Here is a 144,179-nt window from a genome sequence, read left to right on the forward strand (position 1 = left end):
AGTCTTTGTTGTGGAGTCTGACAGCAGTGGGGAGGAAAGACCTGCGAAATCTCTCCGTCCCACACCGTGGGTGCCGCAGTCTCCCACTGAAGGAGCTGCTCAGTGCTGTCACAGTCTCATGCATGGGGTGGGAGATGTTGTCCAACAGGGATGACAGCTTAGCCACCATTCTCCTGTCACTCACCACCTCCACTGGGTCCAGAGGGCATCCTAGAACAGAGCTGGCCCTTCGGATCAACCTGTTCAGTCTCTTCCTGTCCCCAGAAGAGATGCTGCCGCCCCAGCAGACCACACCATAAAAGATGGCTGAGGCCACCACAGAGTCATAGAAGGTCTTCAGGAGTGGGCCCTCCACTCCAAACGACCTGAGTCTCCGCAGCAGGAACAGTCTGCTCTGCCCTTTCCTGTAGAGGGCGTCTGAGTTATGAGTCCAGTCCAGTTTGCTGTTCAGATGAACACCAAGGTACCTGTAGCTGTCCACAGCCTCAATGTCCATATCTTGGATGTTCAGTGGTTGCAGTGGAGGATGTTTGTGCCTGCGGAAGTCTACCACCAGCTCCTTTGTTTTACTGGCATTGATCTGGAGGTAGTTCAGCTGGCACCAGTCCACAAAGTCCTGAGTCAGTCCTCTGTACTCCTTGTCGTCCCCATCAGTGATGAGGCCGACTATAGCAGAGTCATCAGAGAACTTCTGCAGGAAGCACTGGGTGGAGTTGTGGGAGAAGTCTGCAGTGTAGATGGTAAAGAGGAACGGAGCCAGAACCGTTCCCTGTGGGGCCCCCGTACTGCAGACGACCCTGTCCGACACACAGCCCTGAGTCCTCACATACTGTGGTCGGTCGGTGAGGTAGTCCAAAATCCAGGTAGTGAGGTGATGGTCCACTCCTGAGTTCTCCAGCTTGTCCTTCAGAACCGAGGGAAGAATAGTGTTGAAGGCACTGGAGAAATCAAAGAACATGATTCTCACAGTGCTCCCAGCGGTCTCCAGGTGAGCGAGGGAGCGATGTAGGAGGTGAATGACGGCATCATCCGCTCCAATGCCAGGCTGGTAGGCAAACTGAAGTGGGTCCAGTGATGAGCTCACAAGGCACCGAAGCTGAGCCAGGACCAGCCGCTCCAGGGTCTTCATCAGGTGGGATGTCAGAGCCACCGGCCTGTAGCTGTTGAGGTCCTTGGGGCGTGAAGTCTTTGGCACTGGTACAACACAGGAGGTTTTCCAGAGCTGTGGGACTCTTCCCAGCCTCAGGCTCAGGTTGAAGAGGTGCTCCATCACCCCACACAGTTGGTCCGCGTAGGACCTGACGACCCTCGAGCTGATGCCATCTGGACCCGCTGCCTTCTTGCCATTAATCCTCCTCAGTTCCCTCCTAACCTGGGTGGTTGAGAGAGACAGGTTGGAGCCTTGTGTTGATTGTGTATTGGATGCTATTGTTGGGGGTGGGGAGGAGTGAGCAGGGTGAATAGAGGAGGTGTGAAGTGTCTGAGGTGTCAGAGGTGGAACAGCAGCAGTGGGGGTGGGTGAGTCTGCAGCCGATGTTGAAGACTGCCTCATGGCTGAATCAAATCTGTTGAAGAAATGATTCAGTTCATTTGCCCACCTCACATCCCTCCCAGGCAGAGAGTTCTGATGTTTGTGGCCTGAGATGGTTCTGAGGCCTCTCCAGACTTCACCAACGTTGTTTTGCTGAAGCTGGTTCTCCATCTTCTGCCTGTAGCTGTCCTTCCCATTCCTTATCAGTCCCCTCAACTCTCTCTGCACCCTTTTCAACTCCTCTTTGTCTTTGGATTTGAAGGCCCTCCTCTTCTGCTTGAGGACAGCTTTAATTTCCGGGGTAATCCAAGGTTTGTTGTTGGAGAAACACCGTACAGTCCTGGTAGGTACGGTGTTATCCACACAGAAATCAATATAGTCAGTAATGCATGTGGTAAGGCTGTCGATGTCCTCTCCGTGGTCGTCACAGATCACCTCCCACACAGTCGACTCAAAACAATCCTTAAGAGCCTCCTCGCTCTCCTCCGACCATCTCTGCACTGTGCGGGTGGCTGGTGGCTCCCTGCGCACTAAGGGCTCATACACAGGGACAAGGTGCACCAGGTTGTGATCAGATCTGCCCAGTGGAGGGAGAGGTGATGAACTGTATGCCTCTTCTGCATTGGCATACAGTAAGTCCAGTGTTTTATTGTCTCTGGTTGGGCAGGTCACATACTGGGTGAAGGTGGGCAGTGTGGAGTCCAGTGAGGCATGATTGAAGTCCCCTGATATTATGAGGAGGGCTCTCGGAGATTGTGTTTGCAGTCTGCTGACCACTGAGTGGAGAGTGTCACAGGCTGCATCCGCGTTGGCCGAGGGGGGGACATACGCTGTTATCGCGATAACATGCGAGAATTCCCGGGGCAGGTAGTACGGACGCATGCTAACGGCTAACAGTTCAATGTCTCTGCTGCAGAGTTGTTCTTTCACAGTGATGTGCCCAGGGTTACACTATCTGTCATTCACAAACACTGCCAGTCCCCCTCCTTTCCTCTTACCGCTCTCTCTCGTCCTGTCCGCTCGCAGCAGCTGGAATCCCGGTAGTGTCACGCTCGTGTCCGGAGTTAGCGGTGTTAGCCACGACTCCGTTAGCATCATGATGCTACATTGCCGGTACTCCCTCTGTGACCAGGTTAGCGACGTGAGCTCATCCATTTTATTGGGCAAAGACCGTACATTTCCAATAATTACAGAAGGAAGAGATGGTCGATAACGTCTCCTTCTCGGCCGACGGCGCTCCTTCCCAGCACGACACCCCCGTCTTTTCCTCCTCAGCTCGCTGGGAATGTCGAGTCTGTCCGCCGGCAGTACAGCTGCTGGACGCAGCGCTAACAGCTGATCCTTACTGTAAACAAAGGATCCCTGCTCTGGGTCCCCAGACACGGGTGAAAAAAGTAGAAAAAAACTAAGAAAAACGACCAGAACTAGCACAAAACGGTAGAACATGGTTGCAGAGTCTAATTACTAATACGTTAGTTATAAAAAATTTACGAGAAGAAAAGATAAGAAAGAAATAAACTCAGAATGAGCAGAGCTGCTGTAACAGGCTGCCGCACACGGGGGGCGCCGGAAGTGAATGTTGAATGTCTTACTGAATGCAACGTGATGGTAATTCTGTAATAATATAATAATAATAAATATGTGTTATACCTGATGAAGTTCAGTTAGAGTAAAACACTGTGACTCAGTAAAATAGGGTTAAGCAAGAAGTTACAAAGTGTGTGGAGACTTCACATTTTCTTCTTCTTTCTCATATGTACCTGTCATTCATTCAGGTGTGTGGAGATTTTGAGCCAGTGGATGCAACTAATAAAATTATGCAAGTTTTGCAACAGGCTGCAAAAGTAACTAAATATGCAGTTTGGAACAGCTTCTTTGTCAATTTATATGTTTGATTTTTGAGTCATGAAACATTCATGTATATAGCTAAAAAAACAACAACATTCTTCTGAAAATGCTCAGGTGCAAGGACAGAAGTGAAAATGAGTGAAAAAGCAGCCAACGTCCAAAGAAGAACTTTGAAAGGCTTTCAGAAAACCTGGAGAATTGTTGCTCTAGACCACTTTAAAACTGTAAACATTTTTGGCTCCTTGGAAGCAAAATATCTAGCAGTACATGGTGGCTCAAGACTTCTGCACAGTACTCTTTATAGAGGCCTGTTTGAAAATGGCCCTCAGCTCTGCTGGGTTGTGATCTGAGCAAACCATTCATGGTCTTAGTCACTAGCTTCAGTCTTACTGAATGCAACGTGATGGTAATTCTGTAAAGTCTAGTCCCATGATTCAGTCAAAAAGACCCATTTCTATACTTAAGTTGACAGGACAGTAGCATACAGTATGAGCTACTGTGCCACTGATTTTCTCAGTCAGGTCTGCCTTTTCTTGTCACATCCAGCTTCAAAACGACAAGACGCCGATGGCGAAAACGTTCAGTTCAAGGCTTCAGTAGCACTTCACTAACCACTGGATTACATCTTTTATATGCAGTCCATGATTGTGTGCTTGCATATTTCTATTTCAAGTAAGACATAATAAAAACATAGAATCTATTTAAAGAAATGCATAGGTGGTGGTGGTGGGGGGGGGGGGGGGTATTTAAAATGCACTTGTACCTATTGTGTATGTGTGTGCGATATTTCTGGGGTCTCTGCAGCAAAACCTTTGGGGGAAGGATTAATAGGAGTGGGGGTCTGCTGATGCATGCTCTTGCTCCTTTGGGTCTCCATAATTCACATTGTCAGCTGAAGAGCCGGTGCAGAGCACCAACCCGGAGCTGTCTCTCATCATCACACACAGTCAAGAGCCTGTCAGAACAGATGAAGCCACCGGCTCAGCACTGTCGAGGAACATTGAGCCGTAATTCACATTCTCCTGCCCCGACAGGCCTCACTAAATCCAGGTCCTGCCACGAAGCACTCGCATCTGATCAAGGAAGCCCCGCAGAGGAGCCCCCTTGTGATGAACTAGATTAGCTATGATCGACTCACCCTTGCCTCCGCGTCGCATGATATCGGCACCAATAATTGGTATGTTGCTTTCCACAGTGGCTCAGTATGTGCCTGCGCATGAATTCTCACACTGTGCAAAAGAAAATTAAGACATATCTTTTCAGTTCATGCCTTATTTAGGATGCATTAGATGTGTGGGACACATATAATAACCTCTTTTCTTCTTCTTTTTTTTTCTTGCGCAAATTATATTTCAGCTCTATCAAAATTAAACTCCAAGGGGTGGTTGGGGATTAAATTAGTGTAATGATACGCAACATCACACTGCAGCGTCCTTTTGCCACAACCTAGAGAGACGTGAGAGATCATGAGACCCGGTGTAGCTGAATCTCACAACAATTATCAGCTGCAGCAGCCTTCTATTTGTTCTGATATACACGTTTTGGCAGATGCATACAAAAGGGACAAAGCCGCCGTGTCCCTCTTACAGCAAAATAATTCCTCTGAGTATATTTAACAGAGCATTTTCACAGCATCAGCCCACAGAGCCCACATCTGTGTTTGAGTGTCTTAATTAGGCTGTAATGAAGAAGTGTGCATGAGCTACACGGAGCTCAGGCATTTTTGGTGCCCAGTGTCAGACCTCATTTATACCATCAGGCTCTGTGATTGACACCCCGCTCTTTAGCAAACCGGAGGGCAGTATGAACGCCGAAAACACACTGAAGAAATTATCTGCAACACCACTCCAAGTTATAGGCAAAATCATGAGACACTGGAGACTGAGATCCAGTGACCTAAAACGAGACTATTGCACTAAGACGTGGGAGTTTCCCTGGAAGATATTTATTATCATGATCATTCAAGAGTATCTAAATGAAACTGATTCAACATAACACTAGTTTAGGAATGGTAATCCCCACGCCATCCATTGCTTTAGCATTCCGCAGATACAAATGTATAATTCAAATAATTCAAATACATATTTAATTTGCTCCGGGCTTGTGTGCAAGAGAACAAATGACAAAGCAGAAAAAGAACTGACATATTAACATATGTCATCTGCCAAATTCTGCTTTTATGCTAGCTGCTCAATTAAATGCCTTTTCACATTTTCCGTGCGCATTTCTGAGAGCTGACATCCACATAAGTTATACAGTAACAGGCTGTGCAAAGGGCTTCCTATGATGCATGCAGCATCATAGCGCGACGCTGTATGTGCTGCATAAATTCATGAACACGCATGAACACGTGTTGCGCTGACTCATAATTCATATTCCCGCATATTTGCCGAGCTGAGCCATCAGCAGTGAATATGAGTCATTAGTGACAGGAGAGCATTCTGAACTATTTTTCTTCAACATGTTTTATTATTATTATCATTATTATTTTTCAATGAGGACATCACTCACTTCATCACAGAGAGCAATGCTCTAATGTCAGACTTCACTTCTCGGTGATATTGCGGTCTTGCTGTTCCAATGCCTGAATCCAGATACAGTGATAGAGAAGTGTGTCTGTTTGGCTTATTGTCACAGTGACATGATGGAGATGCAGGTTTATTTATTTATTTATTTTGATTTTCCAAGGGTTTTGATGATAAGTGATCTGCAAATACAGAAGTACCCAAGGATACCGATGTTGAGGATCAGTTATTTTAAAGCACACCCGGAGCACTGAAAATTCAGTCAGTGCATCAGAATATGTATATATATATAACTAAACAAGTTGCATTTCATATTAATGAATCAACGTTCTTGTTTATGTCTTGTGTACATTGTGAGGCATTTAATAGTGCCGCAAACTAGCATGTACTCACTGTAATCTGCTGTTTTACTGCAGCTCCTCAAGAATGTAATAGCATGTGAAGACTGCTCTCTACAACGTTAGCAGTGATAACAGATAGTGACAGAAGAAGAAAGGCATTGTTAATCTAATCATGTACACATGATCACTTCAGCTGTCAGTTATTGCCATTCTCTCACAGTTCCACAGCGTGTACGAATATTACAGCTGTACTAATAACCTCTGTGTAAATGTTTGACTCTCATGATCTACATCAGATCTATGTAGATACAGGTCACATTTCAGTGTCTTTTAGCTCCTTGGTTTTTGTTTAGCTTCTTTACTTTCCTTCTCTTTTACATAATTGATGATTCTCATTGCTTTTCTTTGATTTTTGATTTCTTTAAATGTAGCTGTAGCTGTAAATGTGGCCACAGGCACCAAACGTTATATCCTTCTGGAGTTATTAATTGGAAAAATTACATTGTGCAGCCAAATTTTGACCATTTCAGTTATTATTATTATTATTTTCTAGTTTGACCACCATTTTTATCTTTTTATTAAAAAATTTAAATCCCAGGATACGTTTAAGAGGTTTTACTTTAGTCTTAAATACTTTTGGTCATTCATTTATAACAAAAACCCCCCAAACAACTGCATCGAAACATACTGTGCGTTTCATGTGCACCAATGGCCTGATGACAATTCCAGCTGAATAGTGGTCGAGAGACTATCCTTTTACAGCACTATGAGACATATACCAAGGTTCAAACATGTAACATTCATGCACAGTCATATTTCTTCCGGTTCAATTAAATTAATTTCATGTGCTTGGTGTATTTAATGAATTTGATGCAATGATTACTCTCTCAGATTCACCCCTCTGTTACCCCCCTATTTGTTAAACTTGTTAACTGAGTTTGTAAAGTTAGATAGCATTCTCTGTGTTCCGCCCTCTTTCAGTTCAGTGCAATGGGAAACAGACTCTAATTTAGATAGCACCTCTTTTATTCTTGCCTAGCACTGATAGTACTTCTTATCCGGCAAGCTGCATCCACAGATATATTTTTAAAAATGTATGCACATTTGCAAATACAGATGGGTGCATCAGGGGTATTTGTGGTTCAGTATCTTGCTAAGAAGACTTCAGCATAGGAACGCAAGTGCTGGGAATGAAACCACTTCTGAATAATAGGCATGCTATTCTAAGTTTGTATTGTTGTATTATATGTAAACAAAAAAAAAAAAAAAAAAAAAAAAAGATTTTTCATTCTCAGTAAGCACAAAGCAATAATTTTGAGTAAAATGCAGCTGAAATATATGAGATTGCCAAAAGTATTCACTCATCCATCCAAATCATTGATTTCAGGTGTTCCAGTCACTTCCATACGTGCAGATGTATAAAATCAAACAGCTGGGCATGTAGACTTCTACAAACATTTGTGAAAGAATGGGTCGCTCTCAGGAGGTCGGTGAATTTCAGCCTAGTATGGTGGTAAGATGCCACCTGTGCAACAGGTCCAGGTGTTAAATTTACTCACTACTAAATATTCCATTGTTAGCTGTTAGTGGTATTATAACAATTGAAAATGATTCTGAACAACAGAAACTCAGTGGTGGCCTTCAGATTAGAGAGTTTCATAGAATTGGTTTCCATGGCCAACCAGCTGCATCCAAGCCTTATATCACCAAGTGCAACGCAAAGTGTCAGATTCAACGCTGTAAAGCACACTGCCTCTCGACTCTAGAGCAGTGGAGATGTGTTCTCTGGCAACCCGATGGATGAGTCTGGTTTGGTTGTTGCCAGGAGAACAGCACTTTTCTAACTGCAGTTTGCAAAGTTTAAAGTTTGGTGGAGAGGGGCTTATGGTATGGGGTTGTTTTTGAGGAGTTCAACCCCTTAGTTCCAGTGCGAGAAACTATTAATTCTTCAGCATTTTGCGGGAACAGTTTGGGAATGCCCTCTCCTGTTCTAACATGACTACACACCAGTGCAAAAAACAAAGTCGATAAAGACATCGTTGAGCGAGTTTGATGTGAAAGAACTTAAACTACCCTCCACAGAATTGTGATCTCAACCTTAGAACACCTTTGGGATTTCATGTTTTTTTTTAGTGTAAGGAATCCATAGAAGAGACATGACTAAAGCAAAATGTATATATTTTTTAAATTACATGGTACCTACTACTTCATCTTTACTCTATGTGAAGAAACTCTATTTTGTTGCCTTTGTCTACAGCCCTGTGAAAATGGCTACCACCTTGAGTTTTCAAATGACTAATGGGCTTCATCAGAAAAGTCATTATAGAAAAGTATTTGTGCCAATTTTATACTTGTATCCACCTGTAAATTAGATATAACAGCTATAGTACATTTCCAACAGTAAGCAGATTGAAAGCTCAAAAGCAGATCAAAGCTTTTAGACTAATTATACATTTCCAAGCACTAAGCAGCAGACAAGGACTGTCACATGCCACCTCACCTAATTTATAATTCTAGATGAGGTGTTGCTGTTATTATCACTTGCAAAAGAAAAAATGAAGCTAAACCTAGAGGATGTGGCTTTGCAAGTTTTCTTCAAATAAAACACCAGTAATCCCTTTAGCACAGACAAGACGAAGGTGAAAAGTTGCTTATAACGTTTTCTGCTGAAGATTGTGCAGAGGAGCTGCTAAATTCCAACATATTCTAATACATCACAATACATCAATTTAAAAATGATTGTGAAAAGTACTTTCTTTGTAAAAGTGTCCAACACTAGGGTTGGTTTGATTAGGGTAGGGCAGTAATGTAGGATGTATGTTATATTCAAGTGGAAAAGAGAAATTTGTATACATTTGTCCTGCTTCCGTGTAATAAACTTACATGTTTGCTTTGGAAATTCCACTTAAATATACAGAAAAAAGCATAACGTGTCTTCTGTATGTCAAGTCTATTTGTAATTTAGTTTCAGGATCCAGAGGAAGATCTCTAATTAAGGTTTATTATTTGAACTTTGACATAGTCCTTTCTTTAAAAGCTGTATTAGCAGGAAATAATTCACACTACCGGGAAAAAAAATTATAAAGCATGAAAAAAAATCATCTATCACTGTCTTGTTCACGAAGGTGTGCGCACTGGTAATAATTTGTTGCCATGCAGTGCTCTGCAATAAAGCTGGCAGTGGAAACGATAATGAAAAAAGATTCACCAAGATGTCATTAGACAAGTTCAGAAATAAAAGCCGTGGGTATATATTTAATAAATATCCAATACTTTAGTTCAAACCTTTCCTTTTTGCAGATGCACACATTTACTTCTACACTGATATTATGTTCAAAATACTGAAGTTTCCCACAGAAAAGCAAAAAGTGTTCTCCCACTAACCTATAACATATAATCTGAGAGAATCCAAGCATATGGCTGCTTGTTACATATTAAATATCATGTTTAACTAAGCTGTTTGAACAGTCATTAATGACAGCTGCCTCTGTTCATCCACTGCAGGCTAATGATGAATCCAGGCTCAACACATACGGCAGCTATGGCTGATTAATTATAAGTTTCCTCAGGTAGCTACTGATTGGAAATACTTGGAAACAATGAACTCTGATGAAACACATTAAATTACAGACAGGCCCAGTGTATATCCTAGATATTATTTGTGATATTTATTTCACAGATAGTGTTTGGTTTTCGCGTTATATATGCCAAATTGCAGATTTACCTCTTAAGCGCCAATGCAAAAGACGGCGCCCCATCCATGGATGCCCAGTCACGGGAAACACCTTTAAACAGCAAAAGATAAAAAGGAGCTAGAGAAGGCTTGTCTATGTACAGACAGAGACAAATGACACAAAGGAGAACTAATGTAACAAACTAAGAAATAATGCATATTAACAACATGAAACAGATATGTCTTTGTTACACACACGCTTCCTCAAAGCAAACCTGAAAATCCAACAGACTGCAAATGAAAGGAAAGACTTGACACCATCGCAGCGAGAAAGGACAAGGACGCCATTCAAACAGACGCGGAGGAGACAAGAGATGAAGAGATGTTCGCTCAGGATGAAGCAGGTAATTGCAGACAAGTCGTGATGTGAGAACAGTTTTGAACAAAGGCAGGACAAGGACTGTTTACATTTCCCTGACAAGGATCTCTTGTGGGTGTGCAAGTAGCGTGAAGCTGTTATAGACTGCAAAAGCTCTGAAAGAAGAGGCTGGAGAGTGATCAGGTTGAATTCTTGGGCCTTAAAGACCACAGTTTGCATCATGTCTCACACTGTGCAAAACTCCTCTAGTTTAAATCTTTCTATATTTCTGAGTCAAGTTCAAAAAAGAAAGAGGCTTGTGAATCTTTTAGAATTACCGGCATATCTCATACACTGTTGCTGAGCTTCATCTTAGTCATTACAAACACAATCTGACTAAGAAAACAGAACTGTTGTACTTGACTACGCATGAGCAAGCTGAGCAATCAGACTACAAAAAGCCCACCATGTTAACTCTTCCCCAGAAGTTAAAATTAGGGAAATGAGTCTGCAAGTGTGGTTTATAGAGGTGCCCTCTGTAAGTAAAGGCATACAAAGTGTGTGGTTAGTGTTAAAGTTTGCTTTTCTTCCAAATACTGATTGGGGGTGAACCCATACCTCAATCACAACAACTTTCGTAGGACCTTGAGGAGAAGAACTTTAGAGATGCATGAAGCTGGTAATGGCAACAGAAGCATTTCCAAAGGTATTTATTGATTCTCTCATTTGTTTTGTAGACAGAATGTCCACAAGCTGATCAAACTCAGAACTACTGCTGCTTGCCCTAGGAGTGGGTGTCCTGCAGAAATTGCAGAAAAAAGCACACCGCAGTCAGAAAGAGAAAGAAAAAGAACCCAAAGGTAACTCCCTAGACTTTGATTATATCTGCCCACAGTATTAGCAGAAAACTGATGGTGTTAATGGAACGAAACAACAAATGAGACCATTGCTCTCCTAAAAAAGATCTGAGAAAGAACAACTGGATGTTCTGCAGAAAAAAATGAGTTAATTAGAAAAACAAACAAACCTCCACAATGTTTAGGTAAAGTAATGACACTGCACACCAGTATCAAAACTCTATCCAAACCTCAGGATCTGGATCATCGAGGAGGAGGTGAATTATTATCCACTCCATAATCTGAACTGGATAAAGTCTGGCTAAACCAAACTGATGTAAACTGAAAGGCACATCTTAAAAATGTAAAAATTGTGTTGGGTCGACACATAACAGATTATTTAATATAGAAAATGTATGTTAAGGTGCTTTCCAGCTAGGAGCCTGCCACAAATACACATCATTTGCTCCCATTTCTTTGGCTGAATCTACTAAAGACGTGTGAAAAAAAATTCTCTAGTTAAATGATAACAGTTTGATAAAATAGTATTTTTATATCAATAAGGTAATTCCCAAACAACTAAACTTGGCATATCTCTGCATGGTGTACAGCGTGTCTTTGAAAGTTTTGAGGAAACTGGACAAGTGGAGTGAGATAAAACAATGGCCCTTCTGCATCTGGCAGAAAAGGTTTCAATAGAAGGTCTTCTATCAAACTATTCTTATAGAAGCACAACAAGAAGAAAAGGCTGAGGTGTGCTAAATTATATTTAAGAAAAAAACAGACTGAAAATCAGTGGCAAAAGGTCTGATCGGGTGATGTTTTCAAATGTAAAATTTTTGTTTCAAATTGTTGTCAGTATGAACAGAGGAGGTCAGAAAAGAGGTACAGCAGTCACAGGTTGGCCTCCCCAGAGTCTGGACCTCAACATTAATGAAACAGTCTAAGATCTTGACAGAACAGAACAAAAGACTGAAAGTCCAACTGTTCCTCTAGACTAATTAAACAAAATGACAAGAAAGCTTTCCCAGGACAGTTCAGGCTGTGTTAAAGAACAAAGGTGGCCATACCAGACATTGACTGTCCAGCTCCTTAGAACTGTACAAACTCTGATTTTGCCTTATATGCTATTTCCTTTTATATTTGCACATTTCAGTAAGTTGCTGCACCTTTTCCCCCCATTTTCCTTTCCAAGACTTTTGCACCAAATTGCCCAACATTTCTCACCATTGTCCGACATATAAGTAGAGACAACACCTGATAGAGGTTGAAGAATTCAATTCAATTCAATTCACGTTTTATTTATACAGCGCCAAATCACAACAGCAGTCGCCTCAAGGCGCCTTATATTGTAAGGTAGACCCTACAATAATACATACACGAATGATCTTCACTAATACAAGAAGAAGGTGCTAGAAACTTTGTTTAAATCATATTCTTTCCATTTTGCACTGCAAGTGGTTGTTAAATAAGACATGACATTTTTTAAAGGTTTAGGCTTTTCACTTTACAAAATGAGTCAGGATATGTCGCACTACTGTATTATCTTTGCATGAAAATATGCTTTTTTAAAGACTCACAAACCCTGGTGATTTAAAACTTTACAATCGACACAGTTCATTTTGATAAAGTTGTTGGACAACTTCAGTTGAAGTAAACTGTTCACAACTGTATGGTTAGATTGGCATTGTTGACTACTATTTCCAGCTCAAGTATCAACTTTTTTCTCACAAGACCCGCTTCACAAAATGTTGAATTATGCTCTAAAATGAAAGTAGAGGTTAAATGTCAGATTCTCTTTCTGATTTTGAATTCTCTTGATATTGCTATTCCTTTAGAAATTCATTGTAGAAGATTAAAGGGACTGTTTTTTTCATCCTTTGAAAATTCAAGTCCTTGCTCAGTCCCATTTTGAGCTTATAAAAACCCATCTAGGGTGATCTAGGTCACCCTTTGAAAACAGAACGTGGTTAGCATTCAGAGGCATCTGCTAACCTTGTTTTCTAATTTGTTGTACCTTATCTATGGAGAGAGGCTACATGCCCGCTCATTCGACTGCTTTCACAGCTGGGAGCAGCCCGGCATAGTCACAGTCCTCTGCTGTTGGCCACAGGGCAGTATCACTGGGGCAAACTGGGGTTAAGTGCCTATGTAAAGGGCAGTTTGAGGGTAGTCACTGGGGGAGGGAGGAAAAACATCCACTTTCCTTGCTAAGATTGTTTCTGTTGGACAGGGGTTTGGAATGTAAACCTTCCAGCTAGAAATCTGCTTGTCCAATCTTACCTTGAAATACCAGTGCTGGCCAACTCCACAGCTTAAGTATAAAATATAAAAATACTTTTTTTTTAAAGATTTGTTACAGTTTTTGCTATGCAGTCCTAAGATTAGTGCTGTAAAACCTTCGTGCTAACATAATAACCAGTGACCTACTTGGCCCTGTGAGCATCATGCAGGAACTTGCCAGTGCTGATGATTGTATCCACAGACACCTCCAACACACAACCACTGTCTCCAGATTTACTAGCTGCTTCCTGGAAGGAGGCTTGACTTTATCCTCTAAAGCTGAGTTAAATCTGGGAGCTGGTCAAGGCGGTTTGGCCGAAGCCCACTATGAGTCATCGTTCCCATGTTGGGTTCGCTTGACCTCACTGGAATGTCAGAGGGGACTGTGTTCCAGTTCCCCCCCCCCTCCTAGAACATTTTCTATTACTAGTTATCCGCCACTAAGCTGCTTTTAAGAATTTAAACACAATCCAAAACTTTAAATTTGCATTTATACCATCTTTCTTCCCTTATGGCTTTATGCTTTTTGAAGTCGTCACACTGGTATAGTGTTGTCACTGTCCTTCTAGTAAAATCCTTTCTGAATTGTGGAATTACACACTGAGCTAATTCAGTGGGATTTAAATCCCAGGAGGATAATCAAACTTGCCAAAATGCTGATGTTGACCAATAATAATTAGAGTGGGAATTTACAGTCGGCACACATGCATGACTGGGATGAATTTAAGTGTAATACTAAATCATCGTGCATCACCTGTAAAAATCCACAACAACTGGGACTTATGTTTATGTCACATTATACTGCAGTTTGTAGAAAAAACATGTATCGTCAATGATACTCACAGAATGCTTTTTTGCTCTAACTGAGCACTCAAAACACTCTACAAGCATCATTCACCCATTCATACACGCATAAGCACTTTTTCTATACCTTCGTGTAAGGTTTGCTTGTACTCTGATGGATGCATCAAAGGCAACTCGGGGTTCAGTATCAACTGCCAAAGGATATTTTGAAATGCTGACTGGAGAAGCTTGGGAACAAACCACTGACATGCTGATTAGTAGACAGCCCACTCTACCTCTTGAGCCACAGTCCCCCTGACAGTAGCAAAATTTATATTGCCTATCCCTTAAATTGTTTCTTTCTCTAAATTGTAGTAATTTACACAACCTTCTCTTAGAAAAACACCTGAAAATAAAGTGCACTGCTACTGGAAAGAGCTACAAACAATGAAATAGAAGTGAGATCCTGTGCACGCACCTTCAGCTGAAACATTTTACCTTATTAAACAAAAGCAGGCGGAACAGATTCATATAGCAAAACAAATGTCAGGCACTTTCATCATTTTCCAGTATGTTTATAAATTCAACAGATAACTGAACAATCACCCTGCTGAAAACCTTCCATTTGCTGTTCCTGGCTGGTCGATCGGTGAATCTCTCCTTAATTTGTTAGTCGAAGTAAAGCAGCGCCATCAAATTTGTAGGAAGCGGTGATGAAAAGACGGAGCTTTCAAACAGAAACAATAGCAAATGTTAATATTGGATCAGGTCCAGCTAATATGCTATTTCAGTTAATGATTTTCCTTTCTTCACTTGTGCCCGCATTAAAGATTGCCTCTGAAAGCCTCTGAAAGCTTTACTCTGCTGGTGGCTTCCACGCACTTCCCAGAGTGATGGATGGAGCTCGCCTCTGATCGCTCCTTTTCATATTGTTCTTGGGCCACACAGGGCCGATACCCCCTCATTAATAAACCTCAATGATTAATTTCCAAACCTCCCTCTTGTGTCCCTTCCCTTGTCGTCTGTAAAGAAAGGCGCCCTCCTAATTAGTGAACACTGATGGAGCGTCTATAATGACCAGGGACAAAGCAGTGCTGGTGCTAAAAAGAAATCCATAAATACTCACTGTGGCTGAAGTCTTTATCTGCAGATGCATTGGATCATTTTAGAATCTTTTATGCTAATGGCCATTTAACCTTAAAAATGTCTGCGGTGTTAATTGCCATAAGAAAAACATATATATGGTTAGCACTTCCCTCAAAAACCTGTTTGATGAATATGTGATCAAGCTGACATTTCGCTTCGTTTAATTAATAAGATGCTCATTGGCACTCACAGCCTTGATCATGTGGCAGGTATAGATGGATGGATAGATCTATCTGTCTGTCTGTCTCTCTATGAAACAAATCTCATTTAGCAACTTTTGTCTCCTGTCAAAAAAGGACGTTTCAGACTCTTTGCAGCTTGCGTCAAAGCGCAGTTGTTTTTATTTATTTATTTTTTACCAATCAGTCGCTCTGATGCTTTGAAATAAAGCAGAGGTTACGTGGGAGGAAGGTCAGACTCTTTTAATTTTCAGAAACATGAAGCATTTTTGGGGAAGAGAAGAGATAACATACCACTGAAAATTGCTGTCTTTCTGTCACTTGAAAACACACTTATATTGAATTTTGTAATCATTTGCCATGAATAACACATGAGTGATTCTGTGTGAAAGACCAGAGCACTTTAATTATAAAATCCCGATGCACACACACTGAATCGGGGATAGATTTGAAAGTATGAAGTGACCTTAAGTTATTCATAAACATCTCAGCTAGAATTAATGCGTTCTGCCAAAACTAACAATGCTTATAATACTAGTGCGATGGGGTTACTGCTGGTGCTAATTTGGGAAAAAAGTTAAGCGAACTTTAATTTTGTTTCAGAAACCCTTTGCTTTAATAATATTTTTTATGAATCTGAAACAGCCCTCTGGTTGATGCTGTATCACGTGTACAAAAAACAGAAAGAAAGAAATTTGGAGGAAATAGTAAAGGGAGCCATGAGAGCGTGAGCGGTGTTGCTCTAAAGAAGCATTCATATATATCTCATTACAGCTGGATTTTCAGTGGCGATCATTTATATGCATAATAATTTGCAGTTCCTCATAAATAGTGTAAAACTCAAACATGGAGGTCAACAAAGGGTGAAAGCAAATGAGGCACCTTTTCTGAAGAAAAAGCACAAGTTCAAATCCCACAGCTTGTCTATTACTTAGAGACAACCCCAGGTCAAAAATAAAGGAACTTCTATTCTTCACAGATACTGTGCCTGTGCCGGGCTAATGATGGGGAAAATGCACAGTGGAGAAGGCAGTGCAAAGCTGGGCTTTGATGAATCGGGTGATTATGTTCTGAAACACTCCTTTGCTCTACAAACTGCTGTAGCACAAAGTAATCCTGTTTAGATCTCACTGACTAAAAAGACCTGCTTGCCAGCGATGTGTGAATCCCAAAAGCAGACGCTCTCGCCTCTTCTTGCTTTGGATTATGTAAGGAGTTTCTTTTAGTTTAATCAAGCACTACTATGATGTTGCCATTTATGTAAAGTTAAAACGCCTTATTACTCGTTACATTGTACTTGATATTTGCAAAGTCCCTCTGTGAATTATCAACAGCAGCATCTATATGTCTTTTTGTACTACAAATGTAGGATCCTGGGATTAAAACTGGGTCATAAAATTTTATTTTATGACTAGAAAGATTCCTAATGTGTAACTCTCTTTAATTTCGCTGCATTTAATAACATATCTTTAGTTTTAGAGTAAATTTAGTTGGAGTTCTTGTGTTTTAGAAAGTCAACCATTTTTTCATTGTATGTCCAAATGTCTGTTTTGCATGGCACTAAATCATTAGCCTTTTAGCTGAAATGCTGTTATCAAGGATTAATTTGCCATATTGTGATAAGTATTGATTCGGGCCGACCCCTGTAAGTCAAAGTCTTGACGCCTCAATCGAACGCCTCGGATTCTTCATGGCGAGCTTGTCGCTTTGTCTCGACAAGTCTTCAACTAAGTGATCATATTAGCCATTCAGTCTGAACTGACCCATGGAAGAGTACCTGAAACAACTTATACGAGTCTGACGCCAGAGATGCACTCCTTCACACAACAGTGAGAAGTCGATTAACTTCAGAATGTGACTGTAGCTCATAATAACAGCTTTGACCTATGGGAGAGTGCAGGCTTGTTTATGGATATCACAACTGATGATTGAAGAGTAAAGCTCAAATGTGGTTTGTTCTGACAGCCTGTTCTTGTTATCAGCTGACCCTTTCCCCCTAAGGAACCTGCGTGATGTAGGTCCAGTGTTGTAGCAACCTGAGCATATAAGAACATTACAAGCAGCTGAAGGCAATGTGAAGTGCACGGTGATAGCAGTGATTAAGCTACTTTAATCAGCTATAAAGCATCTGGATACAATTTAGTTTCAGTGTAACAGGTGTCCAAACGTGTACGGTTTGCTAGAAGGAAAAAAAGAAAAACTTTACCACACACCACTAATCAGTGCACAGTTGGGCTGAACAGTAAAACTTACCATCGGCAAAATAAATGCTTTAGCAACCAAAAAGAAATATAACTACAAACTGTCAGCACAAACTACAGCGTGTTTTACAAACAGCAAATATCGCTATAACATTAGAAACTGGCAAGTCTCGCTCAGATGAGGTGCGAGTTATTTCATAACTGCTGTAAATTTAATCTTTTTCTTTAATATGCACACACTGTTTAAAGTGAAGCTAAAGGAGTTTGATTTGAACAGCCAACGGCAACACGCGTGCTCCCTGGCTCATTAATCCAACAAAGCTTTACGGCAGCCTGACATTATATGTGGCCTCCTTCAATTCTACTGACAAAATCCCGATTCTGTGGGGAGGCCTATTTTTGATATAGAAAAATATCCCTTTTTCCACAGTTAAAAGGATTTCTTACATATCATTTAACCTAGCTAGATTAACCTGGTAGGATGCTCGGGGCAAATATTTGCACAGTGGTCCCCGTTGACCCCCTTTTGCACTTCCTTTTTTTGCAGTGTTTATAGCACCCTGTTGTGCAAAATTCCACATTGCACATAGTGACAACTGCAACTGCATAATTTGCCCCGAGATTCAGAAACTAAGCAATATCCCAGCTGGAATAACACATCCCGGCTCCATGCAGGTTTTATTCGTGTTAGTCAGTTTGTGGTAATTCTGTTAAAACTTAATTTAGCTGAGAACAATTTAAACAACAATAATAACACTCAGGAATAGCTCAGCTAATAACGTAGACCTTTTAGTTGTTATTGTACTTTGTTGTAGCAAATTCTCATACAAATATGCAATCAATCAAATTACCAAACATTCACTAGCACTTTAGGGCTCCGGGGCCCCCTGGGGTCCTTGTTTTGGATTCCAAATTAAAGAAAGCTCCTTGTATGTTAGTAACTGGCTAAAAGCAAGAGAAAACACCAGCAGCTGGAATAAACATTTTTATTAACTTATAGTTTTAGAAAAAAACTCAACACAAATTCACAAACAATGATTAACATGCACAATTTTAGTATACAAGACAGTACAGTTACTTTTCAATATGAAAATGCCATTCTACATGTCAGTATCTCACAGAGATCAATGATTAATACACCAGTATTAAGGTCAGAGAACACACTATAGAAAAGCAGTAAGGTTGTCTTTGATGGCCATATTTAAAAAAGAAATATATGCAAGCTATATACACTGGACCTGGTGCACTTCTAGCAACAACCACAAAAAAACCAAACTGACTGAAATGACTGAATGGATATAAATAGATACGTTGTTGCTCTGTGTTCAATACATTTCAGCCACTCCAATAATCCCTTTATTTACTTTCTTCAGATTGTACTTTGTAGTCTTTTTTATAGCACAAGGTTAGAAACAATACTTTAATTTTCTTATGTGAACATGAGCAGACGTTACACATTAGGCTCAACTACGTCTATGTAAATAAAAGGCAGTTTGAGAAACTGCCACATAATTACGTACTGTAAATTAATAACCTTTTAGCCTGCAATCTGGCGATGAGGTTACCTTATTTGGATATTAATGGAAATATTAACACCACTCAGAAACACGCAAGCTGCTTTGAGGCCCGGTCACACCAGAAAACTGCACACCAAATTCATAAAACAGCCATCACAGCTTGACTGGCTAGTTTGTGAATTACTGGACATACTGTGGAGTTAGGACCACGCTCGAGCTAGGGCTCTTAAATCCTTCTGCTTTCTGTCTACTGGGTTATTTATTCCACGCTGTTATCTTGTTCCGAGGATTCACTCAGTAAAGACTTACCAAATGGTAGAAAAGGTTTGGCACTAGATTGGCTCCAGAGGGAGACATATATGATTAAAGACTTGCCTGACAATCAAAGCAGACTAGTGAAGAGCTATGAAAAAAAAGGTCAGCACTTCAAAAGTGTAAATCATGTGATATACATGTAAAGTTTATGCAACAAAATGTATAATATGCAAAAACACGAAATGTGCAAAGGAAAATGCCACGACTCTCACTTTCTTCTTGTACGTGAACTATAATTTCAGATACTTTGGTCCAACTCATTTTCATAGGAGAATATTTTAAATTTTACTTTAGTACATAGCTGCAAATCGTCCATCATATTTAAGTACTGGAATACAGATAGATGTATCTGTATACTGTACAGCACTTATAGATTAAACAGTATATAGAATTTCACCTGAAATACATCTGGAAAACAATATTTCATGGTTACTGCTCTTTTTAACATGAAAATTAATTACTTTTCATTCCAGTCGGTGTGATATTTTTATAGTTGGCCGGCCAAACCAGGCATTGTCATCGGTTTTACTGTGGGTTCTTGGACTATTTTCTCAATTTTTACAAACCATTCCTTGCCTTGGTGGGTGCACATGCCTGCTGAATCCATTTATGCTTTAAATCAGATAAAATCACAAACGTATTTAGCCGGCTCATCCAATTTAGCTCCAACCCGGGGGAAAAAAAATAGCTAGCTAGATTGCAAACTGCCAGGTCATTAGTACTGTCATAATGGGACATTAAGGACACACAGTTTATGCAAGAGAGAGGATTCGCACCACTGAAGCTCACAGAAACACATCTTTTGTTGAGCAGGATACACTTAAACATACTGCAGTTAAATAAAAGTTGATAGTGCAGCAGAGTAAATTAGCCAGGCTAGCTCCCCTTATTTGGATTCTTATGCTGTAAGCAATGTCAGTGCCACCAAAAATTCACCCATGTTTAACTCAAGGCAAGAAAAGTGACTGCACTGATCAAAGCAAGCCTGAACTGCTCTGGAACTGAAATTTCACCGTTTTAAATGCTGGTGTGACCGGGCCTTTCTGCTCTTGGAAAGAAAGATACAGTAGTACTGCTGCTGGAGCACGACAGGGTTTGTTTTGATGTGCAACTCAAAAGAATAAACCAGCTAATCAATTTCAGGTCACTGCTCCAATTCAAAGTCACAATCTACAACTACACTACAAGCGGAGCAAATACAGTGATTTCTAGTCAAACCAAAACACAACAACAACAGAAAATAAAAAGAATGTCTTTGAAGTTTTCTGATAGGGAGAAAAGTAGTGGAGGACATCTGAAACATCACTGACTGTAACACAACGGAACAAGTGCAATAAGAACACGGCCATCAGTCAATCAAGCAGCTGAATTGTGACAGCTGTAATAATGGGGCAGGAAAATCAATATCCCATTGACTGGTCTGCAGCAGTCTAATCAACAAGCGCGGCGCTTTATGAAACTAGTCAAGGAGCGGATAGGACAGCCTGATTATGTTGGCCGTTTGGACTTTTTTTACGAGGCCGCTGGGGTCCGCACACCTGCTCAGACATTTAAGTGAGGACATCCAGTCACCTTGCATCAATTCCTTGTGCTTTCATTCGACTTTGGGGTGGGGACTTTAGGGAGGGAGGGGGAGTAAAGAGTGCAAAATGCAGACGATGACAGTCTCTAGCTAATAACCGTACGCAGCCCCGTGTTCGGCAAAGGCACAGTAATGTGTAGCAGTTGGGTTGACTGTATCCTTCCACGTGAACATTGTCAGGACCCCAGCAATCACACCTCGGCTTTTACTTGGGTGGCTTTTGACAGACTCATCCACATGATAAAAAGGCGTGAAAAGTAGCTCCCTCAGCAGAGCAGCAATGTTCCTTTGTTAATGTTCAGCTTGGTATGTGTCCAACCGACAGCGATGAGGTGGGGGTAAAATGACAGCCATGCCTTTTGCTCCATTTCCAGTCAGGGCTCTTTCACCACGGTATTCGCATCAATTATTCTGATACCTTAATAGCCCATAAATTATGCTACGGATGGAGTCATACATTTATTATACCACAGACCATAAATACTGAGACCAAAATTTCCGTCATATATCTCAATCCATTGCGGCTTTCCTAAAGCTTCCAACCCCCTTTTGTCGTAGGTGCTCCGGTGTCTCAATGAAAATTTAATCAACATACCATTTCCGATAATGGGTTCTTCTACATGCCGAGTTTCCTATCCTTTCTAACTAATTTCTGCAGAAAAGCAAAGCAAACAATACCTCTGCTGCAACACAAATCTCTCTAAGCTCTCTGAAGAGGAGAGAAAGAGGAAAAAAAATTAATATACCTCTACCGAAGGCACTGTTATCCCAAAGTCCACTGTGCACCGGGCCAGCTGGTCATCTGGGGTGTAGATGGTACATGTTCTCGATACAATGAACTGATCTAGTATACAGGTCGTCTAAATGTAGAGGAGGAACAGTACACATGGGATCTGCTCGACATTGAAATACCAAACGTTTTTATTCTCTGGAATCTGGGCTTTTTTTTTTCTGCTAGGCTGAAAATGTGGATAGGCATTTATTATTTAGAGGAGCATGAAACACAGCAAAATGCCACGATCTATTAGAGTACTGGGAGGGGGAACTTAGCTCAGGAGCCTATGGCTCTTGAACAGTCTTAAGTTTATTTCAGTGCACAGGTTAAGTGGGATTTGGACACAGTTGATCAGTTGGCTATTCATCTTTCACACATTTGACAAAACCTTGTAGAACTTTAAGCCTGCAATGGATGTTTCTGTTCGAAAAGGCTGCACAAATACTGGATAAGTGTGGTTTTAATGACTTGTGAGATGATCAAGTATGGATGCAATCTATCGTTATATTATATCAATTTGCTGAGACAATAACTTATTTTTTTCTTATAGGGTAAAACAAGCAGCCTCTGTTACCTACTTTGGTATGGACTATATATGTAAAGTCGGTTTTAAGGCATTAGTATCTCCAAAGATACTAAGATAAGTCATGTAGACATCAGAACTTCTAAAATGAAACCTAAAGCACGGTGGCACTTATGACACTGGAAAAAATACCAAAAGATTTCATGCACGCAAATCATCACATCTCTATCTGATGGTCCTTTAAGAAGAAGTGGCACGGTCTCTTTAAGAGTTTGGCGCAGTCCGGTCTTTTCCAGCCTTTCCCAGTCCAGCCGCTGAAACCCGGGCCTTGTGCCAGTCCAGTGGAGGGTTAACATAGGACAGGCTGACTGAAGGGATGGAGGGAGAGAGAGGGAGAGCGCTCCATCGGCTGTGATTAAAGATCACCAGATGGAGCAGAGCAACGATGAGGACTGCAGAGTGACACAGCGGGCTGAGGTGACTCGCGCCCGAGCCCCGCGCTCCCATACCTGCAACCGAAAATCCACAGAGCAGCTCGTTAAGAACCAGAACTACCTCTCAACTCAAAGGAAGAAAACCCGCACTCTGCTGTGCTATCCTCTAAATTTCTGACAAGTCATCGTAAATCAAAAACCGAGCGTGACACTTTCCTATATCTACATTATTAGTGCCTTTCAACAGGAGAGGCTATCTAAGTATCCCGAGAAGATAAAATTGGTATCATATCAAAAGAGGAGAGTGCCAAATCGAGCTGCCTCACAATTTTGCACAGCAGCGGGATGGGAGCACAGAACTGCTTTATATGCTGCTGCGCTGAGCAGCCAGTCAACAAGGAATAATAACCCAATGGCAGAGATGGATGACACCGTGCACGCATTTCTAAAAAGGTCGCTTTTCTCGCACTAAGTCTATTACACCTGGTTGGAAAAGGATGCAATGAAGAAAAATTAAATGCTCTCTCTAAATTATGAATTCACCCATAAGATTTATCAGTGGTTAAAAAAAGGAAAAAACAAGAAACTCACTTAATTTATGGATGTGGATAGGCTCACTTCCCACACCTTCGCCGCCCTCGCTCACGGCTTTGATCTGAATGAGATAGTTGTCGTTGGCTGAGAGGCTGAGCTCAGCAGTGGTTCGGTTGGTCAAGACAGTAAGGATGTCATTGTAGCGATGTCTCTTCAGCATCACCTGAGGCAAGGGGGAGTGACTCCGGAAAATGAGCTAATGCAAACACCAACATTATTGTTTCTGGAGATAAATCACAGCTTTGCAAAATAGTGGGACTTACCAAATACCCAGTGACCTTTGACTCTGTCTCCATGGCTACTACAGGGTTCCAGTGCAGCGTAAGTGTGGAGCCAATCATGTTCCATTGTATGTTGAGCGGAGCCCGATCTGGAGCTACAAAAGAAATCAGAAGTAAGTATACAGAGGATATGCTGGTTGCCTTTTTTTAAAAGCATCTTTCTGGAGCAACATTCAAATTCTTGTTTTTTGCTGAATTCCCTACAAATAATTAATTTACTTTTAAAAGAAAACACTCTTTTTAAATAAGACCGAAGTTAATAAACTGCACTGTGGACAACACTTAATGATAATAGGGGAAAACCTGTTGGCATCCCAAAACTGACACTAGTGGAAGGCCAGACTGTACCTATCTCAGAGGCAGTGAGTCATTTAGCTAGAGTCAGGTTAGCCCTAACAAAGAAGAAAATGTTGTTGGAAACTCTTACTGGCAAGATCTACCCCGCAATCCTGACTGTTCATCCTGTTTTAGACATTTTTGAATATGTACCTGACTTTGTTGGTCCCTAAATTACAAACTAACATTCCTATGCCAGATGTTCTCAGACACTCTGGGGATTCCTCACATGAGACACAAGGACCGTGTCACAAACTGCTCGACAGCTTAGCTAGCTGGCTAATAACCCGAGCCATGCAGTAAAAGAAGAACCCTGAGAGAAGTGAGCGTTGTCATGATGTGATATGGCACAGTCGTATCAGGGGCCCAAAGATAAAGTAAAAAGAATAATGGACACACTGCACTTCTTTTACTGGCATAAATGTTCCTTATATATTACATTTATCTTTATATTTGAACTGACTTTTCAATTGATTATGAATCGCTGACTCGGGATCCAAGTTTGAATACCACGAGTTAGTTTCATATCCATGGTAGTGGCTTACAATCCTCTCGACTTGCTTGAGGGTAAAAAGAATAAAATAAAATTGACCAACCCATCAGAAAGTGATTTTTAAGGGAAATCTGCTTGATTTTTCAAATTTGATGTCCTAATGCAAACTGGAAAACTACTCTTTTGTATACTGCTCATCTGATGAGGAGAATACAGTTTTCTTTTCTGTTATTTTTTTCACCATGTTATCATTATTTGTGTAGTGAATAGATTTTTTCCTGCTCTTTCCATACTGAGATTTCCAAAATACATTCATATACTTTTATATATTGTTATAATGCCAGTTCATCTCAGAGGAGCTTATTTTAAGGTAAGGACTCTATTATAATAAAAGAGAACCCCAAAGATCAGACAAACATCTCCTATAAGCAAGCTCTTGGTGAGAGTGGGGAAGAAGAACTCCCCACTGTCCACAAGCAGAGACTACCAGCAGAGCCAAGCTCAGAGGGGGACAGCTTTTGGCTATGACCAGTTTCAGAGGTGTAAGGAAAAAACATAAGAGCATACAAAGATAGGAAAAAATAAGCACAAATGTGGTCTAAACCTGCAGGGGCTGTTTAAACAGATTTGCCAAACTAAAGACGACTTCCTGGATTTGTTGCAGGCGTGACGCAGTTAGGGCTACTTCTGTTTGGAAAAAGGAACAGTCTCAGCACTAACAGTAAAGCTGAACAAATGTGACACCCAGCATGGTGAGGACAGTCCAATGCCAAACTGAAGGTTACCATGTAAAGATACTTTCAATGTGCGTCTGGGGATGGACTCACGTGGCTTCTTTGTGGTGCTGTTGATGGGCGCGGACTGTGGCCCAGGGCCAGCCGTATTGAAAGCAGCCACAGACAGGTAGTACGCAGTATTTGCTTTCAGCCCTGTGATATTAACCAGCGTGTAGTTTCCAGATAAGCGCACTTTGCCAATAGTGTCAGGCTTGGTGTCATCTTCCCAGTACATGACCTGGTAGGAGAAGAAGGGTAAAAAAAAAACGAAAGTCAGGCTCCCAGGTGCAAAGATTCAAGTGGTGCATTTCATTGCATTATTAAAATTCATAATCCATCGTGAAATCTGAAATGCTGTTTGTATTACAGAAAGGGAGGGGGAGGAGGTGGTGAATAATAAATTTTTCACTAGTTGAGTCTCAGTTCCTGATGCACATCCTCTCAGCCGCCCTACTGATATACAGAGGGCATTAGAGAGCCATATGATCACTGACCCAGGAACAAAAATTCTACCTCAAGTCTTTCTAAGTCTAAGGAAAGTGGATCTTAAAGAAAAGAGGTTATGAATAAATCTTGAGAATATTGTTTTTAAAAGAATACTTTAGTTTAGTTTAGCAAAGCATCAGGTCTGTAAAACTAGATGCAGAGCTAACTTTCCCTCAGGCTTTTAGCCAACACTTAGAGGTGCAGGTGACACGATATTTGATAAAGCAAACTTGCCGCTTGCTGTGGGTCATCTTTAATATTCATGTATCTCGTATTAAGTGACGAGACTTGAGTCAATAAGTGATTAAACTGAAATGTGAAGCCTGTCCTACGGGATACCCCTGATTTTCAATTGCCCATAAATTGTTGTATTTCCAATTTGTTGACAATTAAAGTCATGTTTAATAAAGATCAGAAATCAAATCTTCTCAGCAGGATTATTAAATCTGAACGTCGACTGAATTTACAAGTCCAACAACATCTACTTAAAAGCTGAGTGCCTCATACGTGTAGTCCTTGGTTTCCATACTGTTGGTGGCCTATTGAGATTCAGCAGCCTAAATCCACTTCAGAACCACATTTGGAGAATTGAGCTCTGTTCTGAAAGGACAATGTGGCCAGCACTATGGCAACTGCAGAGCTTTGTGCAAAGGGCCAGAGGTGACAGATACTGAAAGAGCACAGGAGGAGGGAGACTAAAAACAGCAAAGCCTTCTTTGCATTCTTGAAGCGATGAGGGATTTTTATTTTCCTCTCATGGGTTCAGTGTTGGGGTGCCAAAGTATTGCGATCACTTTGTGATGGTAACGCATTAAACAAAGTCTCTTCTGAGATATATGCAAAGATACTGGAGAATATCATAAGTTAAAGCGAGAGACTCATTTAAAAAAAACAAAAAAAACAATGGATAAAACAGATAAACAAGGCACAGGGAAAGGCCCACTTATCATGTTATTTGAAAGGGAAATAAAAAAAGAGAGAAAAGAATATGATTTTGTAGCAGGTCGTACCTCGTATCCAAGCACTCTTTCAGGGATGGTGGGAAGAGCTTCCCAGCTCACTTCAATTTGTGCTGCAGACACACTTCTAGCCCTAACCCTCTTAGGAGCCACACTGGGGACTGCAAAAATAGAGCAGAAATGTGGTAAGAATCCCACAGACTCATCCAACACCATCACACACACTAATAGCAATAAGAGGTAAGGCACAAAATAGACCTGTAGTTTCACTGAAAAGCTATTTCCCCCGCTCTCTTTTAATGGGATCTGTGACTGACATAAGGGAAGACTATCTGCCCGGCAAATTCAATTAACAGGATACCTCCCTGACAGTGCGGTGTGGTAAGAGTCTGCTAGGATTTCCTGTAATCTACCAGCACGATAACTAATATCAAGTTGACATTCCCAGCTTGAGAGTGGAAGGAAATAACAGCACTGGAAAAAAAGGAGCTCATTTCATGATTACTATTCAAGGTCATGGTTATAAGGAGGGAGATTATAGCTTATTTAAGCGTCACTCTCTGCCGCCAGGCTGAGAAGTCTGTACCCTACCTTCCTCTGCCGAGTACACGACGGCGATAGAGCTGAAGGGCCCCTCGCCTCGGTTGTTGTATGCCCCCACTTTGACGTCAAAAGGCGAGAAGGGTGGGATGGTGTCATTTCGGAAGACGTAACGCGCCGCGGGTGTGGAGATAACCGCTCGCGTCCACGTGACCGTGCCCACAGGCCTGAAGGCGATGATGTAGCCGAAGCCCTCTCCGTTCTGCAGTTCCTCAGGCACAGGCTGGGAGCAAAACACAAAACTATAGTGATATTAAAACGCATACAGACAAAAAAACAGACAGGCCCGTCTCTGCACTGTGCCTCGACTAAGGGATATCGTGAATAGACACAGCCCCTTTCTCAGCTGCCACCACCTAGAAGCCTCCACAAATGCCTTTTACCTTATCTTTTCTTTTCATATGTGATTGTGGCTAAAGAGCACAGTTCTTTCTAAAGAAAGTGTCCCCATCCCTGCTTTTGGAGGAATAAATGGCACTTGGGGGCTGAGCCAGATGAATGGTGTCTCCTTCTAATGGGGGTCATAAAATTGCTCCTTTCAATTCTGCACAATTAAGCAAAACCATTACCCGGCAATGGAGAGAACAGTAAAATGTGACAGATGACTTACCTCCCATGTTATCACTAATTCAGACTTTGTGCCGCCTCCACCTCCAACATCAGTGGGAGCTGTATCAGGAACTGAGAGGTAAAGCCCAAAGGGGAGCAATTAGAACACAGTTTACAAAGCTCAACGACAAGCCTCGACTGTACTTGTAACCTTATGACGAGTATGCCAGCTGCAGATACTTCGCCTTCCATTTTACACCCCACAAATCCCCCACTTTGTGCAAACACAAGCATTGCAGAGAATAGTGACTTACAGACTTTGCCCAAATGTCAGCGTGCATACACCACAAGCCAAGATTTGTAATATTTTGCAAATGACATTTGACTCAACCCACTCCTTTTCAATTCCCACTAGGCTGTTTGTGCACTGCAGCGTGCTGGAAAAAACGACAGTGTAGGTGGAGGAGCACTCAAGCACGTCCTCATAGTATCCTTTCGTAAGTGGAGCCCTGATTTAGTAAGCAGCGTTTGTGTTTGAAGCCCAGGAGTGGTTGAATGCTTGGAATTGAGATTCCTTTTTTTTCCTACCCAGACTCGATATCCTTCTTTTTTTTGCCATACCTACAACTTTAACTACAATAAAACAATCATTATATATAAACAAAGTTATATGAAAAATATAACTGAAAAATATAAAATGTTATGATTTAGAAAATATTTGAGAGTTTCTGTAACACTTTAAGGCTTTGCATGCTGCTCTACTGAAGCAGAAGATGCATGGTTTAAGCTACGTACGCCAGGTCTGCAAAGGGGCTAAAAAATGTGCGTATTTTCAAGAGACGGGGCAACATAGGATAGAGTAAAATGACAGGCTCATCAAAGAAGCCTTAAAATTGCTAAAGCGTACCTGTTATGCTTATTTGATGCTCTATATTCTTTGACTCTACTAGAGTAGCTTTCCATGATTCCCAGTTCAGACTAGTCCTCTTTTCTTGGTGCGGCCCCTCATTTCATCCTCTGTCTGAAATAAGCTGTTTTAGTTCCTTCTGCAAAGTGAACTTCTAAAGTGAGTGATTTAGCCTATAAATGCTTCATTTTTAGTAATGTGACAGAGCAAGAGTGTGAAGGATCAGTTTCCAGTTGACACAAAATCTAAGGTCCATAGCCAGATAGTTCTTCTCTATTCTGACCAGGCCTAGTTGGGCAAACACACAGGACAAGGTCAGACTTTACTCCAATCAGTAGCAAAAATGCAAAATAATATTTAGAAAAAGTATAAACCTCACAGTTTACCCCATAATAACAAAGTGATAATGTGCTTGAAATTCTTGCAATTTTTTTAAAAAATAAAAGCCAAAACTATAACATGTACATCAGTATTCATAGCCTTTAACACATAAAATTTAGCTCAAGAATTGTCTGCAGACCTCCAAGACAGGACTGCACTGAGGCACAGAAACATCCCTGCAGCACTTTAGGTCCCAATGAGCACAGTGGTCTCCATCATCTGTAAACAGAAAAAGTTTTGAACTAACAGGAGTCTTCCCTGAGTTATCAGGGAGAATGGCCTTAGTCAGGGAGGTGACCAAGAATCCAGTAGTCATTCTGATAAAGTTCCAGCATTGTACTGTGGAGAGAGGAGAAGCTTCCAGAAGGCCACCTATTTCTGCAGTATTCCACCGATCAGGCCTGTATGGTAGAGTTGCCAGATAGAAGCAACTCCTCAGTAAAGGGCACATCACAGCCTGGCTGGAGTTTGGCAAAAAGCACCTGAAGGACTCTCAAACCATGAGAAGCAAAATCCTCTGGTCTGATGAAATGAAGATTGAACTGCTGGTCTGAATGTCAAGCCTCCATGTCTGGGGAAACCAGGCACTGCTCATCACCAGGCCAATGCCAACCCTACAGTGAAGCATGGTGGTGGCAGCATTACTGTGGTCATGTTTTTTATTATGGGGTATTTTGTGTGAATTTAACCAGTGTTGGAATAAGGCTATAACATAACAAAATGTGGAACCACTATAAATACTTGTAAATCACAAACCTTATGTTCATTTTTACTTGTGTATCTCTCTAAATTTCAAAACATTTAAAATGGAAACACCATGGAGTTTCTTGGTTTTTCAGAAGAATAAGCTACTTCATTATTTACACCCTGCTAGTACTGGTTTGGAACCCTTTCTGCCTTCAGAACTGCCTTAATTCTTTGCCTTAATTCATTTCTCAGAGATTTTGGTTCATGTTGACACGATAGCATCACATAGTTGCTCCAGATTTGCTGGCAGCACATTCATGAATGTGAATCTCCTGTTTCACCACATCCCAAAGTATTGGATTGAGATCTGATGAGATTTGAGTACTGTGAACTTCCTGTCATGTTCAAGAAATCAGTTTGAGGTAAACAAGGACATGGTCAACAACAAAACTCAAGTACGTTGTGGTGCTGAAACGATGCTCAGTTGTTACTAAGGAGATCAAGATCTGCCAAAACAACTGTCCCACACTCTATTTTACCAACATCGCCTACACCACTGATGCAAGGAGGGCTGGCTCCACTCTTCTATGTTATTTACACTAAACTGACCATACCACTGGAATGCTGCAGCTGAGACTCGGACTCATCAGACCAGGTAACGTGTTTCCAAACTCCTGTCCAGTTTGGTGGGCCGACAAATTTACAGACTAGCGAATACTGCTGGTAGTATTACCTATTTGCTTATCTGTTGGTATCATCATTCGCAATAAATTCCCACAAATGAAAATGTAAAAAGTAAAAAAGAGGGAGGTTGAAACACAGTTCATTCTTACTACATACTTTGTCCACTAGAGGGCATTCTGCAACATCCCTGTTGGCAACACAGCTTTGAAGTGCCACAAAAACATTAACCAGCTGATCCGAGCACTGCAGGGTAATGAGTAAATAAATGACTAAACATAACCAACTAGAGCAGGGCGATATGACCAAAAATATTTATCACGATATACATTTAAAAATTTGCGATAACGATATAACTGACGATATAATTGACACTAGACAAAATACTTTACAACTCCACAACTTTATTAGTGCAAAAAAACCCCATCAATGTAGTTTCACTTAAACAAGCAGCTGTTTTTTATGTGCATTAAAGTTATATAAAAATTTAACAGTGCAAATGCAAATTCCTTGCTGACAGTTTAACCAAAAGGCATTTCCAGTGGAAATTGGCCGACATATCCTCAGCATAACCATGTATAATATCCACAAAACTTAAAAAGAGGTTATATACACACAATACGGTAATATTATGTTGAAGCACAGTACGTATCACTCCGCGAGGCTTCTGCCTACGATAGCCGTAATGCTCCAACAATCCATCAAGCGGTGCGGCTTCGTAGCTTAGCAAAGTCGTACTAAAACATTTGACAGATTTTCGAGCGCCGTGTACCACATAAAATCGTTTCAAGGTCAGTAAACACAACCAGAATTCATACATAAGGCACACAGGATTATAAGGGGCACTCTTGATTTTCAGAAAAATCAAAGGATTGATTTTAATGGTGCTGTATTTTCCCCAAAACACGGTAATAACGATGGCCCGCTAGCATGCTCTACCAAAAATAGTGCTTTGTTGTGTATCTGACGGACGAAAGCTAAACCAGTTCCACACCACTGAAGTTGCAGCATTTTTACAAACCAATTCTAGTTCATCTGTTTCATTCAACGATCCGCTTTCGCCCTTCTCATTCTCCGTCGCCGCCATGCTTTTTCCGCCATGTGCGTATGAAAACAAAGGCACTGTGCATGCGCGTTTTACCCATATTCTATCGCGATATTTCATTTTCTTATCGTTGCCCAACATTATACCGGTATTACCGTGAACGGTATGATATGACCCAGCCCTATAACCAATGCTGGTGAAATCTGTTATATATCGAATATATTGGAATATCAGATTTTTAAATGACCAAATATCGGTATTGATATCCTAAAAAAAACCAACCCTATATTGGTTGGGATCTACTACAGATGGATGTGCGGGAAAATCCAGCAGATCAGCAGTTTCAGCTTTCTTCTCCATCCTGATACTTGGGTTAATCTTCAGCAGGTAATCTTTACCATATCTAAAATGCTATAATGCACTGAGTTGCTACTATGTGACTGGGTGATTTGATGTTTAATTATCAAGCAATTTATCGTTTCTACCTAATGAAGTATGTGGTATTCATTCCTGTGAAATCATCTGTAGCATAGCAGTCACTTTCTTGGACATATTAACTTTAGCTCACTATCACACCATTGCAAGTGTTTTTGTAAAAAAAAAAAAAAGTACTCCGCCGTCAAGCAAACTGGCAATAACATCAAAAACCGCCAACACAAATAAAATAAGCGTTACTTTTGGAATTGATTTTCCACAGTTCTGTGGTTGTGCTATAATCTCAACTCATTTTTTGCCAAGGAAGACATAGAGTCCCAGAAAGTGAACATTTTAAAGTAAAGCTGATCCATCGGTGCTTATATCTGTTAATGTGTGTAGCTTTCATTTTTTTGATGTACATACTTGCATCCTCCGTCCTGGTCTTGGCTGAGGCTGGGCTAGGCTCGCCAAGCCCTACAGCATTGCGTGCCACCACCCTGAACTCGTACTCCACCCACGCATTCAGACCCACCACCGTGGCTGTCAGCATGTTACCATTGACCACCTCTGGCACTGCAAAGTGGAAATTCAGTTCTTTAATAGAAAAAAAATTGAACGCTAAACAACTGGACTCCAACTGAATGATGAGCAAATAAATATCCAGGCAAAATAAATACTACAGAAGCCTCTTTTCAGCGTACCTGTGTCTACAGCCTGCCAGCCCACGGTAAAAGGAGTTCGAGCCTGGATGATGTAGCCGGTGATGGGGCTGCCGTTGTCCCTTCCGGGAGTCCAGGATAACTGTGCTGTACTGTCTGTGATTTCCTCCACTGATACCTTGTCCGGAGGACCTGGGGGACCTGCATCAATCAGACAGTGACGAGGGTGAACCCAAGGTGAGCACCCATTTAAAAAAAGCCTCCTCTCATCAAGCTCATAAAGACTTGTACACATTGTTACATATCAAGGCCATCACACTCGCTTTAATTAAGGGCTGCGCCCTTGGTGTGTACACGCTTTATGTGTGTGTACGTGTGCGAGTGTGGGATTCTTAAGTGATGAGTTCACTGGCTGTGGAAAGATAAAGTGAATGGGATCGTTTATTAGAAAAGGAAATAGGTGCTTCATGAGGAGGAGACATCAGTAAGTAGAAAAAGGAAAGAATAGAAAAGCGAGTGTTTGCGACTACAACATGCTCAGTCTTTACCATGTTATAGCCGTTTGCTTTGCTGCTCCATTATTCAAATGCTTTCCATGATATTTTGCCGATGTGTAAATGAGCCAATTACAGTCATTTTCTGTGATAAACATTGCCTTCTCAAAGCACCTGGGACAGCTATTAGAGTTTGTTTAGGGCATGAATACCAATGTAAATCATCAGAGATACGCTTGTACACGGAGCCAGATACACCAGGCACATATCAACAAAGCTACCTCAGCTACCTCACACACCAGAGCGAGCGTGTACACCATTACTGCATTTCAGTAACAAGTACAGTATATATTGTAAACAGGAGCTGATGTTTCAGACTGAGACAGCATCCATTTTTGCTTCCCCATCGTGTATCTTTAGCGAGAGCCTCGGGGATGTTTCGCACCCTTCTGTCAAACTTTTTTTGCTTTGAATACTTTTACACACGCTGTGTGGTAGCCGTGCTACGGCGCTTACACAAAAGCAACCGAAATCTGGCCCTTCTCTTACCTTTGACGACCAAAATGGCAGAGGTGGACAGGCTTTCCACGTCAGTGTCAATAACACAGACATATTTCCCACCGTGGTTCAGCTGGATGTTACGAATCATCAGATCCCCTGATATGCTCTGAAAGAGAGAAATAAGGTTAAGTAAGAGATGTAGCGTTAATTAATCTTTCAGCCTGTGGCTCTGGGATGCTTTTACATTTCATAACATCCAATACAATCACAGCGACTCCGGGCCGCTGATTTTTGCATCTTTCAAACACAAACAACTGACATGGCAGATGTACTCTGAGCAAATAACCCTATTGGCCGTCCTTCAGGCACTATCTAACCAACCGGCCTCCAAACCCCCTGTAAACAACTACCAGCTACACACAGGACACACAAAACAAACACAGTCGAGCTAATTGGCAAAGCAATCCTAATTATTCTCTAATTACACAAGCTCAAGCAAGATATGAGTCTAACTCCCAGTGTAAAGAGTAAATATTATTTTACATGGGCTGCATGCATGTGATGGCCGTGAGGAACACGCAGCGAAACACAGCAGCAAATGTTAACTTTCTTATCTGGAAAAGGGGAGTTACTGTGTGTGGCTACATAAAGCAGAATTACCTTAAAAAGGAGGTTGTAATTCTGCATTTTTCTTTGTTTTCAAAAAGAATGAAAATCATTCTTTATTCCTAACACCTTCTAGTGCTTTCGACTACAAAGACACCTCTTCTAAAAACAACTAGCAAGTACGGTGCATAGCTCATTTCTCTGTACTGAATATGTTAGCAATCAGAATAGTTTTTTTTTCCAGCATCCGTGAAATATTTGTTAATTTTAAAATTCATGTGGGAAAACGCGGCACAAAATTACTCATCAGTCGTACGCGGCGAATCTAAACTGCGCAGCTGATTTAGCTTTTCATAGCTCGCTTAAATATTCTTTCAGTGCATTCCAATTAGCCGAGCATTCATCACATCGCAATGAAACAACCTAACCTAAAAGCTATCATGCTACACTTCAGCATGTCTGTGTCATTCAGTCATCTTGTAAAGCGAGATATTATTAGAGCCCTCTTGCACAGCGTGACATGCACTTGCTACTGTACAGCATCAGATGGGTCTTTGGGGGGGATCAACTGATTGATTGTTTGGGGGTTTTCTGATGGGTGCTCAAAGGCAATAAGAAAAGTATGGAAAGTCAGCAGACTTAATACGCTTTATCCAGGCAACATTACTCTGCACTCATTTGGACTGCTGATGGGAGTCGGGCCTTTTGAAAGTCACCTCTTGAAGTGGCCTGTCACAAAGCATGTCAGCCAGAGAAAAAGAGTGTGCTGCTTTAGAAACTAGTCACCTGGGGGAGAGCCAGGTAAGACTCACTGCAGTCACAGTAGATCTCATCACCCCCAAAGGCTAGTGATCATAGTTCCACTGTGCCGCGACTGGGCATGAACACCCATGGATCTTCACCTCTCTAAGGCAACTGACAAAGCAGAGCTGAGCCGAATGGCACTTCTATGCACCCAAGGGATAAAGTGACTATCTTTCTCGCTCTTTTTTTTCTCTTTTACCCTTCCTTTCATCTTCTCTCCTCTTCCCTGACAGTTTTGAAGCGCCATGCCTGATTCTCCTTCCAATGTCAGCCGCCACCTGGCCGACCCGAGAGCTTGCGATGCGTCGCAGGCTTCCTGCCTTGGCAGGAAGGAAGTGATGAGGCAGATTTGCTTTAATTATGTTAATTAATTCATCAGAAGCTGTTGAGCAGTGGGTTGGTAATCTCTCTGGACAGGGGAAACAGACTCTGTGAAAACTATCTCTCATTAAATGCCTATGCACAGTTCAATGTCATTAGTAATTGCCATTTGCTTTCATGAAGAAACGAGTGCGCCGTGTCCACAAAACCGTGAGCGTATTGAGATACGATGTCAACTATTACCACATGAATGGCAGTGATCAGACTCTAAAACCTCGGATGATAAGCGGCGGTATGTGAAGCAAAAAGAGTGTGCATGGCAATTTGAAACTGACAAGCTCTGAACAATTAACTTTGCCCTTCATCAAAAGGAACAAATATTCAACAACAAAAAAAAAAAAAGGCGTCACTTATCAATATTTCAAGGCATATGGATTTCAAATGAACATTTACTGGTGCCAGGCCTGCCCTTGGTGAATGCCAGCCAGCTCATTACTTAATTATTTCGGGACTCTAGATTCATAAATAGGTATGCAAATTCAATTACGGCGCAGGGAGATGATAAGAAAATGTTCTCCCTTGAGGTATGGGAATTAGAAGTTGAAGGGATGAAAAGTATAAAGACTTTATTAACGAGGGCCTTCTGTAAGACTAAAATGGCATTTCACCGATATATTTTTAGCGGTGTAACACATGGCAGCTTGGACAGGCAATTCAAAAGGTAAGGATCCCGATTACAGAGCTGATATCGCCATTCACCGAGGGTGTAACTGATATCGCTACCTTTTTGAAATTCTGTTCACAACTGACCACAGAGAAACTTTCAAATCTTCGCCTAAATCTCTTCGTTTGAGTATTATTAGGGTTTATGAAGCTCTCAGCCGGGCTGTGGAGCATACCCTTGCGCGTTACACACTGTGTCCCAATTAATCCCAGAGTAGCCAGAAAGTATCTGAGTTTAATGCTCGACATGACTCACCCCACCCACTCTTTCAAAATGATCGCTGTCTCGCTGGAAGTCGATGAGCTGGCCGTTGAATGCCCACGAGAAAGAGACATCCAGAGCTGGATCGGAGGCAATCTGGCAGGGTAACACGATGCTCTCGCCAACAATAATCTCCATGTTAGTAGGCCTCATGGTGATTCTGGTGGGCTCTGGCCAGACAACAGATGACAGCACAAGCATGTTAATATCTCTGCCACTGAAACCTCTAACACCACCATGACCCCTGCAACTGCCATTTCACTCCAATTCGCAGCTAAACCGAGCAACAGTCATTAAATTACCCATGAATGTGCGCTTTTTTTCTGATTTTAATAAGCACTTAAATTCCAAGCCTGTCCATTAGTAACATTTAATGACTTTGTGGGTTCACATTTTATCTCCCTAGATCAATTTGGACGAAAAAAAAAAAAGTTGTTTGAAACAGGATTACTGAGATGGGAGCACATTCTTACTGGTGACTGTGGTGGATTGGGGGCCTCAGAGTATGTTGACAAAAGGTCACAGTAATTAAATTTCATGACATTAAATGGTTCAGCTGTCAGCGTATGAGAAGAATAGAAAGTAATGAGAAAAAAAAAGTTGCACACACAACAGATTAAAAATAGGGGACTACATGAACGTGTTATGTCATTGCACTCATAAATAATGACCTTTAACTAAATCAATGATAAGCATTTGTTGCTTACTTAACTGTTATTTTAGCTGCTATTTACCAGGCCCATTAATTTTACAATATCCTTGCTTGATAACACACGCAATAAGCTGAAAGAAACAAATACATAAAAATAAGGACAAGAAAAAGCTGACTTTTATTTTGGAAATACTTCAAGGAAACGGTCTATTTGCTAATAAGAAAATTTCCCTTTAAAGTCTTGTCAACTATACGGTATTTGAAGTTACTTTAACAAAAACAATCAAATCAAATTTGGCATATAAGAGCAGAAAACTCGCCATAGTCCAGGATAACATCAGCCCCGGATTCTGCCCTGCCTGATTTTGTTGTGGACTTACCAAACTCACTGATTCACCATTCAGTACTTCTCTAAATAGAAATTTTGACAATGCCTGCTGACTTAAAAATATCAATGAGTGCATATTTCATAGAATTTTAGTTAGAAGAGCTGAAAGACGAGACTGATAGTCACTACTTCTGCCAGCAGTTACAGGATTTTTTTGGCTCAGCACTTCATGGCTTGTGTTTGAGTACACGTGTATGGCAAGATCATGACCCACCAAAATCCAGCAGTTAGTTTTTAGCCATGTTCTTGGTCCACACAGGGGGGGGGAGAGAGTTTATATTACAAACAAATGTCCAGATGGTTGCTATAACTCAGTCTTTCCTAGCACAATGCTGTATTGCAGCATTGTTGTGGCTGGTAAAGGACAACTGTATTTGTCATCTAATTTTGGATGTTTGCAGCGATTTAAACATGGCCACCTGCACGCTCAATAACCACCATAATCATATTCAGTACTTGTTAAAGTGAAACAGCATCAGCTTTATTATTAGTGTACACACATATGACTGATAATAGCCTCTTATCTTATTTAACTCTCACCAAGAAAGCATGTATTTCCTAAGGTTTCAGAGTTTGTCTTGTTCCTTTATTCCATTTAAAAACGAATTAATTAAGAATTAATTTTCCAAGTTAAAATCTTTAACAACAGCTGTCAAAATCAGGAATGAATGAAAAGCTGTTTTTTTTACGGGGTTTTTTTGGTTTCTTTTCTTCTCTTTGAAATCAAGAACCCATTGTTTGTAAAAATTAGCATAAGCCTTGAGAGGCAAATCAAAGTTCTTGAATGGGAAGCGTGTCAGGTGTGATGACAAAGAAGGGATGGAGCAGACAGTGAAAAGGTTAATTAACTGAGAGCGATTCGACTTTTAGGCCAGACTTACCAGTGACAATCAGTCTTCCTGTTGTGCTTGCCGTCCCAAACTGATTCTTAGCGATACACGTGTAGCTAGCTGCATCCCGTTTGGTTACATTGGCAATCTTTAATGTTCCATCTGGAAGCAAAGCAATCCTGAGAAGAGAGTGGCTTTTTACTGTATTTGGTAAGATAGCGATTGTAAAGTAGGACTACAGTGTTCAGCTCTGTTTTGGATTTGTATATAGTAATGACGTTTCCATCTATCGCCATGTATATAATAAAATTCTCAAAGATTTGTCAAATAACTCAGATTTAAAGACTTTAAATTGATGAGGTCAGTGTGAAACCCCTATCATGCTGAAAGGTCACCGACTGGCTAGATATTAAAAAAATAGCATGCAAAGCTAAAAGTATGCCCCCCCCCCCCCACACACACACAATTTAAACAGTTTTATTATATTATTTCCATTCAGCTGGGTCATCATTTTTAGAAATCTGTAGTTATTTAGAAGATGTCTATCTCCAAACATGTAGAAATCAAGGCATGAGCTAAACATAAGCTTATATAGAAATCAGATGGTTTAACAATTTTTCAACTGATGTGGTATTCAGTGAGAAAATGTGTGCAAAATTCATTTTCTAAACACTGCTCCAATTTACAGCGTGACTGCATATGTGAGTAAACATTTCCCTTCCAGTGTCTGCATACATCCAGTCTTGAAAGAGTACGTGGGCTTCACATATGCTAAATGTCAGTCAGCTTGGGAATTCTACCAATTTTCCGCCGCTATAGATGCAGCTTCCCATCTGGAGCCGACTAAAGAGGCTCGGTGCAGTTTTGACAAGACGCCTTGCTCGTATTGTTCTTTTTCAGACCTCCTCTTCAATAGGCAGCATGGGAGCGATTCAAACAGCATTTCTTTCCTGTACTGGGATGCCTGCGTTTGACTTTGTATTGAGTTTGTATTCAGTGTGTCTGTTGTGTGTGAGCGTGTGTACGTACGTCTTGATGTACGTACGATAACTTACAGGAGGTTTTAGAAACTATCTGAGCTTTTTGATTCCTTTGCCTATCGAGATGACAAAAAGCCTGAAACGTGACATGCTTTTGGAATTCTTTACCTTTAAATGCTTCTTTATTGTGAAACGTTCCGGTTTATCCAATAAAAAATCCAACAGAGAAGAGCACCAAACTAAATGAAGCACCACTTTATACCCCTGAAAGCGACGCTTGATGTTGGCTCATTGTCTTTGTGCCTGTGTTCAGAGTTATTTCTTGTCTATTGAGACTGCTCTCCGATCTGCATCAAAGCTTTCGTCTCTGCTGTTTGGTGATTGCATCAATCAAGCCCTTGTAACTCTTTGTCTGTCATGATAAAACAGATAATTACAGGTGCAGTAGCTTCATTCTTACTTTTGAGTTCCTTCCTCAGTTTACGAGATGAGCGGGAACTCCTTTTACTAGTCTTTTATCTTCTTAAATATTTAACACAGGCAGTGTTGATATGACCACCTAGCATCTTCAGTCTTCACACCGAGCTATTTGCACACGAGGGGGCACGCAGTATATTAGCTATCTGCAATTTTCCTGGTGGGCGCCCTCTCGTTCTTCTCATTAGCCTTTCCTTCTATGCATCTCCGCAAATGCCAAACGCACTATTGAAACAAGTCAGCTTGCAGTGAATGTGAATGAAAGCTGCCAGTAATATACACTTGGATTTTTATCCTACCTTTCAGTTCTCTGCAGGATTTCATTCCCTTTCTTCCACAGGCTAATTGCTGGGGGTGAGGCCTGAGGCTTGCATTCAAGAGTGACTTCGCTGCCTGAGCGAGCTTTTAGCAAGGCCCTTAGCGGACTTTTGGAGAAAGTAGGAGGTGAAGCTGCATGTAGGGGAACAGAGAAAGGTGTGAGATTAAAAAATATATATATGGGCAACCTGAACCTTTGCAGATCAACCGTGCTGTACTGCGATAAACTCTCCTTCAGCTTTCAGTGAAAGCAGCCTGAAATCTCAGCACAAAAGCCTACTGGTCTCAAAGCTCGCCATAGTCATTCCACCCTTCAGCTGCACATCCTTGAATACACCATGCACCTCAAGCATGTCACAAACTATTGTCTGCGCTCATCAGTTTTTTGTTAGCCATCATTAGGACACTCAAGTGTCATCACATGTATCAAGAGAGTTGAATTTCTTATTGAGCCAGTCAGATGGAAGTCATCAAAGCTTTGCGAATAAATCAATACCCTGTCTACATGAGAAGGCATGCACAATGCCACAAAACAATGCATTTGTAGTATCCAAATCAATATGTGAAATGACTGAAAGTAAAACGAGACACTCTATCAGATTCACATTTTTGCTGGCAAAGCCCATGGTGACATCAAATGCGTGCACAGACTGATTGCAGAGGAACGTTATAGCAGGCTGCTGGTTTTTATCTTAGGAGATGATCAAACGCATAGACAGATAAGCAGGATAAAAGCAGGAGGAGGGAGGCAATCTTACCTAACACCATTAGCTGGGCACTGGAATAAATAATTCCATGTTTGTTTTCAGCCACACACTGATACATCCCAGAATCGGAACGGTTTAACGAAGATATAGAAAGGGCCCCGTTTTCAATTTGTACACGGCCCTGTGGAGGAAAGAGAAAGAGTCCTGCATATCCATCGCCTATTATATCCAAAGGCACAACAGCAATTACTGCAACTCTGCGTATGCTAAGCTTGACATAGATGAGGAAGTGCAGTGGTGAAAACTATTTATCTGCTTCTTAAACACACCAAACAGAAGAAGTGTTAACATAATTTATATTTCATGACCTTTCAGGATGATCATGATGATGATGACAGATCACATCATTTTTAACAGATAAAGTTGTCTCAGTGCTGCGTGGGGAGGGGATCGATGCTTTCTAAAGCATAGTCTGGCTTTAGAATAGCAAACGTCTGCATTAGCATACATTAGCTAACGTATCCATTAGCATACATTACTTATATACACACACAGCATATTAACATTATTGCATTTACAATTTCTGGTACAGACCAGCTCAATTTTTTGTTGTTACTTAGAAGCTATTTAGAAACTAAGAAATTTTAGCCAGAAAAGAAAGAAATGTAACATATCTCCATACATCAGCCATCACTTGCTCCCCATTCTTCAGCCAGCTGTAGGATGGTTTAGGCTTTCCATTGGCCTTACATTCCCAGAAGAGGTTTCCCTCTATGGAAAGAGCTGTGTCCGCCATCGTCTGGAGCCAGTGAGGTTTAGCTTGGAATAAATGAAAAGGTTACCTATTCAAACATGCGTTTTAATTATAGAAGCACTGGATTAGTAAAGAATTGCATCAGGAATCATACAACCATAAAAGCAGCCTGGCATTAAAGCTTAAATTTAAATCAAATTTTAAACTTTACAAGTGGATCACCAGCATAATGAGAAACACGGGATGGTAAACAGATCTGAATATTAACTGGAAATGAATTTAAAGCCCCTGGAATAATAGCCATTTATCATTTCTACCCTTAGCTTGTTCTGAAATTTCAACAACATTAAGCCTCAAACGTCCGCAGAAAAAGGTTTTATGTCGAGCAAATGGGATTCAAGCTACTGGCCATCTGCATGTTTTCTGGACAACTGTGGATATATATGTTCCATTTGTCTCTCCACCTCACTGTCATTCGATTTGAAACGGCTCACTTACCGTGGAATGAAATACGACCCCGTGCAGCATTTTTGCCTCTGCGATTCTCCGCCATGCACTCGTACGTCCCCGCATCCTCCTGCTGGAAATTAGGGATTTCCAGGACGGCATTTGAATTCTTCATTTTGACTTTGCTGGGGAAAGGGACGCCGCTCGTTCTCCTCCAGCTTATTTCTGGGACGGGGCTGTAAAAGAGGAACAAAAAGTTCCCAGGATTGTAACTGTCACTCGCTCTGATCAAAGTGTGATTAAGGACAGAAGGAAAAGTAGCTGTAAGAAAAAGCAAAAGCTTTGTGAATTCTCGTTCCCTGCAAATCAAACTGTGATTGCCAAGCTGTCGGATGCTCTTAAAGGAACTCTTACTTCTGCTCCCTTGTCTTTTTCATGCGTTCCTATGGATTGATGAATCTGAGGATGAGTAATGCTAACGCTTGTGCATTCTTAAATCGTCTTGAGTAGCTGTAATTCATGCATGAATGCGTGTACCGTTTGTGTCACAGGCATAGAGTGACTTACTTTCCCAAAGCGAAGCATTCCAGTTTCACCGCTGATTCTTTCGCAGCTGGAACTGAATCAGGAAAATGGACTTCTATTTTGGGTTCATATTCACCCATTACTCCTACAAAAGGGAGACAATAGATGACAAGCTTTTTACATCAGTGATTAACAGCAGACTCACACTCACCGTGAATCAGGCAGAGAGAGAGCAATAACACAGCAGGGCAGCTAATGCAAAAGTTATGCATATGAATACAAAGTGACCAGTGAAGGCACTGTAAAAGAGGGGGGGATTAAGAGGTGGGCTATAAAATGACTTATTTAGCAGAGATTGATAACATTTGGCTATGTGACTTCATTCAGGAGTTTATTTCCATTCACATCACTGGGACAGGTCAGTGACTTCCTTGCAGAGAGAGTAGCCTGCCCTTTATTATTAGCAATCACAACCTGGCAGTCTCTAAGTAAGAGCTGATTTGGGGCCCTCTTCATGTTTTCAGATTAAAAGTCAGAAAAGACTGTGATAAAGCTGACGCACTCTGAGGAAAACATGCAAAATATGCAACTGCATCTTCCTCTGTGCTTAGTTAGAATATATTTGTGGCATTTTGATAATAACACAACCTAAGAAGCCAGCTCATAAAAGCTTTGTGCTGCAGCTGGAATACCAAATGAAATCAGTGGCTTTTATGTAACTCTGTGCCACATTGTAAAAAGACAAGCTTTGGAATTCGTGTCTTTACTAATGGTTAACAACTCATCTGTTGCTGTCTTACGGCTCAGTTTTAGGCTGGTAATAATCCCTTTTGCTGTCCTTTCGATTTTTCTTGTTTGTAATAATGCACTTGTAATTGTTTGACAGTCACAGCTTTCTCATTTTATGTCATCAAAGCTTGTAAACAAATATTAATAGCATTAATAATTCATAAATGTTCCAAATACTTCAGCTGGAGGAGGATAAACACCAGCCAAATGGATTTTTCACAACCCAGCTATTATCTGTTGAGTGCGAAGCAGGTCCTACCACCTTGCTGGAGTACGATCAATTAGCTGCTTTTATAATGAAATTAAAATTTGGAACTTAAATTATAACCTAGATCTTAACGAGCTGAAATCATGATGAATCTGGGAATGCAGCCTTCAGGCAGAGAAGTCTGACAACAGATTAAAGCTGCATGGCATATGAGCATAAAGATGAAAGCCTGATTTTAGTGTTTACCATCGCTTCTGAGGACCAGTGGTGTGGGAGAGCTGAGGATCTTCTCCCTTGTGATAGTGTTGTTAACCACACAGGTGTAGTTGCCCACATCTGAGCGCTCCACTTTGGCGATGTACAGGCTCCCTGTCTCTTGAGAGATGAATCTCCGACTGTCTTGTTGGACAAAGTGAGGGTATTCATTGAAGATCCACGCAAATGTCAGCTCTAGAAGAGAAAGGAAGACAGTTGAACTATGCAGCAGCGGTCCACTTTCACACCTCGGCTGATTTCACACGTGTTAGTCGCATTGGCCCCTGCTGGAACAGCTGTATCAAAAGAACTCGGCTACGGCCTTAAAATGTGAGCGTATCATGTCATTTTCCTTCCCTTATCTCAGTTTCCTTGGGAGGAGATACCAAGACTGGGTGACTGTAGCAGCTATCAGTGCAGAAAAAAAAATGGGAGAGCTAAGGAAAGGGAGCGAAACAAAATGGATTACAGCGCGTCAGTGGCCCTCCCCTGACACATGGCCTCCATTCCCTGGGTCCCTGAGCGCCTTAGTTCAGGGGTGGCACAGGCAAGTCAATGGTTGGATTGAGGGATGGATGGATTGGCACAAATATATGTTGTCATGCCCCTCTGCAAATGGCAGGTCTACCATAAGAAAGGAGAGACTTTCCGTGATGAATTACTGTGGCATTTTCTCAAAGAAAACACTGCAAAGACTTTCAAGAGTTAGGAGATGCTCTGTGTAATCAGCCACTTCAAAGGTAATGGGCTCAGAGTCAAAAGGTGTACACAATGACTGTCAATCGCCCCGAGGGGGGGAGCCCATAGATGGGATTGAGCGTCCGAGCTGGGTGCAGCGATGCAGATACAAAGCTGCCTCTGATTAGGCAAAAGCGGCAGCATAGTTCAGAGTCAGCATAACCTGGAGCTGAACTATGTGGCTATAACGGGCAGTAATATCATTTTGCCAAGCAATTCTTTGTTAAGCGAAGTGACAAAGAAAATACAACACAAGTGGTTTTACAGTACGTGGAAGATAAAAGTGCCAAAAAGAAAAAGCCCTTGGAGTAAACAAATGTCTAAGGTGGAGTACAATAACATCTGCTTGCAATGGTACTGTATTTAATTTTTCATAAATGGGTGTTGGGATAATGCATACGGAGGGGGAGGAAAAAGCTTGTGCAGAATTCAAAGCCAATGAAGTGTAATGAAAACTAAAAGGAATGCCTCTTACTGTAGGCGTCAGATAAAGTTCAAGGTTACGTGGCACATCATCGCTTTCAAATTTTAAAAAGGAAAAGAGGGTGGAGAGAGGGGACAGCGAGAGAGGGAGCCAGGAAGAGAGCAAAAGGGGAAAGAGGTAAGGAAGAAAAACAGGGACAACAGCCTTGCACAGCTTTACTTTCATTCACTTCGGAAAATGCAGGAAAACACAGCTGTGATACGGTTACAACAGCCAACTGCATATAAACCTATGTCAAAGAGAAAAGCTGTCAAACTGTATTTCACAGAGTACTTTGACCCATTATCCCAAAGACCAGCTGTACAATGCGCTGTGCTACAAACTGCTCGCTTGTGAAGGAAATTGGTTGTTCCACTGTGCAAGCTATTGTATCGAGAGGGTGACAAGCTAGGCAGCAGCCATTGTGTATTTTTTTTAGTTTTCCGCAGACGCTCAGAGTGGTGGGGCTGAGCAGCCCGTGTCTTTATCTCGTCTATTTGTAGCCTCTGCTTTATCAAATGCAATTTTAGCATCTCACTTGAACAATTAAAGCATCTTTTTTCTTATATGTGTGGAGGTGCTTGAATATAAGGCTAACAGCCAACAGTGCTATGTTCGTTATTTTAGCCTAAATACTGTAAATAGTGTGAAGACAGAAGCCTGGCTCTGTGCGAAAACAAAACAAAAAAAACACCTCTTAGCTCCTCTGAAGCTCGCTAATTAGCATATTTATTTCTGTAAAGCTCAAGTGCAAAAAAAAAATAAATAAAAGAGAGAGAAATTGTGGTTTTATGGAGGTTATCATTCTGGCACCCTACCTCCTTTATAACCACAACATTTTATACAGACTAAGCAAATCATTATACTGTGGTAATGAGCTGCTTCAGAGGTGCCGTGGCCCAAATATTGTCATTTTTAGCCGTCACCAAGCTAATTTCTTTCCTGTTTCCAGCTTTGTTTGAAGCTAGGCTAGCTACTTGCTGGCTTTAGCCTCACACAAGCAAGAAAAAGTATGTTTATTTTCTAATTTAACTCTCAATGAAAGTGAATAAATATCTTTCTAATTTGAGAAACATGGCTTTAATTAAAAAAAATAATCTGAATGAAGTGGAAAGAAAAGCACCCAAGTGCGACTGGCTTATAGGTGTTCTCAATAAACAACATTAAGATGATTATTAAGAGCATGTGCACACATTAATGGGTGTAAAACTGGATTAGGTTTAGGAAAAGGCAGTAATTCTTCATCAAAGTTTGCAGTTTGCACTGAGTGGAGGTAATTCTTATGAGCTGTGTTTAAATAACAGACAAAAACTCTCATATAGCAAACTTACCTCCAGAATGTGGCGGCGGTCCACATAAAAGGACCACTCCTTGGCCTTCACGCACATTGACAGCACTCCTCACTGATTGAGTTTTGAAGTTATCCAGGTCTGATGAGACAGAAAACATTGAAACAGAAGTGGGTGGCGGTTTAAAAGAATATGATTGACAGTCAGATTGACCAAAAAGTGTGATTCAAAGATTTTCTATATCCACGAGGGTTACTTTTAAAGAGATAGTTTTGAAAACGGGGGACATAATTCTTCCCAAACTCCCTTCACAGAATCACTGAGCCATGTTTTTGATGCTACATTTTGAAGATTGGGACTTTATAGGGCATCATTGATTGCCCTGGGACACCTCATGACAGCCTTCAATACTTTCAAAGGCATCTAGTGTGCTGATGAAATAGACGGACCTGACTCTGTGACGTTTACCCTGCAACGCTGCACTTTAGGAAGAGATTAGGCTGAAATAAGATAAAACGAGCAGGGGAAAGAAGAAAATACTGTGCACAGACTGAACAAACACTGGTGAGCGCGCATGACAAATGACAGTTTGCAGTGCCAGCAGCAATAAGTAACATCATTATTAAATGTGGTGTAATCTTGCACTTAAAAGCATTAGCTTCCCCATCAATACTCTCAGCACAATCTATCCCCCTGCAAATGAATGAGCAGTTGCTGGCAGACAAAACCTAAACCTGGGATGATAAACCACCCCTGGCTTCATGACTGATGGAGGGAAGCTGCTGCAGTCCGCTCTGTACTCTGTCTGCACCCTCTGGCTAACAGCCTGGAGTAAGCCTTCCAAACACAAACAAAAGAAAGTCAGTGTGACCGATAAGGGAAATTAGGAGAAGGAAGATTATGGAGAGAAGTGGGACAGAGTGTTGGTAAGATTAATGAGCGGCTCTCTGATGACCGCAGTGGAATCAAACAGAGCCAAGTCACGGCAGGACACTTAGAAGGCCACAGGAGGAGATGACTGACTTGAAATACAGACAGAGGCATCCTGATCTCACTAGGTTGTCTTTAGAAGAAATGTCCATAGGAGAGTCGATCTTCAAATGACATTTAGGATTCTCAGGAACCGTGTTGGAGCAAGAAACATACAGTGCAACGTACTGCTTAAATTTTTGGTAGATGTGCACTAAAACATATTTATATAATGAATACGGACCTAAAATGTTAAATTCAAGAAACGCGTGGATCTTTTCCCACAGTTGTGGCCAATTTCTGGATTATTTCTTCACAAATTAAGCAGGTAAAAGGACTAGAGCTGATTCCAAATGCGGCAATTACATTTGGAAGCTTTTTCTGTGAAACCGCATGTGGTCAAAGGAGCATGCAATTGGAAAAAAAGGACCATCCTCAGGCTGTAACAACAAAGTGAATACATCAGAGAGATAGTGAGGGGGAGGTCAAATCAACAGTTTGGGACATTCCGAGAGAAAAGAATGCACCGGTGAGTTCATCAACATAAAAAGGCCTGGATGTCTGCTGAAAACAACCGCAGGATCCTTTCCATGGCGAAAAGCCCCTTCACTATTCAGCTCAGGAATTTGGTGTTTCTCTTCCAATTCAATCATAAAACCAAGACTTTGTGAGAGAAAACACAAAGGTGATGAGTAAAATACTGATTGGTCTCAAAAAATTGAAAGGCCTGATTGGATCTTGTCAAAAATATCAGAAAAATCCAAAGAAATTCAGCTGAAACTAAGATCAACCTTTATCAAAATAAGGTAGGTAAAAACCGTGAAGACCATCCCGAGCACACAACATCCTGTGTAAAACACAGCAAGGGCAGTGTGATGCAAAGACGCTGTTCTCACTGACAGAAGACAGAAGCAGCTGGATTCATTCTGAAGTGAACAGTTCTACTCTTACGGTTCAGATTCACATAAATGCAGCAAAATATTTAGAGACTCAAAACCAACTCAGGAGTCTCTGAAGCCAAATAGGTGCAGTTATGCAAGCCAATCACCTGTCCTCAGTCTTATTGAGTTGCTTATCACTTGCTGAAGATGAAATTTTAAGTCAGACCCACAAAGTAGCATCTGAAGATGTGTGAAAAAAGTGAAAAGCATTAATCAGAAATTCATTCTTCCTTAGCTGCTAATCCAGTTCAGAGTCACCAGGAGTACTGGTGAGAGGCAGGGTACGTGCTGGACAGGGTCGTCCATGATTTCCAGACAAAGTATTACAAATGAGCATCAACTACAACTACATTAGACACCTGAAAATATGCAAAAAATGGAAAGTGCAACTGTAACCACTAAACAAAAAGAACAAAAATTGTAGCAAGGTTCAGAGATTTATGGATGCAACTGCACAACAAGCCTGGCAACAGCTGTTTATAATTATAATGGCAGGACCTTTAGAAACAAGGGAAGGTGAATCAGAGGTTTACTAATAATTACTTAGTGAAAGAGAAACAGATGGCGCCTCTTCTTACAAAACTGCACAGAGACGGGTGAAGATGAAGCTGGACTCGGTGCTGGAGGGGATGTGCTTCTCTCTTCGCTGGGAAAAAGAATAATGGGCTTCACTGGAGTGAACTGACCACACACTGTAACTCTGAAAGCTAGAGGCCAAACTCACTGTAGCTTCAGTGATTCCTTTGTAAGCAGAATCAGTCTTTGCCATACGAGAATGGCTTGCCTAGAGATTACAGAGAGTGACCATTACAGCTCGACGATGATTGGTCTGGGCAATGGCGGCGCCATAGAGACATTCCCTGTTATATATTGTGTCCTATTGAGCTCTTGAGTAAGCTCCTTTACCTGCTACTCAGGCACTACAGCACCGGTCTCTAAGCGTATGACGTATTATTTTTCCAAAGCTTCTGGTAAAATTGTAGTGACACAATTTCTATCTCTGTCTGCACCAACTTTGCTTTAAAAGACGTCTGACAAGGAAAGAAACATGACAATGTGACAAGTTGTAAAGAAGCCAGCAGTTTATTCTGACTGTTTAAATTATAGGAACAGCTGTGTCACATTCTGACTGTCAGGAGAGAATCAAGCAATGGCCAGTGAGTCTTGTATGCCAATTTTCACAGCGTGACTCTTTCTTAGCCCCTGTGAATGTATGTAATGCTTAAAATCAACTCTGCAGAAAAATAAAATCTATCCTATCATCAAACGTAAGGAGCTTGTATTATTTTTAAGCCACAGCTCTTCCAAAAACTGAAACAGGAAAATAACTGCTGCAGATCCCCTTCTGCTAATATGTAATTCATGAAATACAGATATAAAGAGACAATGGTAATTCAAACCACTGGGTTTGCGACCTGTGTGATCATCTAAGTGGCCTTTTTTTTCTGAATTCCCAGATCTCATAAATGAGTTTGACCTTGGTTGTATGAAAGCAGACTTTTTAAATCACGGTATTTTAAATTAATTTGGAACATTTTTTTACATTGTAAAAATGAGCTGTGGGAGGATATGCTTACAGTGGTTGCAGCTGAATTGTGAAGGCTAAGCAAAGCAAAAGAAAGCACGACATTTCTATCTTAGGGCAGTGGCCTCATTATATGGAAAAACTGAATATCAGCCTTGCTGATCTTCTAGACCTCCCTCACTGTGCATTAGGCAAGACAATAAATGTCAAGCAGTTCTCCTCTTCACCCAGTCCCCACGAGTGAGATTCATTACTGAGCTGTAGGGATAATGGCAGTCCATCTCCTGAGAGGAAGCGAAAGGCTCTCTATCCTTGGGACATGATCAATAGTCAGGAGGCCTGATCAAGAGAGGAGAGGTGCCTCTACAGTGCCTGTCTGGAAGGTGGGACCACAACCAACAGCGTCACTTCTCAGCCCCCCTTTTGTCTTCCCAGGCTGCTATAGTCCTGCCACTGTCTGATCCACTTACAGTCTTCTGCGCATATTACACATAAAGAAGTAGCTGGTGATTGCATAGACACAAAGACCTCTTAAGCGTTAGTTGTGCTTGTCCGCTTTAAAGTCTGTATCACAAAGGCTTGCGTATCACTTGGTGAAATATGAGGCAGTTTGGATGGAGCATAGATGCTGTCAGAGCTGGAACCACTAATGAGAATCAATGGAGTTCAGAAGCAGTCAGAAGCTTCCTCACCCACTGTGTTTGTTGTATCTGACATTTCATTCGATTACCATTTCCCCTCTTGAAAATCTATTCCCAGGCAATCTAAATGAGAAATCGCAATAGTAAATGAAAAAAAGAAGGAAGGCCTGGGCTGCAAGCATATTACCCACATGTCAGGCTGTCAGACAGCAGATACAAAGAGATGCTAGAATGTCATAAGTGTGTCAGAACCATGCCAGGAACGTGTTAGCAATTGTAGGATCACTTACATGCAAATTGAAGGCTGGCTCTGCGGCTGAGTATGGACCCCCACGTGTTGAAAGCTGTGCACTGGTACACCCCGGTGTCTTGGTCCTTGTCCAGGTTGCTAATGATCAGGCTGCCCCCAGACATGTGACGCCGGTAGTCATTCCCAAGATCAATGAGTGTTCCATTTAGTGACCATCTGGAAAAACGCAAACACAATCAGTAGCTGAGCCCCCTGGAGATGAACACTCGCAGCGTTTATCGATTTGATCAGTCCGCCCACATCATGCTGCGAGGATAAAAGGTGAGCAATAAGACCACGGCCCTGTATTATTAACGCAGAAATGCGAACAGCTTTTGCAGCGAGTTAGGAAGAAAGAAAACATTTCTTGTCACTTTAGACTTCAGTAGTCTTCAGTTTGACTTCATTTAAGGATTCTGTTTTGCTGTTAATTTAGGCAAATTTCCAAAACCCAGCAAATCATCTGTGGTGAATATTGATTTTCTCCTAGTTGCATGAAGAAGTGGATTTTATTTCATCTCATTTTTAATTACCTCCACAGAGGAGGATTGGTACGCTTTAAAAGTCTGCAAGCTGGATGTCTGGAAAGAAAAAAGGTTTGCCTTTCTGATGTTTGGTTAAAATCTTATCTGGACATGTGAAAAGGTGCTGACAGATTTTAGTAGACTTCATGGAAACTGAGGTCAGAGGCTGAAAAATATTTATGGGTACAAGTTTGTAAAATAATTTTTCATGTATTTAAGTTAGACGTTTTCACTATGCTTTCTGTTCAGTTGGTCAGCTAAGATATTCAAATTCACTACACTTTAGTATGTAAGCAATTACTGCCCTGCAATTTTGTAGTGTTATAGCTTTTTCCTCTATGTTCAGTTTGTGGTTTTGAGTGCAGGGGCTTAACCACCTGCCTTTACCGGTAAAACTAGTGACATTCCCATCAGCCACCGTTGCATGATAAGTACAGAACTAATTTGCTTAATAAGCTAGTAATAGCCAGTCCATTTATTGCAAAGATAACATAGCAGACAGAGCTCTACATAACAAGCAAAGATTGTATTTAATCTCGTCTAGTTTTGGATTACTTTAAAATTAAACATGAAATTTATTGCAACCTATGCACAAATTATGTTCCATAATTGTTCTTCTTGATTATCTTTTCTATAAATTGTCTCAGTAATTTAAAGTAAAGGTGTACTCTACAACATGTTAGGTTTTATTTCTGGTGTGTAAAGTTTTGTTGCTGCTGATTTTAATCCTCTACCACATGGCAGACTTTATTTTTTAAGAAGAGCATTTAAGGAAAATGCTCAGCATTAAGTTTTTTCAGTGTAAATAATAATTCATAAAAGCACCATTTATCATAACTAATTTATGAACAAAACAAAAACAAACATGTTAACTATCTCACCTTGGCATGCAGTATGAAGCACTGGTCATATGATATTTGGTCAAATCAGATTACCCTGACAAAGCACTGACATAAATACCTGCACTTAGACTGCGTTCCTTGTTTAAGATTTAGTTTCCATAATTTAAAGATGCAATGAAACATTATCAAGTAATCAATGGCAAAGTAACTGTAATATAATATAATTAAATACTTTTCTCACATGTCTTCTGGATTTACAACTACTTTTTATGGTATTAAATGATCCTGATTACAGGTAAGTCATACCTTTCCCACCGTGAAGATATCTATGTATCTATACTGCTATATTTACTTCTGTACAAAGTATATGCACAACTTCATAAAGCAGCCATCGTGGCTGTAGACATTGAAGTTTTTGTAGCGTAGATGTAAATGAAAAAGAAATACTATGACTGTATGCCTACAATGTGTGCAATCTGATGCAAATTGAAATATAAATGGAAAATAAAATGTGTAAACATTTCGTGGTTGGAAAATTACAAATGTAAAGGTCTGTGCGGCTCTGGCAGATTTATGCATTCTTTGAGTGCTTTCTAATTAGTTTTCTGTTTGTGCTTTTGTGTTTCTGACTTATTGCTTTCTGACACTTTCATATTGCATTGTCTACAGACCATTTCCTTCAAAGAAAGGTCATGAGACACTCTGTCATGCAAACAGAATTCAGGAAGTGACAGCTATTAATCACAGCTACCATCAGAGAGGAAACACTGAATAATGTTCACGCTGAATAATAAAAACACTTCATATGTATTTCACTGGATTTCAAGGAGATGCAAAACTCCTATACGGTACAGAGCATCACAGAGCGTTAACACTGATAAAAAATCAGAGTTCCTCAAACAATTTTAGAAGTAAAGAGATATTTTAATGCCACGTGTAATGCTGCCTTTGCAACAGGACTGTAAAATGTACAATTCCAGTGACACGGGAAAAAAAATCAATATACATCTTTTCCTTCCTAGGCAAACTAGCAGGCAGTTAGAATGATGCCTCATATAGTCTTAAAGCCATTCGTGGTTCTCCCCAGTTTCTCCCTGACAGATTACAAAAGACACAGCTGTCTTTCATCTCGTAGCCTGTATTATTCATCTAACAGTCTGTGCCCGTCACTTAATCTGACTGATTTTGTCACTGTTCCAACAATATTACTTTTAAATGTCCTAAACTTGAAAAACCTCAGGTTTCCAAGAATATATCTGGCAGCACGCTCAAAATAAAACACTCCCATTTCACTATTTGCTCATGATGTCCCTTTATGCCTCCATTCGAATTCTCCTGTCTGTCCAATTCTTCCTCTGTTTGTGCCAAAGGGAGGATTATTGTATGTGTGAGAGGAGGTTAAATGGCAAAGGATGAGAAGCTAGTCAGACTTGCAGCAACCCAGCATGATTGAACTTAATGGGAAAGGAAGGTGGGCAGCCTGGACAGATCACACACCCATGGAGCAGACAGCTGGCTGGGTGCGACGGTGCCTCTGCTCCACCAACACAATCAGTAGGCCACCCACCCACTTGTGCTGCACAAACATCTGAGACAAGCTTTGATATTAGCAGACCTGGGGAACCATTTTTTTTGTATGGGATTTATAGATAAGGAAATATCAACAAGGGCAAAAGGGCTGCTGACTTATTGTAAGCACAGTCTTGTGTAACATGCGCTGTCCTTTAGTCATTGCAGTATGCAGCTATGCCAGTGTTTGCCATTACGATCCAATTTTGAGCTAAATAATGAGCCCGCTCTTGCAACTTTTCCCATGGTGACAGTGAGAGGTAAACTCTGAAAACATATGAAAGAACATCCACATAACACACTGTACAAAACATCTCTATAGACCCAACCAGTCTGCACTGCTTTACATCAAAGGGACAAGAAAGGAGAAATGTACCTATCTCTTAATGGAGTGCTCTGTCACAGCTTTGTGGGACTCGGATGTGCACATATAGTCAGATTTTCCACTTTCACCTGCTGTAAATTTATTTTACAGTTTATTTGAAGTTTATTTCATTTGAGAAAATGTGACAGGTGTCTCAGTCTCACCTGCTTTCTGCAGAATTCCTGCATGTAGTACCTGATAATCAATGCGTACATTTCCCTCATCACTTACTTATTTACATACATTCACTCAGTCACCATTCAAGTCAGTGATCACTCTATTTTATAGACAATTCAGATCATGCCCATCAAAAATGTGTCTGTACAATATACAATAATTTTTAGAATTTTATTAGTGATTAATAAATTTACTGATGCCTTGTAGATTCGATATTTTTAACTACCGACTATTTAAATGTAGACTGTGTTACACTGCATTTTGTTATTGTCAATGGCTTTTACAGATGTTTTTGTACTTTTCTTTATTGAACTCTTCCAAATGATGAGTTGTCAGGAAAAAAAAGATCAAAATTGCATCACTTACATAAATAAATGTTCTAATTTGTACATTAAAAAAATCTATAGTTTCTAACTTATAAAAGCATCAGAAAAATGAATGTTTCAGCTTTTTAAAATTAAAGGCAGTTAGTCTTTAATACATAAAAATACACATAAACTAGGACTAATAAGAGTTTTTAATGTTATTAACTCAATAATGACAGTTAAATTATGAGTTTCTTACTGTGTGAATGAACCGTCATCACATGTATAATAAATTTGTCTGCAGTTTCCAATAATCAATGAGATTGACAATTTTAGATTATTAATGAAAGCTTTTACACATATTAGCTGTCATAAATGTAAGGTGTTTGTAAAAGCTCAACATTTTGCAAAGGTGTTGCGTTTTATCACAAAATGCATCCATTAATAAACAGTTTTAAACAAAAAAATACATCATTCATATGGATGTTATTAAGTATCAATATAAGAGATAATATAATATAAGTGAACTATGGGTTCATGATGTCAAATAAACTGGGAGCCAAAGTTCTCTCAGAGTAAGTCACTGAAAAAGACAAAAAAATGTTCAAGTCTTCGGTTTCAAATTCTAGTAAGTGATTTGTTATGGGTTCTTACAGTAATCTGTATCTGTCAGTGATAATAGGTTGTTATAAATGGATTTAGAGGAGAAGATGAATTACAGAGAGTCATGCTGAAAGAGGTTTTTTTTTTCCTCCCCAACCTGGCAACTCAATAAAACACTTAAACTCTTTTACTGCATCAGTAAAAGAGAAAGGCAAGCCAGAGTTCTTAATGTTAGTGCGCTGAGTGAAACACACTGAATCCAACACCACATCAGGCAGAGAGGAGCTTACAGTAAGTCACAGAGAGAGGGTCCAGGAGAACAGTCCTATTTGCTGCGGTGTGCTGCAGGCACAGACTGAGCTGAGCATGCTCTGTATGAACTCCTTGTGACCTTGAGGTTCACATCAATTTTGCATGAGGTCTCCTCATCAAATAGACCGGGGACGGTACTGCACCACTGGCTCACCTGGCTTTCCTTGAGGCCAGACACCCACAGAGACAGCAGTGACCACACAGACCACATGCAGTTCACACATACACAATTGCAGGGCTTAGGAGCTGATAATGGAAATTCAACTGCTGACCAGGGTACTCTCTGCTATTATATTTAGCAGGCTATTGCTGCTGCCTTTTAATAAAATGGTGTTCACTTTGCTGTCGAGCCAAACGTAAGAACGTAACACCACAGATAGACTTAAAATCGCCCTGTATCAGTGTCGCTTTGCTGTGTAAAATCCTGTGAACTTAGCGATATATTAGTAGATACACTAATATAGCACAATATAGCATTCACATGCATATTGTACATACCGACATTATCTGCGCTTTACAGTTTCAATTTATGGCCTGAAAGCAATACTAAAATTAATGAATGAATACTCATGCAGCGCGATCAAAGTCCACATATGCAGAATTAACCTGCGCCTAAGACCACATCGCTGCACTCTCTCTCAGTTCATCCATTTGTTTTTGAAATGATTTTGCAAGCCCGAGGCTCAGAGAATTTTCTCACCCTATAAAAGAGCATGTAACTCTCTAAAAGATAAAAATCAATTCTATTTGTTACAGTTTCTCGATTCGGTGCCGTTATCTGGCCCTATGCTGCGACTGAATTCTAATCACACCCTCCCAGTTCTACGCGTGTCCCTGTTACCCCGTTCCAACTGGTAAACAAAGGTAGAGTCGTGCATCTGCCCGAAGTCGCATTACATGATAGCAGACGCCAACCGAAGCACTTTTTTTATTCCCCTTTTCCAATCACTACTGTGCCCTTGATCCTGTGTTACGGCAGATTCATAGTAAACACAGTGACAGGTGTATTCATAAAGCAGCGCCCTGAGCCCTGGAGTGTGCTCTGGCGCTACGCTGGACTATTTGTCAACTGAAAAACTGTCAGGGTTCCCGTTCATATATTCACCGTGTAGGCGAGGTGAAGGTGGAACGGCGCGCTGAAAACAAAATCAGGCGATATGAAGCCAGCTAGCGACAATAACTCACTGGGATTATGAGCATAAACACAAATGACAACGAGGCATTCTCATTTTATCATATCTGCCACATATGTGTAGAGTTCTATTTAAATCAACCACACAGATTTTTTTCCAACTCATTCAGTCCTGCTGCGTTAGAAGAATAATCCACCTCTACATGACTGTTAAATTTCACCAATCTGTCTGTTTTCAGTATATTACAGGAGAAAATATGTCAGGAAGTGTTTATTTTTAGATTTTGTCATCCTTGCCTTCCTCACTTAGTGGTTTCCTTCCATTTTCTGTAATGCCAGTCCACATTGCATTCTGCTCTGCTGGGTCTTTTCTGTGATGGATTTTTCCATGTGTGACTGTTGAGCATCCGTGCAAACTGACAACAGCACGAAGGCTCAAAAGCACTTTCTCTCGTGACTGACACTCCAACACTGAGAGTTGCTGCTAATGATTTACCCCAAATTACAGGAGTGAGCCAGGTGACACCAAATATTTTCTTCTTTCTGTCAGTTTTGTGTGTTACGAGTATTTTGCGTCCATCCAGAGACAGATGGATCTTATTCCTCCGTGCAGCAGAGCTCCTCTGTTGTCAGACATCTATTAAAAACGCATCAGTGACCCACATCGATGCACTGAGTGACACGTTCCTTTATGACTGGGAACATGGGTACTGCTGTTTACTTTGAATCGATCCACAATCCCGCTGCCATAAATGCACACAAGCTCGCCAAATCTGTACTTATCCCCTGCTGAAAATGGTCATGAACAAATGAGGTGTTTACTCTTGTTTAGTCAACCTTTCCGGTGCCCAGCTGCTTCGGGAAATTACTGAGCCTCTTCTAAAAAATATAACTGTAAATTTGAGAGCCTTTTTTTTTTTTTTTAACATTTACAGGCTCAGCAAGAGCCACTGGGCTTTGGTTGAGAGCTGCATAAGAAAGGAAAATCAGATTGTATTCAGAGATGGAGAAACGGAGTGCTTGTTTTGGTCTCCTCAGAATTTGTAGACTCTGAAGAAAAAAATATAAGTTCTTGTTCTAAGTTGCTGTGGCATACTGGTTTTTTACCAGCATAGTGCTTTATGTAAATATGGTCTACGCCAGCAGTCCCCAACCCCCGGGACACCGGTCCGTGAGTCGTTTGGTACCGGGCCGCGAGATTTGAGGCTCGGGTGTGAAATTTATGTTTCTCAGGGTTTTTATCGGGTTTAACTCGGTTTCCCTGGGTCTTTTCCCGTGTTGTAGTTGTATGTCTTATTTTGAAAGAAATATTTACACGTTACCATAGTGACCAGAGAGCATTAAGGAGCAGAGAGGAGGATGTTACTCTCAATGTTGTTGGCGCATTTCAGGAGGACGCTGCTAATAAAGTTACACAATTACACAGTGAATTCGCGTTTTTTATTATTATTATTATATTTACAGAATACCACAGTTTTTGTCTTGGACATATCATTTTATTTTGTTGTAATTATCCGCGACACCTTAAAAGCCCGTCCGTGAAAATATTGTCTGACATTAAACCGGTCCATGGCGCAAAAAAGGTTGGGGACCACTGGTCTACACCATTGGTTACAATATACTGTACTGAGCCACACAAGTGTCAGCGGAGGTCAGTTGGGTGGGACCTTTTGACTATATTCTGTAATTGCAATATAAAACTGTAGAAAATATAATATATTAATATCAACTTCAAGCAGTTATTGGAGGGTGTGAAAAAAAAGTGACACATCAAAGGCCCCGACTAACTAACAGTGAGGAGGTTAATGAGGAGGAAATTGGAAACCACCAATAACCGCCAGTGAAGAGGACCCATGACCTAAAGAAACCAGGGGGGGAAGAAGTGTCAGTATGACACTCTGGTGAAAGCTGCCTGTCTTATGGGGTCAACAATAGCCCCCAGCCTGACTGCGTCATGCGTCAAGAGAAGTTGGCTAATGTTAAGATGGTGCCAAGTAAGTCCCTTCTAACAGAAACTTGGCCTACTTTAAGAGAGCGCTAGATCAGAAGAGAAGCAGAAAGAAGATTCGTCGGATTGTGTGAAAGTGTCTGATAAGGTGATGAAGGCGAGGTACATCCTTGCATACAAACTGCAGGTGACACATGAAGCTCCCAAAGGTGTCTCATCTGATAATACAATAAAGAAAACACGAACAACAACAGATGACATGTCAGATGACACAGAGGCTACTTTGCACTGATATCAGCAGAGGTGTAACTTGAAATTTTGGCTTGGACTTTTCACTCTATATTAAACCTGCTATAGATTTCTACCACATTGTGCACATCTGGCCTCTTCCCAGGGCGAATAAAGTGAAAGTGAAATTGATTCGGGTAATATCTGATTCATAATTGATCATTTTAAAAGTGCTAAATGTCCTCAGGTGTTTTCCAGGACCACGTGAGATGCTGAAAAGCCGAAATACCCAATACTAATCGAAAAGACAAACTCACTGCTACAAACACATTCGAGGCTCGCTCACGAGGGTTAACAACATCATCATTTCTGGCAAATTCAATATTGTGTGGCCCAATTTTCTGTATGGATATTAGACCAAATGGATGGAATTTCCTTAATAGCTAGAGTAACTGAGGAAATTAAGTGCTCTGAATGTAATACCCTCTCTCGCTTGGCATATCTAATTATATAAATACTATTCATTGGCAGCATGTAGGCTTGTGCATATAGTTTATGCCCAGTCTGCTGAAAGTCACAGCATGACCACTTCCTAAAGGCATTTCATTCAGCTTACATTCAGGACGTTTTGAGCTTCTAATTTCAGTGTTGGTGAAATAAATTGCAAAGAATTTACGCTTTCTATTTTATCACCAGGACAAAAAGAAAAAAAAAGTCCTCTCCTTGCCCGAAGGGAAACAAGTCAAGGACAATCAGTGTCAGAAAAACTGATGCAACCCAAATAAAGCTCAAAAATGACTCTTTCTTCAAAGTAACATTAAGGGCAAAAATCTAGTGTCTTTAAAAGCATTACCAAAAATGTCAATCCACAGTGGTCAGAGTATGCTTAAACTCAATTTTTTTTTCCAATTTTTCCTTTTAAACCTGTTTTCACATTATTTATTAATACGCGATGGCAGTGACTCCGAGAGCTACTGACCTAGATGAAATTGGCCAACGTGAGATATCTGTGTTGTTTTTGTTCTACAAACAGAAGTCGAGTGGTTTGAAACACAGAAAAATTAGTGAACGACAGATACTGCAGAAAACGAGAAGCCACACAAGGCTCGCCAGCGATGTGGGGTAGAGTTAAGCAGGAAATGCATTTGAAATCAGAGAAATAGTAAAAACAAAAGAGCAATAAAAAAGACTTTTTATCAGCAGAACTCCTGAACATGTGGGCGGTGTATATCTTCAATATCGTAGGGTGATATTACCCACCAAGCACCAACTGTCCACGGCTGTTGTTTTGTGGGCTTAAATTGATCAACCAGTCATAGCTGTATTGAGTCATAGTTACTGAAAACTGGGCTGCCTTTCATACAGTGTAATTTTGCCCAAATTAAGACTACATTAAAAAGAACAGAACCCCATATAATTTGGTTGAAAAGTGAAAGGGGAAAAAAAGAAGTTGTTTCAACAGCCTGAAAACAGAGCTTTGCACCTATCAATGTCTTTTCAGGGACTGTTCACCAAGATTTTGCTGGTGCAGGTAATAACTGATATTAGCATATTACAGACAGCAGTGCAATTAATGAATTGCACTGCTGTCTGTAATATACATCTTGCTGGTACTGGAACCCCTTTTTGCATTCAGAACTACCTTAATTCTTCATGGGATACATTGAACAAAGTGCTGGAAACTCTTCTTAGAGATTTTGCTTCATACTGACAAGATACCATCACATAGTTGATGCAGATTTGTGGACTGCACAGCCATGTTGGACATGATGTCATCTTTGTGACATGACACGTTATTTCGTTGGAAGCAGCGTTCATAGCATTGGTACACTGTGGTCATAAAAGGATCTATATGGTAAGCAACAGCACTCAGGTAAGCTGTGGTGTTTAAACAATACTCAGTTGATACTGAAGGGCCAGGAAAATATCCCCATGCTATCACAAAACCACAACCAGCCTGAACCACTCATGCACAGCAGGAAGGAGCCATGCCTTCATGTTTTTTAAATCACAATTCCAACCCTGCCATCCAAATGTTGCAGCAGAAATCTAGACTCATCAGACCAGGCAATGTTTTTCCAGTCTTCTGTTGTCCAGCTGTAGCCTTAATGTCCTGTTCTTAGCTGACAGCAGTGACATCCAATGTGGTCTTCTTCTGCTGCAGCCCATCTGCTTCATGTTTCAATGTACTGTGCTCTTATGCATACCTTGTTGTAACAAGTGGTGATTTGATTGACTATTCCCTTCCTATCAACTCACAGCAGATCTGAGTAGTTTCTTCTGACCTCTGGCATCAACAAGGTATTTTTTCACAGAGAACTGCCGCTCACTATATATTTTCTCTTTATTGGACCATTCTCTGTAAATCCTAGATATGGCTGTGTGGAAAAACCCCACTAGATCAGCGGTTTATGAAATACTTAGACCTGCCCATCCGGCACCAACAACCATGCCACGTTCAAAGTCACTTAAATCACCTTCCTTGTCCATTCTCATGTTTAGATTGAACTTCAGTGTGTCTACCTGCCTGAGCACATGTTGCTGCTATGTGATTGGGTAGTTAGATACTTGCATTAAGAAACAGTTAAAGTAAGCAGTGAGTGTATGCTCTTCAGTATTTGCTGATAGGAAAACTTACAGAACAAAAATGTTGCTTGGGGTAATTAAGACATTGTGTCATCACATTGTCTGCACTGCGCTCTACACTCTCGCCACTTCTGAGTAGGCGGTTCATTTGCTTAGTAGTTTGTTAAATACTTTCCTTCAAAGTTAATAACCAAAGATGCTATAACTTTCCTTTTTCAGTATCCTAAAATACTAATCCTGTACAAGTTTTTATTTTTAGAAATATATAAAGAATGTTGACATACTGATATTACAATTGATATTACCCATAAAAAATCAGTATTAGAAAACACACCTGTATCAATCAGGCTTTAACATTATGAATGACCACTGTATCACAGACAGACACACAGTTACTACATAAACACTGTTAATACCCGTTTGACCCAGTTGGGTCAGAACAACCTAAAAGTTACATGAATTACAAAATATTACCTTGCGACAAAGCTATCGCTAACCTGTTAGCAAACTTGCCACACTAGCAGCTACATTAGCATTCTTTTGTAGTTGTATTACTATGACCCCCGAGAAATTAAACTCCTAACCCTGCTTTAGTCCTCTTATCCTTTGTTTTATATCTATGACAAATAGATCTGGCATGTTGCTAAATGTTAAAGGCTATGTCCATTGACTCCATTGGAAGAAGCTAGTAGCGTAAACCTAAGTTGTGGGTGTCTGCCACTACAAATGAGCCCTTTCACATAACACACTGTCATATGAGCCACTGTTCACTTAAAATATTGATTAGAGCAGCTTTAAAATGAGGATACACTCTTGCAGTGAGAATCTGTGTATATCCGCTCCTCTAATATTACATCATACCTCTGCTTGCTCAGCTAGAGAACAAACTGCAGATCATCCTGACAACAATGGCATTTCCTACTGCTGCATTAACTCTGCAAAGAGCCCCAAAGAGAAAACCTCTCGAACAACACAAGTGAACGTCAGAAAGGCTTTAAGTTGCGGGTGAGATAATGCGAGTGATGGTTTTGCCATCATCCTGGAGATAGCTCAGGTTGCACAACATGTACAGTGATACCCCCCCCCCGCCCCGCTGCTCTGCCTGAACCATGTTTTCAGTGCAGACACATTATAGGAAATGTAAGCGTTTAACAGAATGTCACTCACAAGGTTACTGCTTCTATCCTCTGCTTGCTGTGCATCTACATGGTGCTGACCAAGCTCTGAAACACAATCCACCACAAAAAAAAAACAACACAGCCAGCTGCCATTTTCAGGCCGGGCTCCCTGCACCGCCAGGGAATAGCCACAGAGATATCAAAGGATCTGCAGTGCAAATGAGTCGCTCAAATCTCCTTTTCTCTCCTAATGATTTCTTAAGCCGTGCACCATATTATAAATCACCAGCTTCATTTCGCACCATGCCTTAAATCTTATCATTAATAAGGTTAACCTCACTCGTATCTTAGGTGTTAGCATATTCATCAACCACAGTGGCGGCTCCATGACTCCAACTCCACATCATAGCCCAGGCCAAAAACAGATAAGCTTTTTTTTTTCAATTAGAAACAGATGCTCAATTAAGCAGTTGCTCTTTGAAGCTTGTCTTCTTGTTGGATGGCGCCTTATCTCTCTCTCGAGCATTTATGTCCAGAAAACGTTGTTCTCTAACAAATCGATAGCATCCAACACTATTGGGACCGTCTTTGATTTCTGTGGAAGCAGCAATGAAGGTTCACAAGCAATTAAGCCGGATTGGATTTTCAGCACGCGACGCAGACGTGGAGCACGGAGCAGGTAGACAGCTGAGGCTTGTGGGGAATGGCACTTTGATGTGGTAATTTACCTGTACTGTGGAGGAGGGCTCCCCTCTGCCTCACACGCAATGGTAGCCTGGTGGTCTGGGGAGTTGATTGGTAAAATGAGGTCACTTGGCTCCGTCCTCCATCTTGGCCCTTGAAATATGACATCCTCTGTACAGGCTGTAGAAAGGGGAGAAAGTCTATAGTTGTACAAGCTAGAAAATTTGTCTCTTTGACCTTAAGAGAAAATACTGGAAGAAGCACAATCTCTGTGAGGGCAAATAGTTAATCTTGCAGAAATACAGGAACCTTCTGACACTCAGTGTATATTACTTTTTCAATATACTCTATACAGTATATTACCTCCTATTCTCTGAGCAGTACCTCACTTTACAAAGAAGAATGCATTAGGACACTCCTCGTGATGTGTTGTGTACATTATTTGCTTATCTTGCTGCAAGGAGAGTAAATCCTACTTACCCTTGTTAGGCATTAACAGCTAATGCTGACATATTTGTTATCTGTTCCTCTGTGTGCTACTGCATTTTTCAGATGAGCGTGACACTTGGAATAATGAGGAAAAGAGCAATGGCCGAGGCACTTGTGCGAATTCACTCAAGTTCTACACACTAGGCCAGTTTTCCATAAGGCCGGGCTTCATTCTTTCATTTTATCCATGTGACAAATTATTATATTGTAGCCGGATGTGATTATGTGAGTAAATAAAAATCCTGGAAAATATGTCACCTTCTGCTTTGATTGCAATATTTAGCTGGCTAAGAGATTTGTGAGTTCTAGCGAGTCAAACAGAGCTCGCTGATATAACTAAAGTGAGGTGGTTGTTAATTACTTGCCAGGAACAATATCCTAAAAACAGCTGAATACAGTGCAGGGAGTTAAGTTAAGCACCTAAGTCAACAACAGTTAATGCAGAGAGCACGTTTTCACGTATTCCCTCAGTAATTAACGACGGCTTGGGTATGACGGGGTTGATAAATAAAGCGAGGCGTTGTATTTTCGGAACATCTACGCCATGTTACACATGCATGTTAATTGAGGCCATAAGGATGCGCTCATCTGCCAGCAGCCAAAAATGAAAGGATGTTGAACACAATCTGGTGCTAAAGCAGAGTCAACAGACGGCCAGTGTAGGCCTAATTAATATCCTACTGCTAACAGATTGTGGCATGTGGCTAGCAGTTCTACATGTGGTTTTAATCGGCGAAAATGTGTCAAGGAATCAAAACAGGTTGAGAAACGAGGCAGGGCGGTGAGTCACGGCTGCTCTTGGCAATGCTTTGGGAACACAGGGAAGAAGGACTTGGAGAAATCTGGAGGTGAAATTAGGGATGAAAAGCATCACGTTTCAAAACAATTGCTGCCGAATGATCTATCAACAAATGATGGTAGCATGAGCGAATGCAGGAGTGAATTCATTCATCCCACAGGCTAACAGCACAGGTGTGAGTTTATTCCGTGTGGCTGCTTCATTGTCCCAGAACGGAGAACCAAGACAACACGTCGCTTCACATGTCATTAATGATTGTTATCGGCCGCAGCGACTGCCGAGACGCTCCCGGTGCGTGATGACAACACCGAATAAGAACTAGCACCTACAGGCCCTGTTAAAAACACTCGTCCGCTAGCAAGGTGAGGCTGCTTGGATTTCACTCCTTTGGGTGCAGGGCTGTGAATTACCCATGAGCCAATTTGAATAACATTCATTGGGATTTACAATGTCATTTGAACAAGGGTTGACATTCCGAGTCTCTGTGCTTCTGCTGTAGAATCCCAGGTGGCTGCACAAGGGCAGAATGAGGCGCGGTGGCAAGTAGATTGTGCTAAAATGTGAGTCTGGATTCACTGCATGGATCCTGATAATGATCGGGACAGGCCATAAACAGGAATAGGATTGGACTCCCAGATGTCCCTGACGGGGTAGTGAAAACGTGCAGCGGGCGCACCGCTCTAGGGAACGGTGAAGGACATCATGCCGGAACACTGTACATATAATGACTGTGGTTTAATTAGTGTAACCTTTTTTTGGTCAGAAGATTTTTCTAAGGTTACTTGCAAATGCTCAGCTATTTCCTCTTAGTGAGACTAAAGTATATGCACATTTTATTAAAAATAAAAAAAACCCACTGCTGTGAGAATGTCAAAAAGCGCAAAAAGAGCATAGGAAGACTGTACTTTAATGCACACACATTAAAAATTAGTCTTTCTCAGGAGAGGTTTTGTGGTGACATAAACCATGACAACCTGTGCAGTGAGACTCAGATACAATACGTGTAAAATACCTTACCTGCAAGGCATCCGGTGATTGATAGCAGAACAATTTGTTTCCATGGTAGCATCATCTTTAGTTGCCGAGGGCTAAGTAGACTCTCATCCAATTGCTTGTGAATGGAATGCTCTCGCTTGAATACAAGAATTTTAATCTGAAGGGAAAGTAATTATGGATGTGATTAAAATATGACATTTTGATCCAAATACGACAAGCATTCAACAGCAAAAAAACAACAAAAAAAACACGATTACAGCACTGCTAACTTCCATAATTGGTTCCTATTATTTTTGAGTTACTGTAAAGTGAATGTTGAGGAAGTGAGGAAAAGCAGCAGCAGACAAAAACCTGAGGATACAACCCAGCTGTGAGAGGGTTTTTTTTTCTCTCTCAGGTGGTGCAGAAGAAGAAGAGGAAGAAGAAGAGAAACAGCTGCTAAATGGGCATGTTTTCTTTTACTGTGTGTATTTCTCATCGCGCCTAACAAGCTCAATTCTGCTGCTTTAAAGAGAAGTGAGGAAGGAAATGATTGACCTCAAAAGACACTTCTCTCTCCCAATTTGACTATTAATAGGAGCTGGCAGACTGTGTACCAGCACTCCACAAAATGCTATTTCGTACTTTAACAAAGACTTTGGTGGCCGACTGAATGTAAGCAAAGTGACTGTTTTCATTTCTGTATACATAAATCAAATTTCCTTAGATCAACAAGAAAAACATGAGAAATACATGAGTGCCACACACTGAAACTGTGAAAACAAGACTGACAGTAGAGGACAGATGTGTGCCATCCTATTGCCTTACCCTAACTAGATGCTTAATAATTGATAAGCCAACATTTTGTCTTGAAGATGTGTGATGTCTGGAGTTACTATGAAATAGAAATTAATAACATTTGTTAGTTAGGTAGACATAATAAGTTAGTCAGTAAGGCTTGTTCATTTCTTGGGCTTGTATTGATTTTTAATGGTATTCACACTTCGGTTTACCTTTTAGTTGCCTGCTTAGCAACTCTACTTGTGATGTTCAGTTTTTAGGGGCTTAAAAAATCTATGGGCAGGACATAATGCTGTTAAACTCAGTAAGGTACACTTCTCTCTACAGTGAGTGAGCTTTTTGTCACAGCTATGTGCTGTTTAGATGAGAGGGGAGAAACACCCTTCAACCATGTTATTTGTTGATCTTGTGTAATTTGTCCACCAGAGGGCAGTCTGCAACTTCCATATTGGCAACTTGCTTGTTTGTTGAAAATGCTCATAAAAAAATACAAAAAGAGCCATCAGTGACTTCTTGTAACAATAAAAGAAGTTGTTTTTTTTTTATAACCCTCAAATAACTACACATATTAAATGTTAAATGAATCTGTTCAGGTTCTGTGCCCCTGAGAAAAAAAAGGTATCAGCCAATTTATCAGATTTTTATTTTTATATCACCAATATCTGTAGCAATATCTGTCTTTAAAATCCTGTATGGTAGAGCTCAAGAAATCACAGCAGAGGCATTTTATTAAACTTGTTTGTATGCTGATTTTGTTAACATTACAATTCTCTATAATCCAGTGACTATCTCAGCCCTGAAATCAAAGCTTTTAATAACTGCTATAATAAAAATGTGGAGCCCCTCAAAAAGGCATTAAGGACAGTCCTTGTATATTTTAAGGGGTTACAGGCACAAAGAAATTATTAAAAAATGATTATTCAAAAAAGATAGAGCCCGATGCTTGTTTGGTGTTAAAAGTGTGTATATTTCTCCATTATGGGGAATGTAGGATCCTTCTGGAGAGTGACCCATACGAGGGACTAAAATATCTCAGCCTCTCATGCACCAGTTGTGACCATTCTTTTTTAAAACCTTCCTCTTCCGAGACCGCCAACTTTGTGGAAGCATGAAACAGATTTACTAAGCAGGGCAAATTAGCGTGAGGCCACAGTTGGAAAAAAAAACTGCCCACGGGAGCGGAAAGCTCTGCAGGTGATCTACTAACAATGCGCCCTTTTATGGATACACGCGTAGCCCGTTCTTTACAATAATGCAATCTAGAGCAAAGGGCCTGCAAACAAGCAGAGCGGAGGTGGGTGTGCGCAAACTAGTAACTACACAGGCCCAGCTTGTTACTTGTAATCTGAAAACATAATATAGGGTTTGCGTTTGGTTTCACACACATTTCCCCAGAAAACAGCAAGACAGTGAAGACTGAGGGAAGGCAGTGGGAGGAGAGTTGGAGGTGTTGTTGAAGAAATGAAAGAATTTCACTAAAATGCTTCACTCTGCGTTGTCCAGCTTGGTTGCAAAAAGGACTGGAAATAGCATTGGGGGCAAGGGAAAGGACGCACAGGGAAAGACGTGTTCAGCTGCAAAAGTAAATGGAAGGACCTCGCTAAATCTTGATTATCAGGGGGTCTTTTTTCCAGAAGCAACATAATTGATCTGGGAGAAACATCCTGCTCTGTCCATGGTGCTGAAGTGTGAAAAATACAGTCTGAATGTGATTAAGTTGAGGATTTTGCATTTTTATAGTGTGTGGCATGACATTAAAAGCTCAACACTTAGGAGAAACTAAGACTTCACTGCCTGACTTTTTCTAAAGAAGATTTGATGCAGTGGGTACAGCACAACTTCTTCTAGCTGGAGGTTCCAGGTCATCTTTGATTTACTCCAGCAGATGAATAATAACGTGCCCTACTGGAATCGATATGCTCCGATAACACCTCTTCTGGCGTTCAGCTTTGTTTTCAGTGGCGGATCCTCCAAGCATAATGCAGATATGTCCAGCACAAAATGGGGCAAGACATGGTTTTTTTTTTCAGTGTGAAATAATGCAGCAATTAGCAATAAACTTCAAACTCCAACAAATAGACAGAAAATAAGGACAGAAAAAAAATGAAAAGGCTGCTTCTTTTCCATTTATTGCCCTCTTTTAATAACTCTCAATGGTTGTTTTTTGTAATGCCAGAAGAGAGCTTTCACTGGAACAAACAGTATATCTGGCCCTTTATTGCTTATTTCCCCTTTTTAATATCGCTGGACGGATTAGGTCATTGCTGGTAACTCACTCAGTGGGACTGCTTTATGGACTTTTCATCAGATTCACATTTAACTCTCTTAATTAGCCAAAAGTGGACATTCCAGTCTTTATATCACAATATCAGCATCTACCGTGATAAGAAGCCGTTCTGTGGTGGAACATTTTATTCGCCTCCTTTGCTTTACGTGGCGCTGAAGTGACGTTCTGCCTTGTCTAGTAATCGATGATGTTAGGGGCCATTAAAACTTTTCATATGTGCTGGTGGAATGGAGAGCTGTAATTGTAGTATCAGTGACACAGGAGGGGCTTTGCTCAAGCGCTGACCTACATCACAGCGAGAGAAAAGTGATACGCCTCTCAGGATTAAGAATTCAACCCAACCCCTCTTCCTTATAACACAACCCTGTTGTGTGGATTAACTCCTAGGCTATCTTTGGAAATTTTTTGAAACAGACCTAAATACTAACCGCTCACTTGATCTATCAGCTACAGGCTTGTGGCTGGGGTTTGATGTGAAAGGCATGGCAACATAATCTTATAGAGGAGTGTGATGCACAGTCAAATTTACAGACAGGACAAAATAATGCCATTTGCCTGATCACAACTTAATGGCCAGAGCTGGCTTAGCTCGACTGTGCCGGTGCCAGTAATTGTTCGCGGTTTGCTGTAATTGCAAGCGCAGCCAGATCCAGAGTGGATTTCCTTGGTGTCTTTCAAAATTTAAGGGGGCGTTTTGCCACTCTAAAACCCCATCACATTGGATTACACGCTTCGAGATTCTACTGGAGCAAAAAAAAAAAAAAAAGAAAAGAAAAAAGTGTGTGCTGCATTTTTCAGTTTGAGTGTAGTATTAGCAGCCAGTTGAGGATTCAACCTCGTCATCCCAGCAAACTTCAACATCCTGAGAGAAAAATCTCCCAGTAAAGATGTTCTGGTTTGTGATCAGTACGTGGCAGAGTGTCTGCTCAAGTACAGGATAGCTGTCCTTGAGCGGCTTCATTCTGAAACCTTTATAAACCTGCAATAATATTCTCATACTGGAGTATTTTGTGAATTTGATTCACAAAAACTTTTTTTAAAAAAAATATAAAACAGCAAACAGAAGCATGTGTTTCTACAATACCCAGTTTTTCAGTGGCTCTCAGTGCAGAGCTTAAGTGTCTCCCGATGCTCCAATCCTTTGAGTCCTACTAGATTAAAAGCATAATACCATCCAACGGTTTTCTTATATAAAGGCGATTTTTAACTCTTTTGACCTTCAGAAAGCAGCACCTGTGTCATTCCTTGCAGAGCTGAATATCATCTAAAGCTTTAGTAAATCTAGGAGAGAAAGAACACAATAGCAAGGATGCCAAGCAAAGTAAAAATGACTTCTTTGCTTTTGTGGCGGCGAGGTGGCATTTTCTTTCTTCAGCTTCCTCAGCCCAAATGATGGCCAAACGATTGCTCTGCCAAATGTAATGAGGCATCACACTTTCACCTCCACAGAAGCTAAACCTAATGGAAGTCATTGGCTAAACGCATTCCAGAGTAAATGAGATGACTTCTTGGTTAGTGGGGCTGTTGTTTGGCGCATAATTGATAGGAGAGGTGGTTAAAGGCATCCATTTCCCCCCCGAGGGCAGCATAATTGCAAAAGAATCTAATAAGGGAGGGAAGAAAGGAGAGTTTCTATCACAGCTCAAGGTCTGCATTTAGATCACATGCGATACACAGGAAACGCACAGCAGAGCTATATCAGAACATGCAAAACACCAGCAGCACGGTGGGGATAGATTCACTACATTATATGATCTATTCATTGTAGTTCTTGTCTTCAGGGCTATCTGCTGCCATCTCCATTAAATCCACTCAGCAGAAGAACCCGGGAAACAAGGATGTGCAACCAGGGGCAGACTCAATCTAAATCCACAGCTGCTCGCCTCTTTTTGCCAGTGAATGAAGAATTCACAATCAACTCTGAATTTATTCTGACTGACTGAGGACCCGAGTAGGCTGAGGGTGGCTTTCTTTTAGAAATTATAGTTCCTCAAAACAAACAAAAACGAGATGACGTAGAAATAAAAGCAAAGCATAATATCTGCATTTCACAACTTTGCAGCCTGCAGTGAAATACTTGGAAGAAAAATGAAAGAAAACAGAAGCAAAGAAGGGGTAATTGTTTGGTATTGATTGCGCCATAACTCTGCATTAGGCTCTTGGGTGAATGAGCAGTGCTTCCCATAGCAAATTATGCATTAAAGGTTTCAAATAAAAAGGCATTTTGTGTAATTGCCCCCCCTCCCAAACCCAAGCCTCAAAAGCTACATTAACATTCATGAAAGAACCCCCCCCACCACCCCCACCACCCCTCTCCCGCTCCTCCATACACACACACACACTCAGATTTTCCTCGCAGGCTAGAAAGAAAAAGCAGCAGCTTCACACATGTGATTGACATGTCACGCTGCGAGCGTGTGAATAAAACGCAGCGGTTAGAACTGTGGCTAAGGTCAGGGTTGAATGCTGGAGGACAGCAAAGAGCAAAGCTGGAGGCAGGAGTTCTACTCACGAAAGATCACTTAAGTGAAAAGCAGAGGCATGAAAGCACTTCACATCCAGTGTTGACTTTTTCACACACAAAATACAACCCCCCCCCCCCCCCCCCCCCCCCCCCCCCTCCTGTAATTTCACATTCAGTTATGACATCCCCTGACTTTTTCTCTCCTTTACGTGTTTACATATTTGTTAAAATACACATCTGGACAGGACATTTTACAGCTGTGTAAATAGCGAAAAATCACTATCTCCCCCCCCCCCCCCGGACACAAACACACACCTCCCTGTGACATCCCCTCCAATGTTAAACACGGCTGCATGCCTCAGCTGCTGCCTAACACACGGTTGGGGGGGGGGGGGGGGGCAAGAGAGTAAGTGCACTTAAAAGAAAGGGGAGCGGCGATCCATTTCTCAACCCCCTCATCAGCCAGGCACATCCCCAGACCCTCATCCTAGATACAGCAGCAACCCCCCCCCCACACACACACACACAAGAAAAAAAAAACACAAAAAAACCCCTGACTGGAGGTCAAGGATGAGGAGCAGGAGACACTCAGGCAGGCTCTTTACATTTTTTCTTATACTATTCAACTCGTTTCACAGCCTTTCCAGGGGAAAAGGAACTGGCTGTAGAATGTAATTGCCACTCTGGTTCAATCAAAAGGGTTTTTGAAAGCAAACGGTGCTACAGCACAAGCTCATCTTTGCACTGCTATCCTGCTATGTGTTATAGAACAATTCGCTGCATGCCTTTCAAAGACACGTCTCACCTCTCATTTGCCTTCTGCTTGTTATTCTCAAAGTTATGCGAAAAGCAGCCATAAATAAACATGAATAGAGGGGAGAACGATTCCAATCCCTGCTGAATGGTAGGATACTTTGAAGATGCAGAGCCGGCTGCATTTTCTGTTCACTGTTCTGTCCGATTGCAGTCTGGGTGGGAAGAAAGGGAATACTTGTGTGCAGACCACCGATGGGCAAATATTTGGATTTGCATGAAAAAAAAAAGAAGAAAACAAGATTAAAAGAGAGAGGATGGAGTCGAGTTATTAAAGATCATTTCTCTAATAACTATCCCCCGTGTGGCACAACTATCATGAGTATGCAAAATTTTAGAGAAAAGGGTAAAAATCATCGAAATGTTATAATTTAAGAGGGCATGGGGGCACAACTCGGCAGCACAGAAAAATAAAAAAGCAACTATTTTAAATAATTCACATAGGTCAATGCTCTTTCCCCCCTTCCTCCGCCTGGAGATGGATATCATCGCCTTTAACAAGTTCGAAAGAGGCTTTTCTCCAGGCGGACGGTCCTGATGCTGTTTCTCTCTGTGTGACTGAGCAGAGCGGCACCATATGGACTTTGTCTAAAGATGAGGGAAATGAGCCCCAGCGGTACAAATCCCAATAGGACCATCCAACCCATTTGAGGCTCATCTAGAAACGCAATCATCAGCATCGTGCACGTGTGCCTACTATCAGCACGCACACATTTGGCGTCTGTGCCCTTTTCACAAATTTAGACAACGGCATCTCGCCAGAGGAAAGAGAGCTTTTAAGCTCTATCCTTCCAACTTATGTTTGTTTCTATTTTAGACATGTTTGCAAAACCAAAACTTAGCAGAGCACAGTTCACGGTAGGTGCATGCACATAAATTTAGGGCGACAACACGCACGCATGCAGTGATGCTCTCCAAGGATCACTTACTTGTCCTAGGATGCAGATTTTTTCCTCTTCATTAAACTGCTGTGATTGTAATCCCACTATCCGTCAGACGCGTTGTTTCACACACGTTATTTCATTTTCTTTCTTTTCCTTTTTTTCCACAGTAACTCCTGTCCTCTTAAAAAGCAAGAACAAAAAAGAGAGGATGCCCTCTGCTCCAGCAGTGTTTGCGCTCTGCACTTAATTCTGCTCGCTTGGATGGGACTAACAGTAAGCTGTGCTCTCGGTAAATTCCCACAATCATAAGTACATTTGCCGGCCGAGGACGATACGCGCCAAGCCGAGAGTGTTCCGCGACCTCCTCCAACTGCACTTCCACAAGATGCTGCCAAGAAGCACAGAGGACAGCGCTGCCTCTGAGCGGAGACTCTCACATTGTGCGCATACACGGCTTCTGCTCTCTTTGTGCGCAGGAAGAAGCGCCCACTGGTGACGCGTGAAAACACCCATCGATGCACGGTAATGCGCCACCAGCCTATGGGCAGCTGACATAAATGCACGTTTTATGTGTTTATCGTTTAAATTAAGGTAATTTCAGTGCAAAAATAAAATAAATACATTGAAAAAAAGAAAAAGATGGAAACCACAGGGTTGGTCGGTTTTAAAAAGAAGAAAGAAACACTCAGAAACAAACGCCGCGTAAAACATCTAAATATGTTTTTAGTAACGTAATGTCTAGAATGTAGTGTGCAAAAAACTTTTATGATAAACCCATGCCTGGGCTTGAAGGCGGGTAAATGTGATCTTCTGATTAACGGAAAGTAGGAAAGAATCGATGTGTTACTGGTCACTGAACTCACCACCAGAAACCTCGATGTTTTTACGAGGAAAATGCATCAAGTAAAAAATACACTTTTTGTGCGTTTGTTTTTTGTGCCCATGTATCACCATAAAACCTTATAAAGATTCTAGCTCACTGTACTGAAAAGCACAGCAACAACAAACGTGTGTGTGTGTGTGTGTGTGTGTGTGTGTGTCTGTGTGTGTGTGTGTGTGTGTGTGTGTGTGTGTATGCAGGACCACACACACAGGTGCTTTAGAGGCTCTTGGTTTATAAATATGATGTCACCTACTTTGTGTTTCATTGTTTTCATGATGCAACCATCCGAAATCACTGTGTTTTTGGTGGAGTTTTATTTCCCACAGCTCTTTTTAAAGTGTTTGCAGGAAAAATTCAATCACATGCTCGTTATAAACACACGGGCTAATAATAAAGGCTCATTTTCCCCACTTACGTCTGCGCCAGGCGTATGAACACAGTTAGGTCATCAGTCTGAAAGCTGCACTAATCACTATGTAAAAGCCATCCAATTGCTGTGCGCATGTAAGGGAACCAATGTAGTCACAATATCAAAAAATACACATAAATAAATACAAATTAAAAATTAATTATAACCCAGCTGTGTAGGTGCTTTGGTATTGTTCAGCATTTTTGTCCTTTACGCATTTGTCCTGTCTATTTTCAGCCAAAATATTAGGATAAATCTGCCGTCCACTTCCTGTCCAGCAGCAGGAAGTGGACATTAGCTGATGAGGATAAGAGAAAGAGTGCTAATGGGCAACTGTTTGCAAATATGTGCAGCTTTATAAGCCGATTACATACCAGTGCTGTGTCTGTGTTGCTATTATATCTTTGTGCTGGGTCCAGATTACTGTTTTAAGCAATATTTGGAGATTAAGTGCAAATAAATAGCAGTAGGATGTTTTGAAAAATTATCACTTATGTTAATCGTTTAATCTATAATGCATATACTTTAAACAGTCCTTTTAATGGGACTAGCTGTTATTAAATCTAATGGCACATACTGCATAGACTCTGTAGCACGGACATGTAAGTAGCGTTCACAGGAGTATGCTGAAAGTAGAGGTTAACTACTTGCGTTTACCCATGATACAGGATCTGTGGTTGACAAGTTACAAAGATTGTTGGCAATATTTCTCTTGCAATGCCAACTCCTGGATTTGATGTGGCTCCAAACACTTTTCAGACTACTTCATTTGCTTCCCAGCCACACTGTTTTGTTTTGGCATCATTTTTAATGTACCTGAGCTTCTTGGGCCTGTGTTCTCTTCGGGAATGATAACCTCAAAAATACACTCAGGTCACTTCATTAGGTACACAGTGTTACCAGGTTTACTCCCCTTTTTTGTTCAGAATTGCCTTAATTCTTTGTAGAATAGATACTAATAGCCCAAAAGGCCACCAGCAAGCATGACACAATCACCAGCAACCTGAACCACTAATATATCTGGCTCTCTTCCACAGCATATCTTGTATCCTGTCTTCCTTCTCTCTCCCCAACTGGTCACAGCAGATGGCCCCGCCCCTCCCTGAGCCTGGTTCTGCCTGAGGTTTCTTCCTGTTAAAAGGGAGTTTTTCCTTCCCACTGTCGCCAAAGTGCTTGCTCATAGGGGGTCATATGATTGTTGGATTTTTCTTTGTATGTATTAATGTAGGGTCTACCTCACAATATAAAGTGCCTTGAGGTCACTGTTGTTGTGATTTGGGGGTGTATAAATAAAACTGAATTGAATTGAATATACAACAGGAGGGATCCATTCATCCATTCTCTTCCTCTTCCTTATCAGGGTCGTGGGGGGCTGAAGCTTATCCCAGCTACCGCTGGGTAGGGTACGCCCTGGACAAGTCTTCAATCTGACACAGGACTATAACAGAGAGACAGACAACCATTTGCACGCAGCTTAACCTAACCTCACTAACTGCATGTCTTTGGACATTGGGAAGAAGCCAGGGTACCCAGAGAGAACCCACACAAACACGGAGAAAACATGCAAACTCATCAGACCAGGCAATGCTTGCTTCTGCTGTCCAGTTCTGATGAGCCATGCAAATCATAGCCTGAGTTTCCTGTTCTTAGCTGACAGGACTGGCACCTGGTATGTTCTTCTGCTACTGTAGCTCATGTGCTTCAAGGTACCTTGGCATCTTGGTTGTAACAAGTAGTTATATGAGTTACTGCTGCATTTCTATTAGCTCAGAGCAGTCTGACCTTTTCTCCCCTCTTGCATCAACAAAGCATTTCCACCCATGCAACTGCAGCTCACTGGATATCTTCTTGTTGTTGAACGATTCTCTGTAAACTCTAAAGATGATCGTGTGGAGAAATTCCAGTAGATCAGCAGTTTCTGAAATAAACCATCATGTGGAATGAAAGTGACTAGCAGATTAGATATTTGCGCTCACAAGCGGTACTTGTGACAGCTGCACCTAAATAAGTGGCTGCTAAGTACATACATGGGTTACATAGGGTTGTGTGAGGTTGGTTAATGAGATTATAACTGGAAACTGCTTAGATCTGCCACCATCTTTAAATTATGGATTAGGAGAGAAGGCATTTACATTCTACTTCGCGCTAGACTGCAAGATACTCCAACACCAAGCCTTAAGTGAGGCTGTTTTTCCACCAACCAGAATGTGTTTTAGTGCTCCTGAGCTGGGATCTGCCAACAGGACGTCATAGGGAGTCAGATGGTGATGGCCTTTGCACACCTGGATACCTCCATTTGCTTACATATCTCCTCCTCCTATAGTCAGTATTTCCAGAGCAAGAAACCTTGTTCCAGGCTGCTATGGTGGCCCCTCCCTTGCTGCACTCAGTCCACAGTGTCCTTGTCCTTGAGTGGAGGCTTTGACCGCTTGGTTGCCTCTCCAAGTACCTGGCATGGGGGACAGCTTAAGTAAAATCAGATCACTTGCCTCTGTTAGCTTCAGCTCTAGTCTTACTCAGGCAAATTTGAACTCCACTGAGAGTTAAAATTTGGAAGTGTGTATCTTTTGAACTTAGGTGCCTGACTAGCAAACACTTCTTTAATATGAGCTAATTAGTCTCTCGGTTTTTATCTGTGAAATCAGAGTTTCACAATGCTCGTGATGGTTTAGTGGCCACAAGGTCACTTGTGTTGCAAATTACAAACAATAGAGCTTCATCTTGCCAGGGTTACTGCTTGTGTTTTTTTAACCAATGCACTAATTTCAAACTGAAGTTCTTCGCAGGCTTCTCAGACAGTAGGAATTATGTTGTTGTTGGTGTCAGAGTACAAGTGCACACAAATTAGCAGTCTGCCACTGATTTCTGCTTACACTGAGACACTGACTGAAAATGAAGCATTACAGCAGCAATTCAGGCTTTTAATGCAACAGGGCTGAAAACAGTCAGTGAAATTAACAATGCAAGGCTCATCATTGCAAAATATCGATAAACTTTAACCGTATAAGCCACTTTAACCAATAGATTTTATAAGTCTTTCATCAGCAGCTGTGGAATGGATATCTCATTTACTTTATAAGCTGTGTCAGTGATTCACTTTTAAGTGAAGGATGCCTTGAAGATGCAGTTGCTTAAAATAAATAAATAAAAATAGGTAAAAACCTGCAGACATTCAGCTTCATGTTTTATCAACTGTCGCTCATCACACTAAATACATTTTCCTGTCCCTGCATGGGTAATTGCTGTTAGTTTTATCTGATGCAAACCATTTGATTGACTTAAATATTAAAATGATGGAGATATGAATATTTAATGTTTATGGTCATAGGAGAAATCCAGGGGCTTCGGGGAGACTAATGGAAAAGACAGAGGTGGGGAGATTCCATTAATTAAGGTCATTTGGGGTCTGATTGGTTGAGGAGAGGTGTACCATAGTGGGGGCTTGTGTTTGGGAAAATGACAGATCAAGGTCTGCAGAGATATGAGGCTATCACATACACTCCATCCACCTTCATCTACAAGTAAGTGAGGTGGCAAAATGAGTGATGACACCATTCTGTATTCTGCATGCACAAGCATCTGTTTCAGAGAGCACAAGTCCTGCTCGATTGCCTGTAGACCAACCATGGCTGGAGACCCTTTGAAGCTGAATCGCATCTCCGACCATCTCTTGAAAGAAGTCAAAAGAAATTTTTGGTGGCACTTCATGATATAGGCTGAAAATTAAAGTGCAATTTCACAACATTTATCATGAAATTTTCTGAAACTAGGCCAAAATTTTCAGTACCTAAAACTATTTACCCCGACATTCAGTAGAACAAGGGAGAAACAAATGCAAGTTTGAATAATAAGAACAAAAAAATTCTACTCTCAGTAATTTTAGGTGACGAGTAAATTTTGGGTAGTTTAGAGAAAATAACTTCTGCTCCATGTAATGTTGTAAGCGCTCAGTAATTTTAAGAGTGTGCTCTGTGTTTGAGTAGCCTAAGCCCCATGCGCACATTGTTATTACAAATTATTTTGGTGCACATGGTAAAATATACACTGTTCAACTGCATTCATATTTTGGTTTACAAGAAAAAAAATACTATCAAAAATTGATGGAACCAAGTCTAATTTTTCCCTCTTTAGATGAAGATGAAAGCAGGAATAAGGAAGGAAGAGGAAGATTCTTCTCCCTTCAATTTTCTGCTTTTGCAGTAATTTCTTAAAAAAATTGATGCGAGTTTCCAAATACAGTTATTATTGCATCCTTCTGCATGATTAAATATGGAGAGTTATTTAAAACAAAGAGCCAAGCATCAAAGTTTGCAGTGTTGCTGTGCTGTATAAGCAGTGCTTTTTAGTTGATAAAGAATGTTGACTGCGATGAGCTGCTATTGTGGTTAGAATGGGTCAAAATTGGGAGTTGGTTTAAAAAATACAGATAAGTAGAAAATCATACCACTTCTTTTATTTATTTATTTTTTAGCAAATTCAAATATTATACATTTAAAAGTACAACAATATTAGGTTGATCATGCATGTTGTCTGAACATGTGGGAAACTACAAACTCTTGAAGGTAAAAGGCAAAGCCAGTTTGCAGACTCTAAAACAAGAGTGCAGACTTAACACACCTCAAAGGTTTTATTTGCATGGCCTTGAGAATGACAATGGATTGGGAAAACTGGTCAGGCAGCTCGGGAGTACAACTCTGGGAGGGAAGAGTCGAGGATTAGTCCATGCCAGAAACTGATTGTTTGAAGAGCGAGTGTTGTTACTTGATGAGAATGAGACGAACAGCAGGAGGAGCCAACGGTCAGGTACCCCCGGAGAGTTGGTACCATTGGCGAGTGGACAGACAGGTGAGTTTCTGACCAGTGGTTTTCATCCAGCTTAAGGAATCAGGTAAGAGAGTCTTGCAGGAAGTGTTTTCTTCAGCCCTACAGGAGTGACTAACAAACAGGAGTTCTCTCAGGAGTTAGCATAGCAAAAACGCGGGAAAATACAGGTGCCAAGAAGGAATCTGATTACTGCTTTACTACTGATGACGATCCAGACCGGATGCTGGAGCTGGTGCTTAAATTTAGGTGGGTGACGACTGATGAGAAACAGATGCAATGACTGAAGAGCGGGAACTATAGCTTTGCACATCACCCTTGTTGTTGAAAGTTGATACCAGTAAACTTCTTCTCGTTCCTCAGGCATTGTCACGGACTGTAGTAGGACTCAGGCGCAGAGCAGAGTGCAATGCAAGGAACAACGTTTATTTACAAAGTCACCAGGTGCAGATATATACAGTGGGGGAATAGTGGGGGTCCAGGGTCATAAAGGAAAGTCCGGGAGGGAATCACATTCACTGTCACTCCTCTCTTCACACATCGGGTCGGTCACGGGTCCGGGGAAACTGTGCACAGGAAAAGGTGGGTTACGCTAATGCAGAAATCACAGGGAAAAGTCACAGAGCTAGAGATACACAAAGCTGAGGTTCAGTAACGTGTCTCACACAATCATCCAGCGATGAGACTGTCTGCGTCCTGGCCTTAAGTGTCCAACCCGTAATTGGAGCCTGATGAGACACAGGTGTGTGTGCGCCGAGGGCGGGAGCCCGCAGTGAGCTCCACCCCGGTGGGGAGGTGAGAGGAGAACACAAAAACACATGTGGCCTTGTGGGGCCGGCCAGACATGGGGACCATGACAGGCATCCTCTTGCTCTCCCGGATTGTGTTGAACAATCTGGTTAAAAAGTTCCCTGCCTTCTCTCCTAGACATCTCCATACCTCCACAGGTATGTTATCTGGACCAACTGCCTTTCCACTCTTCATCCTTTTTATAACTGCCATCACTTTGTCCTTATTAATCCTCCAAACTTCTTGATTCACTAACTGTCTTCCATCTGTCCTCTTCTGTGTTTCATTTTCTTCATTCATAAAGTCCTCAAAGTACTCCTTTCATTTTCTCATCAAACTTCCACATGTGTTTGGGAAAATGACAGTTCCACAAAATTCCACATTTCCATTTCTGTCCTTTATCTCTCTAACCTGCTGCACATCCTTTCCAGCTTGACCTGTCTGTCTATCCAGTTGATAGAAGTTTGTCTGTCCTTCCTTAGTGTCCAACCTCAAATACAAATCAAAGCCTTTTCCTTTGCCATCTCACTCTTTGCAGTAACACCTAGTTTCTCGGTACCCGTCTTTATTCTTCATCTCCCCGACTAGTCCTCATTTTCTTTGCCGACCTCTTCCTTTGAATGCTTCCTCATTCCACAATCAAGTCTCCTTGTCCTCTTTCCTCAGTCCAGAGGATACACCAAACACCTTCTTGGCAGTTTCCCTGCCACTTTACTTGTACTTTCCCAGTAATCTTCTCACGTAGATCCTGTTTCAACTCCTTCCTGAACTCTGCGCAGCATTCTTCCTTCTTCAACTTCCACCTTTAATTCTCACCTCTGCCATCTTTTGAGCTGCTTCAGGGCCATACGATGCTCCCTAGCTACAACCTTGCAGTCTTCTATCTCTTTCAGTCTGCACCTTCTACACCTGCATGCACCTTTCTCTTATACATCCCCCCTATGTTCCTCTCTCTTGTTTATGTAGGTGTTAACCACAGCCATTTCCATATATTGATTTCCATATATTTTTTCCTTAAATCCACAAACATATACCTTATTCTCTCCTTAAGTCCATACCTAACAAACACCCCCTTTTCACCTCCCTTCCCTTCACCTACAGTCCATTGAAGTCTACTCCAATCACCACGCTCTCCCCTCTCGGGAATCTTTTTACCACTTCATCCAGATCTTTCTCTTCTAACTGACAACAACCTGTGGGACAAACTCACTGACAACATTCATCATCAGCCCTTCAATTTCAAGCTTCAAACTCACATCCCTGTCTGACGCCGTCTTCATCTCCACAACACTGTTCACATACTCATCCTTCAAAAACATTGCTGTTGTTGTGAGTGTTCAAGATAAAACAAACAAAAAACCCCAAAGCAAAAACAACTTGTCAAAGAAATGAAGCTGTAGTCCAAATTTATTTTCATTTCTTGATGGATTAAGAGATTATTTCATGCTCCTGCTGTTCTTTTTTGTTATAACGCTAATTAGTGAAGATATTTCGTTAAAGCAGTTATTTGTCAAGAAATCCACACAGCCATGTCTGTTTAAAATCTTTTTCTTTTAATTAAAGGTAACTGAAAACAAACCATCTTGCTTCCATTATTGTAAAACCATATTGGCTTGTGCTCTGCAATGTCACCTTACAAAGGAGGAAAAGGAGAACAGCATTTGTCTTTTTTATATAAGAGTGCAGTTGAACAGTGGATATTCTGCCACGCACACCAAAATAATGTGTAATTACAACATGAAATGGGAGGTGATACAGCCTTTGCCCCTAAAATCACTATAATTACAAAGTGAGATGGGGAAACATTGTGCATTCTTCTAAAATAGCCTAAGGCTACTCACTACTTAAAATTACTTACAATATAATTAGTGTCTTTTCTCGTTTTAAAAGTCTGAAGTTACTGACTACTTGAAAATAACCTTGTCTTTCTTTTAAAACCTCCAGTTATTACCCAACCCTAACACCCCGATGTGCTGTATTTTGAACCTAAGAAAGAAATAGTGTTAAGAAATATTAAGAAATAGTATTTTATTCTAGAATTTATCATTTTACAAAGTATAGAAATGTTTTGTTTATTCCTGGTTATATGGTTTGCACTTCTTTTATATATGTGCTCTTGACATTGTTAGGTGTCTCTTTTTTTTCTTTTTTTTTTACAGAAAATGTACAACCATAGTAAGTAAGTTGCACCATGAAGTTTCTAAAAAAGATTGAATTCACTGGACAATAGAATTATACATAAAATATGACTCAGTGAGAATATCACATTTTCACTTTCAGTTGAAAGCACATTGCATAACTGTACTGTTTGGAGTGTGATTAAAGCAATTACCATGTTACATTTGAAATCTTTTTAATACCTTGTGAAATGTCATTTAAATCCTGATGGTGTGATGCAAAAACTACAGCCTGCAGTTATTTTTTATTAGCCTTTTCAGTTCCTGACATCCCTCCCACTGTGTCCAAGGGAGTTTTGGCCTCTGCCTTTGCCAGGAAACGTTCAGTTTTTGGTTAGGACAGTTCAGTCAGCTCCGAGTATGTTCAACCTGAGTTAGGCATGTGCACGAGTAGAGAAAGAAGGCTATCATCAGTGGAGTGCTGATACTCTGATTTGCCATGGCAACAGGTAAATAAAGAGCAGAGCCTTCATTTAGAAGGGTAAATAAATGTCCTCAGACTGAGGAATATGAGTATATGTCGTCATGGACCAGGATATTTATCTTAAAATATTAAAAGAAAGAAAATAATTATTATTGTTCAGGTAAAGCAATTCTGTTATCATCAAATAGAGTGTAAAAAAATGAATATTTTAAAAGAAGTTTTTATTGCTACAGTTTTTTATTTTGTTTGTTTCAATAATTGTTCGGTAAAAATGTAATCTATTTATGTAGAAACATGACTGTTTCACAGAGAATTTAATTATTTGTCATTACTAGACAAATTATTTTTAATGAGATTCACATGCTTAATAATATTTTAAGCGTTAAGTTTCACATCTAACAAAAAAACAACAACAAAAACAAAACAAACAGGGAACTTTTCAAAGTCTTTAACGAATATAAAGTTTTATTAGTAAAAGCAAACACGTCATAACAAATGATTGGGATTTTGTATTTTTTAAATGTTTCAGTAAAGCTTTTGGGGGATAGGCCATTTGAAATAAGGAAAACAGATTGTGTTGGAAAAAATAACACACTACAAAGAGATCCAAACCGATCCGGACAGGAGTTGGGACATGACCAGAGTTGAATTTGATCTGTTTTTTCTTTAGTTTTGTTTAGGTTTTTTTTATTGAATGAATGCCAGGGCAGTAACTGCATAAGATTCAGACCAGTCCCACATATATGAACCTATTGCTACTGTGCATTGCCTAAACTGCCACAGCTCACTCTCGGTTTTATAGCTCACTTTGAAGTTTCTGTTGCAGTGTGATGATGCAGGTATTTGACACATAGTCAGATGTGGGTAACTAACAGGAGATGAGTTAGCCTAAAAATATAGACCTTCAGAATCCCAAACAGCATCACCTGACACAACATTATTATCTTTATTTATTACACAAAATTTACATTGTTAGTTAAGTAACATTACTAGCTGCATTTTTGTATAGATTTCAGTGTCTTCTTTTAATTTGTGAAAGTAAGAACGAACCAAAACACAAAAGCTGACAGCATGCTGTTACAGTATGCTGCACACTACAGAGACAGACTGGGGCTTTGGTATGCTCTACAGTTTTCATTTTGGCATTTTGTAAAAGTCTTTGTAGAAAAATGTAGGGGGAGCAGAAAGCACTGGTTAATGCTCCACTCACTGCAAAAACTAACTCCGCTGACCGTGACCTGTTGCCTTGTGTCTTTTAATGAATAACTCTTCTCAATCATCCCTCAAATGCTCCAAACTGAGTTCTGGCATGTTAATTTAAAGCACACTATTAGTAATAACAAAACAAAAAAAAACCAACTTTCTATCAGGCTTTCTGCTTTCACCACCTAATAGTGACTACTGCAGCCATGCCAGGCCCCAAAATGGCTATTAATATGGGCTTTTACATATGTAAACTTTGAACCTTTGAACCAGTAAGCCTTCACACTTTTTCATTTGAATTGTCACTATTCTATAGTAGCATTTGTGTGACAGACATAATGTTCATTAACTCAGAATGTTGGACCATGTTCTGATGAATCTGCAGGCGCTGCTGCCAGTAAGGAGAAATGCTGCACGTCACACAGTACACACAGTACACACGTCTCTAGCATATAATATCTGTGTGCACTATAGGCATGTCCAAACAATAACTGAAGGTTACTCTACGGGAAAATAAATGTTTTAAATTTCTCCAATTGAGGATTCTTCTAAAAACTGGGGTCGACTGGGACTGATACACTAAATTAGGGATTCTCCAAGAAGCCATATGTTGGTATAAATATATGCAAATTAGTGTTATAAAATTCTTAAAAAGAGGTCAGAAGGCTGGGAATCATCAAGCAGCTCCTCTATGAACATAACATTGAATCTAATGCTGCTGTGCTCCCCTGACCCCCGAGCAGGGAGTGCACATGGAAAAAAATGTATAATTTTGAAGGTCTCCTGGTGCTTTGCACATTCTCGCTGTTTTCATACTTAACAATGACCTTCTGAATGGGCACCACGAGGAGAGAAACTGGAAAGATAGAAAACAAGGGAAAAGTTATGAGAAAGATGAAAATTACCTGAAGGTGTCCACTTCTTCCCAGTGAAATATACAACTTTGACTGAGAGAATGCTTTTTTTTTCTTTCAAGCTCCAGGCTTGGCAGCATAGAGTATACTGCTCCTATTGTTGTTTCTGCCAGTTCTCTAAAGTTGGAGGTATAACAACATCCACTGGTGAGAATAACACTTTGTTTCATTGGTGCACTTTGGATCTGTGCTGTGAAGAAAAAACACACTAAGAGATGTGGGCAACACCTCAGCGTGAACATGTCAAAGGTGGTCTAAGTGGAAAAAAGTAGGAAAATCAAAAAGCACAAAGTAAAAAGAAATCAGCGTTGTTACGTAATGTACAGTCCAGAGGGTAAGCATTTGGACAGTTACACAGTTTTTGTTCTCCAGGCTCTGAGTTTCAGAACATTCAGTTTAAAATAAAATGTAAGCTGCTCAAGGAACAGATGAATATCCATTACTGCAAATGCTTTGCAAACTGTTGCATAAAAGTTTACTGTAAATTTATATTACTATCTATCTATCTATCTATCTATCTATCTATCTATCTATCTATCTATCTATCTTTCAAATGAAAGTATAGGAATTGTGGTAGCATTATTCAGAAGGATGAAGACAGAAGATATAAGTAATGAACAGTATAGATTCAGCTTCATGCTGGAAGCAGTTATTATGAACATTGTCTATGTTTGAAAATTGTTTGAAAATTATTCCTTATCAATGACAGCCTGATCGATAAGGTAACACCTTCTAAGTAAGTGAAACTGCAATTTGAGCAGAATCCAAAGGACAGTGAGTATTGTAAGATCCAGCAATAAAAATAAATATAAAGTTTAAAAGTGAGGCAATGGTATCACGGGGAAGTAGTGAGGTGTATATTTTAACTAATATTTTATTTGGTAGAATAAACCCTGTCTACAAATCATATCAAGGCTACAGTGAACATACTTGTAAGCACTCGTGTCACTTTAGCTTTCCTGCAGCACCTCTGCAGTCACATGGTGCTGCTGTAGCTTCCTGCTCAGCAGGCATACAGTCATGCCTTCAAGTTTTCTTGGTGTTCTAGATTTCGTTTCAACTTCCATAAATCCCCTAAACTGCCATTTCTTAATGACGGGTTAGTCAGTGGAAATTGCAAGCTGGAAGCTTTGATTTCTTTTTATAGACTTCCTCTGCTTTGCAGGCTTCAATTAGCTTTCATATCCAGTCAGCTGCCGTAAAGAGCCCTTAGTTGCTGAGTGTCACCACAAAGTTTGAAGAGTAAAAGCATTCATCAGCTCACGAGTTGTCATCAGTTAACAATTTCAATGAGCGACTTAATCAGCCTAACATTTCATCAAGGCCCAAGCAACAAGAACAACAACAACGATAAGAAAAAGAAGACTGATTTTATTAAAATTTCTTAATGAAAAAATATTCTTTTAAGAGTTTTTATTTGATATTTAGTAAGTCAACAAAATGCATAATTTGTACAAACTATTGTATACAACCTGTACATAGCTGTACATAAAGAAACAAAGTAAATAAAGGCAGCTGATGTTCTGTCTATGATCAGTTTTTATACACCGTATATAAAGCCTTGATGACTTTATAGAGTTGATTCACCTAAACAAATGATTAAATTCTTAATTTTCTGAATCCAAGTGAGAAAAACAAGACAACCTTCCACAATACCTAATTTTTTGGAAAATTGCTTCGATGCTATAGAGTTACTAGTCACATGGCAGTGCTTTTTATGTTACCTAATGTAACAAACATGGCCACCATGACAACATCCAGTGGTTTTTGTGCTGTCATTTGACTAAAACTTTAAACATATCTAACTGTGGCCATATTTAGATCATGGGTGGAGTGCTAAGCTCAGTAACACTGACAAGTGTGGTTACCAAGGTGCGTGCACAGATACAGTATTAGTATTGTGTTAAATTGTATAAGCACTGGCACACAACTGAAGCACAATTATTGCAGTTGTATTTCGTAATTAGCTTTTAAAAATGTGATTAAGTTATTGTGTTAAATTAAAGTACATTTGCTGATTTCCACTGAATTGTTGACTGAAAATACTTCATTTTAGCTTAGTTTTTATGAGTTTCACTGTCAGTTTGTAGAATTTAGGTATTTTCCAGTCTTAAAAAGTTTAGAAATATTTAAAAATACTAACACAGCACTTTGACTCACATTCATTAGCCGCTTTTGGAGCTAGCCTCAAGTTATCACAGATTTTTTTTTAATTTCCATGTTTTTAATGATGAGACTCTGTTTGTATTTGAATTCTAATAAATGACGTATACTTTAATTCTAACAGTTTTAAAATGTGTTCTAGTTTTTTTTATTATTATTATTATTATTATTTTTAGTGTGAAAAAATCAGGACACCAAGAAAAGAAGACATATCCAGGACATTCTACGTCCTTCTCAAGGAATCATTTGAAGAACTGCTGCCATTGGCTATTCCACACTGGCTGTTTTAGTACGGAGGTTGCTGCTTGCTCAGTTGTGTATTTCTCATGACATTGGTTGTAACTAGAGGCAATATTAGGCCTTCTAAAAGCAAATCTCACCACAAGCCATAAGATTATTTTCACTGGGTATGTAGAATATAAATTAAATACAAGAGTAAAACTGATTAAACTTAATTTTCTTAAGAAAAGTTTTTTTCATGGTCTTGGGTTTTTATCTCTTTTTGGTTTTATATTCAGTTAACATAGCAAAGTGTGAGTGTGTCTTTCTGAGGTTTATTGTTTAGATTTTTGTGTCAGCACATTCCTGTTCTGTTATTGTACAGTGAGCTATAGTATGGAGGACGTTCAATATAGCCAGGCTTTCTTTGCAACAAAACCTAAAATCCCTGTCAGAGGTTACAAGTATCAAGACAGTGTTTATTAAATTTGCCTCAAAGTCTCAGGTTCTATGTGCATTCACATAAAAAGGGGGGTTTCGCACATCATTTGACTCTTCTTCTGCATAAAAGGATCCCCGTGAGTGCCACCTATTTCAATCAGATGATGAAGAAGATAAATAGTGTTAAAAAAAAAAAACACGGTTACAAATAAATAATTCGCGATGAAAATAGTTAACTTTAGGTTTTTTCCTAACAGAGCAGAAGAATACAATTTTTATTTGCGTTAATTATGTTAAAACTGTGGTTTATTTCTTAGGTGATGACTCCACATTAGGCTGCTGACAGTTCACATCTTATACATTTAAACATTAAAGATTTTGTCCTATAGGCAATTAAAGGAGACCTGGTAACTGTGACACTTACCTTAATATCATACAAACCGCTCTTTAATGTTGTCAATACTGTGCTCTTCTCTTCTCATGACCAATGCATTATTATTAATCATAGAATAGTTCACCACTCCATTAATGGGTGCTAATTAAGTGGCTAAATACATTTAGCAATTAGCATTTAACTATAGTAAAATAGTAAGTTTAAAAGAAGAAGGGAATGCCATTTCATTGACAATGAAGTAAATAAACCAATCTCAGCTCAAAATGTGTGAAATTATAAGTAGACTCTGGTGTCCTGCCATCTGTAGCATGCCCTACTCTTAATGTGTTAGCATGCTGTTTTGAGAAATACATGAGCACAAAGCTCAGCCGAGCCATGCAACACCTGAGACTCATAGTAGGAAATTCCAGTAGAAAGTTTGCCAGGAATTAGTAAATGCCAAGTCATGGTTCCTGCACATATACAAGACTGCTTGTGTTATTTTCAGGGTACTACAACTTGTTTTTTGCTTCACTGCTCAGTGTTTTTTTTTTTTTTTTGTCTCGTTTGTTGTTAGACATGCATTTTCGGTGAATAAAACTGAGTGCATTTAAACTTAATTGTTAAGCATTTCTTTTGCTATACTGAAGCGGTGTTGTAAATACAGGATACAAGAGCAAAATACAGAGCTGGACCTGTTTTGAGAGATACTGGTGTTTTAACTGGCACAGTCTGGAAAAGAACAGCATCTTAAAGGTCTTCTTGTGGATTAAACCACATCTGAATTTTTTCGACTAAAAATAATTCCTTAAAATTATTTTGATCCATTTTTTTTTTGTAATTTTGTGGGTATCTAATCATACGTACATTTCTATTCCTGAGCTGGAGAGGAAAAGCCAGTGTTTGGTTTCTAAATCAGGAGGTTCTCGAGCCTCACAGCACACATAATCCTTGTTGGAAAGGTGTTGTTTCATAGTAGCATAATGAGTTGTGGTCAACACCAGCAATTATCTTCACTTCACCTGTCCTCTGTTTCCCCGTGACACACAATGAACAGAGCAGAGGAAATACACACACACACACAGACACACACACACAGACACACACACACAGACACACACACACGAGCAGAACCAATTTTCAGCCTGGGAGTTTTATATTTGAGGCCAGCCTTTTTTCATTGGTGAAAATAAGATAAAAGAAGCAACACTTCAGTTCTTACTATCCTGTATTATATTTATTGTTGATGTTTTTTGTCAGTCTCCTCAGCAACACTATCCTCTGTTTGTTACTCAGGAATCTTCTGCTACGCTGCTGTATCACAGCTTACTGTCTGTGTCACTTTCCTTTTCCCCTTCTCTCAACATCAGACTCATCTGTACTGAATCACATTAGGAAAGTCACAAGGCCACGAGAGCTGCAATTTAATCCACAGACAGTCAGTTACCCATCATTAAATGTTAAGGTATTATTCATTCATTCGATTCAGTTTGTTATTTTTTATATGTACCACACAAATATATTCATTATTCACATCCTGACCTCCTTGATATATGTTTTCTTCTGGTAACTCTACATCTCACTATAATGATTGTAGTGTAAGTATGTTTGCTCCCTCACTTCTTTTAGATGCATTAACCAATCTGGATGAAACTTTCAATATAAAAAGCCTGTGGTACCAGGATTATTAACATCTATACCTTATATCGTTTGGGATTTTTATAACACTCACTTAGCTGACAATATGTGCACATTATGCATACATTGTTTGTTGCATGTGCATACTTTAAAATCTTTGGGGGAACAGGTATGTGTTTTTATACGCATATCTATAAATGACTTTTCATTTGGCAGTAATAGTGCCTATCGTGGATTATTGTGTCCTATAAAATGATCTTTCAAAAAACAAGGACACAAAACGTATATTTTTTCAGTCATTTGTTTGGTGTTTTTGAGCAGCAATTTTTGCAAATATGTAAAGTGATACAATGAAGATAAAAAGAATAAGATGATGAATTAACATGTCTGTGCAACAGCAAGGTGAACAAGTGTCACAAGCCTTTTAAAAAACACCCACAGGGTGGCATTTGCTAGTTTTCCTAAGCTGAAGTAGTGAGGTGAGGACCCAAATGCAGAATGAAGGAGGCAGAATGTTCAGACGGAAATCGATTGTTAAAGGCAACAAAAAAAGTCCAATACAAACAAAGCAAGAAAGATGGAACACGGAACCAAAAACATAAGAACACACGGGAATCCAGAAAGATAAACACCAGGAGCCGAAAGTGAACAGGGCAGCACGAGAGAGAACATGAAAACACAACTTGACAAAGAGGAACACACAGGTGAAGACAAGTAGGGCAAGACTGACAATCACAAAGGAAGGAGAAACAGCAAGGAAACTAGAAGCAGATACACACCAGAAAACAAACCTTCAGTGGAAACACGAAGTGCCCAAAAAACAAATACTGAACACAGAGCCAAGAAGACTCAGAGAACAGAGCAAAAAAACGACCACACTGAGGGAGGAACAGACAGGAAATCATCGAGTCTGAAGATTCAAACACACAAAAATAAAAATTAAAAATTAAGAACAGAAAGCGAAACTCCAAATCCAAAACTCAAAGTATCCCAATGCTTGGGAATATGGTTCATATAGAATTCATTTACCCCCTGCGCTCCTTCTGGTTTCCTTTTTTTGTAGTAAACTGCCTTAATTTCATATTTTATAAGTTGTACTTCAATACATATGTACTGCATATGACTTATATGTTTATACTTATATTTCCTCTGAACTATATGGCCAGCTGTGTTGGTGAATTTCTAATCTTTCAGTTATACACTGTCAGACAAAAACTGAAGACCCTAATGAAAAAATACATGATGCAATACCTACATGATGCATGTGCTGCTCTTTTTAGTAGAGTGACTATTCCACAGTATGCAGCTGCTGATTGCAAGCACAGCTGCAGCTGCTCTCCCTGCTGTGACGGGGGAAGCTGTGGCGGGATTTGTGGTTATTTTTCTGACTTCTCCTTCTGATCTGGATGCGGTTCACTCTATGATACTATGGATATGTTCGGCTGTATTAAGCCTCGTACTTTTGGAAATTATGCCGGTTCTATGACGGATGTGTTGCAAACATACAGTAGCTACAGGGCAATGCTCAGTCAGCAAAGCATCACAGCAACAACCACTGCATGTAGACAGCATTATAACCATGAACAGCAACCATGTCACAGCCATATTTTTAACAACCAAAGCCACCAACACTGACAGCTGTGCCACTCCAGCGTCTGCAGTCGTAATGCCAGATTCTCTTTCTTGGCAGCAGTAAGTGAGACAGGACGTGACGCATTCATGAAGTACATCTGCAACACATCACAAATTTAATCAAATATTTCCTTCTTGAAAGAACAGGAGAAACCACAAACAAACAAAATAATTCATTTGATTTATTAAAAAAAAGACATACACCAAATAACGCTTTTACTTCTTGTATTTTTATTTATGTTTTAAATACTTTCAACTCTATAAGCAGAAGCAGCAATTTTACGTCTATGCTAAATTGATGTTGACAGGTTAAATGAGCTGCTGATGCTGTAGCTGTGTGGCAGGGGTTCTCTCATCTTGAGATATAGTGTAAGCAGATGTTATACATTTATCTCATCTTACAGCATTTTTTTTATTTTATTTTTTTTTTTACTGATGATTAGTTTGTTTTAATTACACTGAAAAACATGTAGCAGCATTAGAATTAAATGTAACTACAGTGGAGGAAATAATTATTTGGTCCTAGCTAAATTTGTAAGTTTGCTCACTTACAAAGAAATGAACAGTTTATATTTTTTATGGTAGTTTCATTTTAATAGAGAGAGACAGAATATCAACCATTAAAAGGTTGCAAATTAATTTCCATCTCACTGAGTGAAATAAGTATTTCATCCCTTAGCAAACATGTTTATTAGAGGAGAACTCGTTGATGGCTTGCACAGCGGTAAGATGTCTTAAAGTTAGATTTGCACACATCTCAGGAGGGATTTTGGACAACTCCTCTTTACAGAAACTCTCTAAATTCTTTACTTTACATGGCTGACACTTGGCAACTCCAAGCTTCAGCTCCTCCACAGATTTTCTATAGGACTGAGGTCTGGAGCCTGACTCTATAACCTTAATGTGCTTCTTCTTTACCCACTCCTTTGATGCCAGGGTAGTATGCTTTGGGTGTTGTTGGAAGACCCATCCATGGCCCATCTTCAGTGCTGTAGTTGAGGGAAGCAGGTTCTTGTCCAGGATTTTACTCTACATCCCACGTAGCAAAATTGGTATGGCCCGGATCTGGCCCACATACCGCAAAGAATGACGGCCCTTTGGTGGCCCAGATCAGGTTTGCCAGAGGTGGCTCGCACATGGGCCAGCATAAGGCCAGTTGCAGACACACTGGTGGTCCTGTGTTGGCCCATGTGTGGATTACCTCTGGCAAACCTGATCTTAGCCACCAAAGGGCCGTCATTCTTTGCGGTATGTGGGCCATGTGTAAGTTGTATGCAGCCACGGGCTGCAAGCCATGTAATAACAACCTGTGCCGGAGCACAATAGTGCAAAAGTAACATGACGAAACTCCGTTCAGACAGTGAATGGCCTGATGCTTTTATAGCGTTATATGGTTCGGATTATTCAATGTGCTTTATGCAACATGCCACATTCACCCAATCATACACTTTCTCTAAACTGAGTGTTTCCTAATTACATTTATACACATTCACACTCTTGACATGCAGACTGGAGGAGCCAGGGATCGAACCACTAACCTTCTGATCAGTAGGTGACCTGCGCTACCTCCTGAGCTACTGCCACCCACTGGCAAAGATCAGTAAACCGTCACCAGGTTTTGGATAAAGTGTACACTCACAAACCTGTCAAATCTGCATTTGAAACATTGGTATAGTATTGCAACATGGCATTTGGGTCTTCTAACTAAAATAGGAAAATAGGAACATAAAGAGTGCCATCATTGCCAGACCTGGCGCACATCTGGTTGACATACACACTGCCTTGACACCAGTCAGTCAGAAGTGACAGCTTGATGCCAGATCCAGGCCAGGCCTGTTTTCTATGAGCCTGGGTCACATAACCCAAACCACAATCGAGTCAGATATGGCATGCCATCACGTAGACAGTGCCATCTATGCCAGACCTGGCCCATATCTGGGTGACATACGTCTTATCATGCCAGAAGTCAGCCAGCAGTGCCTGCTTGATACCAGATCTGGGCCAGACCTGCTTGCTATGTGGGATAGTCCCCCAATGTGGTGAAGTTGTCCTGTACCGTTAACAGAAAAACAGCCCCAGAGTATAATGTTTCCACCTCCATGCTTGACTGTAGGGATGGTGTTCTTTGGTTCATACTGAGCATTTCGCTTCCTCCAAACATCTGACCACTGAACTTTTTCCCAAGCCTACTCTGAATCATTCAGATGCTCACTGGGAAACTTAAGACTGACCTGTTCATGTGCCTTCTTGAGCATGGGGATTTTGCAGGTCCTGCAAGATTTCAGTTGATTACATCATAGAATGGTGTTCTTTGTGACTGTGGTCCCAAATGCCTTCAGATCATTACCAATCTTTTTCAGTGAGGTTTGAGCTGATCCACTATCCTTTTCATGATTATTCTCACTTCATGAGGCAAGCTCTTGCATGGAGCTCCAGCCCAAGGGTGACTTGACAGTCATTTTATATTTCTTCTGTCTCTGAAATTTGGTACCAGCCACTGTCACCTTCTCACAAAGCGTCTCGTTGTTCTTGTAGCCCGTCCCAACAGCAAGATCACTCAAGCTTCAAAGATGTTGTCTCTCACTTCACCTGGGCTTACAGTGTTTATTCCCTGACTTTGTCACATTGGGGTTGTGCTTGTATTTCAGGTGGAAAAAGCTCATGTTGTTCAAGTTTTCCAGTGTTGTAATTATTACAATTCTTTTTATTCACGTATTTGTATGTAGATACAATTTACATTTCACGTGCTTCTTTTGTAGTTGCAAACACTTGCAAAATACTGGCAATGCTGAGTCCTGTGAGAGTTGGTGTCTACTTTTCATTCTAATTTGCTTGAGCTCAAGCATGCAGTACTTTCACATGATTCTCATGTGAGTCATAACCAAGCTCAGAAATTCAATCTTAAAAGTGCAGCCAACCCAAAAGTTTCAGATTCACCTCTGAGTCGATAAACTGGACCTCTTGATCATGTCTGTGTTGTCCCAGAAGTTTTGATTAGTAAAATTCCAGTAATTTTTAGGGAGTTACTTAGCACTAATTAGCAGATATGTGTATCTCTTTGATGCACTGGGACTGTTTATAGATGCACCCTTTTAATCAAGCTAGTGTTACCTGATGACTAAGCACACTCCCTTTTTCCAAATATTGTTAATTTTTCTTCCAAAATAACAACAGAGGCTTAAAAAGAAGAAAGTCAGCATTAGGCCTCAAAATGTAGATTTCAGGATCCTACATTGTTACATTGCTTTAGACAGTCTTGATGCACACTCAACCATCCAGGTAAGTGAATCCCAAAAGGCTGATTCTGTAGCATTTTCAGTGGGAGAAACGTTTCTCCACTCATCCAGGTGACTTCTTCATGCTCAGCTGACTGCAGGTTTCTCCAACCTTATGGCCACTGCTCAATGGTCTTTGATCAATGGTTGTTAATCAATGGTCATGACAATTTGCATAACAATGATCAAGGAACTGACCTAGGCTAGGCATTTGCACAGTTTCAGTCACTGTGCAAATGTACTGTTTATGAGGTTGGGGAAACCTGCAGTCAGCTGAGACTGAAGAAGTCACTTGGATGAGTGAAGAAACGTTTCTCCCACTGAAAACGCTACTTCCAGATGAACAGAATCAACCTTTTGGTATTAGACTAAACATTCACATATAAACGTGAAGCATATTGCATCTTCACTACTGTTGACATGAGATAAGGAAATGCGATTAATATTTTTAGATTAATTTCTGTATTAACTCTAAAAAATAATTTAAAAAAACTTGTTAAAAACACCAAAATGGAGCCTGACATGGTTGCATCCACACTTTAGGTTTAGCTATAAATATATATTTATACAGTAGTATATAAATACATATAGTATCATAAATACTGTAGTTGATGGAGCATTCCATATTATTGCTGTTTAGTAGTAATAAAAACATTTATCTTTAGCATCGCACGGTTCTAATGAACTATTTGTGTCATGTCATTAAATTCATTATATCCTTGGCAGAATCAAAAACGAGAAAAAAAATGCTTAAAATATTGAACTAGTTGTTGTTGTTAGTGAAGCAGAGACTCTGGATGGATTGCAAAACAACAATTTGACAGCTGTTTCGTCATGTTCTGCAATGCTCCTCATTGGGACATGCCCTTAGAAGAAAATCCAGTCCCTGTTTACTCTAAGCTTGATGCTTGCACTGTGTTGTTTCCACATATTGCACATATCCCTGACCACCACTGATGATTAATATGCAGATTTCAGAATGTGTGAATGTTTGTGTTAAATTATTTTGGTGTGCAGCTTGAGGTAGTGCTCCACTTTCAGCAAATTCCCCCAGATACACATATCTTATACCTCTGTTAGAACTGTTAGTTTTCACAGCAGTGTAACGTGGATATTTGCTCTTGAGAACAAGTGAGTCATCCCATCTTTCTATAAATTGCTCCTTTTTTAAGAAAAAAATAATGAATGGAAAGCTTTATTTTTCATTGCCTTCTGATGAACCACAAATCTATTCTGGGGAAAGAGTATTGAGATTAATCAGTTTAAATGATGTGTGTAATTAATTGTTTCACCGTCTTTGGAATACTTTCCTCAGGCTTAATAAAAAGAAATGACTGCAGTATGCAAGCATATACTGAAGACTGCATGCAGAAAACAGCTCGCAGCCATTTACGTATCTTGCCTGTTTTACCCATATGTTCAGTTAAAAGTAAGTTGTGGTTTAAACTGAGGAGCTATATTTGAAATCGTGCAAATCACAACCTTTTTAAGTTGCAGTGTGCCACATTTTATCTCATTGCTCAAAAGTTCTATCCCTACAGCTCTTTTAATAAGCAAGTGCCTAAAATCCCAATTTTCTGCTCTGTGTTTAGTAAACGATTTAGTGTCTATTACGGAGAAGTCAACAAGTAAACATGAGAGAGATCTGGGGCACAGCCCTGGTGTCTTGCATTGCAGTTACTAGTCAACAATAGTAACTTGAGGGATTCACATCAATCCTCGCCTAAGAAGTATTCCCCATATATAAAAATATATAAAACAAACTGAGCTACTTGTGTTTGAGCAAAATGGATTGACTGTATGTTTGTCCAAACATGAGTAAATCCAAACATCCTAAATGATGTATTAATAGAGTCATGTGACCTGTAGAGCAGAAGCAGCCAGGATACAGTATCTGGGACACTATAGTCCTGTGATTATTGCCTCTTCATTGTTGTTTTGTTATTTTATGTCCCCTGTAACAAGGTAAGGAAAGGTGTGGTGAGGAACATTATCATCTTCTTTTAAAAACACACAACACAACACACAGTGATTTGAATTATTCATCCCTACTAAGCCCAAAATAAATGCTGGAACATGTTCCATTCATGTAAAATTAATTTAGTAACACGTGTAATATTTTGTAGCCTCTTACTAAAGCTTAGTTAACGACTCCTAAAATTTGTTTCAGTATTCTTAACAAAGACCAAGACAGTCTATGCAGCGAGATGCAATTACTGAAGAGGAAACATCCACATTTACTGACCAATTTACTCTCTTTGTGGAGCTAAACAGCATGCCCGTGGGCTGCTGACCACCTGTGGTTTATTAGTGATACTTTGTTCTGCACTAAAAGGCAGCATTAACTACTGAAGTCTATAAGTTAAGACATTTTTTAAAAATTCAATCAAGTAAATACCATAATTGCTCTGCTAAGTGCTTATCCACTTAACAATCGAATTCACTACAAAGGAAAGTTTGCACTTTGTGAAAAATTTAATTAATAAATAAAAACCCTAAAAACTAAACAAATGTAACAGACTGTTGCTATCTTTGTTTTATATTGGACAGAAATAGCAGATATGTTAGCTTATGACGTCAAAACAAAGTTGCACAGGCGTAAAGCACTAACAGGCTAATTTGTCAAGCTGCTAGCTTACCTTTGACACAGGTATAGTGCACTGATTGAACCAACTTGCATGCCATGCATAGATAGGATAGCTTATAGTGTTCTTGGGTCCTACCTGAGACCTTAGCTGTGCTGTAAGCTCTCACAGACCCACGTTCTCATTTCCCTAATGACATCCAAGGAGATGGATGTCATCTCCTTGCATCTTAGTCCCTCCCACCACAGATGCGAATGGAGGAGACAAGGAAGAGGATCAAAGACAGAAGAGCGGAGAAACAAAATCAGACATCCCTGCCTTAGAGCCTGATTTTAAAGCAACGTGAATTAAACATGATGTTTGACATTAATGCATTATAAATAGTTTTGTATTAGCTCAACTACTGCTGATTCTTATGAAAAATATGAATATAATATTGACTAAAAATACCGTAAAAATGTAAATAAAAGGGACAAGTCGCTTATATAGTCCTCCCACCATGGTTTGTATGTTGTAGCTGCGTGCCACGCCTTGTCTTCACCATGGTGTACTGAGATTGATTACTGAGTCACAGGCAGGAGGATGGAGGATGGAAGACACGGGAGTCACAAATTAGTGAAATGAGAAAAGCCCAGTGTTGCTGCCCTCTCCATACGGGGAACCCAATTTGTTGAAGGCATTTGCAGAGCAATTCGTCGTTTCTGTCACTGCTGCAATTTAAAAGGATTTTCTTGTTTTCTTATCAGTGTTGGAATAAAATGACTGCACTTACCTGACATCTGCCAATATAAATATCAGTGTTATACAGAGCTGTAAGCTATATAATTGCATTCCCTTTTCCGTAAAGGTCTTTGTGTCATCAACTGTAAAAGCTGATTGTGCTATTGTGTGTTTGTTGCTCTTAAAGCCTGAAAAGCTCAAACATTAGTGAAAAAAAATCTCAATATCATATAAAAGCAAAAATATGATTTGACTTCAATCCGAGAACCAAACATAACATACTGCAGCTCCTCCTGTAAGCTGTTTTATTCAGTTGCTTACCTTGAAGAGCTTTTTCTCCTGGAGGAGTACAGCAATCACACACAAACACACTGTCACTGGTCACACTGTGCATGTGTTAAGGGAAGGAAGAAGGCCTTTTTGCACATGAGTAGAACAAAAGGGGGCCGTTACAGACAGCATTAAAGATGGACGTAGCCTCTAGGTCTGGAAAGTGAAGCTAACACTGACGTGGAGTCTCTGAGCAGAACCTCTCTGCTGCGGTGACGTCTTTTGGAGCATTTCTGATGCGACTGTCTCAGAAATATGGCTAGCTTTGTGATACAGACTGTCCAAGAAGTTGGCGCTCTAGCTGAGTGAAATTAGACTGTAATATTTGAAAGACTGGGTAATGTCACAGATGTCCAGTCTATAAACAGTTACACACACAAACACACATATAACAGAGAAAGAAGATTTCATTTTAGTTCATTTAAAGTCTTAAAATGACAGATTTGTTCATACTAATTATTTTTTCCTTTAAAAGTTAGAAATGTTCTTATTTCAACCTTTAGGCTAAAATACAGCCATGTTTGGCTCTATCTGACCTGTGGAGGAACTGCAGTAACATTTTATGACCACTAAACTAATGAAGTTCTGTGGGGTAATGCAGATAAAGTGCATCCCTATTAAGTGCAAAAAGCACAGCTGGGAGGTTAGGGAGGTATAAAATGGAGATAAAATGTGACCAAATGAGACTGGCTGGAAAACATTGGCCATTACACACCTCCAAGCAGCCTCCGATGAACTGATTCACTGCAGGCACACGCTGGAATTAGGGGAAAGTGACTGTAAAGACGGAATGCAGAGAAAAAATAAATTTCAGTGAAGTTTGTAAAAGAGCTTTCAGTCCAGAAAGTAGGAGACGTGAGCAGACTTTATGCAGGGCTGAGAAACTCTGAGACATAAAAAAAAGCATTTTTTAAGTTACAGAAATGTGACAGCTGTCACATAATACATCGAACTATAAATCAGATACATGTCAAATTGGATGTAATCATTATGAGATGCGTGTTTGGCCTGACTTACTGACAGATTTCAGGGTATCTGGGTCAGCAGTGTCCCCTCACAGCCTTTCATCTCTCGCTCTGCCTCGGGTTGTGCTCCTTTCACATGCTTGTGTGATATGTAGACACTGTGGATCTTGCTACCTGATGTTATTTTGATCAATAATTGTTTTCACTCGTGTTTTGGCTAATAGAGGCAGCTGAGAAACACACAGTTCTGAATGTTTACTGGTGTGAGTACGTCTTCAAGGAGCATGAAGGTGGTGCAGGAAAACTAATGTTATTTTCTCCTGCACCAATTTAGTTGTTAATACAGGACTGAAAGTTGCTTTTGGACAGCTTCCCTTTGGTGTGCATGTATGTGAAACCCTTTTAATCCTTTCTTTGTAAAATTGCAGTTTTACATATATGATGATGTCTGTTTATATTCATGTTAAATGCTGACCTTTCTTTTTCGTTTGCACAGGCTGGATTTGAAGTAAAATGAACGATCAAAGTATCACACGTTAATAAAACTGTATACATGAACGCGTCAAGTCACGACTTCAGCGAAGAAAAACTATGAACACTGTGAAAGGCATGTTTATATCTGTGAATGGTAAGCAAAAGCAAAGACCTCTTTAGGGTGATATAAATAGTGCATGAAGCTGAGAGCTTCTCAGTTAGCACACATGGCCTTTTCTGCAGATGTTGATATACTGACATTCAGAGATGTAAAGCGAGCGATTCAAATAGAGAACCAATGGCGGCATTCATCAGAACTTGCCAGGAAGGAAGGATCACGAGGACATTAATTGGTGCGATTCACTTAAGCGGTGAGCACAATAAGCAGCTGTGTTTTCCCATCGGATCGAGAGCGCGATGAACGGCGACTGTGCACAGACTTTTTTCTTTACCTGCACGAGTTTGGAGGTTGAGCTGGAGCTATGAAGATGTTTCTGCTGCTCCGTCACATGTGGCCCTGCCAAGCAGGGGCCTTTGTTCTTTGGCAGCATGCCAGCCCGCAAACTACTGCCAGAAGAACTGTGTCATGTTCCTGTTCAGCTGGGTTTGTAGACGGGGAACACAGGGATAATCCATTCTATTTGATAGCTCTGTGGCAGGAATTGGAGTGGCTGTCACAGCAACTTTACAACAGATTTGCTGTCAAAACTGAAATATTATGTATATCACCACCCATCTATTAAAGCACATGCTCAGCCCCAGGGCCTTGGTGCTCTCTGTAAGCTGAGAATAGCTATTTATCCACAATCTCGGCACACGTAACTTCAGTGAGAAACTTAGGAGAAAAAAAAAAAGAATTTATAGAGAAACTTGCATCACTCTTGTACAGAAATAGTCTTGTTTCTAATTAGATGCTGAAAAAACTTTAGAATTCCAAGTAAAATTTCCTCAGCTCAGAAGGAGAGAAATCTTATAATTCATTACATTTTCCTGTAGCAAACCTGAGTAATCTAGGGCAAAGGCACCTAAGACAATATTGCACAGCAGGACAAAAAAAAAATCGAACTAATTAGTCCTTGTGCCACTGGGTATGTCAGTGTTGTGGAAGTGTACAAACTGCAAGTGCCTGGTGGGTGTCTGAGCGAACAACACTAATCTTCAGTTGAATTATACTTTACAACGTGTCCTGCAAGTTTAGCAGTAATCTTAAGTGCTGTCAGCCAATAACAGTGGCACAGGTCTCTTTAACTTTAATCTCAGTCAGAGAGTGCAGGAAGTAAGATTTTAGGAAAAAACTGCAGTGGGTCAATTGTGTATAAAAAACACACAGTTTGTGAAATAGTAATTAAGTATGATGTATTTTTTAAAGATTTATTTGAACTTATACCTTTTACTAAACTAACCAGTTGCTCTAGGTGCCTAAATTTAACAAAATGGCAAGTACGTATTACACTGAAAAGCAGGAGGGTGGGCATTAGGGGCACAGCACTGGAGTGGTTCAGGTCCTACTTGGCGGGGCGAACTTTTTGTGTCAGTCTCGGTGACTATGTGTCGTCCTCCGCTCCCCTCTTGTGTGGTGTCCCACAGGGCTCAGTTCTAGGCCCCCTCCTCTTCTCTTTATATCTGCTTCCTCTTGGTTCTGTACTGAGAAAGCACGGCATTGCTTTCCACTTTTATGCTGATGACTGTCAGATCTATGTCCCTCTAAAGAAAAAAGGCAGATACCTCACACAGCCATTACTCCAGTGTCTCGATGACATTAAGGCTTGGATGTCTATTAACTTTTTAAAATTCAATGATAAAAAGACAGAGGTAATGGTTTTTGGTAGCCCCACTGAGACCCCCAATGTGTATGTAGATTCCTTGGCCCAGTATGTTAAGCCAACTGTCACAAACCTGGGGGTCAAAGTGGACTGTGATCTGAAGTTTGAAAATCAGATTAAGGCAGTGGTAAAATCTAGCTTCTTTCACCTCAGGCAGCTGGCAAAAATAAAGCCAATTCTTTCACGGCAGCACTTTGAGACAGTGATCCACGCCTTTGTTAGCACTCGGCTGGATTACTGTAATGCACTTTATATTGGGGTCAGTGCATCATATATTAGTCATCTACAGAGGGTGCAAAATGCCGCAGCTCGTCTTTTAACTGGCACTCGAAAGTTTGAGCACATTTCCCCTGTTTTAGCTTCACTTCACTGGCTGCCTATTTCTTTTAGGATTCATTTTAAAATTCTTTTATTTGCTTTTAAAGCTCTCCATGGCCTCGCCCCATCTTATCTCTCTGAGCTGCTACAGCCTTATACACCCACCCGCTCGCTCAGGTCAGCTGATCAGCTGCTCCTGAATGTACCCAGGACTGGGCGTAAACTTAGAGGAGATCGTGCTTTTGCTGTAGCAGCTCCAAAACTGTGGAACGAGCTTCCTTTAGAGATTAGACAGGCCAGTTCTTTACCTGTTTTTAAGTCACTCTTGAAAACCCACCTCTTTACCCTGGCCTTTGACACCACGTGAGATGTTGGGTTTTTATTTTTATTTTTATTTCAGTTGTTTTTAGGTGATTCAATGCTGTTTTATCTTGTTTTTGTTTTAATTTTATGTATTATGTGTTTTATTTATTTATCTTTGCTGTTTTCTGTTATTCTATTGTTTTAATGTATTTTCTGTACAGCACTTTGTTCCTGTGCTGGGTATTTTAAAGTGCTTTATAAATAAAACTGGATTGGATTGGATTGGAAATGAGAAACTGCAGTAAAACCTCAGCCGTCTTCTGCTTCTTTTACACTGCATCAATCCTCGAGCGATCTTTGCTCGTCTTTTTATTTGTAAGATTTTTTGTTTTAGAGAAACTAAGTGTCCTTCAAGACTGAGAATGCAGTTTAGCAGCATGGAAGAATATTTTTAGGGAGACTGATTTTGTTTTTGAGGGAAAAAAAATGATGCTGTTGTTATGTAATCGCATATAGTCTATATTTGGTGACAATTAGACAATTCCGTGAAAAGACATTCTTTAATGTAGACAAAAGTACAATTATGATCTTCTACAACGAGTCTGTCTGTTTACAGTGAGGCCTTTCACAATAAATCAGCCAACAACAGAGGCTCGTTGGAGGCTCTTGGAATTTTTTCCAGACACAGAATAAATGAAAATGATAACTATTTCATAGCATTTGTTCAGATATTCATAGAACACCAGATGCTTGACTTTAAAATAGGATGAAAATCGGTATGTTATACAAACAAAAACAGGCACTTACATATTTATAGCAGCAACAGAGATTTTACTTACTTACATACTTATGGATTTATTTAATTCAGCACCCATGCACTGACAATGATCATTACTCATTATCAGCAGATAAATAATCAACAGACGTCCACAAAATTATTGGTTTACACACTGATGGTGGTTAAGTTGACTTAATATTTCTACATTTATCACAAAAACAGGCAAGCTTCTGTTCTTTCTTGGCATTGTGCCGCTATTTATAAATACAAATTATCATGTAAAAATTGATATTGTACATGATGTTGTACATAATGTTTCTGATACTGCTTTCAGTGCCTAACCGAGATCACTTGCACATATTTAATCAAATTATCTTGCTTTTTATAAACTAATGGTTAGCTATATCAATGGACAAGAAAGACATTGTGGACAAAAACAAGACACCCCCCCCATAATCTTTAGTTACAATATTATATTTGGTTAAAATGTTCAAATATGTTATTTTCTTTGGTAGTTGTAAAATAACGTGTGCCCCAGTCTACAATAAGACATAGTGTGGGAAGGGTAGTTATTCCTCCGTTACAACACAAGAGGGAGTATCCCCTAAAATGAGCAGCTCTGGCAAGAGTAAATAAGCCCAGCCACTAACCATAAGGCAGTGCGCCTAAAAGAGCTGTGTGAGATTGTACAAATGTGTAACGTTGCTCTATGTCTGTACATTTGCAGGTAAGCAGATACAAAATATGAAAATAACTTGAGATGTATCTAAAGATAAGTCGACAGGGTTGATGAGAATGTGGGAAAGTTGTCCGTTGATCCCCATTATGTGTCATTAGTATATAAGTTATTGGTAGCGATGTAGATTAGCCGTGAAGCTAACGATTAGCAGCTAGAGCTAATTCACTAGTTTGTGTGGACACCTCGTGGCGCTGTTGTGGATCTATACCTGTACCGGGCTGTAAGCGAGTGAAGACTGGTGAATCACACTATCTTTTGTTTATGTTTATTTCATTGATGTACCGTAAGAAGTATTAATGTTTTGAGTTTAAAGACTAACCATAAGGCAGTGCGCCTAAAAGAGCTGTGTGAGATTGTACAAATGTGTAACGTTGGTCTATGTCTATACATTTGCAGTAAAGGCGAACTCACAAAGCTACACTGGTTTTATTTCATCTTAATCCAAGTGTGCAACATATATTTGCATATGTTTGGCGGTCTGTACTGCTATGTAGTGTTATTATTTTAATTTCATAATGGTGACAAACATGGACAAGGCTAGTTTAAACACTATTGTTATCCACTCTCATCAAGAGGCATGATGCTGCTCCTCATGGCGCACGCATGGCATGAGTAGCTGGCTATGATGACAAGGAAAGTGAACGGTGGGGATGAGGTGCATTCAGAATTACAAAAACACAACTTTTGGGCAATGCATACTTTTAATTACGAATTGATGCCATGGGCCAAATTTAAAATTGGAATATGAAATTATAAAAAAGAAACTGGAAAACAGAACTGTCTCGCAACAAAGGGCAAGTAAGAGGCCAAAATTGGAGGTGCTTGAACACGACCTGGGGTCTATCTGAGCATGTGTCTGGTTATAGCTGTGACAGATGATGTGTTAAAAAAAGACAAAGAGGAAAAATCTGTCAGAGAAAATGAGCTGGAGATGAACTGACTGACTCCAGCAAGCGGTTAGACCCACCGACCTCGGTGACTCGCCTCCGGACATTTGACCAAACAGAAGTCGCCAAATGCTGTACCATCATGAAATGGTTAGAGGAGAGTGAATCATAGTTTAAATGGTCCCAAATTATGTGAAAATGCAGAGTTTTACTTATTGTATTGTTGTCTGTACCTTAGCAACAAGTCCAAATAGAATTTAATGTTTATAATTAGTTAATTTGTGTCATTTAGTGAGAAAACCTATTAGTATTAGTATCTGTTCTCATGAATGGAAACACTTATGTTTCGCTCAGGTTATGTTTTGCGCCCACTGATTAAGGGAACAACTGAAAAGCAATTTACATATTTTAAATAATGTATTTCAGTATATACACCACCTGAACATCATATAGAAAAATAAACCTTAAAATATGAACATTAGAAACACAGCTTAGAGTTTTTAATAAGATAAAGCAACATTTAAATTATTTCAAGGAGTAAACACACATTTAAAGACAATACCCACTGATTTGTGTTTCTTCCCTCAGCAGTGAAAAACACCTCAGAAAATATGTATGGCCTAATTACTGTGCTGTGGCATTTTACCCTTAAAAATCTAAAAAGCATTTTTGTGCAACACATATGGTAGCTGCCCCTAAAGGGGACATATCACTGTGCAAATAATTACACTGTGGCATTGTGAGGCATTTTGATGTTGTTCATGGGTAATAAGTGGGGTTTTTCAGACTGCTTTTGCCTTAAAGGTAGAGAAAAAAGATTAATCTTTTCTTCTGTGAACCATCAATGGCATTAGTATATTTAATTATGTTCCATAAAGAGTTGGCCACAGCTTACATACACTGACTTTGAATGTGGTTGTTGGTGCCACACAGATTCGACTGAGTATTTCAGAAACTGCTGATCTACTGGGATTTTCACACACAACCATCTCTGGGGCTTACTCACAACAGTCTGAAAAAGAGAAAATATCCAGTCAGCGGCAGTTCTCTAGGCAAGGATGCCAGAGGTCACAGGAGATTGCCTTGTGCTGATCAGCTACAATAACTCAAATAACCGCTCGTTACAAAGTATGCAGAAGAGCATCTTTAAACGAACAACACCACAGCAACAGAGGACTACACTAGGTACCTATCCTGTCTGCTAAGAACAGGAAACTGAGGCTGCAATTTGTTCAGGCTCACCAAAACAGAATTTAGGAAAAATGTCGCCTGGTTCTGACGAGTCTCAATCTCTGCTGAAGCATTCACATGGTCGGGTCAGAATTTGGCATTAAACATGAAACTGTGGTTCCATCTTCAGCTCCAGGTGGTGTTGGTGTAATGTTGGGGGGCATATTTCATTGGTACACCCTGTACCCTTTATTAGGAATTGAACACTTAAATGGCAAAATCTGAGCATTATTGTTGCCTGTGGCCATCCTTTTAAGACCAATGTATCCACTTTCTCATGACTGCCTCCAGCAGGATAGCACACGATGTCACAGAGTTCAGATCAGCTCAAACTGGTTTCGTGAACATGATGATTCACTGTACTCAAAAGGCCTCCACAAGACCTTACTGAATCTGTGCCACAAAGAATTGGGCGGTTCTGAAGGTAAAAGGAAGTCCGACCCTCCTTTGCGAGGAAGATGTGACTAATGAAGTGGTTGGTGGGTGTGTTGATACAGATGGATGCTTAGAAATGTGAAGACTTGTTGATTAAGGACAAAATTCAGAAATGTTTACAGCTGTCATTGTGCTGGTGACAAAAGGAAAGTTTTTCAAAAGAATCTTATCTATTTTCTCTACCTTTGAGAAAGGATACTACACTTTGTGTACAGGTACAAAAAAATGTGTTGAATAGTCTTAGTGAAATTTGAACATTTGAACATTTTAGAGTTGTTGATGGCAAAAATTCCCTTTCATGAATTCAAATTAATTTGTTACATTGTTAAAGTTACTTGAGTTCAAAGTTTGCAGCACAGGAACTTTTAACACGCAACTTGTGTGTAGCTTTCTACAAATATCCACACAAAAATCATTGAGCTTCAATCAAGTGTTAAAAAAAAAGAAATGTGAGCAGGCAGGCGAGTCTGACAGATTAGCAGTGTTTGCCATTTATATGCTGTGTGGGGTAGAAGTTACAATAATACACACAAAGGTAAATTAAAAGTTTTCAATTTATTGCAATTTATTGCATGCAGGGTGAAAGTAGCCTGTCATGCGTAAATGATGATGATGTTAATAGCTTCTCAGCCACATTCACTGTATGACTGATGGCTCTAAACTCTGGAATCCAATGTTCAGCTTTTTAGATTTTTTTGTTTTACTTTCTGTGACGGCACTGCGGTACAGCAGTTAGCACTGCCACCTCACAGAAAGAAGGTCCTGGGTTAAAGTCCACTGGATGGCCGGGGCTATGGTTAGGGTTAGGGTTAGGGTTAGGCCATGATCTTGAATTGGAGCTTGATATTGATGATACCTTTCACTAGTCACACACACACACTTCACACAGGGCGAACGTAGTAAGGCTTGATTGAACTAACACTGATCAGCCACTCTAGCACTGGAATCTCAGCTCTTCCCATCTCAGCATTAAAGAACAATCAGACTGTAAGACAGGAGGGAACACAGTTACAAAACGAACACACAGGAGAACACAGTCAACCAGAGGTGGAAACAAGCATACGACCACTGAGGAGAAGAACCAAAGCAGGAGGTAAAATCAAAACAGGACACATGAGAGAACTGATCTATCTGAGTGTGAGGGGAACACCAAAAAATAGATAAACTAAAACCAAACAAGAACACACACACGCACAAAAACAGCACCATGACAGTTTTGTGGCTGTAACCTTGTGTAAGCTCATACTTTGCACCGTGTTTCTACTTGGATGAAGTGTGCAACCTAAATAAAGCTTTGCTCTCTTTTTTTTTTTTTTTTTTGCTTTTTTAGGTTGCCTGCTTTTCTTTAAGGTTTTCTGTACTAAACAACAGAAATGTTCTCCACTTTTTCCTACATTCACATTTTGAAATGCAGGTGGTTTTAGTTTTTGTTGTGCCTAAAGCGTTGGTAACAGCTGGACCTGAAGGTATTTGTGCTCAGGGTTTAACAAGATGAATTTGCTTTATAACCATACATAAAAAAAGAAAAGTATTAAACACTCATTTTAAGCTGACAGGACTTTGTGTGTCTTTTGAGTGAGCTAAATCAGACTGCTATGAACCAACATAGTTGCAACCGGACGATCGTGGTTTGCCACACAATCTCACAGTTACAGATGTATATATGTCTGTTTTGTGGTTGTTTTTTAACCTAGGACCTGGCGTCCACATATGTGGACATCATATTTTGGATTATTTAGTCCAAAATACTCAATTTTGCTCTACAAGGGCCTGATATCCACTTACGAGGACATTATACTGCTATTGTTCTATCAAAATTTTAAACGAATATCCTCATTTGTGGCTCTCATTTTTCTTAAAAACAAAAATAAGGTAAAAAAAAATCTGGTAATTCTTTGTTTTTACATTCATCGGGCCCCAATATGCCCCAATATCAAAGAGAAATTAAAAATGCATGCTGCGGAAGAGTTCGGGTCTTAGGAGGTTAAAGCAGTATTGGAGTGCCAGTTCCACATTAAAATTACTGAGTGTGCTTTTAAAATGTGGGGGTGTGCTAGGAGCAGTCACAGTAGAGACTGCATGGCCAGGTTGCAGCAATCAAAAATAGCCTACTGGTGATGTGGTGCAAGGCCTGTAGTATATTACAAAATGATAAAAAGTACAGCCAGCGTGTTTTTGAGCCAACAGTGTGGTGTCAGCATTTTAAAGTTTATTAGCCAAAAGTATCATGAGTAATGGCATGAGGTGTGTTGTTTGGCTCTTTTGTTCCATTTCATACACCAAAGATCTAAACACGACTGAATCACGTGGTTTGAAAAATGCACATCTGATTACCTCCCCATTTCTGCTAAACAGCTGTGCACAGCTGCTTCCCTCATCTTCTCATTTAGCTCTCTCCCACAGAGAAGGGCTAAGTATTTGTTTTAATGATTACAAAGTTGTTGGTTAGTTGATGTTAGTTAGCAATCACAAGTGACAATATTCAGATTAAAGTGGAGTGGAGAGTGAGTGAAGATCTTGAAACTGCAAAGCAAATTTTATGACACTGAAAAACAAGTGCTCTAAGAACATTTCAAATGACTAATTCAAATAAATATGTGATCACTGACATGCAGGCTAGAACACATGTGATCACTGAATCAAAACTGAGTGCAGAGATTTCTAATTAGCCCAACTTTATGATTTAAAAAAAGGAGCTTAAAAATAGCTCCGTGGAACGATGGTTAGCACTGTTGCCTCAAAGCAAGAAGGTCAATTCCACCATCAGGTCTTTCTGTGTGGGGCTTGCATGTTCTCCCCGTGTTTGCGTGGGTTCTCTCTGGGTACTCTGGCTTCCTCCCACAGTCCAACGACATCCAGTTAATGGCGATAGGTTAACCGGAAACACTAAATTGCCCATAGGTGTGAATGTGAGCGTGAATGGTTGTTTTTGTCTATGTGTTAGACTGGGGACCTGTCCAGGATGTACCCTGCCACTTGCCCTAAGACAGCTGGGATAGCCCCCCCCCCCGATTACTGAAGCTGTAATCAGGAGATACATAACTAACCACTGACTGGTTATAGAACCCAGAGTGGCTGTCCACTGTAAAGCGTGGGCTCTCAAACAGATGGGAAAGTACTGCACAGGTGTTATCATAGGAAATCAGTCTGAAGCACATTATCAACATCTATGGATGGCTTCCAAGAACAGAAATGAAACAAAAAACCTTTCTTGCTCCCATTAATGTAAGATTAATCTTTTCTAGAGAATGCAAAAGCAACCTATAAATATCAGATGTACGTATCTGTTCAGCTCAGACTGGCATGAGCCTTACCCGGACTTCCACAGTGCAACACAAAGCAAAAAGGAACATTTATAGGTAGCATCATAATTATCTGTGGATATATCAAAATACTGGCTGTCAAGATGTCTCCAACAGCCTTGAGAAAGAGAACGACACAATCATGATAATGATCGAGCTTACACTGCCAAAATAACACAAAAGTTTAAACTATGACATGGCCAAGTATGTCACCTAACCTGAATCCAACAGAACACCTTTGGGGGTATTTTAAAGAGAAATGTAGAGCATCACAAGCCCTCCAGCAAAGAGCAGCGGCAGCTGTTAACAAAGAAGAAGAAGAAGAGCAGAACATCTTTCCAGAAATATGTGAACACTGGTATCCTTTTTTATGCTGAGAGGATTGAGCTTGTCATCAAAAATAAAAGTAAACACTGAGTCATGAAAAACTAAAACTGCAGCATCTCAGTGAGAAAATGTCTGGAGCATGTCTCTGTGGAGTTTGCATGTTCATCCTGTGCCTGTGGCTTTCGTCCCACACGTGTGCATTGGCTGTGAGAGTGTTATCCCTATGGAATGCTGCTGACTTGTCCAGGACGGTCCCCGCTTTTTGCCCTACGGCAGCACCTGAGAAAGTAAGTGGATGATGAAAAGCAACTTTTGCTGAGTTTTTAATCTGTGTAAACTTACTGTAAAGGTATCCACAGTCCTGAATCATTTAATAGTAAAGCTAATGCAGGCAGTGTATTTGTGTTTACTGCACTTTTTTTGTTTGCTCAAATATACAGAGTCAATAAAAGGCACACAGTAAATGCATGTAATTGACCCTGAAAAAGTAGAAAAATGCTTTCAGTTTACACTACTGTAGGTATACTTCTATTGGCCTCAGTGGTTTTGAAAAGTTTAAATTGTTCAGTAGGACCATGGCTGGAGTTAATATTTATACACATATACTGCAAGCCAATGTCAAAAAATATGCAACCCCCTTTTATTTAAGCACTCGGCTCACACTGGCGAGTGGCCAGGAATGCAGTCCCTTCAGTCCCTTTCCTAATATATAAGCACTATAAACTCCTATTTACTGCCAATTTCCATTTTAAAATGCAGGAAAATAGATGGTGCAGTGGTCTCAACTACTAGCCATACTTCCACAAGTGAGTTGTTATAGATATATCAAAGTTCATACACTTTTTCTTTGTAATCATTGTTGTTGCAGTTCTTGAAATATGAACGCTACATCCTCCCACCATATGTCAAACGCCCATTGGGAAAACTAACTTTTAAGTTTATAATCTTACTTTTTCATTTTTAGACATATTTTTAGTAGGAGAACGTCTAAGTCTCAGCTTTGCTACATTATATGACAACCAGCGTTAGTGCCTAGAGCAATGCTGAGACAGGGGGCTATAAACATATCATAGAGTCTCAGATTTATCCTTTCAATTCAAGAGGATTTACTGACATGTCTGGTGAGGTGAGAATACCGTTGCCTTTGGTTGTAAATCCTGTCTCTGAAAAACTTCTTGCATTCTGCTGCAGAGAACTGTGTCGTTCCACTAGCGGCTAGCAAAGCCTTATCCAAAGACTCAAACATCCATCCTATCTGAAAGACGTCAACATGTGAGCACTGCACCATTAGTCCAGAAGAGACGAGGTGAATAAAACTTATCATCAATGCACCATTAACCTTTAATGAACTGGTGCTACATTTTCAAGACAAAGCTGTTCTGAAACTCCCCTTCCCAGGACGTCGATCCCCCCCTCCTCCCAGCCTGTCCTTGTCGCCCAGAATTTTGTCTGGTGCTGAATTAGTAATGGAGCAAAAGACATGATTTACAGGAAAATTTGAACTTGGGTTCACGTTGCTTGTTCGGTTGTTTTCACAAGCGTGTAGGGTTCTCTAAAAAGGGGGCAAATTTAAACCTCTGAGGGATCAGACATTGATTTACGGTGTGCTCCGTACTGTGCTCCACTCATCAATAGAGGTATTTCTTCAACGTTATAATAGCAGCTGTGGATGTTGATGAGGTATTATTTTGCACATAAAACACTCCCACATGCTGAGTCTTTCAATGCTAATTATATTTGGCTTATTTTTTTATGCCTCTGTCGCAGTGGGTCGGCTCTGCTCACGGTCCCTCTCTTAAAGCAGCCTTTTTGACGCACCTCATCTCCTCACAGCACGTGCTGACCCATGCTTCAAGTTCACTGCCGGGAACAGTGAAAAGCCAGATTCATGCTTTGTTATGTTTGAAGGTAACATCAGAACCTGATTTGTTTGAACACTAAATAAAACTCAAAGAGAATCCACATTAGAAAGAATATTATCTAAGCATGCTGTTATTAAAAAGTGCCTGCTGGTGCTGGACTTTTAAATGTATCTGAATGTGCCATTAAACAGAAGGTAGTGCACACAAGACTCTTGACTCAGAAAACAAATAGCCAGGGAAAAATTCCGGCCAACTCAGCGTGCATGAATGTTATTTAACCATGTTCTATGGATTGTTTCACACAAATTTCCTTCGGTTCTGATAGAAGCTTCCAAAGTCCTGTTCAGGGATGGGAATCGATAAGAATTTAGCAATTCCAATTCCATTATTGATATCACTTATTGATTCGATTCCTTATCGATTCTCATTGGTTCCACTTTGAGAGTCACCACCGTCTCTAAGCAGCATATCAAAGACATTCATGCAAAGTAATTACATGAAGGATGGTCAAACTCTTGTGATCATTGTTGGGGTCGTTTTGCAAAAAAATAATTATTGCACATATTACACAGAACACTTTTCTTAAACGTAGTGCAGTACGTTACTTAATTACTCCCAGGAGAAAGACATTCGTTATACTACTCGTTATGTTATTTTCATGTTACTCTGTAGAATGATCAGAAACACTGTCTCATAATTACCAGTTAACAATATAAACCTACAGGTTTCAGTCCAACACACCAGCACAAATCCCTATCCTGATGAGGACACATGTGATCTTCCTCCTAGTATTTAGGTATGAACACAAAGCCGACAACACAAACCAGCACAAAGACACTTTAAAGCGATCGCCATGGTGATTCTACTGTGGAAACATGAACAGCTAGAAATGGAGGCTGCAGCCTGACTGCGCATCAGTTGTTTACCTCTTGAAGTTCAGTTAAAGTCTTGTTACTAATTTCATATGGTCTAGCTAAAATCAAAAACAGTAGCAGTACAAAAAGCGAGGAGATAACGTGCATCTCTTGTTTGTATTTTCTTTACAGTAGTGTAACATTGGCGTGGCTATAAAACATTTATATAGTCAGAAAACTGAATATTCATAATAAATAAAGAAGAACACTGTCTTTTTCTAAGACACTACAAGTTTACTTACCACAGTAATACTGGCACTGGTACCAAAGATGGTTATCCATCCTGCTTCGGTGAATATTGCCCTGTTGCACCGACTCTCGTCATCATGGAGTTCTTTAAAAGACTAGTCATGCAACGTATCACACGCGTCCTCCCTCTCTGAAACCCTGTCAGTTTGCAAACCAGTCAATCAATGATGCAATACCCTCTGTCCTCCACTCAGCCCACACCCACCTGGAAACAAAAACAATCTTATTTGAAAATGGAGTTCATTGAGTTTGGCACTTTAACACATCATTCACCAGCAGTTAACAGACAAACTGGACCAGCTGGGGGATAATGGGAACACCTCTGTTTGTAACTGAGTGGTGAACTTTGTCACTGAGAGGTCTGTTAATGTTTGTGTGGGACATTATTGTGGGGTTATTAACTTACAATAAAGTGAATTAAGGCAACCGTTGTTTTTTTGTTTTGTTTTTTAATTCGACACTATATAACTAAAATTGAATTGAATGGAAATGAATTGACAAAGTGGGACACGTTAACAATAATGGGAGTTAGTCAAATGTATTGTGTTGAGTGCAACTTTTCCAACTCTCTTGCTTTACAGTACAGTAAATGCAATAAGAATGAATAGAAGCTAAAGTTTGTTCTTATGATCTCTTACATTATTGAAATAATCTTAAATATTTTTGTATTATTTGTTATTTCAGCTGCTGTTCTGTCTGGTAACAGTCTTGGACATAACCTTTATGAGCCATAGCTGCTAATTTTAGGAATTTCTAGCCAATTATGACACGCACAGATTTTGTGTCACTTCATGCAAGTTAAATTTACTTCAGTTTTATTTATATAGTGCCAAAACACAACAGCAGTCACCTCAAGGTGCTTTATAGTTTAAGGTAACGACCTTACAACCAAATAACCCCCTATGCCCCCATGACTAGATATTGCCACTTCATTTTCTTTGTGGTAATTTCCATCATGCTCACCAAAATCTGCAAATCCTCTGACTTTTTTGTAACTTGGTAACAGCATTAGACAGACTAACCTTCATTTGAGTATAATAAAAAGCCTTCCCTTCACATGCATTGGGGAAAAGCCAGACATCAGGAAAGTGCATGTCCTGCAGAGCTGGTCAAAATGAGGTACGTTGTCTCAAGCAGTGGGACAGGAAGACAAGAAATAAAAACGCTGTGCAGTCTCACTTAAAGAGGGACATCTGGTTAATCTACTGGGAGACCACAAGCAGTTTGGGTTGGCAACAATGCTGGGCAATCGAGCCCCCTAAGAACATGTGTTCAGTCCAGTGCACTTTATCCCGCTGACCCACAATTGCGCCCTGAACTACAGCATTAACCTCTTCATCAAGTTAGCAGATGACACAACAGCAGTGGAACTCATCAACAACAAGGACCAGAAAGACCACAGGAGAGAAGTGAAACAGCTGGCCATGTGGTGCAGCGAGAACAATTTCTCCTTAAATGTAAAAAAAAGAAAGAAAAAAATAGATATCAACTTCTCGATTGCTCACACCCAACAGCACCACTTGTGATCAACGGTTCTGCTGTTGAAAGAGTGAGTAGCACCAGATTTCTGGGTGTGCACATCAAGGCCTCTCCTAGACAAACAACAACATCACTGGCTAAGAAAGCAAAGCAGGCAACATTCCTACTTCTTCCGCATACTAAGAAGACCGAGAGTCCTGGGACCCATCATGTGCAGAGGCACTGAAAGCATCTTGACCAGCTGCATCACTGTGTTGTTTAGAAACCCCACCACCTCTGACCACAAACCCTTCAACACTCATTTATAACCTGCAGAGCAGAAAGTGTGTACTTTAAAAAGGAAGGCTGTTGATAGAGATGAATGTTATGCTAGACCTAATCATTGGCTTTTTTTCAGTTTAGAAAAAATGACATTAACTATCTCTGTTTATCTAATACTCTCATTATCTACAGAACCTTTTTGGGGTTTATTTCAATCGTCATCTCTTCTGCCGTCCTCAGCACAAGGACACATTTTAAAAAACATATTTAAAAATTTATTTCCCATGCTGAAAGACTTAAGCAAATATTTGAAAACACCGAGATATGTCTCTTGGAATGTTATGTAAAGCTGTGCCTTAGAAATTGTTGTTTTCACAAAATTGTTTGATTATATAATATTTCAATGGCTTTACTCCATGGCACGAATGACAGATGAACAGATATGGATTTATTTGTTCTTTTCGGAGAGCCCAGGCTATTTATAAAACACCAAGGCTTGTAACCTGAGCCTAAAAACGCCTATGCTTCATCAAAGATGCCTTGGGTGACTGTGCCTGAAGTCAAAGGCATTTATAGTGACATCTTCAAGGTAGAACAGACCGTTCTTAGTGTAAATGGGAAATGATCAAATAAAATTTTAAAACATCTCAACTTGCAGTGCTTAACATGCTTAATTACAGGTTCTAATTCTCTCCCAGTTTTCTGAAAACAAGGTTACACACATATACTGGAATTAAGAGTACAAATACAAATATCACAGAAATGTAATTGGCTCACTTCACTTCTTTTTTGAGGACTCAGTAGCCATTCAGAATGCAGTGAAAAAGGTCAACATTAACATAAACATAGCATGTCACATTGTAGCAGCGATCATCAAAATACAATCATGTAGTGCTGTTTCAAAGTATACTGATGGAAGGTTGACTAGAAGTGAAGAGTGTAGCAGGGAACGGTGCACAAGCAACAGCAATGAACACAGACTTGAGTGGGTTGTCAAGAAAAGTCAATTCAAGAACCTAGAAGAGCTTCTTAAGGAGTGGACTGAGGCTGCTGTCCGTGGGATCAAGAGTCACCATGCACAGATGTCTTGAGCACAGTGGTGACCACTCCTGAACCAGAGACAGTGTTCTGGGATAAGGGGGAAAAGAACTTGACTGCTTTTGTAATTCATTTTGAAATCAAGGTCCTAGTGTGTGAAGGAAAAGTGGAGAGACACAGATATCAAACCAAGTTCAGTGTGTAGCTTTCTTTAGTCTGTAATGATTTGGGGTGCCATGTTATCTGCTGGTGTGGTTGGTGGTTGGTCCGCTGCGTTTTATTAAGTCCAAAGTCAGTGTAGCTATCTACCAGGAGATTTTAGAGCATGTCATACTTCCATGTGCTGACAAGCTATATGGAGATCCTTATTTGCTTTTCCAGGAGGACTTAACAATTGCCTACAGCGCTAAAACTACTACCAAAACATTTGCTGACCATACTATTACTCTGCTTAATTGGCCAGGCAACTCGCCTGACCTAAGCCCACAGAGGATATATGGGTTACTGTCAAAAGGCTGATGAGAAAGACCTGACCTGAAAATACAGGAGAGCAAAAAGCCATAAAGCTTGGGCTTCAATATCACCTCAGCAGTAACACAAACTGATCACCTCCCTGGCATACTGCAGTGTTGCAGTAACGTTTGGTAAAGGAGTACCAATTAAGAACTATATGAGCTTATAAACAAACACACTTTTCATAAGCTGGCCATTTCTGTATGGCAAATCAGTTTTTACTCATCTTAATTTCTTATAATTTGAAATACTAGGAAAAAAATGCACACACTAGTGTACAATAGGAAGAACAGATGATACAAAAACAATGTAAATGCAGTTGGTGACAAAGGTGAAAATAAAAATGTAAGAACTATGGAGAGATAACAAATGTTGCAGTGCTTTTAAACTTCTTATGATAAACAACAAATACGCCTATTTGTTAAAGGTTATCGCACAAGCTGATTCACACAGTTTTGTTATCTGGCCCTGAAATGTAAAGAAAATGTATTGTGTTACCCTAGTCAGAAGTGAATTTCTTTCTTCTTCCAAAGGCTTTTTCATGAAGAAATAATGTCTAGATTTTCGATGGTGTCAGACAGGACAAAGTAGAGTGTTTCAGCATGGACGTGTGAGGTAAAGGGTATAATAATACAGCATGAAATACATTGCACTTTTGTAGACGTCCTCTTTTAGGAAGGTCACCACAAGTGGTTTTATTGGCCAGCATGCAGTTGGTTTTGCAGTCACGTCAGCGCTAAAGAGTGGTCTCATCTGAAGTGAGGTGTAGTTTGAGTGTATGCTGTTCAGTGTTGGGAAGGTTACTTTTAAAATGTATTCCACTACAGATTACATGCCCCAAAATGTATTTTGTAACATATTCCATTACGTTACTCAATGAGAGTAACGTATCCTGAATACTTTGGATTACTTAATATATTATCATGCTTTTTACAACTACATGAATGTACTATTGCTGTGTGATTTATTACTATTACTGAAGGTTACTCACCATATCAATACCGACTAGATTTTTAAATCTTAATATAAAATAAGTAACAGTAGGGTGGACATTAGGTAAGGCTGCACATTTTGCAGCGATCTCGTATAGAAAACTATTCCGCACGTATATAAAACATGTCCGCGGCTCCGAACCGTAAAGGCGTAAAACCGTAAAACCGTAAAAGGACCTCTGGCTAATACGTCGGGTTCCATGTCGGGCTCGTAGCCGAAAACTAGCTTTACTTTGTTGTCTGGGTCAACTTTGCTAGCGAGAGACAGAGAGAGGCGTTGAAAGGCTGCTCCAACGGAACTTATTGTTTTGGAGGAAAACACGAACACAGTGTGCAACTGGGCTCGTCAGGCACTCTTTTTGGCTGCAGTGATTATTATTTTATTTACATGCTTCCATCTCCCGTTTCTGCTCGATGACAACTCGTAGGTTTCCACTCTCCTTTTTCTCCCTCCTCGCGCTCACAGACACATAACGGGTATGGCAGTCCATTCTCCCTGCAGCACGGACTACACTGCCCATGAGGCTACATTCTTTAGGGCTATGCCGGTAACACTCTGCCTATTGCCTTCATATTAAATCATTTTTTAAAATATTTCTTCACGTCATTATGAGACGCAAGACTGAGACACAGGCATTTGAGCCTCTTAATGCATGTTTTGTTTGGGTTTCCATGGCGTGGAATTGCCAAAAATAGAGAGGGCATAGCCTAACATATGAAACAGGAAAGTACCGCTGTATAATCCATTTATTTCAACAAAGTAACTGTATTCTGAATACCACCTTTTTAAACGGTAACTGTAATGGAATACAGTTACTCATATTTTGTATTTTAAATATGTAACAGCGGTACATGTATTCCGTTACTCCCCAACACTGATGCTGTTTCAATAAGGTGAGATCATTTGAGAGAATTGAACGTGATTTATTGAGATAGATAAATTAATCGATGTATTTGGCGATTAGACTCCGATCGCCCATCGTGGCAGAATGGAATCCCAGTGGTGACGGGATTTAGGGTAGGACACCCTGGAGTCTAGACACTGGTGCTGATGAAGATGAAGATGAAGACTGAGGCTTGGATGGAGCTCTGGGTGACTCTGAGGTGGAGGTGGAGAGGTGGTGGGTTGCACAAATGAGTCTGAAAATGAGAATGAGGAGAGTACAGATTTAAACCGCACAGAGTGGAGGCTGATTGGCTCAAAGGAGGTGGGCAAAAAGATGATTGGACTGGAGTAATGATGTCAGTACTGAGACTGACATTGTGTGAAAGTGGCAGTAATTTAAAGAACAGACCAGCTACTTAACATTACACTGTTAATCGAGCCCACACCTCCAGGCTTTTCCCCAGGAGCCATCACTATACTGAACTCCCAGAAACACTCAGGCGCTTTACGACCACCATCTACATCATCATAATATCTACATCACTAACTATTATATTTACATCGCAGGTCATACCCAGTAAAATCCTCATAAAATTATGTGCAACATTACATATTTTATGGTGCCTGACATAAATCTCTTGTGTCATATCTGCACACAATAACCTGGAGACATTGGGTGCGATATTCTTATTTGTTATTTATCTTATTTACACAGTGCCAGACTCCTATCAGAGTACTTTGTGTGTTGTACGAGTGCGTAGGAATGAGTGCAACCACATATTGTTATTTGGCGTAATTGCACAAGCATGCGAGTACGTGTGATTATTATCTTTGGCTATTGTTATCTGGCATGAGCGTGTGGGTGTATGAAATATCGTTTTTAGGTGTACACAGCAAGTTTCATTGTGCTTTCTCTAGGTGCAATGACCATAAAGCATTTAAATTCAGGTTTTTTGTTTTTCACTTCTTTGAGTAAAGCTTTCACTCTCTCAAGAGCACCCTTGTATTTCCTCTCCATCAACTTACTGAAGTGCCCCCTGGAGGGAAGTGTGTACCCTAAGTAAAATGTGCTGACCATCTCACAGAAGCCCTGACCCTCCACAATAGCAAGGGCCTTTCATCCTTGACAATCATGCTGAGAATGTTATCCCAGAGTTCAACAGCCATGTGGGGCATGGATACAGTGTGTGCTTTTTTACAGGAGAAATTTCGCTTATAGATTTCTGTCTCTCTGAGACACAAGACCAACACAACCCTGAGACACAACCCTAACACAGTCCCAAAACATGAAATCTTCAAATGAAGGGACCAGTTTAAAAAAGTGTTTATGTGATCAGAAATCCATCTATGTGGTTTCACATCCCAACAGTGCTCAACTGGAATGAGATCCTCTGACTGTGGAGGCAATTTGAGCAGTGGTCATGAAGGAATGGACATAATCAGCAACAATGCTCAGGTAGGTTGTGGCCTATGTTTTAAAAGATGCTTAGTCATTAGTAAGGGTTCAAAGTTTGCCAATAAAACATCCCTCACACCATTACACTGAATTCTGACCCTGCCAACCAAAGGTTACAGCAGAAATTTCCCTCGGGATGAATGAAGTATTATCAATCAATCAATCAATCAAATTGAGACTAATCAGACCAGGGAACATTTTTCCAGTCTTCTGTTGTCTAATATTGGGAAGCTAACATGAATTATATCCTCAATTTCCTGTTCTCAGTTGACAGGAGTGGCAGCTGGTGTGGTCTTCTGCTGCTATAGCACATCTGCTTCAAGGTTCTGTATCTTGAGCATTCAGAGTTGCTCTTCTGCACACCTTGGTTGTAACAAGTAGCTGCTTCACTGAGTGAATGGGTTAAATGCAGGGAGGAATTTCCCCACGGGGATCAGTAAAGTATACATTATTATTATTATTATTACAGTCATTGTTGCCTTCCTATTAACTCAAAGAAGTCCTTCCAGTCTTTTCTGACATTCGACATCAGCAAGGCATTTTCTCCAAGACTGCTGCTCACTCGATATCTGCTCTGTAATCCTAAAAGATGTTTGTGTAGGTTTCTGAAATACTTGACCCAGCCCATCTGATACCAACAACTATGCCACATTCACTTACATCACTTTTCTTCCCAATTTTGATGGGCAAAATGCAGTGAGTTTCTGCAATGTGACTAGCTGAGTAGATATTTCCATTAAGAAATAGCTGTACAGGTGTATCTAATAAAGTGGCACAGGAGTGTATACGTACAGTCAGGTCCATAAATATTGGGACATCGACACAATTCTAACATTTTTGGCTCTATACAACACCACAATGGATTCCAAATGAAACGAACAAGATGTGCTTTAACTGCAGACTGTCAGCTTTTATTTGAGGGTATTTACATCCAAATCAGGTGAACAGTATAGGAATTATGACAGTTTGTATATGTGCCTCCCACTTCTTAAGGGACCAAAAGTAATGGGACAATTGGCTTCTCAGCTGTTCCATGGCCAGGTGTGTGTTATTCCCTCATTACCCCAATTACAATGAACAAATAAAAGGTCCAGAGTTCATTTCAAGTGTGCTGTTTGCTTTTTGAACCTGTTGCTGTCAACTGCCAGGATGAGATCCAAAGAGCTGTCACTACCAGTGAAGCAAGCCATCATTAGGCTGAAAAAACAAAACAAACCCATCAGAGAGATTGCAAAAACATCAGGCGTGGCCAAAACAACTGTTTAGAACATTCCCAAAAAGAAGGAACGCACTGGTGAGCTCAGCAACACCAAAAGACTAGGAAGACCACGGGACACAACTGTGGTGGATGACCAAAGAATCCTTTCTGTGGTGAAGAAAACACCCTTCACAACAGTTGGCCAGATCAAGAACACTCTCTAGGAGGCAGGTGTATGTGCGTCAGAGTCAACAATCAAGAGAAGACTCCACCAGTGTAAATACAGAGGGTTCACCACAAGATGTAAACCTTTGGTGAGCCCCAAAAACAGGAAGGCCAGATTAGAGTTTGCCAAACGACATCTGAAAAAGCCGTCGCAGTTCTGGAACAACATCCTATGGACAGATGAGACCAACATCAACTTGTACCAGAGTGATGGGAAGAGAAGAGTATGGAGAAGGAAAGGAACTGCTCATGATCCTAAGCATACCACCTCATCAGTGAAGCATTGTGGTGGAAGTGTCATGGCGTGGGCATGTATGGCTGCCAGTGGAACTGGTTCTCTTGTATTTATTGATGATGTGACTGCTGACAAAAGCAGCACAATGAATTCTGAAGTGTTTCGGGCAATATTATCTGCTCATATTCAGACAAATGCTTCAAAACTCATTGGACGGCGCTTCACAGTGCAGGTGGACAACGACCCAAAGCATACTGCAAAAGCAACCAAAGAGTTTTTGAAGGGAAAGAAGTGGACTGTTTTGCAATGGCCAAGTCAATCACCTGACCTGAATCCGATTGAGCATGTATTTCACTTGCTGAAGACAAAACTGAAGGGAAAATGCCCCAAGAACAAGCAGGAACTGAAGACTGTTGCAGTAGAGGCCTGGCAGAGCATCACCAGGGATGAAACCCGGCGTCTGGTGATGTCTATGTGTTCCAGACTTCAGGCTGTGATTGACTGTAAAGGATTTGCAACCAAGTATTAAAAAATGAATGTTTGATTTATGGTTCTTATTCTGTCCCATTACTTTTGGTCCCTCAAGAAGTGGGAGGCACATTTGCAAACTGTTGTAATTCCTACACCGTTCACCTGATTTGGATGTAAATACCCTCAAATAAAAGCTGACACTCTGCAGTTAAAGCATGTCTTGTTCGTTTCATTTGGAATCCATTGTGGTTGTGTATAGAGCCAAAAATGTTAGAATTGTGTCGATGTCCCAATATTTATGGACCTGACTGTATATATAGCTGCTTACAACTTGATGACCCAGCTGCTGTCAATATGCTACCAGGATGTTTTCTTTTTAACTGTTAACGTAAAACAGTTGTTTCACTGCAGTGGTCCATTTCAGCTTTTACAAAGTCTCTGTTAGAATTCTCACACTTTTGAATTCTCAGCTTTTTGTTCTCATATTCAGCATGCAGGGAGCAGGAGATCAGAGAGAGACAAAGACATTAATACATTCCATTCAAATAGATATTTACGTAAAATTGACATATTACACAACAGTTCAAATGACTCAGATGTGAAAAATCTTTTAAAGCTCTTACATTATCTTGTAATTTGACCTGACTGCGCTCCAGGCCCATCCAGATAATTGAGTAAAAAAAACAACAAAAAAAAGCGTGAATGTGAATCTTTATAAAATACTGACTGGATAGAATTATTGCACTTCTAAACGCCTGTTAGATAAAATGTGGCAGAAGGCCAATAATCTGCACAAAATTATCACAATGGGATTTCTGCTCATAGCCACATATGAACATATTGGCAACATTTATTTTGCGAATGTGACGCTAGCACGCTGCTGATCCATTTAACTTCAGGCTGCACAAATTTTGTCAACGTTATATTTTGTATGTAGAATACAGAATTGCTGTGCCATGGTGCAAGAATAATGAAACACTGACTCACGTATGTTCATCATCTGGTCTAAATATGTGAAGAAAAAGGAATATGGTGCCTGAAATAAAATCTCAACTATGACAAAGCAGTTTTGTCAGTGTTGATCAAACAGCTTTATAATTATGGCAATTCTTTCAAGCATTAAGGAACTCCGAACAAGCGGTAAAATCGCTCTAACACATGATCTTATTAAGATAATTACGGAGTGAAAAACTTGAAAGAATTCAGATGGTTTAACAAAAACTGCCTGGTAGAAGAAATATTCCAGAACAAAAAAAAACAAGGTTATAATGCCTTCAATGCCAATTCAAGTGAGGTTCAAGAACAGTGTGTGTGTGTGGTGGCTGAGTCAGGGGTAAATTAATATGCAGTAAAACTTATTTACATGAAAAGACATTTACAAGCAAAACTATTTAACTGACTTGAATGCCAAAATGAACACTGAGTTTTTAATTGATTCTGCTTCAAACCATTTTTAATATGTATTTATATTTTAAATTGCTTTAAAGCGTATAAATTGTATAAACAGTGTGAATGCCTCTGTCATAAATTATTTGGATTTTTGCTACATTTCTGGGGGCTTAAATGTGAAGGTTTTAGCTATGAGCTAGTGGGGGTTCCTCAATCTTCCCACAGTTAGATTTAGCTACTATCCAGCCTGGCATGGGGAGTGGGGTAAATATTAAAAACAAAATGTTCTTTGTCTGATTATTTATTTATTTATTTCCTATTTATTTTTCATCACTTACATTTTTTATATATATAATTTTTTAATATTTAAAACAGGATTTGAATTCATTATAAACTAGTTTCCAGACCGTGTTTATATCAGCAAACTTGATTATATTTAAAATATAAAACAAATACAAAAACTCCTGACATGAAAACACATACAATTTTGAGTGAACGAGGAAATGTTGCTGGAGAAATAGGAGTAACTGTCACCCTGTTTCTAAATTGGCAAAAATCTGACATGTCTGAAGGTGAATCGCAAATTAAGCTAGTAAAATAAAGATAAATATGTGATTCCCATGAGGAATCCTCATTCTGCAAATCTGGAGCTGTGGTTGCTACTTTTACATTTCTCCCTGGAAGTTTTGTTTAAAAAAAAAAAGGTTTTTGTCATCATGAACTGTTCCCTTAAATCTTAGCAAATGTACAGAAAACATAAACTGGGTGTGGGTTGCCAGTCTAATCTTTTTGACCAGAACATTGTCAGCTATGAATTTCACTGTTAAAAACTTCATTGCAATCATTGCATGAGTGCAGGCAGTCCTGCAAACTGTCTGAAGTCAAAAGTAGTTAGTTTGAAGTGTAGAAGGGAGAGATTTCGTCACCTTACTTACATGAGCGAATGTCTTAAGGCATAAAAAGTGTGAAGTGCTGTTTCTAACCATTCAGTGCTTTGGCTAACAGTCAGAATATGCTACCATTAGCCTCACTAGCCACTACTCCACTGGACATTTGAGATATCACAATAACAGGAAGAACATGGGGTGTACTACATTGGACAATAGTGTGTTTTATTGCTTAACATTAAACTTTTAAATGTGTATCATGTGCGATCATGAAAATGATCATGTTTACTGACTGAATGTTGGCAGACTCGCTAAAAAAAATCCTATATTCATTTAACTTTTTTTTTCTTTGCGGAGAGGCTGTGATCAGCTGACCATTGCACCTGGCTCTGAGGTTTACTGGTCTTTGTTGATTTGGCCAACCCTTAGATGAAATAAAGTTAGCATAAAGGTGGAATTTCCATCATCAGCTTAAAATGAAATTGATGATTGCTACTCTTTGACGTAGCCTATCCTAACCAGTCCACAATACTGCAAATAAGACCTCACCTATTCTCATCACACTGGAAAAATATGGAGTTATCATTTAGTTCATTTTAAAAGACAACATGAAATAACCAGTTAATGATGCAGAATCACAATACAACCGTAAATTTAAAAAAAAAAAAAACCATGACTGCTGGTTATACCTGTGAACAAACCTTCAAAGTAAACACATGCTGGCTATTTCTCGTTGAATGAGGAGAAAAATCACACAACACTATACAGCTTGTTGGGGATACCCTGATGGGTGGAATTTCCAAATTAAAGGTGAATCAGATGTTCCAAGTCAACAGTTTGAACACGTATTTCATTTTGTGAAAAGCATTTGTTTCCATATGTAACTATCTACCTAGAAGCATATTGCAGCATTAGGTCAGGCACAGTGCTTTTCTGTCTGCTGCACCCCCCCCCCCGCAGCCACAGCGCACTGGATAAGCTGAGTCTGATTCCAGTCGCTGTGAATGAGTAGATAGGGAGGTGAGTCTCATATCTCCATCCTGACAGGCACAACCCACCCCCGCCACCCGGGACTCCACACCAATCATCCCTGATAGCGCACGACTCACATCTCCCCTCATGCACCCGGATACACACTCGCATGCATGCGAGCGCTCGGTGAGACCCGGCACTCGCCTTTTATTTAAATGTGATAAATATTTAATTTGTGAACGTGTTGTGAAAGATCACACGAGCACGCACAAAGGACCCTCAGCTGAATATGCAACGCTCTGATAAATATTTCAGTACTCCATTTCCCCAGTTCCCGGTTGACTCACCAGGAACCTGGAGCTGATCCTGGTGAGAATTAAACATGTTTTCCTTGCAATATTTATTCTGTAAAAACAGCCAAAGCCTTGCTGATTTCAAGAGGTTACTGTGACTGGGCTTGATCTTTTGTGCATTTAAAGATGCTCACTTTAATGACATAATAAATCTTCCCAGTTCGCTCTCTTATAGGTTAGTAGCACAAGACTAATAACACCAATAATCCTCCCACTAGCATAATGTCCCCCCACTGCCTCTCTGCTCCTATAAATAGTATCACACTGTAAACTGTGGCTCTTTCTTTCTTTCTTTCTGACATAGGCTCCAACACCTACACCACAACGGCACTGCGCCCTGTAATTAATTTGTGTTTCCCACAGAGCCATGTCTGAGGTTGCTTTGATACCAAACAATCTTAAGCCTCTAATGCTAATTCCAAAAAGCTCCCTTTGTTTAATGCTACAGTTTCACATTTATTTCTCCACGGGGGAAGGTAATGAAACAACGCAGACCTTGCAAACACTATAAAGCATAATTTCACCTCTCCATCTGAAGATACATTTCATTTTCTTATAGCAGAAAAAAAAAGGTGCATTAAATAAAAAAGAAGAAGAACACCAGTAAAAACATTTTCAAGGGCAATCCTCACCTACCCAAATCCCCTCTCCCTCCCTTCACTTATCAGATTTAAATGGGAGGGGGAAAAGAGCCAGCCATATTCATTTTGGTGTGGTGAAAAGTCTCACGCCAGCCTGGTGCGGTGCTCTTCCTTGTATGAGACAAATTCATCAATAAAGCAATTGTTTAAGCTCCCTGTAGGTTCCAGCGCGGGCTGTAAAATTTATGAGCAGCAGTACAAACAGACAGTGGATGGATCGAAAAGGGTCCCGGAGGCAGCCGGAAGAGAGTCCTTAGCAATAACAACACAATCAATCACATCTAGCACACGTCACATCCAACCCCAGGCTCCCCGGCAGCACATTCAAAACATATTCCCACATTCACATGATCGTAGCCCTGTCATCATATCTTTCTGCGGGAGTGGCTGGTGTTATATGTGCAAGGGTATGCAGGCGTGCAATCCTCATATGCTAATATCTCTCTATCTGCAGTGTCTAGGTGAGCTGTCTGGAGATTATTCAAGAGAAGGCTGTTATGTAATTACACTTATTGTGACAGCCTGGCAGAGCTGTTTGATGATTTTACTGTTCAAATTAGACTCAAACATAGTTGTTCAAGTCCAGTAAGCTTGGTAAATACCTAACACAAGCAAATACTGGGTCATTTCAGAAGGAGAAGTCTTGTTTCAGTTCAGTTATGTACTATGCACAAATGCAGGAGACAGGTTATCTTTTCTAGGGTGTCAAATACTGCCGTTTTGTCAAAGCAGCTGCCATCTTTAAATACACACAGTTGTGATATTGGACGTAGTCTTTGTGAATGCAGGACAAGTAAATGCTTGTTTTAAAGAGGAAGCAAGTCTACATGAAAAAGCACGAGGCATGGTGGTGGTGTAAATCACACTATAGTAATTACTGTTAATTTTACTTCAACCAGAACTACTTGTGTTTGTTAGAGGAAGGATCGCATGAATGGTGCACACTTAAGGTTTGAAAACAGTCAAGAGTGTGTTGTTACCTTCTCACCTGTGCATCTGATCTGCTGTGTTCACTGGATAACACACGCGTCTGTACGTCATATACAATCATGCTTGGGTAAATGGGCTTGTACTTATTTACAGCTTTCTGCACAACATAGCATTCAAAGCACTCTCACTGAAAGCCTTATTCACATACATTCATAGAGCCCTTTATCTATGCATAACCACATTCTAACCTTTCCACACACACTCACACAAATGCATCAGGGTCAACTCGGGGTTCTGTATCTTGCCAAAGGATATTTCGACATGTAAACTTGAAGAATCAAGGTTTGATCCGCAACCTTTTTGACTGGTAGCCAACCTACTCTACTGCCTGAGCCACAGCATTTCTTGTTAGGTCTCTCTGCTGAACCTGAAGACTGCATTGTTTGGCATACAAAAGCTGGACTGAAATATGATTCAAGCACATGAATGAGTGACTTAGTCATAATTAAGTAGGGTATTTTAGGTTATACTCACTATGTCATGTCACGGAGTGTTAAATAAAACCATTTCAAAAAGCGAAATTGTTATTTTTTTGTATTTGCACAAGATTTCTTTTCTTTTTAAAAGATGTACAGAACTCTTGCTGGCAAATTGCTTCAACACTTGGTGCATTATTGGCATGAACTCCATGCTTGTGTGCCTACACATCCCTGATATGAAAGGGACTGTGTCTTCAAAACCATGTGTCACTATAATAATAATAATTCAGGTCAGCTCTGTCCAAGGCCACTCTATTCTCTTAAACCAACATAGTGTAGGCTGACTAAATGCTAATCAGGGCTGTAACAATATCAGATTTTTCTCAGTATGAATCTGGTGGTGGGTGATGCAGTGGTTGGCACAGCTGCCTCATAGCACAGAGGTCCTGGGTTTAAATCCGGTGGCCAGCTCGATCCTTTCAGTGTCAAGTTTGTGTGGGTTCTCTGTGGGAACTCCAGCTTGAGGTTAAGTTAACTGATGAGTCTAAATTTGCTGTAGGTGTGAATGTTTGTCCGCCTCTCACTGTTAGCCAGTCGCTGCCTCTTGTTCTGTGGTAGCAGGGATAGGCTCAAGCCCAGCCCAGAACCCTGAGCTGGAGAAGAAAATGGACAAATTACTGTGTCCAAAAGAATCAACTTAAAATTTTAAAAGTCAAAATATGCTTTCTCTTTTTGTCTAAAAAATATATTGAAAATACCAGTGAAGGAAGATAAAGGGAAAGTCTATATCCATAACAGTCCATAATAATCTAGTGAACCCTCTAATGGTAATACTGGTCAACTATGTTTATCTCAGATGACTTTTTAAAACTTTTGACCGTTTCTCAGCGCATCCTCACTGAAATGTACAGTACTGTGCAGAAGTTTTGAGCCAGCCCTGATTTGCTCAGAAGCCTGACTTTCTTTTAACTTTTTAAGTGATCTTGAACAACAGTTCTCCAAGTTGTCTAGAGGTCTTTTAAGGTGTTTTTCGTTTTTTCACTAATTTTCTATCAGGTTCTTTTACCTGATACTTTTCAAAAGAGGGTATTTTTGGTTTTTATGCCACCGAACACTAACCAATGAATCAAGCATAAAAAGGGACCCAACTCAAGCAATAAACCAGTGATATGTCTACACAAAACAGACAAAAGCACAAACCATTTAAAGTGTATCTGCAGGAACTTATGAGAAGTAGTCTGTCGCAAAAACACGCAATTTGCTTCCATTTCTTCAGCTGAATCTCTGAAAAATGCCAAAGATAACACAGATTGACAGACATCAAATGTATTCTTCCACCAACAAGGTTCCCAAACAAAAAGTTGAGATATCTCAGCGAGTTGAGGAAAGTGGACTAGTTGAGGACAAAAGAAGAAGTGGCGAGCCTAAAAAATTATCTACAGTAGATGAACAGTATCTGAGAGCCATGTCCTAAAGAAAAACGAGAAACAAAGGCACCTGACAGAGGACTCTCACAAAAGATTAGCTGATTCATTAGCTGATTCAGTTAACAGTAGATGGATCAACTGGAGGGTAGCTCTCAAGAAGCCATTTACTCCCAGAGAAACAGGGAGAAAAGGCTGAGGTAAACCAGATTGCACTAAAGCTGTACTAAAAATCAGTGGCAGCAGATCTTATGGAGTAATGAATGCAAATTTGCAATTCTTGGTTCAAATTGCTATCAATATGTAAGTAACTTGTCAGGCAAGTGGTACAACAGCGAGGGTCAACAGCCATCTGCAAAACACAGTGGAAGCTCTATCATGGTTTAGGACTGCATTTCAGTCAGTGGTGTTGGGGATCTTGTTGAAACTGATGGAAAGACAAATTCAGAAAATGATTATCAGATACTGTTACGGCCCCTGGCCTCATGTGGCCAGGGGCCACATTGGAGCACTATAATCGTGGATTGGCCTAGTCAGAGCCTAGACCAACATGTAAACATTATTGAAGCGGTGCGTGATTATCTCGACAGAGAAGAAGAGCTTTGCATGTCCTTCAGGAAGCCTGGAGAACTGTTTCTAAAGACTGCTTAAAGAAATCGCAAGAAAGCTTGCCTAACAGACAGTTTAGGCTGTGTTAAAGAATAAAGGTGGTCATATCAAATACTGACTTGCAAGCTCAGTAGAATTGTACAAACTCTGTTTTGGGCTTAAATGTTGCATTCCCATTTATGTTTGTACACATTTTAATAATGTTTGTATCTATTTCTTTTTTTTTCTAGAAAAATAGAAATAAATGAGGGATGGCTTAAGACTTTTGCACAGTACTGCAACACATAATTTAATTTAATGAGTATCGGGCACTTAAATGAGGTGCCTGGTACTCCTCCGCTGTCCCCTTCCATTTAGCAATGCGGCTTTTCCCGACAGGCAGTCCTCCGCTGCTCATTAGAAGACAAAACTTTTGCAATATGGCTCCCACAAGTGTTGTATGAGTTAGTGCCCACTCTTTACATAAATGCCTCACAACTCTTGTATACTTTCTTTAATGCATTAGCGATATCAGCTGCATACTTGTATTCCTACACAACTTAAAACCCATCTTCAAACCCACGTTTATAGTGTGATAAGCAGACAGCATATGTGTCATGGACACAGGGTTTTGTGCCTGAGTTTTGCTATTCTTGTGTTTGTTTTTATTTTATATTTCTTGTAACAGATATTTCCTGGTTGGTTTCTTTATGTTCTACTCTCTGCTCGCAGTCCAGTTACTGTTGATGATTATAGTTTTATCCTGCCTGCCCAGTGCTTCTCATTAAGTCTCCATCTTTTTGTCCAGTGTTCTCGTGTTCCTGTTTTATTTTGGTAGTTTCATCTCTGATTTGTTCCCAGCTCCTTTCTAATATTTCACCTGGTATTCCCGGTGCTCCAGTAGTCATCTGTTGTTTTCAGTATGATATCGTTACCTATGTACTTAACAGTCTAAATAAATAGCTCACTTTTTATTTGTACTCCACCTCTGCATCTCTCTGGGTCCTCACTGCACCACACATCCATAATATTCAACGTAACACTGAATATAGCAGTATTTGCTTCCCCGTCAAAGAGTGTAGTGTAGGTTGCATCTCAGTTAAACAGTGTACAGTCTACAGAAGCCATTGTTCTTGCTGTAAAGAAACATTTCTCAAGAACTGTATTTAATCATATTCCCTTGTGTCCGTGTTCCCTTGGTGCGCTTCGTAAACTTTTGGAGTCTCCCCGTTTGCTGTGTTTATGCTTGGAGAGACACATGGAGGACATATTTGCCTCTGGCACGCCCACAGCATCAGCCAAGACTCTGCTCATTATTCCTCCAATACAACAAGGAGCCTGGTCGGGGATGAGCTCGGCAGGCCTGGACAACAATCTTAACCCGCAGAGCTGGGCCCAGATATGCTTCTGATCTTTGCACATGAATTGGCAGTGAAAGCTGAAATAGAGGAAGAGACTTTCCAATTTAAGCTGGAAGGCAGGGAATTAAGTGTAAGGTAGCATAAAGTGGTTTTATTTTCTGTTTATTGTACATTTGTTTTCAAGCTTTCCCCAGAAAATGCGAGGAGATGTACAGAATAAGCAGTAGAGAGAGTAGATATGGATCATTATAAGCACTGAAAGCACCTACCATGCCTACAACACTTTGTCATTTGTCATATCTTTTCTGAAAGATTTGCGTGGTACAATTCCTTTGTATCTCTCACAGCCACAAAGGAGTGTGCTGGATGAATCAGCAGCAGAGATATGAGTTTTATTATCAAGCACAGCTCATGTAAACATGCAGTCTGCAGGTCTGATACAAAAAACAAACAAACAAACAAAAAACACACGTGAATCTCGATATGTTCACGATGGTTGCATGCTGCTTACATACTGTGTGATGATGATCAAGTTTGCATTTGAATATCATCGCCTCTGAAGGGATATGTATTTGAATAAAAATGCGTCCTTGGAAGGAATCGCAAGCCCAACACTAACTCGCTTTCTTTAGTGGGATTTTCAAATATCACACCCACACGAGACTCCAAATACACATTTCCGAGCCTCCACACTTCTGATCAAATGTTGGTACAGTGCAGCGTCGTCGGTGTTGTCGCCGCTTTCATCGCAAGATGTTTCTGTGTTATAAATCACAGGCTGCTATAGTGCTGTTGCCATTTGCAAGTGATACAAATCATAGCCCACACAAAGTGGCATTCACAGTCACAGTACAAATTAAAGACTCGTTTTGCTGCAACAACTTGACAGAAACAGATGGTTAAAGTGCAACTTGTAAGTTGAATTCATTCTTTTGATGTGGAAAAAAAAATTATGCTTTCAAAAATTGTTTCCCTGCTTCTTTTTCTGTTTACTTTGTGTCGGCTCACATAAGGAAGCCAGTTTTTAAAAAGTGTCTTGGAGGTTGTAGTTAGTCTGGGTGGTTGTTACAGAGTATAACAGTTTTTTTTATATATATATATTAAGTGAGAAGATGGAACTTCAGTACTCCATCTTTAACTTGGCCATCTGCACTATTGAGCATCCCTCGAGTAGACCATAATCTAAGCATTATGCCTGTCGTTTTCCCTTACATATAAAGATAATTACTCCTACTTATTTAACCCTATGTTTTTGGAAATTTGTTTCATTAAAAGTCAGATCATTCTGATTGCTGGTTATAGAGTGAAGTCTATAACCAGCTAAACTTTATAACTATTGAGCTTTTACTCTATAACTGTTGAGGAGGCAGTCAGTGCACTAGTTTAAGGTAAGTTAAAGGTTCTTGGTGCAGCATGGAAAACAAGTTGGTGGTTACTTCAAGCAAAGACAAGTTTTTTCTTTGCCAAAAATCTAGCCACACACAGCATTCGGGATGTAACACTCAGCCTATGGTCTTCCACTTTCATCTTGCTCCTGTGTAAATGCCATTTGATTCTTGTGCAGTGCTTAAATGTCGTGTTTCAATCATTTGAAAAATTGTTGCCTAGGAACATACCCAAGGCAGTAATCACACTTATCACCACAAAGGAATAAAAAAAAAAATAGTAGCAGTTTCCACAGTTTGAGGACAAATAGTCTTTTGTTATTGTCTTTGAATGACAACAACTGGTGATTCTATAGTTCAGCTTACCTTTAACATGCCTTGTTGACATGTCAGTACACTGAGCAGGACACTGAGCAGGTAAGCAGGTAATCTTTGCAGCATAGCCTTGTAAATAATCGTCATAGCATGCATTTAAACATCACCATTAAGCTCAGTGGGTGAGCAGGTGGCCACATGCTGCATGGTAAGAAAGTAGCGGCCAGGGTTCAAGTCTCATGTGCCCATTTGTTGCGTGCCTTCCTCTCTGTCTCTCTATGTTCACTGTTTAATAAGAGCAAAAAAGCCATATCACCATAATGAAGGGTGGACAAAATTGTGGGCTGATCTTGTGTATGAGAAACAAGATTTAGTTTTATTTAAAAAATCTAATCTAAATATAATCTTCATCTTTAATCTTTAATTCCAGATTATTCGTAAAAGTGAACTTAGCCTCCGGGCAGAGTCTAAAGTATTTATAATAATCAACTGTGTCAATTTAACAACCATGAAGGATTTGAATATGGACTGTGGGCTGGATACTTTTAGGTGAATATAAATGTGAATATTTTAATATAAATATGTAAATATCATGCACTTAGTTGTATCACAGTTTAAAATTGTCACGGCGAGGTGCGCAGGTGTGTTAGTTAGAGCAGGACCCAAGAGCAGACGCAGGCGAGGAGATGTGACATGACTTTAACAAAAAGCGAGCCTTTGGGTGTGTCCGAATTCAGGGGAAGGATGCTCCGAAGGACGCATTTTTAGGCAATGACGTCACAGCGACGGAACAAAGGCTGTCCGAATTCAAAGAGTACGCAAAATGTGGCGACAAATGCGTCTTACTTTTCCGCGAATTTGAGGGTTAGCTGTGTCCGAATTGAAAGGAAACTTTGAAACTTTTCCCCAAATTTTAAGGATGGGTCCGATGTACCCTCCGTGTCCTACCATATCCCAGGATTCATTGCGGGCCACACAGGATGGGCGTTTCTCAATATGCGTACTTGTGCGTACTTGCGTTCTCGTGTACTCGTGATACGTCATCAGTCGGATACCAAGTACTGTTCCAATTCGAAGTACGCATCAAGCCGAGAACGCGAAAAAGTCCCGGATGTGTTCTCGCTCCGCCCGTTTTATCGAGCATGCATCGGTGTGGACTTGGTACAGCTAAATATCCCAGAATGCATTTCGTCCAGAACAGCGGACTCCCGGCACATCGTTTTCAACCCCCCCCCCCCGCCCGCGGTCTTTTCGCTACTCAGGTTAAAGAAACCTAAGCAGCTGTCTATTGTATTAAATGTCCACTAAAATAAAAATAAAAGCGTTCTAACATCTCACCTGCTTGTTTTTATTAAGGTATGTACACGTATGTACATGTACACTATTTTTATTAATAGAGGTTTCACTACTGAGGTTAAAAATGATATATAAGTCACTTAGATCACTTCTAAATGTTAATGTTTGGTTTATTTCAGTGTTTTATTTGTCCCTGAGTAAACCGGTTTGGCTGTGATTAAAGTTAAGCTTCATAACATGTTACTCACAGTTAAATTAAGAGGGGACGGCAGTAAAAACTCCGGACCTGTGACATCATCACGTACGCTGGTGTTCCAATTGTACAAATCACGAGTCCGTGCTCGCGTTCTCGGCGAGTCCGTACTCCCGTGCGTTCTCGGCCAGTACGTACTCGCCGAGAACGCGAGTACGTACTCGCGTACTTGGGAATTGAGAAACGGCCGATATTTTTTTCTGATAACGATGGTGGTCGAGCCGGGAGAGGAAAACACTTTCAAACGTAAGTATATGAAAATCTGGTCATACAAAAGTTAAATTGTCATAGCGCTTGTGTTGTTAAGCTATGGGCATCTGCATAGACATGTTTTTTTGTTTTTTTCTTTAATTCAAATAACCCTAAACTAGCTTGCATGGTGGCTCCTGCGGTTTGTCATGCATTGCCGCTCACATACAGCTAATTTTGATTTTTTTCTAATTAATCTTTATGGCGATATGTTGTGGGGAACAAAGACCAAACGGCTCAATTTATTAAAACGAGGAGAAAACGATCACCTCTTCACTGGGGTGAAGAATTGGGCCACTGTGGCGTGTAGGTACAAGAATAAATCAATTTACACATCATATTCATATGAGTGCCGTTTTATTAACATTCATGCTGTACAGCAGTGGTCCCCAATCTTTTTTGCGCCATGGACCGGTTTAATGTCAGACACGGACCGGCCTTTAAGGTGTCGCGGAAAAATACAACAAAATAAAATGATACGACCAAGACAAAAACTGTGGTATTTAGAAATTATATTAATAAACGCGAATTAACTGTGTAATTGTGTAACTTTATTAGAAGCGTCCTCCTGAAAATGCGCCAACACAGTAACATCCTCCTCTCTGCTCCTTAATGCGCCCCGGTCGCTATGGTAACGTGTAAATATTTATTTCTTTTTTTTTCTTCTTTTTTTTAACGCCTGTCCCGTTTGGTTCTTTTGCCATCAGAATTATTGTCTAAAGGCAAAGAAAGATGCCCAACAGATTTACTTTACCAAATGGACCGTCCTGGCCTTGCCATATTGGCCCATTTGATTGACCTTTTTTTTTTTTGTTTATTTCATTTTATTTTCACTTGCTACACACGGGACAGACATGACTGGGGGAAAGAAAAGGGAGAAAGAAAGAGAGGTAGGGAAAGAAAAACAGCGGGGAAGAGGAACGGTGATAAAGGGCAAAAAACAAAAACAAACAAAACAAACAGACAAAAAATACATAGATCAATCACCTGGATCACCTGTTGAGAAAGAAAAAAGAGAAAACAAGCAAAAAAAGAGAGCAATATAATAAACAACATCATTGGGATAATCTATGTGAATATAACAGTAAATACTAAATATTGAATATTATTGTGCAGCACGTAGGATCGACAGCGCACAGTGTGCTTTGAGGTAGGAGCCAAAAAGGGTGTAGTTTGTGTCTGTGAGCACCCGGGTGTACACCTGTGAGCATGAGCGCGCTTGTATTTAAAAGGTTCCTTCATATAATGATCTGCTAGAGGGTGTGGGGAGCCATAGCCCCATCCTCCAGGGCATGAAGCAGGTATGGAGGAGATCCAGGCTCCAGACATCCAGAGACCCTCAGAGCACAAGCGACCAGGGAAGACCAACGGAGGGGCAACCGTGCCACTCTCCTGGAAAGAGCTGAGGAGAGCCCCAGATGAGGGGTCACTCAGCAGCCGTGGAGCAGAAGCCGGGGGGTGGGGGGGGGGGTTGCAGCAGTGTTGGGAAGGTTACTTTTAAAATGTATTCCACTACAGATTACAGAATACATGCCCCAAAATGTATTTTGTAACGTATTCCGTTACGTTACTCAATGAGAGTAACGTATTCTGAATACTTTGGATTACTTAATATATTATCATGCTGTTTACAACTACATGAATGTGATTTATTACTATTACTGAAGGTCCGCGGCTCCGAACCGTAGTAAAGGGACCTCTGGCTAATACGTCGGGTTCCGTGTTGGGCTCGTAGCCGAAAAATAGCTTTACTTTGTTGTCTGGGTCAAGTTTTAGACAGAGAGACGATTTGAAAGGCTGCTCCAACGGAACTTATTGTTTCGTTCGGAGGAAAACACGAACACGGTGTACAGTCGAGTCTTAATAGCGTACTTACAACTGGGCTCGTCAGGTACTCTTCTTGGCTGCAGTGGTTATTATTATATTTACATGCTTCCAGCTCCCGTTTTTGCTCGATAACAGCTCGTACTTTTCCACTCTCCTTTTTCTCCCTCCTCGCGCTCACAGACACATAACGGGTATGGCAGTCCATTCTCCCTGCAGCACGGACTACACTGCCCATGAGGCTACATTCTTTATGGCTATGCCTGTAGCATTCTGCCTATTAGCTTAGCACAACAACAACAACAAAAAGGCGCTCTCTCACCCAGGAAACACACAGAGAGAGCGCGTCACCCTGTAACCATGGCAACCTTAACTCTGCCGCCTGGAACAACAGAACATAGCTGTCAAACAAAACCCAAACAGTCCTGACCCGCGACAATATGAAAGAGGAAAATACCGCAATGTAATCCATTTATTTCAACAAAGTAACTGTATTCTAAATACCACCTTTTTAAACGGTAACTGTAACGGAATACAGTTACTCATATTTTGTATTTTAAATACGTAACGGCGGTACATGTATTCCGTTACTCCCCAACACTGGGTTGCAGTGACGTGCCCGTGAGCTCCGCCGGCAGCCAGCTGTGCCAGAGTGACCGAGCCCCAGGCCCAGGGGCTGAGGGCACCCCGAAAGGGCCCGAGCGAGCCCCAGGCTCCAGGCCCCGACAAGCAGCCACCAGGAGTGAGCCGGTGCGTACCTGAACGCCCATCCCCGGACACCAAGAACCACCAGTGCACCAATGTCTGAGGGTGTCTGCCACTGGCAGGGGGAGTGGTGGGGGGAGATAGGCCTCCATACCTTGGAGGTTCTGAGATGTCCCTAGAGAGGTGGCGTCTGATACCCGACCTGACATATAGACACAGACAAACAGGCACACACAGATACAAACATCCATTCCCACCCTCATGCTCTCATCTGCAATTACTCAGCACTCACCCAACGTGGAGACAGACATAAATAGACACTGTACACACAATCACACTCCCCAAGCGTACTCCATATCCCAGGTCTAGGTACCCTTGCCCCTAGAGGGGGAAACTGCACCCAGACCCAGGTAGTGTTACCCTCTTCCCTGGGGTGGAGAGACGCAGACCGCCCCGACTCAGCAGCAGCAGGGAGGCCCCACATTCCAGACCCCAATCGGACGGCCAACTCCTCCTCCCAGCCCCCCGCCCCAACAGGCAACAGAGAATGGGAGTGTGTGAAGACTCCAAACCTCCCTCCGCCCGCTCATATGTAGTGTTGATGCATGTGTGTTCTAAGGTGCATTTAAAACCCAGGAGGGCATGGAGCTACCTGCCAGAGAGCAGCAGGTAAGCGCATAGCCCCTTCCGGTAGCCCTCAATGTATACGTGTCTTTAAAATTGAGAGGTGGGCAACGGCGCCAGAGGTGAGATAACTGGATGCCGTGTAGCGTGCCCACCCCCAAGGTCCTATATGTATGTGTTATGAGAGTGTGAGTAATGTGAATGTCTAAGTTGTGAATTCCTTTCAAAATAAGACACACAACTACAACACGGGAAAAGACCCAGGGAAACAGAGTTAACGATAAAAACCCTGAAAACTATAAATTTCACACCGGAGCCTCAACTCTCGCGGCCCGGTACCAAACGACTCAAGGACCGCTGCTGTACAGAACCTGTGATGTCCAGACGGTGTTCCTCTTGTGTTCTTTTGGATTTAGGGATTAACATAGTTACCATGGTTTCCTTTCTTATTTGTTGTGTGTGATCAGGACAATATTGGAGAAGATGAGCCTGCAGGTGAAAGTCACCCCCTTGCAGGCCAGAAGACATGGGATAACTTTACAAAATACAAAGTACGTATGTGTGTTATCAAAAAGATAATTCTTAAGAACACAAGTTAATAAATGTGCAATTACTAAGAGTTGTTGTGGTGTTTTTATTTGCCTGCTGTCATTTTTGATTTCCTCTGCCTTTAGGATTGCAAGTATCCAGGCTCAGGAGAGGAGGTCAGTGGGAAGCCCACTGCTGCTACTTGGTCCTGGTATGCCCTCATGGATGAGGTGATAGGACAGACGCCGTCCATTAAGCCTTCTGTCCTAATTTCCTCTCTTCCTGAGGACACTCCAGGGCAGTGGGTGACCAAAACGACAGCAATGACGAAGCTAACTTGGAACAATATTACATGGATATTTATTTGATAGTAATAAAGTACATAACAATAACAATTAAACAAGAATATTTCAAATACACAGTATGTAAAGATGAAAAAACAATATTTACAGTTGTTCACACAGGATTAACCCGAGTGACCTGTTCCTGGACCGTTTCTTTTACAACTGTAATAGATTACAGGAAGTCTCTGGCAGTGTTGCTGAATCTGTCTGAGCAAGATCAGACGTGGATGGGGTGCTGCGACTGAGACCTGCAGTTTGTCTTTTCTGGTCGGCGAGTGGAGAATCACACAGGGTGGTCTGCAAAGAGAGCTTTAGGATGCTTCCTCCCACTGTCCACTGCATCGACCATCCACAGGGTTTGCAGGGCTGGCTCACTCCATGTGTAAGAATGACCGGTGTTGTGCCAAAAAATGATCGTCTGCCAAAAACTGATTTCCGGTTTTTGCCCTAAAGTGATTGCTCGTATTTAACCTGGTATAAATAACTTGTTGTCTATAATACGTGAAACATATGTCAAATGTATCCCTCATTAATGATATCAAGTCACCTTGAGCCACCAGCAACATTCCTGTAACAAGGTAGAAGCTGCAATCAGTTTTTGGCAGTGACTTTTATATATCCTTATTTATCCAGTTCACAAACAATCTTGTTGACATTAGAAATTTATTTTTTTAAGAGTAATCTGGCCAAGAGGACAGCAGACAGTGCAACAAATATATCAATTGTACCTACATTATAACCAGAGTTATAAAGATACTTGAACAACAGGTAATTATTGTATATATAAAACCCCTTTGTAAACCATGTTCACCGAAGTCTATTTACCAACATACATAAACTACATAAACATACACATATTACACACGGAAACATTGGAAGTCAGTTTTGGCAGGCGAACACTTTTTTTGGCACAACGCTGGCAATAATTCAATTATCCGTGTAATTAGCTAAGTAATTCCTAAATGCGTATAGATTAAAGGAAATTATTTTACCTGGATATGATTGTCTCTGATGAGCCTAAGGTACAAAACATGCGGGCGACAACGATAAGGTTTTTCTAGCTCCTCGAGAATTAAAATTGTCCAAGCAATGGAGCGACATTTCTGGGTCCATTTTAAAGTTTTCGCGCTGTGGCGCTAGCGACCGGAAAAACACGCAAGTAAGGGCGGAGTTTAAGGCTAGAAGGCTTTCCACAGCCCATCTATTATGTTGGATACTCATTGGGCCTGTCTCAGTATGTGTACTTATGCGTACTGGCGTTCTCGTGTACTCGTGATACGTCATCAGTCGGAGACCAAGTACTGTACCAATTCAAAGTACGCATCAAGCCGAGAACGCGAAAAATTCCCGGATGTGTTCTCCATCTGCCTGTTTTATCGAGCATGCATCGTGACTTGTGTGTACTTGGTACAGCTAAATATCCCGGAATGCATTTCGTCCAAAACTCAAATGCGGCAATGGCGGACGAGCGTGGCTAAAAACTTTTAAATATTACTCTTTCTGGGTCACAAAATAAACTTTTAAGTTATTGTCAAGCAAGAATGTAACTGTGTAAGGTTCAAATATCTGCTCGATTTATCAAGATATCATATATTTCCAAACGTGCGCCGACATTTTCGGAGACGTCTGTTACCCACCAGCTCCATAGCAGACCGCGAGGTCGAGGATCACTAGAGCCGGCGAGAGCAGCGGACTCCCGGCACACAGTTTTCAACTCCCCCGCTGTCTTTCGCTACTCAGGTTAAACATGATATATAAGTCTCTTAGGTAACTTCGAAATGTTAATTTTTGGTTTATGTCAGTGTTTTATTTGTTCCTGAGTAAATCGTTTTGGCTGAGATATATTTCAATTCAGGAGGAAACATTTTCACCGGGAACAAAAACAGCATGTTAATACGTGGAGATTCTGAAGGCTGCTTCAAAAATGATCAGATTATATTTTAAATATTTGTTCAGTTCTCCTCCAAACCCCAGCAGCTGTCTATTGTAATTTTTGAGTGTCCACTAAAATAAAAATAAAGGCGTTCTAACATCTCACCTGTTTGTTTTTATTAAGACATACATGTACACTATTTTTATTAATTAAGATTTCGCTACTGAGGTTAACAATGATATATAAGTCACTTAGATCACTTCTAAATGTTAATGTTTGGTTTATTTCAGTGTTTTCTTTGTTCCTGAGTAAATCGGTTTGGCTGAGATTAAAGTTAAGCTTCATAACATATTACTCACAGTTAAATTAAGAGGGGATGGCAGTAAAAACTCCGGACCTGTGACATCATCAAGTACGCTGGTGTTCCAATTGTACAAATCGCAAGTCTGTGCTCGCGTTCTCGGCAAGCCCGTACTCCCGTGCGTCCGAGAACGCGAGTACGGACTCGCGTACTTGAGAATTGAGAAAGGGCCATTGTTTGTTCAATAAAGTTTGTATGGAGAAAAAAAAGGGGGCTGTCCACAGCCGCTCACTTCCTGACTACCCGTCGTCTAAGGACACTACCTAGGTGACGTAGGTAGGTAGTGTCCTTATGAGCATCCTTCCCCTGAATTCGGACACAGCAAAAATTATGGCTGATGACAGAAGGCAAAACAAAAGCTAAGACGAGTGCAGGCAAGACAACTAAACTGGAAAACAGACTATGAAAACCTATGACACTGAACACTATACGAGACTATGAAACTGATAAAGCTATAAAATTTTGAAAACTAATTCTATGACTGTGACTATGAGAATTGTGACGAATATGACGAGTCATAACTGGGACGGTGACACAGACTGAATAAAACACAGAGACTAAATACCCACAGGGATGATCAGGGGAAATGGAAACACATGAGGGAGAACAGCTGACACACATGAACCTAATGACAGGACAGGGGAAGTGAAACTAAATAGGAACACCGGACTCTTTCAAAATAAAACAGGAAACATGGAGATTACACGATGACACGAACTTGACAACATAACCACACAGACATGACACATGACAGGTAGGCGCACGAACCACGAACGGGAGACTTAGTACAGGGGGAGATGACTAAAGGAACTAAGAACAAAGGACTAAACAGCAACCTAGAAATTAACTAGATGAGCCAAGTCCACTTGACTTAAAAAAGCATTCAAGGGTTTCATCTAAACCAACTATTAAATGCTTTCGATAGATACACGTAAATTACAACACAAAACTGATTATGAAGAGTTTCAATAATATTATTGAGTACACATACTGCAACTGTTGTGCTGTAACATGAACTAAACCAGCGGTTGACAATTCTGGGCACTCGTAGGTTGCCGAGGGTTAACTGATGGCACAACACGCAGCGAATGAATCTGAGAAGGTGCATTAAAAAATAAATATCTACGACTGGACCACCGGTGCACATCGCAAATTAGTTTGCATAGACACATTAGTTGCGCCACTTCTTAATGATGGTATCCTTGCTAACAACCCCGCCTACTGGATTCTGCTTGTAATTGGATAATAATTACTTAGTCTACCGGTCAGAGGGATGTTGCTAGCTGGCAGTTTTTTCAAGCAATGTTGAAACTTCTACATTCCGACACTTCAAATGCCTCAGCGCAGCATCAGCACCACGGAAAACACGGATACATCCAAAGACTCAAGACAGAATTCACAATGTGTTCTTGGGACTTTCAGGTGTATGGACCAATGTTTTCTTTTCTGATCAAACCAGAAAGCTTTAAGGAGCAGCTGGATTTGTCTCTCTTTACACAGAGGACATCCAAATGCAGCTGATTGAACTGAAAAACTCGACTCTGTGGGGTAAAAGTTTGCAGAACTACAAACGCAGTTGGATCCAGAGCTCTGCGTGTTCATGGAGCTTGCACTTTCACCTGCTGGACATCACTACCTGACAAGTTTAAGTCTTCAGAACATTGCATAGACCTGTGTCTCTGAGTGGGAGACCAGGGATCACATTAACAAACATGCCATATTGGCCCACTTTATTTTTTCTTATCATTGCTGTGAGGAGACCATAAATAGCATTTGCATTGTCTGTTGTATAGTGGTTTTTGTTTGGGTTTTTTTGTTTTTTTCAAAATAACTGATCTGCACTTTGCCAACATCCGCAAACAAATATAGTTCTATAGAGACATGAGCGAGACAGATAAACATGAAGGCATGCCGGCTCGGACGTCACCCGGATCAACAAGGTCCGCGTCAGGTGTTGAGGAACCAGGGCACCCTGACGAGAAGTGGGCAACTGGAACAAGATGGCATCGGTGGGCAAGAGTTGAAAAAAAAAAAAAAAAAAAAAAAATATATATATATATATATATATATATATATATATATATCCTCTGTCGTTTTGATAGCTGATTTTAAGATACTCACTGCTACAACTGTAGCAACTAATAGTACGCTGTTGAGTACAAAGAAGTCAGACAGAGTTCCTTTTTTTCCTCTTACACACTGAAACATGGTGACATTTTAACAACACAGATTGTTTATTTGAAATAAACATGTTATGCTACTCGTTACATCAAAAAACCTAAGTATCAGGTAACCTGAGTAAGGTTATTTAGCATCTAAATTTACTTTGCAACCCATTACAACCAACACTGCTCTCCTCACAGAGAAATATTTAAAGCTGGTCTCTATCAAGTACCACTTCAGTGTTCCACCGTTTCTTCCCACACCTTAAATCAAGTTCTCTCTGATGGCTCTTGTTTCTCATCATTCTTGCTCTCCCTGTATCCTTGGAGGCTTAGAGAGACACTTCTACTAATTTCACAACACATTAATGAACCTAAAATGACTGAAAGCAATAAGCAACCGTGCCATGTCTTTTCCGTCAAAAGGAGCCAATGTGTGTATCAGATCAGATCAATATAAAACATTACACGGTATATTGCACACGCTTTCACAGCTTAGTTTTCTAAACTTGAAGATTATTTGATTTTGTACTTTTGAGTCAGAGCTGGCTCCACGTACAAAGCATCTGTCTCCTAACCTCGCAGGCAAAGGTCACAAGGCTTTCAGCGCTGAGAGTAGGACTCAGTGAAAATCAAGCGTTTTTTTGCTAACATGACTGACGCCTTAGAGACAAGCACAAAGCGCTGCATGGCTTATCATTGCTGTTAGACAGACCAACACCTTCAGGCTGCAGGTGGCGACCTTGGCTGATTTCTACACAATGTTGACTTTGGAGGCATTCTGTTTCAGCATGACACTAAGGCTTTGTTCTGTCTGTTGCATGAGCAAAAAAATTGAAAAAAAAAACTCAGAATCTTCAAAAGATGGACACGGAGGGCAAACTTACCTCACTGCATGTTGGGGGACAGTGGAACTTTAGCTGTAAGTGCCAATGAAATACATATTGATTTGTGAGGCAGGAAAGAGCTTAACATTCACAGCTAACACTTATCATCATATATTTGTTCTGCAAGTACTCAGCAAATTTTCTTCTTTTGAATTAGAAAAACAAAAGCAATCAGCAGGAAAGCTTTTTGTCCTTTTTTGCTTTTAAAAACAATCATCAACAGCCTCCAACTAAAACCTTCTATGAAAAATTGATTACCCGCTGGGAATAACAACGCTTTAAACAGTGAAATAAATAAATAAAAGGTGAAAAATAGCCAATATGTTCAATCTGGTTTATAAATAGACCATTCACCTTACCAGAGCACAGATGGGAAATTACACCTGAATGCAAACTCCCACTGTTCCCTTTTTTACTATATCATCGAATAGTGCCATTCAGGGAGCGATAACCTGCCATTACACAGGATATATTGCGGAAGTTACGTCTTACAGAAGAAGGGCAAAAAAAGTGACGATACATTTCATTCTTTTCTCTTTTTTTAAGCTCTGAGTAATGATATAGCTGAAATAAATAATGAGAGGTGGGAACTGGAGCTCTCTTTTGCAATTAGTCATTTCAGTTCTAAATATAATTTGGCTTAGTTGAAATGCCAAGGCTGTGATTTCACAGTGTCTGTCTCCAAAGGTCAATCTAAAGGTTCTTCTGCTCTTTTTCTTTTCTTCAGTTCTTTCTTTTCACAGATTTTCACTATTTCAACCACCTCTCCTCGAGAAACGGTGCAATGTTTCCAGTGGATTCTAGCAACAGTGCTGCTGCTGCATCTTTGAAAACAGCCCACACATCAACAAAATTGTTTTGGTTGAGTAGAAAATGCATACAACAACGGTACAGTATAGTGACAGCACCAGGGAGCTGACAGGTAATACTGTCATGATAATTGCTGGGGGGGGTCTCATGCGACCTGAGTCGCATGATGCAAAAAGAAAAAAACAAAATCACTAGGTTTTTTATACATTTTCAAGGTAGTATAGCAACAGCAAAAGCTGCCAGTTAAACATCCCTTCTTCAACAAATGCATCCTTTGGGACTGAAAGGAAGTGCAACTTTTCAAAATGCACCTCATCTTTGTGAAAGTTCACTGTGACTTAAGTATCTGCGGTTCCTATCCACACCTAAACAATTCTGAAAGGCATTTCTTTTCAGCAACAAGCTCACAATGAGACCCAGAGAGTTTCTAGCAGTCTCCGGCTATTGTAGCACCATTAGAGCAGCACTGGGGATTACATGGTTTTGCAGTCTCAAATGGTTGCTCTGAGAAACAATTATCTGATTGCGACTTGAGGCAAAGGGATAAAAGGGTGTTCAGACTCCACAGGGGCCTGTGGTAAAGCAATACTGGGAGCAGGCTCTCTGCCACCGAAGCAATGTACAAACCAGCCTCATTGTTGCAGAATATTTGAGATAAACACTGTGAAAATAATCAGATTTC

General features: G+C 40.4%; 1 protein-coding gene across 1 annotated transcript; it reads right to left on the minus strand.

The window, feature by feature from the left end:
* Positions 1-18,728: 18,728 nt before the first annotated feature.
* cntn3b (contactin 3b) lies at positions 18,729-72,926 on the minus strand. Its single transcript, XM_063474776.1, has 23 exons — positions 72,547-72,926; positions 65,295-65,430; positions 63,034-63,169; positions 50,599-50,774; positions 46,275-46,373; positions 43,734-43,937; positions 42,533-42,635; positions 42,017-42,201; positions 41,447-41,583; positions 40,816-40,945; positions 40,039-40,189; positions 38,334-38,461; positions 36,407-36,582; positions 33,745-33,862; positions 32,744-32,902; positions 32,466-32,615; positions 27,986-28,056; positions 27,367-27,598; positions 26,827-26,936; positions 25,382-25,568; positions 23,708-23,820; positions 23,442-23,607; positions 18,729-22,925 (listed from the first exon to the last, which is right to left on the minus strand). Exons 2-23 carry the CDS (start codon positions 65,347-65,349, stop codon positions 22,681-22,683), a joined length of 3,231 nt encoding a protein of 1,076 aa, XP_063330846.1. The 5' UTR covers positions 65,350-65,430; positions 72,547-72,926; the 3' UTR covers positions 18,729-22,680.
* Positions 72,927-144,179: the final 71,253 nt, after the last annotated feature.

The sequence above is a fragment of the Pelmatolapia mariae genome, linkage group LG5 (assembly GCF_036321145.2).
Source record: "Pelmatolapia mariae isolate MD_Pm_ZW linkage group LG5, Pm_UMD_F_2, whole genome shotgun sequence".
NCBI lineage: Eukaryota > Metazoa > Chordata > Actinopteri > Cichliformes > Cichlidae > Pelmatolapia > Pelmatolapia mariae.

Coding starts and splice junctions, on each gene's coding strand:
- cntn3b (XM_063474776.1), bottom strand. CDS start 65,349: ATGATGCTACCATGGAAACAAATTGTTCTGCTATCAATCACCGGATGC. Junction 42,202..42,532: donor GAATGCTTCGCTTTGGGAAA/GTAAGTCACTCT, acceptor CCTCTTTTACAG/CCCCGTCCCAGAAATAAGCT. Junction 23,608..23,707: donor CAAAGGTCACTGGGTATTTG/GTAAGTCCCACT, acceptor CCCTTGCCTCAG/GTGATGCTGAAGAGACATCG.